This window comes from Alosa alosa, chromosome 7, assembly GCF_017589495.1.
Source record: "Alosa alosa isolate M-15738 ecotype Scorff River chromosome 7, AALO_Geno_1.1, whole genome shotgun sequence".
Lineage (NCBI taxonomy): Eukaryota > Metazoa > Chordata > Actinopteri > Clupeiformes > Clupeidae > Alosa > Alosa alosa.
Window position 1 is genome coordinate 33621082 of NC_063195.1, and position 143774 is coordinate 33764855.

Consider the following 143774-nt stretch of genomic DNA (forward strand, 5'->3'; position numbering starts at 1 on the left):
GCACACACAAAGGGGAGGTATAGGCTGTGCTTTCCTTTGCTGAACTTTTCCAGTCAACCGTCGTGCCGTGTTGTATTTCTCACAATGAAGCAAAACTGCAGAGTAGAGCTACCAGTAAAATTAAGCAGGTGAAATTATGTTTCATGATATACAGTAGCCACAAATAGTTGTGATGATGAATACATGAAGGCATTATAACTGTTGCACTGGCTAAGCATTGCATTGAGTGTACAGAGGAGTGCTACACACAGCAAGTTGAAAAGCACAAGACAAAGAGGCACTTAGGAACCGTCTCTTAAACCCATTGAAGTGGGAAATTCGCTGTTTCTGAGTTTGAAGTCTCCTTTCCCCACTCTCTATGTCTCTCTCTCAGTCAAAAGAGTGCACACACACACACACACACAGCCTCGCTATCTTTCTCTCAAAAGCACACACACACACACACTCTGTTTCGGTCTCTCACTGACGATGACATTCTATCAGATATTGATGATCTCATGCTGCAGATGCACAAACTCTGTCAAAGAACTCGTTGTCATTGTATTTGATTAGATCTGTGTGTCATTGTGAGATGGATGTGGGGGAGTACACTGTGTACTACTCAACAGGTGCTGTCCGGATGGGAACTCTTTAGCTAAGCAAGATTCACCTACAAAATGTGTTACTTTCAGTTGTGAGCTATACAATGGTTCTGATATGTACATCTGCTTGATTGTTCCCTTCATCGGATGACCTTCTCTATTTTGATACAACCAAATGTCAAGCATATACTGTGTATATTGATACATGCTAAGGCCAATCATGAGGTTATATACACTGGTTGATTCATATAATACACTTTGAAGCTTATGAGAACACTGTTGTTGTTGTACAACATTTGTTAGTGTGTTACTCCTTGTTAACTAGGGCATTGAGCATGTCAGAATGGCGAGGGGGGCGGGGGGCAATAGTTTACAGAGGTTGAACCAAGGAGAGTCGTTCTGGATACATCGCCTGAATGCTATAGAATATCCTGGTCTAAATGAAGACATCGATTTCACTTGTTTTTTATAGTGCTGTAGGCCTACTGATGTGAATGTCACTGTATTTTTAACATACATTTTTTTTATTTTACATTTCTTTTTTTCCTTTCTGCTGTGATGTGCAAAGGGTCACCTGTTGTACAGTGTCTACGTCTTTTCTGGTCATATGACCTCTTGACCCTATATGGGTGAGGCCTAAGTCCTCATTCACTTGTACATGCCCTGATGAAGACCAAGTGTGGTCGAAACCTGTTGGAGTTTTATGCTATGGATTAGCCAGTAACAAATAAAGGCTTTTTAAATATACCTTCCTCAGTCACCTTTCCTGGAGTGCCTGGATTGCTTTCCTTCTCATGAACTGATCCCATTTTCCAAGAGCACCCGCTACGAGGATAAAATCTACGCATTACAACCAAGAGCTACAGTACCAGCCTCTTTTGCTGAAGTCATTTGTTAGTGTGTCTTATGTCTTTCCAGGCCAGAACTTTGACTCTTTTCCTCAGAGCTCATGGCTTAAGTGCCCAGGAATACAGGAGGGTATTCTGTCTGGCGTCCGCCTACTGAATGCTAGAGAGATGCTGGAGAGAGTTTGTTCCCAAGGTACGCAAGGAATATAAAAGCTGTATTCGGAACACACGGAAGTATTCATTTTCTTAACTTAACAACTTAATAATGTGATCATCTTACCTGTCTAGTGTCTTGACTGCTGCACACAATGACAGTGATATGAGCACACCTGGAATATACAGCCTACAGGAGACATTGCATGTGACAGCCTAGACATGGACACTTTTGATTGAAATTTCATCTTTAATGATGATACGTGCATATCTGTCTGTATTGTAGTGTGTTGTGTCTATTGTTGTGTGGTATGTGATCTATGTCTGCAATCAAATTGCCCATTTGGGACAAAGAAATAAATTGAACTTGAACTTGATAATAATCATATCTGATGAATATTCAATTAAGATATTTTGAATATGTTTTAGTGATTTCTGGAGAGCTCAATCTCCTGTGCATCTGCATCACTGGTGGTTGCACAGCATGTCAATGCCTTCTTTATTTTTTTGCAGAAAACCTTTCACTCCCCTTCTTCTGATCTTGACTCTCCCTGAAAAAAATGTAGAAAGGTTCAATCACGGATCTCCACGTAGAAGGTTGGGGTAAAATTATGTCGTAATGTTGACAGCTGACCAGATAGTGGATCTGCTTCTATCTGCACATCCTTTGGATCATTAGATGCGATTGTCTGTGATTTGTTGTGGACACACTGAGAGCAGGAAATTACACCAGATCATCAAGCTTCTTAATTGCTTAGGGAAGACTAATAGTGCAACAGTATTGCATGAAAATGGCAAAGATTTGCTGTAATTAGTACTTACAATGTGATTGACTCTGTCAAAGGCTTCAGCCTCATCTACCACTTCCCCTCCTGGAACTTGTGAGCGTACTTTAGAGTGCGCGAGATCAGTAAGAGGACGTGAAGGGGGCTGCAGACCAGCTGAGACGTCAAAGAGGTAAACCTCAGCACGTGGACCCAACATCAGCGGAACGTCTCCTGCAGAGAGACGAGGAGGTGGTCTCACAGACTGTGAACCATCTGGGATGGGAAACCCAGGAGGTGTCCGCACTGCAGGTGGATTACCTGGGATGGGAAACCCAGGAGGTGGTTGCACTGCGGGTGAGGCGTTTGGGGTAGAAATTCCAAGAGGTGGCCTTACTGCAGACGTGGGATCAAACTGAAAGCCCTGCTGACGTAACAGCTGGGAAAGAAGAGGAGGTGGTCACACTGAAGATGAAGCATCTGTGACAGAAAACCCAGGAGCTGTTCGAACTGCAGGTCAGAAAGCCAAGGAGGTGGTTGCACTGCAGGTGTTGCACCAGGTACAGCGAACCCAGGGGTCGGCTTCACTGCAGGTGTTGCACCAGGTACAGCGAACCCAGGGGTCGGCTTCACTGCAGGTGTTGCACCAGGTACAGCGAACCCAAGGGGTCGGCTTCACTGCAGGTGTTGCACCAGGTACAGCGAACCCAGGGGTCGGCTTCACTGCAGGTGTTGCACCACGCTGAGAAAGCCCAGGAGGTGATCGCACTGCAGGTAAGACAACTGGAGTGGGAATTCCAGGAGGTGGCCGCACTGCAGGTGGATTATCTGGGGTCACAAATCCAGGAGGTGGCCTAGAAGGCTGACACAAGGGCTGAAAAAGCTGACCAACTTCCACTGACACATGTTCGCTGATGGCAGCCAAAAGAGTCCCATTCCGTGCGCTTAGGAACTGCTTCATGTCATCCGGGGTGTACAAGGACTTGAGGAGCTTCTGATGAATGGAGTGGGTCATCCTTGTGGCAGCAGGGCGGGAGTAACGGGCATGCGTGTTTGCATAGGCGTGCATAAATAGACACTAGGTGGTGCTAAAGCACTAGGAAGTTTGCCCTTTATCAACGAAAATGCCCTTTTGAAACTTGTTTTTTTTTTTATTATTATTATTAATATTATTAAGATTTTACTGAGGTCGGTTTTGAAATGATCTTTTGAAAACCTGAGCCATTAAAAACGACTGAAACAATGCCCCGAAATGAGCCACCTCCTTGCGCACACCCGACCAGCCTATCTCTCTTCCTTTGTCACGTGAACGTGGTCGCGCGCAGGGCACGCCAGATGCGCAGCACCATAGCAGTTCAGTAAGCGTCTTCAGATAGCAGGCATGGTCGCTGACAGGCTGCTTCTCCCGTGCCCCATCAGCCAGGTAACATACAGATCAAGTAAAATCTTACAGTTTGCCCTCTAAGCCCAACATGTAATAATTTTGTTGTGCAGTAAAATGTCTCATTCAGCACCAAACAAGCATTTTTGCCGACTGGTCACCTGATAAACTAGTTAGATGAAGCTAGATAAAGTTTTACACTGTAGACCAAATCAATGACAGAAAACGTGACGACCACATACAAATAATTTCGGTAGATTTAGCAAATTTTGTGTTAAGAAGAACGTTTTCTGTTGTATATGTTTTGTTAGGCAACATGTATTATTAATTCTGTGATTTTCACAGCATCACTGCTGTTTTTGAGAAAAATGTGTACTGTATTTGTGAATACAGTATGTTGCTGTAGTTTCGCTATGAATTATGGTCAAAAATGGTCAAACTACAGTAATAAAAATTTGCTGCGAATCATAACACAGTAATAAATCTGACTCCTCCCTCACTTGTCAGCTTTTTGAAAATTTTGAAAAAACATGGCGGAAAATCAGTTGGGGTTTTCTGTTTTCTTTTTGCACATAAATACAAAGTTAAGCTCCCAGATAGCAAGGTGACATTGATATTGTGTTGATTTTCCATCCAAATCATTTTGAAAAGATATTGAAAAGTCATGGATTTATGGTTTACTGGGAAATTTTGACGTGGTGATTGAAACGTGCACCGCGCGACGACGTTTGAACTGTCCGGCGGCGGGAGATCATTTTTGAGCTACAGTTCAGTCAGTCAGACCAACGGTGTTCAGCACTCTGTCCACCTTAATGGTAAGCAAGCATTTATTTATGTAACGTTAATGTTTCATTGTGAAATTGTACTACATTAAATTCGGGCATGTGTACAGTCTATGTACGTTGTACTGTCTAACTTACAAACTCATCCATGCTTGTTGGATCAACTAAGTAAGTAACGTTAGGCTAGCTATCATAGTTGCTGTTGCTGTGAAGGTGGCATTAACGTTAATGTTTTATGTTACGTTAACGTTTTGGCAGTCTCGTTTATATTAGGCCTACCTTAGTTCTCAGTAAGTTAGTTTATTATATTCATATAATTTATATAAAACATTCGCTAGTAGTGCTAGGCCTAGTATGTTACTGTCACAATGTTAGGCTGAAGATGTGCTGCTGGTTAACGTTAACGTGGAGGTTTAGCTGCTACCAGCTAACTTATGCAACGTTAACTCATCGTAATCAGTACATATATCTATGTGTTGCTGCAAGCAAACATCATCAATGAGCTCACCCAGCTGGCTAACGTTAGCAGCTAAATATACCTTGCGAAACTGAGTTATGCTAACACCATCTTCAGCCTGGCATTTTGACAGTAAACTCAAAAAACATACAGTATATATATAAATGATTATTCTAAAGTTTCACTTGTAAGTAGCCTTCAGTTTCAGTTGAAAATTGTTATCTAACACTGTTTATCTTTTTTTCTTCTATTTCTGCTAGGTGCTGCTTCACTCTGCTACTGGTGGTGGATCAGGCTGACTGCAACCCGTTGGTCTAACGTTAGGATGCAGCACAATAACGAGAATTTCTAAACGAAAAAAAGTGAATAAATGTACTTGCTTTTCAAACTGATAACAAGTTGTCAATGGTTATTTATGCAAGTTTGTGTAGCCTAAACCATACCTAGGCCTAGTGAAATTTATCCTGGCTGTAGATAAAGCAGGATATTAATTTCCCAAAATTACTGTATATAATATTACAGCACTGGTATTACTACTGTACTAAGTTACAGTATGATCCATAAGTACTGTGATTAAACAAACGGTAGACAATTCAATACTGTATACATTACAGCACTGGTAGTACTACTGTAGTTTGCATTTACAGTATCGGGCATAGGTACTGTGATTTCATATACAGTAGGTGTACTGTAGAGTGAAATACAGCAACTTGCTGGTTATTTGCTGCCAGCAAGTTGCTGTAAATTTTACGTTAAACTTTTTACAGTGAACTTTTGGAAGTCGATACCTTCACCAGATGTTTTTCTCAGTCTGACCTATTGGTACAACCTAAAACACGGCAATAACTAACCATTTTCCTTGACGATGTTAGGGATTTACTTCAGTGCCTAATGCTTTCTAATGAGGCGAGTATCTCCAATATGGCAACGTCCAAATCTGATGACACGCCGTGCAAACCCCTAATGCTAAGAAATCCGTTCAGTGCTTTCCCGTCATTGCCCCTAGGGAGCGAATGTATTTTTTATTGTGGAATAGCCATATGCAGTCATAAATTGCAGTCCAAAAGGGCATGATAAATGAAGACCAAAGGAAAACACAAAACGGATCCTTTTTTTACTTACAGATGTCCACCAAACTACCAAAGCAATCGACTGCTGTAACAGGCTAATATAGACTAATCAGGTCAATTTATTTGTATAGCACATTTAAAAGCAACAGCATTGCACCAAAGTGCTTTACATAAAATAATAATAATAATAATAATAATAAAATATGAATAGGCTAACTAAGGAAAATAACACTTAAAAACTCAAAGATCACAACAGATGGCCCTTTTAATAATATTAATGAACATAAGAAAAACTAACTAAATAAAATAAAATAAGAATTGGGGGAGAGGTAACTAGGCCTACGCTTGGAAGAATGGGGGTAAAAAGCATTTTAATATCCAGTAGATGGTAGTAAAGTTCAATATGAAGAAAACATTAAAAAAAAAGTTTTTGAGAGACCTGGCTGCTACAATGATTATGTGTAAAGAAAATTAGTCATGAAGATCACCACCGTCCACCATTGTTTTTAAAAAGATAGGTTACACATAGGCCTACTCAACCAGTGTTTTTATTATAAACATCTATTCTTCAGTTGACTACATTTTTGAATTAAAATGCCATGTCACAGCGGGATTGTGGCCACACTTAATATAGTTATATATATATATAGTTTTTTATATTACCTTGCCTACTCTCTGATATGTCCATATTTATTTTATGCTGGTCTCTAGACTTTATACTTGCACTGTTGCACTGTTGGACTTACTCATTTGCACCATCACCATGACACTCACTCACACAGAGCACCTTACCTTATGCACAGAGAATCATAGGCTCAGTCCCTGCCTCAGTCATTGCAAGCGCCTCTTGATTAATCACCCACTATGTGGATACTGTTTTTAGAATTGATTTAGACTAAGTGTTATTTAGTATAATTTGTATTTTAGTATATTCTTTATACTGTTCTTATTGCTTAGTTGTGTTTTTTATATTATATACTTTTAATTACTTTTTTCTGCTGTTAGTGAATGTGTGTGTGATGTCTGTATGTTACTGAGACCTTGAATTTCCCCATGGGGATCATGGATCTATCTATCTAAAACAAATATATTTTAAAACTAAAATATCTTGTTTAGTAACACATTCTATAGCCCTTTTTCCGTTAAAAATTAAACAGAAAAAGGGCTTATGTAACACCAAACATGACTGTTTTCATGTTTATGTGCATGACCTCCTTGCAAAGAAATCAACTTCTCTGTCTTTCTTTTTCCAGTGCTCCACGGTTTTCTGTGTTTTGGTGTTTGGTGCTAACAGTTACATAACAGCATTTGACATCCAATGCTGCTGTCTGTGGTTTTCCTTATTGGTATAATATTACAGGCAGCTTTTTTCATTACTCCTTCCTGCTTTGAGATGGTGAGCACTCATTAGCCTCATTTATTCTGTGGCCCATCAGCACAGGAAATTAAACCCAGCAACTTTGGTGGCTAATTACCGAGGAGTTTCTGCTGTGTTTGGGCCATATCTGTCCGCATTTCACATGCATTCCTCATTTCGCAGTTACCACTCAACCATAGTAACAATTCATTGTGATGTGTAAGCAATAGGGCCTTTTCAGTGTATCAGCAGAGAGAGTTGAAGCAGATCTTTGGTATCAGCATTCGTTTTGAACAGTAAAACCGGAAACCTTCCAAGAACAGCTGATGTCAATAAGATCACATGAAAATTCCTTAGAAGGGTTTAAACGGCTCTGAGCAGGGCTGGTATTGTTTAAGTTCCAGGTTTAGCCCTGTTTAAGCCTAGCCCAGTATAATGTAAACTCTTCCCTAGGAACTAAGTAAAAGCACCAGGTTTCTCAGACTGGTCAATAAAAAAAAAAAGATTAATATGGGGAAAAGCACACAGACAGTGGACAAAGGAAGAATAGAAAATTCTTAAAACATATATATGTATGTATGTATGTATGTATGTATGTATGTATGTATGTATGTGAATGCTGTATGCATTATAATTTCCCCTTGGGGATGAATAAAGTATATCTCTCTATCTATCTATCTATCTATTGGTAGTAACGGTGTTTAAGTATAATGACACTATACTGAGTTACTTTTTTCAGTAACGAGTAATCTAATTGATTACACTTCCCCTTTTTTTTTAAGTATATATTTTTTGGCCTTTTTATGCCTTTAATGACAGGATGACCCACCAGAAGTTTTGTCTAAGACCGAACTGAACAAACTAAAATGTCAGTTATGTAGTGAAGGATATGCTGCAATTATCTACATTATGAGTCAAACTCATTCAGGGCACTAGTTGCCAAAATAACGGTCAGAGGAGATTAGCCCTACCGTGTAGAAAAGCGTTTTTGAACTATATAGACGCCCAATAGGCTACTCAAATGAATGTGGAGCTTAAACAAACGTTATTTGTATCGATCCATTTTATAAACATAATATCTAGACTACATACATGGCATTTGATTGGAGGCAACTTTGTCCCACAGCAACATTGACATTTTTAGATTTGTGTGATGTATTGTATAAAGTGTCAATTTCATTACGATATTTATTTTATTTTATTTATATACGATATATTCATATTTATCATAAATAATTGAACATGCACATGTATTTTAAGTTCCATTAAAGAGGGTGGGGGGGTGGGGTCACATTTGAGCATTTAAAAATGTACTTGAAACAAAAGTAACACAATAGTTACCTTCTGAAGTAACAAGTTACTTTAAAAAGTTGGAAACTGAATGAATAATTTAGTTACTTTTTGTAAGAAGTAACTAGTAACTAACTAATTACTTTTTAAAAGTAACTTGCCCAACACTAATATTCATTAGATGCAGACTAAAATGCTGGAAAAGGGCTTAACCTCATCCTGTGGTGGAGGCAATGTGATGTCTTGGAAGGCCATGGCATGGGAGATTTGGGCACAATGGTGTTTTAAGCCCTCAACGTCGTATTCCGGGCAGCATTGCATGGAAGGCACTAGGGTTAGGCAAGGGTTAGGGTTAAGGTTAGGTGCCTTGAAGTCGACGGTGGTGCTTAAAATACAATCAAGCGAGATTTGTACATCTTGAAGAGGGACATTCTGCAACGTCATGCCATCATTCCTTATGAATGACTAGTTCCTCCACAGTTCCACTTTCCTGTACAAGAGGACGATGACTCAAAGCACAGCTCCAAATTGTGCAAGAACCATGTAGAGAAGAAACAGTTCTGTTTGTAAAAAGAAAATTGAACTTTCACCTTTGAACTGAAACTCCATAATGCGAATGAATATGAATGAATAGCATCATTGTCCATTTAATTTTTATGCCATTAAAATTAGGGCCTAATGTATGAATTCCCCTTTTCATCAATTTTCACTGTAACAAGATTCTTATGAAGATTCTGTATGAACATTCTTTTTCCTAATAAGCTTCGTTTTAGGGTCCTGTCAGGACTTATTCAGGATGTTTTTCCCATTAATTTTGTGTCAACGATTCCCAGGACACTGAGCACGAAACCAGCCCCACAAGGATGACACGGAACCACAGATTTTCATTCATCGCCCACCCGCTGCACCAGGCCCCCTGAAAGGAGGGTACAGTGTAGGCCAGACACAGTTTTCTGTGAATATCTCGAAAACCGTAGGGCCTAAGATGACCAAGGATGACATGGCCTAGGATGACCAATTGGCTATGGGATGGGGCTATCTCAACACATAACCACTCATTTGCGGTATAGCGCCACCTAGTTAAAAATGAAAAAAGGAAAAAAAATCAGCCGTTGTAATCGCAGGTATCTTTGGCTGACATGTTCATGTGCACGAAATTTGAAGTGTAGGTGTAGGATCATTATGACACCCTCTAAAGATGGGTGTTGTGCAAAGGGGTTGCCGGTAATCATGCCCGCACGCACACACATGCATGCATGCATGCACATGCACACACACAGGCACGCAAACACTCACACATAAAGAACACACACGCACACAGTACACATGTAGGCACGCACATGCACAAAAACAGGCATGCACAAGCACGTACACACACCCACACACAAATGCACCCACACACACACACACAGACAAAAACGCGCACACACACACACACACACACAGATAAACACCCACACACATAAAAACACACACAGACACATGCACACAGTACATATGCACGCACATGCATGCACACACACACACATAAACACATGCATGCACGCACCCGCACACACATAAACACACACATGAACATTCTGGATTCTGGAGATAGGAACCAAGTGCAAGACTCTTCGAGGCAGTATTACAGACAGACAGACTTTATTCTTAAACTACAACCTTACATATCGGACTCGACAGGACACACAGAGAGACGATCCGACAAAGAACAGAGAAACGGGGCAGAAATACACCAACTAATTGACAGAGGACTGGATGAAACCAACAAGACAATAACAGGTAACTGGTGTGAGCAGAAATGGAGGGAATCTAACGAGACAGGAAGTGCAGACCCGTTTTGACCCGCTTTAAAACACACCCCATATAAGGGAATGGGTGAAGTGCAGACCATATAAGGAAATGGGTGGAGACAAAGGCACATGACCAGACAGGTAAATACAGAGTACATGACGGAGAACAACACACAGAATGGCCACCAGGGTGGCACAAAGTCTCTAGTCCAGGCCAGATCCTGACAGGTACACCCACACACACATAAACACATGCACACACACACACGCACACAAATGCAAACAAACACACACACACACACACACACATACAAACACACACACATGCAGGCAAGCAGGAACACACACACACACAGGCATGCACACACACACACAAGCAAATCAAGTCAATTTTATTTATATAGCGATTCATACACAGAGGTCATTCAATGTAATTTTTACATAAACAAAACCAAACAATAATAACAAATAAAAGCATAGGAAGGGCAATATAGTCAAAGAATAGTTCAAAAGGTAAAGATCATAATAAAAAAAAAACACAAAACACAAGGTAAAAATCATTTAAAAATAAATAATAATTAGTAAGCAAAACAAAGGCAAAAAGTAGTACACACACACACATAAACACATGCATGCACGCACCCGCACACACATAAACACACACATGAACATTCTGGATTCTGGAGATAGGAACCAAGTGCAAGACTCTTCGAGGCAGTATTACAGACAGACAGACTTTATTCTTAAACTACAACCTTACATACGGGACTTCGACAGGACGACACAGAGAGACGATCCGACAAAGAACAGAGAAACGGGGGCAGAAATACACCAACTAATTGACAGAGGACTGGATGAAACCAACAAGACAATAACAGGTAACTGGTGTGAGCAGAAATGGAGGGAATCTAACGAGACAGGAAGTGCAGACCCGTTTCGACCCGTTTCGAACACACCCCATATAAGGGAATGGGTGAAGTGCAGACCATATAAGGAAATGGGTGGAGACAAAGGCACATGACCAGACAGGTAAATACAGAGTACATGACGGAGAACAATACACAGAATGGCCACCAGGGTGGCACAAAGTCTCTAGTCCAGGCCAGATCCTGACAGGTACACCCACACACACATAAACACATGCACACACACACACGCACACAAATGCAAACAAACACACACACACACACACACATACAAACACACACACATGCAGGCAAGCAGGAACACACACACACACAGGCATGCACACACACACACACAAGCAAATCAAGTCAATTTTATTTATATAGCGCATTCATACACAGAGGTCATTCAATGTACTTTACATAAACAAAACCAAACAATAATAACAAATAAAAGCATAGGGAAGGGCAATATAGTCAAAGAATAGTTCAAAAGGTAAAGATCATAATAAAAAGAAAACATAAAACACAAGGTAAAATCATTTAAAAATAAATAATAATTAGTAAGCAAAAACAAAGGCAAAAGTAGTAAAAAAGTAATAAAAGACAAGGTAAAATAATTATCAAGGCAGATTCAGAATTTGTAACTCGGCGCAGTTAGCAGAAAGCATCTGAGAGCAGTTTGGTCTTAAGTCTAGATTTAAAACTGGCTGCAAGCACGCACACAAACGTACATTAGCACACACACACACATAAACACACACACACACACACAAATACCCCATTACCCCCATGCACACACTCACAAGTGAACACACACACACACAGAGAGAGAGAGAGAAGCACACACTGTTACGCTATTAAATGACAATTCCGGCGCAAAATGAACCTAGGGGTTAATAACACATGTGTACCAAGTTCGACCGTTCGCTGGGATTTGTTTTCATGCTAGTCGAATGTGACCAGTTTTATTGCAAACCGCTTATTAGTTTTTAACGCTAGCTTCGGGGCACACGTACAGTAAAAAGAAATCGCTATTTCTATACCACTAACAAGGCTCAAAATAGCACTACACTTACACAGTAGCACAATGAGGGTCTCTACATGTAAACCGAAGCATTGAGAACTTTAAGTGTACAGCTGAACAGTGTTTGCGCTGCTGCGCTACTTAGTTGGGTTTACACTCCTGCTGTTCCCTCTGTCCCCCTATCTTGCGTCCTGCCAGGTGCTGATTGTGGGTTGGGCGATGGCTATAAGGACGCCCTGTTTGACGTCCGGGCGGTCTCTCCCGCTCTCACTTTCCATCTGCTACCGTCGGCAGACGCAGGGCAGCTTTGTGGTGCCTCGCTGGGGCACGTCAGATTCTTTGTTTAGTCTTAGTGATTTTTGTTCCACACGCACATTCCCGTATGGGATTGCTCTTTGTTGTCTTTAGTTTATAATTCATGTTTAGTGCAGGTGGTACTTGGTGATGGGTTTTTACGTTATTTATTTTAGGTGTAGTTTAGCCAAAGTCCTTTTAGGCAAGTCCCTCCACTCGGCGGCCATATTGCAACGCTTTTTGGGCACTCATCGGGCATCCTATTCGGAAATGTGCATGCGCAAGGCTTCACGACACCAATTTTGCTCCAGCGGCGAGTTCACAACACATGATTGGCACGATGTCTTCACAACACACCATATGATTGGCTCAATGTATTCACATGTCGATATTTTGCCGTGGAAGGGGTGGGATACGTGTAGACAACGGCCATATTGGCGTTACAAACCAGCCCCATGCATTTCTATGGAGGATTTTTATGAGTGCTGTGTCTCCTCATTAGAAAGTCTCTGGTTTAGCACAGCAATTAGAGGTTGGTTTCTGGTCGGGAGTCATGCATTTTTTCCCCTTAGATATGTGTGGTCAGGGTTTTCTGTCTGTTTTGTTTTGGTTACTTTATTACCAATGCTCCGTTTATGTCAAATCACTAGCATTCATTAAATTAAGTTGTTATGCACCATCACCACTTACCTATGGCCTTTGTATGTTATGTTGCACCATTTCATATCATCTGATGGTCTCGTAACATACACAAAAGCAAACACACACTATGCACACACTCATTTACATACAAAAAAGCTGCAAGATGATGGAGTAGGAGATGGAAACAAATTGACAAGCATGGAGAGAATGTGCAGGACTGAGAAGCAGTCATATTTTGTAGCACTATGCGCTACATCTAATTTATTGCAGCCCGTCGGTCTACTTATAATACATTTTTAAATAAAACACAGTATTCCAGAATACTTCATTTAGGCTATCAGAGGAAGATATTACTGTGAGCACATATGGTTCACAGGGAATCTGAAGAGAGGGAGCCTGTCAACAGTTGGTTATAGTGCAGAAAATGAGTCAGGCATCCCTTACAGATGTAACACAAACATGCCTTTTTTTATTTCCAATACTTATCTTGCTGTAGATTTATGTAACAACATATAATATCAAATGCCTTCATCTCAGGAGCTGTGTTTTTTGTTTATTACAGTAATGGTGTTGTTTTACTGGCAGATCTTTCAGGTCTTCCTGATTTGGTAATGTATTGATCTGTGAATCCATTTACCATCATGATGCTATACTCTCTATGAGAAAACTGTTAGCTGCACAACAGGCATGTCATGAATGATCCAAAAGATATAGTAGCATACAGAGTGATATGAATAGCTCAGTATCAGTGTTGGCATGGCACCCTGCAGCTAATGGCAACACATGAAATCTGACACCAATACATGCGAAAGGAACTTGTTTTCCTCATTCTTGTTGGTTCCTTCTCACAAGGCTTAAAATGACTGGGTAGGCCTAGCCCATGTTTTTAGGAACATAAATCTGCACATATGTTTTGTCAAACTTGATATATGAGACCCACCTGTTCCCCATATGGATTCTTTTCACATGTGAGACATGTGACATATGCCAACTGTTCATGAGCAGGGTATATGTCTGTGGTCTTGCTGTTCATACTGAGAGCAGGGTATGTCTGTGGTCTTGCTGTTCATACTGAGAGCGGGTATGTCTGTGATCATGTGGTGTGTCATGTGACGGGGACTGGCAGAGCAATGACTTAAGAGCGACACAGTTACTAAATCACTCATTACAAAAAAAAAGGCTATTAGCTCTGGCTGACTACTATTATGGCTAATAAGTTATTTTACTGCAAAGATAATATATAAAATTATTTTTACCCGGAGACGCAACAGATCATTAAATACCCCCCTTTTCCACTCAGCTTCCTTCCTTATCCTTCTCCAGTTTTATATCTGAAGCCAAGAGTTACGTAAGAGGACTTGATACCCGTCGCTTTTGTCACAGTAGTAGGGCAAAGGTTCTCTGGAGCTACTAATATCTATCTCTTATATCTGGATTGCAGTTTTTGCTTTACCTTTACATTTGTTTTCCTACTCTGAGATCCCAGGAAATGTAAACTATAGTTTGATGATAGATCAGATTCCTTATTGTACGTATGATGAAAACGAAATGTTGAATTATCACAGTGTACTGTATACTGTACCAAGAGAGATTTGTTGAATTATCACAGTGTATACCAAGAGAGATATGTTGAATTATCACAGTTTTAAACCAAGAGAGATATGTTGAATTATCACAGTGTATACCAAGAGAGATATGTTGAATTATCAGTGTATACCAAGAGAGGATATGTTGAATTATCAGTGTATACCAAGAGAGATATGTTTCAACAATATCCAAGGAGTGAGTTAAGCCCGGTGGTGATGTGCATGAACATGTTTGCCTCTACTTTGGTTTTTAAAGTGGACACAACCTGCTTGCCTGTTGCTCCACAGGCTCTAGATTGTAGAATTGAAAAAGAGAAATGTTCCTGTGGTGCGGTTTTGAAGTCAGCAGGCATCTGATCAGCAGAGAGATATGACTGTGTGGGTGTACCCATAAACCAAAGCATGCAGGCTTTTCCATGCAGGCAGATTGGCACAAGTACTGAGTCTCACATACTGTATGTGTGCCAAATACCAGCGTTATCAGATCTTGGTTAGTCCCTTACAGGAATATTTTATATCACACTTAATTTCATGACAAGGTGAGGATTAATGTGCAAAGGTCGAATAACATCAAATTGGCCATTTGCCATAATGGTGCTTACTAAAACGTATGAAACTGCCAAACATTACGAACCTTGACTTACTTACTGTACGCTCATGGAGCAGAGGCCATTGCCAACAGCACTGGGCAGTCCTGGGCTCTCCTCTCCAGCTGTTTCCGTGTCAGCCCAGTCTGCATGCTGTTGGCCTTGACGTCTCTGTGACAGGTGCTCTCGGTCCGGCCTCTCTTCCTTGTACCCTGTGGGTTCCATCTTTGGACTTCCCTGGTGGTCAAAGTCTCCATATGGTTCTGCTTGGTGGTGTGGCCATGGGTTACATCTTAGGGCTTTCCTGGTGCTGTTGCCATGGGGACTTTGGAGTGTGTGGCCTCTCCATCCCCATCCTCTTCTATTGATCTGCTCATGGACAGTCAGGTCGTTGTTAGTCTGAGTTTGCTCACTGATTTCTTTCTGAGTTCCAAATCTCCCTCAGTTGGAGGAATGAGACTTGACAATTTTGCTACTTTGATGTTTGCATCCATGCCACCCTTTATGAACCAAAATATTGCGTTTTTTTTATCATTGAGTAAAGACACACCCCTCCTTGTGTTATGTTAGGCTTGCCTTATGCCCTACCCAAGAGTAATAAAACATAACGTAAGTAAATAAATTAGAAAAAATAACTGTGATTTCCCAATATGGTATCCTGAAAACGCAGACTGAAGTCAAGACACACAATGTCATATCATCAGCTTTGTAACTGGGTCAGTATAACCACCTTGCCCTAGGGGCAAATAGTAGAACATTTTTCTCATTCCACAATACAGTTTTTTTCAGTCGCTAACAAGCTTTGTCTAACCAGTTGTCACATTTTTAAAACTCTAAACACAATTAGCACAGCATCGGTCTTTTGTGACCATACCATTCACACATTTCATGTCGTTCTCACACAATATGTGAACACATTTCCACAATTCTTACATTTTCTTAACAGACAAGCTATACCTCCCAACAAAGTTATGGATTGAACCTCTGCCTCTGCTCTGCTACCAAGCGGTTTTATCCCAGGTGTATCGCCTTGGATAATATCAGATGTGATGTTGATGAAAACATATGGCCTAACCCTGAAGATCTCAGAGATTAGATACAGTAATTTTGTGCTTTTTTTTTAGTTCCCCCCTTTTTATCTGGGCTTTTTGCTGTTGTTTTTTTTTTATCAGAATGCTTGTGTGTTTCATGGATATTTTGTTCACTCTAAGCAATACTGTAAAACTTTTTTTCTGTTCTATCATACTGTAAACAGTATTTATATTGTACCTCCTGTAGTAAACAGTTAAGGGGAAAAACTGAATTGCTTTTTACTGGAATGCTACATTACATGTGGACATACAGTTCCCAACCAAGAAATTTAGTGTAAAAAATGGTGGATTGCATGTTTTGCATGCAAATACCTGTAAAACTGAAACATATGTATGCTTGTGAGGTTGAAATGATGAGTTAGTATATATTTAGCAAAATGTGTTTTTGAGAAGAAAATTATCCATTTGGCCAATTGTGTTTTATAGGTGTAAGTCTGTGGGTAAGCCATGGGTAAGCGCTTGTTAGCGATTGAAAAAAAACTGTAATATTAGTTTGCCTCAGGGTTATTTAAGTCATTTAGCCTCATGAATTTGCTGATTCTGATTCATCTTAAAAGGACCAGTTCCACACCTGGATCTCTCATTCAGGTAAGGGCCAGGAACACACCTGAAAAGCCTCAGAAGGTTGGTGGATGTCACTTGGTACTAGTGTTAATTTCGTCAGACGAGACTAGAGAAAAAATGTTCGTCAACAACCTTTTTTTCCATGACTAAGACGAGACGATGACAAGACTGCACTAATGTCCTGAAACACTGACTAAGACTATCTTAAGATGCATTATTGTTGACTAAAAAAGACAGAGACTAAAATGTTTTGCATGAAATAAAAACTAAGATAAAATCTCTCTTCATTTTCGCCTAAAAAAATGAGAAGCCAGAATAGCTGTTACGTTTTCACGTTTTTTATTCCGAATGAGTTCATGGTTCATGCACAGCAGCTTTCCTGTAGGCTAGTCTACGTGCTGTTGCTGCACCTAGACATTCTCTGCTGCAACCCTGTACGAAACTACATGGAACAAGAACACCAGAGATTTCTGCCAGAGTTAGCAAGCTAACTACCTAGGCTTTATGCCACAATGCTACATACCCAGAAGTTGAAGCTTCTCTCATACATATACAAATTGACATCCCCCAGAATGTCCATACGAAAATTTTCAGCAAGTAATGTCAACTATTTAACTAGTTACACTGATGATGCAAAGTTTGCTAGCAAGTAAGCTAATATGGAAAGTTCGCTAGCAAGTTAGCTAAGATGGAGAGTTTGTGTTGCGTTTGGTCGCATATCGCCATCTACTGTGGCGGAGTAAACATTCATACTTGAGTGTAAGACAGTGTTTCTCAAACTTTTTCAGATGAAGGACCACTTAACTAATCAATAAAAAAGAAACACACGGACCACCTAGCTAAAAAACAATTAAAAATAGACCTAGCAGTATATTAGCCTACACAATACTCACTGAACCACCTTGCTTATTGTCTTTGCACTTTGCTTAATTGTGTCAGAGGATTCGTATGATTTAAACTGGAATATCTGACATAGACAGTGTTGTAGAACTGTTTGAATTTACATACAAGTTGGTTCAATATTGCAAACAACTCATCTATATTATATTTTACCACGTCTGCTCGTGGACCACTTGGGATAGCTTGCGGACCACCAGTGCTCCCCGGACCACACTTTGTGAAACACTGGTCTACTTAAGATCATGACAGTGGTCCAGTCAAATCTTTTACTGTCTATAGTCAAATCCCAGCCGAGCTATAACTGTAGCTCGACTTACCTGTGCATGTAAACATACTGACTGAATGAAATAATTTGTTATAAAAAAAGACTAAGATAGCTTTAGTTTTCTTTTGACTAAAACAAGACTAAAATGACGAGACTTTTAGTTGACTAAAACTTGACTAACAAAAATTATATTTCAATGACTAAATATGACAAAGACTAAAAAGGACATTTCGTCACAAGACTAAGACTAAGACTAAATTAAAAATAGGTGACAAAATTAACACTACTTGGTACAAGGTGGCCTCACTGCTGGAGTGTTTGCTCAGCAAAATCGCTCTCCGTAAGGAAGAAGTATAAAAGGCAAGTTTATCTTGATAGCGGTTAACGATAAGTGCCTCGTCTCACGGAACGGTTTCTCCCAAAAAAGGCCTGATTAAATTGATACATCAATGAAACAATTATCAGTCACATCTAGGTCTCCAAAATTACATCTTTGATGTAATCTATCAAATGGGAGACTTCTACAGTATATCTTCAAATTCTTCCAGTGGAGTTAAAAAAACGAATTCTTAGTTTCTAATCTTAAACTGGCGTCACAATATTGCCTAATCTCTGTTTCTCTCTATTCCCAAACCAACCTTGTTTTTTGGTTGGGGCACAGATTGAACTACTAAACCTGTCACAGCCTGTTCAGGTTGTACAGGTTAGCTGTTAGAGTGGTAGCTCGGAAGTTGTTTAATTAATTACTCTTTTTTGTTTTAAACAGTTTTTGCATAAGGAATTGTATACATGTCTGTGATTAAATAGATATATAGAATGTACATGAAACTGAACATTAAATCTGGTTCCAATGAGCTATCCATCTAAAAATAAACCAATTGTTTCCCATGGACTGGTCAGCGTGCACTCCAAAAGCCCATATAAACATGAATTTCCTACAATTGTGCGGCAAAATTAAACCTCCTTTTGGGTTAGATGTTACAGTAGATTAGTACAGTCATCCTGAGCTCATGGCTTTTCATTTTCAGGTCTTGAATCTGTCCATCTGTTCACCAGTGTTGCCACAGTTACCTTGAAAAAGTAATCTGATTACTGATTACTCCTTTAAAAAGTAACTTTACTGATTACTTGATTTTAAAAGTAACTAAGTTAGATTAGGCTACAAGTTACTTTATTAGTTACTTTCAGCAGCTGCCGACAACAACTGGTTTTGTAACACGTTTTACGTAGTAACTGGTTTTGTTAATAAGTAACACATTACTGGCATCACTGCTGTTCACACATAAAACATGTGAGTAAACTTCATCACAACACAAAACATGTTTATTTTAAGAAAAACTGAAAAAAGACAAAAGAACTTTGTTATTGCATTTTTTCATGTGAAGCATAAAAATCAGACGTCAATGGCTTGACACAGAACAACAGTGCATACAGTCAAATATGATGAAATTCTCTCTATACAGTAGACAAGAGAGCTCTGAAAGCTTCAAATGTTACAATTTGTTTGAAAAACATTTTATGTACAGCAATATACACAATGATCACAGAAAAGGCCACAGGTGAAAAAGCTACAAGGATCAAAGTAGCAATGGTGATGGGAGACAGGAAATGGGTTCCATTCCAGAGGCCATCTGCCTAAATCAAACCATCTGTCTAAAGGGTTTGGACCTCTGTGGACTTAAATTCGAGGCCTCCCTATTCCCTGAATACACTCTTGGAATTTCACTCCGCTGCCAAAACATACAGATGGTCCATTTAAGCAATAAGCCCCGAGAGGCCGTAGGTTACACTGATTCTAGGGGAACAGCTTAGGGGCATTGTTAGGCACGACGCGCTAGCGTACAACGGCATCGAACGAGATTCAGCTGATCACAATCAAGGACCGGAACTATCAGTTTTAGAATGTTAGTTCTAATACACATTAGGAAGTATGAAAAGTGGACAGGATGTCTAAAAGTGTATTTCAAGTGTAAGTTAGGTTGGACAGACAACTTGCCTACAACCACAGCCACCACACAAGGCACGTAGTAATTACATACTGCACATAACCCAGTGTACACAACTATTTAACTCTTGTGCTCATTGTTTACCACAAGACTTTGGTAAACAGACAAGGCAGATCTCTGTTCCCATTAGATGGTGTTTGGCTGCTGAGCAACATCAGAGTCGTATCAGAACTGGCATTTTAGTCTCTTATGTGTAGAAGATGTCAACTCTTACGGTGACTTGACGAGTGGATCTTTGTGTACCTCTTCATACGGTGGTGGGCGTGAGTTGAGTTCTGGAAAGACAAAGACACAAAAGCCACAACTTGAAATGAAGATCAGATCATTCTGATCATCAAAGCCAGGCAGACACTGTGCCATTTTAGCCCCGATTCAATTGGTCCTGACAAACTTTCTAAAATCCCATCCATCCCATTTGTCATGCAGTTTGAGCAGGCACACATTGTCTGATTACAAAACGTAACAATCAGTGTTCCAGCTCTAAGCCAATTGGCAGTTGAATTTTTGGCAGGTCAGATTTTCAGCTGTCTGGCAGTGTGAGCAGTTAAAATCTGCAATGTGAGCACAGCAGTCACAGCCATTTGAAAGATGTACTGTGAGTTAGGATGTACGCAATGCAATGTAGGCCCAGCCTGAAATGTATGAATTAGTGGTACTAGTAACTGATGGCTGTTTAAGTCAACTTTGGAAAGGAAGATGGCAAAAGGAAGAACACTATCATGCAAATATGAGGGCAGTATGCAAAAAAGACGCACTGATCCTAGTGCAGCGCTCTACAATCTTTGTACTGTACCTTCGGCTTCAGCTTCTGGGTCATCTGGGCATTGACCTGAAACAACAAAAGAACACGGCTGTTTTGATCGCTTATCATTCTTAACACATTCCTGGCTCTATTCCCATCTACACAGCATCAGGGTTGTGTTTCCCAAAACCATACTTGCTAACCTGTTAGCAACTTAGTTGGTTGGCAATGGGAAGTTGATAGATAGATAGATAGATACTTTGATTGTTGATATTGATCCCCAGGGGAAATTCAAGGTCACAGTAGCATACAGACAACACACACACACATTCACTAACAGCAGAATGTAATTAAAAGTATATAATATAAAAAAACACAACTAAGCAATAAGGACAGTAGAAGATAAATATATACTAAATACACTAAAATACAAATTATACTAAATAACACTTAATCTAAATCAATTCTAAAAAAACAGTATCCACATAGTGGGTGATTAATCAATCAAGATGCGCTTGCAATGACTGAGGCAGGGACTGAGCCTGTGATTCTCTGTGCATAAGGTAAGGTGCTCTGTGTGCATGAGTGTCATGGTGATGGTGCAAATGAGTAAGTCAAACAGTCAAACAGTGCAACAGTGCAAGAATAAAGTCTATATATATATATATATATATATATATATATATATATATATATATATATATATATATATATTAAATTGCTTAGTTAGCAACTATTGTAACTAGAGTGTGTGCAGTCAGCTGGAAGTGAGAGAGGTGGAAAGGCTCAGTTCTCTCCAGACATGTCCTCACAAGATCACCGGATGGTGGCTTGGTTTTGGTCCGATATAAAAGATGTTTCACTCTAGCTGATACTGACATCAGAAAATCAGAAGGAGGAAGTCTGTACTTTCCCCACTTTGTTGTTCCTCATTTAAAAATGTGACCGTCTATGCTTCCACACTGCAGCTTTCACTTGGAACGAGGCCAAATCCAAATTCCTGGCTACTATGCTGGAAATGATTGGATGAAAATATGCTGGAAGTGAGCGAAAGTCTGTTAGTCTGATTCCTTTATAACTAGAGGTTAATGAACAACCAATGTTGGGAATAGGAAGGGTAAGTCTAGCTCAGACCCAAAGGAAGGAAGCAAAACCCCATAAAGAACATGACCTAAAACACATACCCAGCATTGGTTGGGTAGAGGGCCTTCGAAGGGCACCTGTTGATTAAATGGTAAAAATATGAAAATACTATATGTAATACTATATGTAGTCTACTGTCAACAAAATGAAATCTTGAATTGTTGACACCATGTTAGTGTCAAACAGGTTATACAAGTTATTCTACATCCATGTGAGTGTGGCCAAAAGCAAGTCCTCCATTCAGGGTTTCTAGTCAGTCATGTGCTGCAGCACTTTGAATAGTTCTGAGGTGTAATTCCCCACGAGGCTGAGCCAGGTGGCCTATGGCCAAGGTAAACAGAACAGCTTCTCATACAAAGTTCTGCATTGGATCAGGTGTGACATACTTGCACAAGACACACAGGTTTTGCCACCTGAAATATTCCTCAGAGTGACACCTAATAATCTCTGTGTCTATGACAGATGTATTTATTTGCTCAGGTCTACTTCACAAACTGAAACATCACATTTGTAGCTCAATTAGAAACTGAATTTAGCAGAATACATTTTCGGGCCTGTGGACTTTAAGTCACTGCCCAAAGGACCCCCACGAGGAATGTTTCATGAGGTTAGTGAGGTGTACGTCACAGCTGAGATATACTCACGTCGAGAGCGTCTTCTAAATATCAGCAATGCCACTAACAGGCCAACGATAAGAGATCCAATGACCACCACGCCAGCTGCTATGTTCTTGGTCTGACCACTGATCACTTTGTCTGTTCTGTTGTTCTTTCCTATTGTGTCTACATATAAGCACAAAAATAAATGAATGAGAAAGATGATGTGATAACTGGAATACAAACACTTTAAAGGACATATGCATAAGGACATTGCATTTTTTTTAATGGCAACAGGTACATGTACTTATTAAACTGATATTCCTTTGGACACCAAGTTAAGGAGCTTGTGAAAGTCTCTCTGAGATTCTTACAACACGTCTTCAGTGATAACCCATAATTACATACCAATGCTTCGATTACAGACTCAAATTCTGAATAGAATTTTGAGTCTGGTTAAGTCAGGCTGAGTCTCTCTAAGATTCGTAAAATACATCTTCAGTGATAATTGCAGGACAAAGTCCTGCTTTTTTATGAGTCTGTTGATATCTTAGGGTTAGAGGAGAATGCAAGGGCCTAAACATGCATTCATCTGACCACTCACCTTGTAGACAAGGTTTCTCCACCTCCTAAGTCATGTACAAGGAAAGGTTTTTGAGAATCATGACGGTATTACTCACCAAATGTTTTGTTGCCCTCTTCCTTCCATTCACTGTTATACACAACACATTTATAAGGTCCAAGTGAGGCGTCCGTTGGGATAAACGTGCTTTGCAGTCTGAAGCTCTCGTCATCCATCTGGGTGACCGTGGTTTTTGCACTGCGGGTCCAGTTCGTATTCAAATGATCAAACCAGTGGACAGTGCCTCTGGGGTATCCACCGGACGCAACGCAGGTCAATTCCACTGTGTCCCCGTCTTTTATGTCCTTGGAGGTCATATCCGGCTCAGTGTACTTTGCTGTGAATAAATAAGACTAAAGTGTTTATATGTTCTGTAGAATTTTTGGAACAAAACATTCTACTCGCAAGTGTACGTCAGAAAGGTTTGGGAATTCTTGGCCCCAGCTGTGGTGCACCCAGGTTCGATTCCCGGCCCGTGGTCCTTTCTGGCTCCCACCCCGACTCTCTCTCCCACTCACTTCCTGTCATTCTACACTGTCCTATCAAATTAAAGGCATAAAAGCCCCAAAAAAAAAAAGAGAAAGGTTTGGGAATTCCCTGGGGAAATTACAGACTGAGTTATGTATGCCTCCAAACAGAGGGCCTTTAAGCCAAACACATGTGGTCAGTGCCATTTTCTGCTCTTGACATTTGAGTTCTGAATGTTAGTAGTAAACGATTGACCTTTATTTTCAGAAGTCAAATGGAAATGTCAATTTCTAGAGGCAAAATTCTTTCACAAAGAAAAAGAATCCTTTGTAGAGTGTATCCATTCTACACTATTGGCTTCTAAATTTGACCGTGATGACCTACATATTATCAGGCCCACTCCACTGAATGTGTAAAGACTTCTAAAAACACAAAACTCTCCTCCTTAGTTTGTACAAACATATCCGTGTTGTGCTTTTGTCTTCATATCAGCCACAACTCCTAATTTGGTGACCGCTCTGCCAGATAGCCTGTTTAACCAGGCCAATCCCCTCTGAGGTGAGGTGTCTTCCATGGCCTCCCTTAAGGCTGCAGTCAGACAAACTTCCTAAGTCCCTTCAATAACTTTCACACGGTATAATAAATAAATATAGTAAAAATATAGAGTTGTGTCTCTGACTTTTCTGTTGTATATACAGTATGTTGTTTATATCTTCTGCTAGTTTTTTCTTTGTGTAGTGACCATTCTAATTCTTCGAGTTTACTGGCCCTCATTTTCCTGCCTTCAGAGACTGCCAAGTCCTAAACACACACAAACAGAGACCAGATGAGGAAGTAGGGGAACACAGAAACAAAGAGAATCTCGGACTCAAGTTTAATTTCAAGTGAATGTCTTAAGGTTAACTTCACCTGTGTTACGCGCGGTAGAGCGGAGACGGGAGAGCGTGGGAGAAGCCCAGACTGTGGACACGCACACACATACATTGAGCTCTTAATAAGTTAAATGTTAGGTGACTGCGGGATAGTATCTTCAGCTGTCACATGTGACCAATCAGGCAACAATTTGATCACGCAGGGGTTTGTTTGTAGACCAAAGTTTAATTTCACAAGGGTTTGTTGTATCATTTGATCCTATATAAATTCTGCCATGTGAACACAAACGAACCCAGGGGACAATTGAGAAAAAATATATCGATTCAGCCCGTGATTCGGAACAAAATAGGTATGAAAGCACCCTTATAGGTGTCAAAAGAAACTGAGGCTTACCTTTGATATGTAATGCAGCGCTCGCTTTAGAGACACCCCTGTTAGTGTCCGCAGTGCATGAATAGTTGCCCGCATCTGAGATTTGTGTGTCCTTCACAAGCAAGGATATATCATAGCTGTTCATCCAGTTGGTGTCTGCCAACTGAAATCGTTCATCCTCTGTTTGTTTACCACCATCGACTTTCTGAGACAGCACAATGATGTCGCCTTTCTTCCAGAACACCTGCATTATCTTTATGTCGTATTCCGATTTCACCACACAGCCCAGCCTTGAGGACTGACCAGAGTAACCAGTGCTGTTCTGACACTTCACAGTCACAAAATCTGATATGGGAAGAAACAAGAGCCAGAAATGAAACATATTAAACACACACAAGATATTTGAAATGTCAACAAGGTCAACATTTTTGGTTTGTAACCACTGTTGGTGACTTGTCATGACCATGACTTGCATTATTTGTTTTTAAAACTCACCAGCAGTTGATGGAACCATTACACTGAAAATCCCCACTAGCAGAATGTCAATTGCTGAAGCCATATTAACCTAAGGACAAACAGATAAACATGTAGTTGATGATAAAATAATTGACCATGCAAGACATGATATGGCACACTACACACTAAAACATGTCCTTTGTAGAATGAAGTTCGATACAGTCTGATTCTGGCTCAATAACACCTCAACTTGTCTTGCTTACCACATGAAATAAAGCCTGTACAACACTCCCAGGGCTTAAAATTCATTTTTCAAAATGGGGGGGAATTCCCCCCTTAGGTTATTCATGTAGGGGGGATTTACACAATTTGGGGTCGATTCTGATACCAAGTCAAGAATTGCGATTTCAATACCGATACTTTTTTTTTAAAAAGTGTTTGATTTTAGGGCCCCCACCACCCTGGCGTCATCAGTAATATATACTGTAGTGGGATCATTCACAACAGTGGACATCCTAGATTCTGCTTGACTCTCTCCACACACACAAACACACACTGAAAATGATAGCTTATGTGATATGTTTCTAGCATATATTTTTGAATTCATATAGAGTGTATTTATTTAATAATGCATTTTTTTTTTAAAGTATAGCATTTTACTAGTAATTACTAGTAGCTAAACATATTTAGTAATTTGAATGCCTCATATTGACGTTTAACCTATAACACTTAGGCATATCTTTAATGTGGTGTGTAGGTCCAATTGAGTGCACATTGCTGATGAGTAGGTGTAATTGAGTGCCTGTCACTTTAAGAAAATACGTGAGAGTAATTCTATGGAGTAATTAGCCCCCTTCAACCCTGGCGGTTTTAGGCTATATTAAGCTAGTGAATAAAAGTTGTGCATAGTGCGGTATGTGTATGCAAATCATTATGTTTTCTATGTCATTAGATACAATAAACATGTAGAAGACAATCTTTCTGGGATCAAGTGTTGGCGTGACCTGAGCTAGCAGGATAGTTACCAAGGGGCTCTTTCCAGATGTAAAAGTTTGCCATGGTAGCGTAGCCTATTTGCGTAAGCGCAAAGTGGTTCTCTCTCTCGCTCTCTCTCCGTGTGTGTGTGCGTCTGCATGAGGCTATGTTCAATTCAACTCAGTAGTTGATCAGTCCGGTCAATAGCACGCATTCCGCCACTTAATGATTGGCTATATTGCGTCATCAGACAGGCTGTAAAAGTGTATGCGGGAATTTCTCGCATTATGATGGCTAGAGTTGCGGGACTTGAACAAATTATGCGCAATACCCGCAATCTCGCAGTGAAATTTAAGCCCTGACTCCTCACCTACATCTCACTTACATCTGTAGGCTTCAAGTATTTTTCTCACTCGTACAAAATACTGAAAAAATTCAGCCACTCAAAAAAATCTCAATGCCGTTTCCTGCATTCTTTTCTCCCTCAATCCTATTCCATTAAAGTGCACACACAAGAATATCACATAATGTCCTGCTACAATGTCAAGCTGTTGTGTTGATTCACTCTGATAAGGGGCACTGTGATATTGTGGAGGGGGAGCCTAAGCTTATTGTGAATAGAAATAGCATAGGCTATTAGCCAAGAATGGACAAAAAATAAAATGCAAAATACAGCAATCACAACATAACATACATAGTAAATGGTACAAAAGAACTATTTTATATTAAAAAATGCAAAAATATATTTCCAAAACAACATGATATCACAAAGCTCCACTCTATATAGGCATATGATCATTCAATCTCCCATAATGCAGGCAGATGCATCACGTTAAATTTGACATCAAGTAGGTCTGGAGGAAATTATTTCTGCCTAAAGTTAATTTCAAGAGACGCTGTGTTTTGTAAGTCCTGTCATCAATTTCCTGAAGCCACGAAAGCCTACTTATAAAAACTTGCTTCAGAGACTGGAAGCATCTGTCCCATAAGTTGTGTTAAACATGAGGCTTGCATGGGCACATGCTATATGCTACAGTGCTGGGCAGGCCTGAAGGATACAGACAAAGCCATCAACTAAGACTGGGAAATATTGTCAACCAGCTAAACAAAAATGCCATCAATAGTTCAGTAATTTGTGGAAAGGAAAAGAGAACAAGGTTACATCCACACTATTCAGTTGTCGTCAGGGTCGGAATTTCACGGCGACCACAACGGCCATGGCCGTCATTGCCCCTTGCATTGTCTGTGATGCCCCTTTGAAAATCGGAGGTTCACAGGTCAGTGTGGCCCCTTGGTGCCCCCGCCTTTCTATTCAGCTTTGCATCCGACTAATAGCAGATTTTATTTAGCCCGTGGCCTGTCAAAACAATCTCAGCATTCACAGTGCAAATTAATTTAGTTTTTTTCAGTGGAGAAAGTGACAGCGCACAACAAAGAAAGAAAGTGTGTCCAAATTCACCCATTCTTCTCTGTTGAACTACTCGCGAAGTAGCCTACTCATCACACAGACATTACATGTAGCCTATCACATCACATGTAATGTAAATGTAACCTCACGGTTATAGTGACCACAATTATCACGGTTTTCGGTATTATCACGGTATTTCTAAAAGTGTGTTCAATGTGTTCAGAAAGCACTGATAGGGCATAAAAAGAAATTCTTGGGTTCCGGTTTCCGACCGACCCTGTCAATTTATGTGCGACCCAAATTTATTTTATGAGCTTGGGGAAGAAATAACACTAAATACATTAAATAAATCCACGAATAAAAAGGCGAACTATAATTACATTAATCACCCCTTGCGTTATGTATAGGGATGGTATTCTCTCTTTTACAAAGTAGCCTATGCACAGCTGTTCCGAAGAAGGCGATTGTTTTTCACACCTTACCAAGGCACTTTCGCAATTTTGTCCAAACACCGCAACTTTTTTATAAATTTGACCAATCATCGTAGTTTCACCGTGAAATTTCACCTACCACAACAGTCCCTCGCGCAGAATATTGAGCCAGATGGCACACTTCTGCACCTTCTGCATATGACACCAAAGACTGTCCTAACGTGTTCATTCCTCTACAGTTTTGATGACAATAAATAGAAGGCTAACGTTAATGATCTGCTTACTTGCATCTCTCAACCTGGTGTTGCTAACCTACCTAGGCTATGAAAGTAAGTTAATTAAGGCCTACTTGGTTAACTGACATTTGAGTAGGCTATGCAACCCATTGGCAAACGTTTACCTGGATATGTCCTTTTAGCTTATGTAATGTTTGCTAGCTTGTGGGCTTAGTTTGAGTAGTGCTACCAAAATCATAGAAGTTAATAAAATTGCAAGACATTTACCTCTTCTGTGATCCAAGAATGATTTCATTCGAGTTGTTTTTTTAACATTTATTTTAACTAATGACATAGAAGACATTCCCAATTGCATCCACATATCGTAATGCACTATGCAAAAAGTGATTTACACTCGTAGCCGAACACAGTGAGATGCAAGCCTTCCAATCCACTCAGAAATGTAATTAGGCTACTCTCACGTCCTTAAAGGGGCAGGCAGTCAATTAGACGTACACCACCAATGTAATGACATTAAACAGAAGTGTAGTCAAATAGTTTAAATCAATATGAAATTACTAGATACTTACTTGGCTATTAGTAATTATGCAGGCCACAGACTATGAATTATTAAAAAGATATGAACTTAATATGAATTACAAAATATATGAATGTATTGAAACATATGACATGATGCCATCTCTTTAGGTGACTGTCTTTTTTGGACAGTTCTACGAAAGGTTATACTGCTTTGTGAATTACCTCAGACAAAGCATTTTCACAAATAAAGTAGGCCTACTTTGATTTTCTGTAATCCTTACTGTTTACCTTTGATTATTCTTTTTTAATAAGCATCAAGATTATCAGTGTGATTTAAGTCTTACTAACCTTAATTGCCCTAAATGTAAAAAAAAAAAATCGCAACTATTTTTGCAATTTTCACTTCCTCCCGCAATTTCTACACAAGAAACAGCTAAAAACACCGCAACTTCCATCCAGGCATTTTAGGTCGTAACAGTCTCAAAAAACCTCGTGAAATCCTGGAGGGACTGATTTTCTACCTATCCCTTACTGCCACTGGGGGGAAAATAAATAAATAAATAAATAAATAAAAAAATAAAACAATTCCCTACCGACCCATGGCCTCAACTGACAACCAACAGGAACCAAACCTTTTTTTTTATGCCTAGGCCTACACAAGCTGAAATAGTTTCAAAAAGTGTCACTTCTTGTTTAATTGGCTATGTGCTCATAGCTTCACTTACCCTACCATGACTTGGAGTTTGCTATTTCTGTTATTTGGATGCAATGAGTGAGACCAAAGTAAGCGTTCAAAATAAAACTTTAGGCTACTGTATTCTCCTGATAACGTGAGTGGAATGGATACGCAGAGTGGCTACATGATACAGTGCACATTTTGCGGTGAAAAAGTTCCACCTTTTAAAATCAGGTGTAGCCTAATCCGAATCGTAGTTAAAACCATCAATTAGACAACATAATCAGTAGGGTACCAGCTTTGTTCTATTGTACCAGGCCTACTGTATGTCAAAAGCAGGCTCGGATGAAGCTGGACAGGATTAAACACACGGTTTCCACACCACGGTAATCAACAGTGATAATCATGATGTTTGAAATGAAAACGGTAATTATTATCGTCAACATTTTTATCGCGGTTTACCTACCGGTAATCATTACATAGCTACTCCCTACCCATTCATCTCGGTGGAATACTTTACAAACTCTTCCCTCAACTGCCGTGATAAAGGCCTATTATGAAATTCCAAGTCAACAAACATGACACACAACATAAATTATACATATAGGCCTACTTCACTTCAAGACAATTCACGCATTTCCCTACATACATGTACTCATCTGCAACACAAACATCTACATGACAGCAGTTGCAGCTCATATTAACTGCTCAAACCTCACAACGTACACAAAAAAAGGGAAAATAGGGATAAAAAAGTGGGCAACAGCAGCTGGTAAGGCCACCGTGTGGTAAATAAATATGGTAAATAAATAATGAGTCATAAAACTGATATTCGTTATTATTTACTATCGTAATGGCTGATAGCTAATAGCTAACACATGACGTTGCAGCAACTTCGCCATAAAGTTGTCATTTGGTCACCGCGACATTACCTTCTGGCTACGTTGTTGCAACGTCACAGATACTTTGCAAGACAATGTTGTCACTTGGTACCATTAGTAACATTGCAGCGACGTCGTGACCTGGTCAGCTGATGATGTTGCAATTTGGTACCGTTAAGAATGGTGCCACAACATTGTGATTAGGTCAGCCTGGTGACATTGCTATTTGGTGCCGTAGGAAACGTTTCTGTGACGTCTGCCTATGACGTTGCCATGTAGTATTGTGAGTGATGTTGCCACAACATCATGATCTGGGGGGTATTCCATCAACCTCGCTAAAGGCCAAACCTGGCTTATTTCGATAAGTCTCGCTAATTTTAGTGAGAATTCCGTTCCATTAATGAGGTTAACGTGAATCCCAGTTTGGTAACCATGGGAATTTATGCCACAGAACTAACCTGCTCCGTAGCAGGTTAACTTTCAAGCTAAATTAAGCTGTGTTGCAAAAAAAAACAATCAGTCGGAAAACGAGTCCAAAAAGATGGTTCCGTCAACCTGCGCTCTCGTCACCTGTAGCCTATAACTTCAAAAATAGAAGTAGGCCTAAATGTTTTTTCCGACAGTACACCAAGCATGGACTTACACATTCACTAGCTCCAAAGAATGTATGAAGATTATACGATTAAAAATGTTTGAACTTCACATGCGTGTGGTTCTAGGAATCGTGCTACTCTGCGTCACTTATGTTCGGTGGTGGTGTAATGTGCAGCGAGACGGCATAGGAAAGGAATTACTTTCTTGCGTGTTCGCAGGTTCGCTTCCCATACGAAGAATGAAGGCTACATTGCTTATCACCTTGATAATGGCATTTTTAGATATAATCTTTGATGAAAGAAATATGTCTACTGCTGATAAAGGGTCATGCACATTTGGTAGGCTGTTCAGTGACAGCTTTGCGGGCTATATTATAGGCTATCTCAAAGTCAAAGTCAAAGTCAGCTTTATTGTCAATTTCTTCACATGTTCCAGACATACAAAGAGATCGAAATTACGTTTCTCACTATCCCACGGTGAAGACAAGACATATTTTACCAATTTTAAGTCCACAGACAAACATAACATTCAAGTAAACAAAAAAGTAAGTAAATAAGTAAATAAGAGGGCACATATAATAATGAAAAAATAAGAGCAGCACAATTTTGTTGAAATTGTGCATAGACAGTCAATAAAAAACTAGTGCAAAGTCAGGCCAATAAGAGGCTTGGGTAGTTCTGTTTGACCTGAGTAATAAAGAAAGTGGCATAGTGGTGCAAGTTATGTAAGAGCAGCAGAAGTGTTGTGTTTTCAGGACAACAACACCAAGTTGTAAAGTGTACAAGTGTGCAAGTGTTCAAGTGTGCAAGTGGAGTAGTGCAGGCGGCCATTGTGGGTCCAATGTCCAGGATGTTATGTAGCTGAGGGTGGAGGGGGAGAGGAGGAGAGAGTTCAGCATCCTTACAGCTTGGTGTATGAAGCTGTTTGTGAGTCTGGTAGTCTTGGGCGCAGGCTTCTGTACCTCTTCCCAGAGGGCAGTAGATCAAACAGATTGTGAGCGGGGTGACTTGCATCACTCACAATTTTGGTCGCCTTGGCGGGTGAGGTGGGTGGTGGTGTAAATGTCCTTCAGGGAGGGAGTGAAGCACCAATGATCCTTCCAGCTGTGTTCACTATGCTGCAGGGCTTTCCTGTTGTATTCAGTGCAGCTTCCGCCCCACACAGCGATACAGCTGGAGAGGATGCTCTCAATGGTGCCTCGGTAGAATGTGGTCATGATGGCTGGTGGAGCACTTGCTGCGCCTGAGTTTCGCGAGAGGAAGTACAGGCGGGCTGAGCCTCTTTAGCCAGTGATGCAGTGTTGGTGGTCCAGGAGAGGTCTTCACTGATGTGCACCCCCAGGAATTTGGTGCTGCTCGCTCTCTCCACCACAGCACCGCCGATGGTCAGTGGCAGGTGTTGGGTGTGACCTCTCCGGAAGTCAACAACAATCTCTTTGGTCTTGCTGGACGTTCAGCAGGAGGTTGTTGTCCCTGCACCACGTGGTCAGATGGTCGACCTCCAACCTGTATTGAGTCTCACGCCCTTGGTGATGAGACCCACCAGAGTTGTGTCGCCAGCAAATTTCACTATGTGATTGTTGCTGTAGGTTGCAGTGCAGTCATCGTCAGCAGGGGTGAAGAGCAGCGGACTGAGCACGCAGCCTTGGGGCCCCTGTGCTCAGTGTGATGCTGCTTGAGGTATTGTTGCCAACATCGCATTACTACTTGGGGCCTCTGACAGAGGAAGTCCAGTAGCCAGTTGCAGAGGTAGGTACTGAGTCCCAGTTTGTCGAGTTTGCAGATGAGTTGTTGTGGTATTATGGTGTTGAATGCAGAACTGAAGTCTATAAACAGCAATCTCACATATGAGTCTCTTTTTCCAGGTGGGTGAGGGCTGGGTGGAGGGCAGAGCAGATTGCATCCTCTGTAGACCGCTTGGCTCGGTATGCAAGCTGGAAGGGGTCCAGGGTGGGGGAGAATGGCTTTGATATGTGACATGACAAAGCGCTCAAAGCACTTCATGATGATGGGTGTCAGTGCCACAGGGCGGTAGTCATTGAAGCAGGATGGAGCAGTTTTCTTCGGCACAGGTATGATGGTGGCAGCTTTGAAACATGATGGGACGATGGCTTGCTTCAGGGAAGTGTTAAAGATGTCTGTGAAGACATCCTTAAGCTCCCCGCGCAGTCCTTCAGCGCCTCGACCTGGGATGTTGTCTGGACCTGTTGCCTTCACGGGTGTTGATAGCAGCAAGTGTCCTCTTCACGCTGTCGGCAGAGAGGCACAGGGGCTGCTCATGTAGAGGGGATGGGTCTTCTGTGGGCAGGTGCTGTTTTGTGCTTCAAAGCGAGCAAAGAAGCGGTTCAGGTTGTTGAGCAGAGGGATGTTGCTCTCACAGCTCTGTGGTGGCGGGCTTGTAGTCCGTGAGGGCCTGAATGCCCTGCCATAGGCTTTGTGAGTTCCTGCTGTCTTTGAAGTGGGTGGTTATCTTGTGAGTGTATTCCTTTTTTGCTTCCTTGATGCCCACGGGACAGGTTGGCTCTCGCTGTTTTCATGCCAGCTTCATCCCCAGCTCTGTAGGCTTTGTCTCTGGCCCTCAGCAGCCTGAGGACATCCCCTGTCAGCCATGGCTTCCAGTTAGCCCAGTGATGATGTCTTTTGTGTGGGTCACATCATCGATGCACTTGGTGATGTAAGAGGTTACAGTGTCTGTATACTCCTCTATGTCTGTCCGGTTGTTGTAAGTGGCTGCCTGCTTAAACATTTCCCAGTCTGTTGTGTCAAAGCAGTCTTGAAGAGCATCGGAGGCTCCCTCAGGCCACACTTTTACCAGCTTACGAACCGTTTGTTCGCTTTTACCCTTTGTCTGTATGCGGGCATTAGCATAACAGTGATATGGTCTGAAAGTCCAATGTGGGGGAGGGGGGGTGGCTTTGTATGCTCCTTTGTGTGTAGTGTAGACCAGGTCCAGGATGTTATCTCCTCTTGTTGGAAAATCAACATGCTGGTGTAGCTTTGGAAGTACAGTTTTAGATCAGCATGGTTAAAATCTCCAGTGAAGATGGTGAAACCGTCTGGGTGTGCCGTCTGTTGTTCACTGACAGCCTGGTACAGTTCACTAAGAGCCGCGTTCTTATCGCTGTTGTTGTTGGTAGGCGGGATGTATACTAGCAGAATCGCAGTAATTTCCCTTGGCAGGTAAAAAGGACGGCACTTTATGATCATAAACTCTGCCAGTGGTGAGCAGTGTTTGCATACTACTACAGTGTCCCGGCACCATTCGTCACGGATGTAAACACAGATTCCTCCTCCTCGTGATTTACCTCCCTTTACAATGGCCCTGTCTGCTCGATAGCATGCTGTCTGATGCAAGCCAAACGATAATTATTCTGTAGCCTAGGCAGCTAATAATTAAAACTGCTTCATCGACGATTGTTCATGAATGTCAAATCAACTGTGTGCTACACAGATTAAATACTAGGCATTAATTGAATTGAAAGCCATTGCATTTCAGATATTTTTTATTTCAAACACTTTGGGACTTATGGGAGACAATAGGCTATTATGTTGATTCTAATTTATTTTATGACCACCTACACCTAGACAATAATTTGGAGTGAACTCTTTAAGAACGTAGGCTATAGATAGTTTTGAATATATGCCAAAGTTGTTTTTGAGTTTATACTATTTATTCATTCACTCGTTTTGTTCAAGCATAGACTGTATAGTCTAGATGTGTTCAAGAGTGAAGCCAATCAAACTTCGAATTGATTTCAAACCATTAGCATTGTTATTTTAAATGTAGGCCTATGCTTTCATTATTCTCCAATTTCTGTAGGCAATCTATTTTTTCTCGATGTTAAATTTGATGACTTTCGATGAAAATCCTGTAGATGGCTTGCCTCATCGAACAGAAATCGCCTAGTATTGTCTTAATTTTACGACATATATCGCCTTTTTCATCAATCTACTGTTTTGGTCTACTTTTCTACCTTGTGCACGAGCAGAGATGAAGCTGAACTAAACCTCGCTTTGAATAAACGAGGCCAAGATGCCGCTTAACTTGAGTTAATGGAACGGCTTCAGCCCCAAGTGAAAGTCTACGCTAGTTCAAGCCAGGCTATTTCTGTTAAGCGCCGCCGCCTTCATTAGCGAGGTTGATGGAATATCCCCCAGGTCAGCTGATTACGTTGCCATTTAGTATCAGTAAATGTCCCCGCGACGTCAGCTAATGACGTTGACATGTAGTATTTGGAGTGATGTTGCCACAACGTTGTAAACGGGTCAGCTGATGACGTTGCCATTTGGTTCCGTGGGAAACGTCCCCGCGACGTCAGCCGATGATGTTGCCATGTAGTATTTGGAGTGATGTTGCCACAACATCGTGATTAGGTCAGCCGATGACATTGCCATTTGGTGCTGTGGGAAATGTACCGGCGATGTCAGCCGATGACGTCGCCATGTACTATTTGGAGTGATGTTGCCACAACGTTGTAAACGGGTCTGCTGATGACGTTGCCATTTGATGCCGTGGGAAACGTCACCACGACGTCAGCCGATGACGTTGCCATGTAGTATTGTGAGTGATGTAGCCACAACATTGTGAACTGGTCAGCTGATGATGTTGCCATTTGCTACCATGAAGAATGGTGCCACAACATCGTGATCAGGTCAGTATTTTACCTATTGGTCGGGGATCGAACCAGCAACCCTTCGGTTTCAAGTCCTGACCAGTAGGCCATGACTGCCCCAAATTAGTTAGAAATATCCACCATAATGTATTCAGATGTATATGGGGAAATGTATTGGTAATATTTGTAAAGATATATGTACATATATATTGTAGCATATATGCACAATATATGTTACAATATATATATGTATATATGAGACCATGCAGATAGAATGTATGCACAATACATATGTGGTGATATATACAGTACATGTACATTACATGTAACATCTAAAATATGAGTACTTACAGTTTTTCTCAGTTGCTAAAACACTAAAATCCATTGGCTGAAGAAAGTTCTCAGTTGCTTGAACTCATTAAGCTAATTATTCAGTCTGTTGTCAATACCTTAAACCATTTCACATGGTAAAACACAATTTTTAGAAAAACTTTAAACACTCATTCTCAAAACACATTCTGCACTAATGCTCATGTACTGTATCCATACTGGTAAACACAAGTGGCAAAAATGAAATAGAAATAGACATACACATGTCATCGATTAAACACAACCACTCAAAATTGATTTCACTTGTTTCAAATGATGTGACAAAACCAATATACGCCAGTTCAGAAAGCAAACAGGTTGTTGAAGGTGGGAATGAAAATGGATAGAAGAAACTTTGTAAGAGGACGAGTGCATGTGCAAGGTGGGGGATGAGGAGGAAGGGGAGGATGGCAAGAAAGAGGATTTTTATTGGACACTGTAGTACAGTGCATTGTAGGCTGTATACTAGTGTTGTCACGATACCAAAATTATGACTTCGATACGATACCTGCCATAAATATCACGATGCTCGATACTGAAACGATACTACAGCGAAATCCTAAGATATCTGGAAAAGAAAGGACTCATACCTCCTCCAAGTGTATTGAATCATTTGTGTTTAATTCGGTGCACTTTTGTAGTGTGCAGGTCAACTCTGGGTTCTAAACTTAAGTCCTTTATTGTTTGTTATAGTTCATTTACATTGTGTTGTTTTGGCAATAAAGTAGCTTTAAATAGCCAAACTAGGCTAGATCAAGGTCAGTGTTGAAATTACTGCATGCAAACCACTGAATGCTATGCAGAGGGGCCTAATCTTTAGGCCATCTGATGTACAGTATAGGATAGTCTCCTTTGCGCCCCGTGTACAAGTACGACATTCCAAACACTCAGGTCTTCGTCAGATAGGCCTACACCATTAGCCTACCTATTGCAATATATCTGTGTGCATTCCAACATTACGTCTATTTCTTTGATAACATGATTTGCTACCACGTAACAATAAGCCGCTATTATTATTAGGACTCAACACGTTTTGGTGGTATTATATGCCGTGGGCTTTAATTAGCGCATTTCGGGTATCCTATCTTACATCTGGCCAATAATTATTAAACAAATTGCAGTCTACATGCCATGACAAATATTACCAGTAGTACTGACCTAAGCGGAAATAGATTGTTTACAAGTTATGGTAATGTTATTCTGGCGTGAACATTGGCGCTTTCATCAACGTTAGCACCCTATGATTACAGCTCGTTATGTCTCGTCAAAATGATTACAGCTCGTTATGTCTCGTCAAAATGCATTGATGAAGGAAGGTTCGCTTTATCCCAGAGAACCATATACTCGTTTCACTTAGGCTAGACTAAAACAGAAGAGAAGAACTTGGCACTAACCATGTAGTCGTGTTTTCTATAGCATATTTGTTAACCTGTCGTTTTTTGAACTCTTTAAAAATGTTGGGATATGTCTGCGAGGTGTTTAGCCAAGTTCCATGCGTAGCCTACTGCTTTTAAATGACTTTGAAACATATTTTACAAACGGGCCTCTGTGTACCTGATGGCTTGCCTTCACTATTCGCGATGTATCCGAAATAGTTGCAGATTTTACTTCACCTTTTGTTTTATCCACAAGGCCGAGGACTGTCGGCAAAGAACTATGTTGACATTGGCTGCGCACTCACTCACTCAGAGCTGCCTGCTTGACACGCCCGCTTGCCTAGATGCGTGCATGGAGCAGTGAGAGCAGCAGTTCACACAAACACAGAACGTTATTATTTTAATAAAGTATCGATTCTAAAAACGTCGAAAATCGTATCGTTTTTTGCGTGAAGGCATCGTGATACCTTTTTAGTATCGATACACCGTGCAACACTACTGTATACTGTACAATACTGTAAACAAATCGTATGGCCCTGAAAATTGTGCTTTCCATTTGTTTACAGTACTGACTGCTCAATAGATTTTGACTGGTGCAAGTTCATATCAACAAAGAACAAGAATCAAAAGGACAAGTTTGTGAGATGCAGGATACTGTAAAAATAGAGGTACAAGGAGGAGGAAGAACAAAAAAATGCAAAGAGCAAAGCAAAGTAGTAATTTCTACTTGATGTTTCCTGTTTTGAGGCGAAAGTTTGATTTTGCAAGAGGAGTCAGAGGTTTTGTAAATAGTGCTTGTAAATAGGGTTTTGTGTTTAATGCTTTAAGAAAATGGAGCAAAGTTTCAGAAATTGTGTTTTAGCAATTGAAAAAAATTGTTGTCACTTGTGTTTACCAGTATGGATGACATGTGCATTAGAGTTCAGAATGTGTTTTGAGAATGCGAATGTGTTTAGAGTTTTGCTGAAAAGTGTAAGTGGGATCTGCAAAGTGTGTTTTACCATGTGAAATGGTTTAAGGTATTGACAACCGACTGAGCAATTAGCTAAATGAGTTCAGGCAACTGAGAACCTTCTTCAGCCAATGGGTTTTAGTGTTTTAGCAACTGAGAAAAACTGTGAAAAACTGTAAAAAGTATTTCATAATGAGAGGGGAACTAATGTAGCCTAAGGTGTCTCTTATTTCATGTTGAGGTTTGCTTCCCAGCATGCATTGCAAATAGAATAGTGTATTTAAAAAAAAAAAAAAAGAAACCGTGGACGTGAAACTACTAGTTCTAACCCCAAGTCCAGCTGACAATTCCATTGTGTATCTTGTTGGAGGACATAAGCCTGAATGGTTGAAAATCAGCTACACACATAAGGTAAGTTCATGCATAGACTGTATGTAATTAATAGCAAAATGGATAACCATGAAGATGTGATCTGATGTTACATAGGTTGTCTCTCTCCCACAGTAACAGTAATATCACCCGGATCAAAGCATTCGCTGTGCCTACAGGTATTAATTGGCCTATGTACAAGTGCTGTAAGAAGGGTAGTTGTCATGTAAGGCACATACTATAATTTTATTATTGTTGCGGTTACGGATTGTTGCTATTGCCTACCCAACTCTATTACAAATAGGCTAGCCAACTTGATGTCCTTAGGCAAATTAATATGCTATTGTGAACGCAATCGTATTCTAATAAATCCCCATCCTGACCCTTCGGCTCTGTAGCCTATTGTCCGTCGCTTTGGACGAAATCATCTTCAAACGACCCACAAAATAAAAACGGACAGGTAACGAAGACGACACTTGGCACACAGTGAACAGTTAGGCTACAGCGAATGAAATCAATGTTTTCTCCGTCTTAATAACCAGAATTATACTAACACATTAACGTTGGTATAATCAAAGCGCGCCCGTTTAACAAAAATAGCCAACTGCTCTCGTTTAGCACATATAGCCTATAACCACTGCTGATAACATACGCCAACAACAATTATTAGGCTAAAGAGCCCGTCTACGTCCTATTAGACATTCTCTGGCTAAATGCACAATCGTTTGCTTATCAATTACAACAAATTCCTTTTGACAAATGGACAGAAGTCTGGACAAATACAAATAGTTTTTCTCACGGAGTTGCTGACCGCCAACCTCCTAAAAGCTCTTCAGTCGACAGATTGAACTTCAGAGCCTCCTGGCAAGTTGGCTTACGTCTTAATACTTTCGGTTTCGTTATGACTGTTAAGGGCGGACCAATTGGCTACCTATGGCTCTGAAAGACACGTCTCTGGAAATACCCGTCATATATTTTTTTCCATCCGGGGTTTTAGACGTGTGTGCTCGTGTGTGTAGGCTACAGTCGTGGTCAAAAGTTTTTGACATAGGTTATAGGAGGCTACATTTTTTGCATGTCAAAAAATAGCCACACTGAACAAAACTAAGCATTTATTCAGCCAGTGTTGTTTTGAAGAAATGGTGGTTAAAGGGGAACTTGGCAACTATTTCAACGTAATAAACCTGTTTAGAAATCATTTGGATGGTTAAATGACCTGTTCCGGTGAAAATGGTGACTTTTCCCGCTGCCCCTAGCGTCCCCAGGTGGAAAACCAACCTTGCAACATTGAGACTACCGTCCCGGAAAGAGAAGTGAGAAACAAGAAACTCGTTTTTAAATCCTCGTGTTTCTTACCTTGTAACATCCACATTGTCTGCCGAACTTATGCTAACCGTTTTGCTAGCTTGTAAACAAATCCATGTGCTTTATCGTTACCTTTTTCCACAGTTTGAAATAGCATAATGCACAATTTCTCCAGCAGAGGGGGAAATCCTGCCAAGTTTCCCTTTAAAGTCGTCCTACAGCCAGCTCCCGTTGGCTGCTCATTGGCTGCAGCAGTCCCGGTTAAGTCAGGTAATTTTGGGACACTTTTTGTAAGCCTAGATCACAAAAAAAAACGTAAAATATGCTGCCAAGTGAAATATTTTTGAAGCATGCTTTAAAAGACATTAAGACACCCTACCCTATGTTGGTAAAATCAATGGTAGGCCTACGCTACAGCCCGTCAGATAAAATGGGACAGTCAGTTATGGACATTGTAAATAATAGTCAATAATCATGTTTTTTTTTTTCTGGACTATTGTGTCAATCATTGTATCATATTCAATATGTTTCAATATTTCTTAATTAACAAAACTACTATAACTAGCCTACTATTAGTTAGCCTGTGTGGCACAAGGTTTTTGATGGCTCCGTGGCTTATAGGCTAAACATGGAAATTTTACATAGAAAAATGTCCCAATTTACCTGATGCATCAGCTAGTCACTAAAATCCATAAAAAGTAGGCCTATGGTGTATTGTTACAATATGTTGACAATAACCCAAACAATTCATACATCATACAAGCATGTTTTGTGTTCAAAGTTTTAGCTGCAGAGCCCTTATCACCAACACTAATTCACTAAATCAACATGCCAAGTGATTTTCTTGCAAGTTCTGGGTCCAGTGTTTTTTTTTTTTTTTAACCCCATCAAAATTATTGTTTAATAATTTTAATAATAATAATAAAAAAAATTGTAGTTACCATAGCCTATAATACCATTATTAGTGATTGCCTTCTAATATTTAAAGAGCCCAAGATGTAAAACCATATTTGTCCCACTGGGACTGATGTCCCAATTTGGGCAGCTGTGGCCTATTGGTTAGCGCTTCGGACTTGCAACCGGAGGGTTGCCAGTTCGAACCCCGACCAGTAGGCATGGCTGATGTGCCCTTGAGCAAGGCACCTAACCCCTCACTGCTCCCCGAGCGCCGCTGTTGTTGCAGGCAGCTAACTGCGCCGAGATTAGTGTGTGCTTCACCTCACTGTGTGTTCACTGTGTGCTAAGTGTGTTTCACTAATTCACGGATTGGGATAAATGCAGAGACCAAATTTCCCTCACGGGATCAAAAGAGTATATACTTATACTATATATAATTTACCTGACTTCACCCTATGTCGCCCGTCACTGGCGAATACGAGAAGGAGTGATTGGTCACATGCATAAAATGACTTAAGTTGCTAAAGTCTGGGTTACACAAAGCTACAACAACACAATCATTGTGTTTTCTTAATGACAGACAGTTTAGCCTAGTTTATAAAAAAAATAATTTAGCCATAAAGTATACCGAAGCCTTTTTCGTGTTACAATTGTTATTGAAAAGCCTGACATTGTGTGTGTGTTTTTCCTAATGACATTTGAGTTCATGATTTTAATGATGTTTGTTAAGGAATTTTTGGTTTAGGCCTACCTAATGACAGGCAGTTGAATTTCTGAATGAAAATAATTTTAGTTTTGAAATTTATGCATCATACAGCCTAGCTTACGTGTAGCACAGCCAGCATGAAGACGAACAAATACAAATATGCATGACATATTTAAATGTCAAATATGTCCTTGGAGCACACAACACATTATCCCACATTATTATTACGCCGATGTATGAACAAATCATTGAGAAAACTAGATGTACTACAAATCGGTACAAAATATGACCGCTGCTTGTCAGTTGTAACTGACTGTGGAAACTTCTGGACTTCAAGCAACGTGGATTCTGTGTCTCTCCTCTGTTCCTCCAGACTCTGGGACCTTGATTTCCAAAGTAAATCCAAAATTTACTTTCATCAGAGAACATAACTTTAGACCACTCAGCAGCAGTCCAGTCCTTTTTGTCTTTAGCCCAGGCGAGACCCTTCTGACACTGTCTCTTGTTCAAGGGTGACTTGACACAATGTGACAGCTGAAACCCATGTCTGGCATACGTCTGTGCGTGGTGGTTCTTGAAGCACTGACTCCAGCTGTAGTCCACTCTTTGTGAATCTCCCCCACATTTTTGTTTCACAATCCTGTCCAGGGTGCGGTTATCCCTATTGTTTGTACACATTTTTCTACCACATCTTTTCCTTCCCTTCGCCTCTCTATTAATGTGCTTGGACACCGAGCTCTGTGAACAGCCAGTCTCTTTAGCAATGACCTTTTGTGTCTTGTCCTCCTTGTGCAAGGTGTCAATGGTCGTCTTTTGGACAGCTGTACAGTAAGCAGTCTTCCCCCATGATTGTGTAGCCTACAGAACTAGACTGAGAGACCATTTAAAGGCCTTTGCAGGTGTTTTGGGTTAATTAGCTGATTAGAGTGTGGCAACAGGTGTCTTCAATATTGAACCTTTTCACAATATTCTAATTTTCTGAGATACTGAATTTGGGGTTTTAATTAGTTGTCAGTTATAATCATCAAAATTAAAAGAAATAAACACTTGAAATATATCAGTCTGTGTGGAATGAATGTATACATTATACAAGTTTCACTTTTGGAACGGAATTACTGAAACAAATCAACTTTTTCATGATATTCTAATTATATGACCAGCACCTGTATGTGTGCTTCTCTGTGTGTGTGTTTTCGCTTGTGAGTGTGTGTGGGGGTAATGGTAATATGTGTGTGTGTGTGTCTGCTTGCCCTCATGTATGTGTGTGTTTTATGTGTGCGTGTGTGTGTGTTTGTGTGTGTGTGTGTGTGTGTGTTCACTTGTAAGTGGGTGTGTGGTGGTAATGGTGTGTGTGTGTGTGTGCGTGTTTGTGGGTGTGGGTGTATTTGGGCATGTGTTCGTGTACGTGTTTGTGTTTACGTGTTTGTGTGTACGTGTTTGTGTTTACATGTTTGTGTTTACGTGTTTGTGTTTACGTGTGTGTATGTGTGCATGTGAGTCTGTTTTTTCTTCTTCATTTTTTTTTAAACGCTTTTGTGTTAACGATTTCCCGGACACTAAAAGACCAGGGTGCACAAAACTTGGTGGGCATGTACCATTGTTTTTCGGTTTGATATATCAACCACCCCAACCACCATACCACCATGCCGGACTGGACCCCTCGACAAGAGGTTAGGGCGGACACAGTGAGAACCGTTGGGCCTAGGATGACCATTTTTTTTTACCCATCCCATATCCACTCATTTGAAGTATAGCGCCACCTAGTTAAAAATGAAAAAGCTAAAACGAGGCATTGTAATCACAGGTTCAAAACTGCACGGAATTTGAAATGTAGAATCAATATGACACCCTCTGAATGCATGCCAAGTTTCGTGGAATTCCGTTCATGGGGGACCATACAATACAATAAATGAATATATATCCCCCCCAAGCTCACTTCAGTCCCTGATCCCCCATATTTCTGCGCCCAAGGGGGCTCCCATAAAAGCTGGCCTATGTTTTCTAGCCTACCACAGAGGACCGGGGTGTGAGACGGTGGGCCAGGATTCCACACGGGGCACCCTTCCATTCTCCATCCGGTCACACCTCATGTGGCTGTTCATCCCAATTAACTCCAAAATGGACTGGGGTGGGGTCAAGAGCTCCGGACTTGTGCTGCCATCCCAGGCTTGCTAGCGTTTGTGGCTTGTAGAGTCCAGCAACATTCCCAGTTGGCCTCCAAAAGCTATGTTTCCAAGGTCCGTGGCTCAGCCGCTGTGGGCGACACGTCCTGTCCCCATCCAGGCCTCTCTTGCAATGAAGGCCTATGGTTTAAAAACCCAAGCCCACACCACACAGGTTTATTTGCGTTTATTTGATAAAAGTGTGGATTGTGTGGATGAAAAGAGTGACTTACAAAGAAACGTCCAATCTCGCTCTCCAAACTGATGGTATGTTTCGATGCCAATCCCAATAAGAACATCACCATGGTGACACACCATTGACTATCCTACGAATTGATATGGTGGTGCTTCCCTATAGATTACATGCACCAGGCTTGTTTTGGTGTGATGGAAAAAACTCCTCCACCTCTGGACTAAAGGAGACCAGTCAGTGAGAGTCTCTGTCAAGCAGATGTTGCCATGTGTTGCCATATTCTGATCTGCCCCAATCTTGTTAAGAAGCATTCTGCATACGCAAGAGAAATCCTTAAATTCACAGGGACGGACCATTATGGTGAGGAATTTCTAGTATACGACACACACACACAATGGTACACATTACTCACGATGCAAATTATTTTTTTATTGGACTGAATAATTGTAGCGCGTTTATGTATGAAAATGGGGGGGGGTTCAATTAAGATTAACAAAGCTTGTGTGTGTGTGTGTGTGTGGGGGGGGGGGTGTAATACTGTATCTGTCTGGACAGAGTTAGAGTTAAAGGGACACCAGGCAAGCCTGATGCTTTTTCTCTACAAAACTCCCCCTCGCTCGGTCTGAAGCTCTTTTCCTTTTCTTTGCGTCTTCCATCAAGGGTTTTCGCTGCTTCTTCACCGGCTCTGCCATTATACACACGTTTGCAACAATCTCTAGCGTTTTGTTAGCCTGCCTCTGTGCTGCTTTTTTTTTTTTCATTTACGACTGTAATATTTTGAATAAGTTCATTTTCATTAAAGAAACCGCACAGAAAAAAAGAAGAAAGAGAACAACTCTCACAGCACAGTTCCCCCTACATCTAGGCCCTCTCCTTGACCAGCTCTTACAATCAACCATGGTAACATCACGCTAATTAATGGGTAGATAGGTAGAAAAATGTAGGCTTCCAGTTTCTTACAAAACATACTGTATATAAAACCAGAAACCACCAATGCACATCAAACAGGAATAAAAAGCTAATTCTGGAATAATTAGTTTAATCTCTTGTATGTTCTGTCCCATGCCAAAGCAGTGACCTCAGAGCGGGTGATTCTACAATCTGTCCCAGGCCTTTCAAGATGTCTATTGCAACACCAACATCTAGGCCAGCTCCTATGAACAACCACAGCAATTGTAACATCAAGCTTGCTAATGGATAGATATGGTTGAAATGGAAAATGTAGCTTCCAGTTTCATACAAAATATACTGTACATACAAAACCAGAAACCACCAGTGCACTAAGGTGGGTATTGTCAGTTTTGTCAAATCACCACTCAATTTGATGTTATTGTATTTGTTTCAATTTGGTAGACAATCCATTCGAATCACCACTGTCTCCAGTCGGCTACAATCAACCGTTCAGGCCAACATGTAGAACCAAAAATGACTGGCTGACTCTGGAGGAGAGTCTGGGAGATAACCTCTTGCAAACCAAACTGTTGTGTATCTATACAGAAAGAAATGTCTGAAATACCTACATAACTTGGAAGACAATGGGAGCAAAAACTACACTGCACTGTTGCTGTTGGTAATCAGTAGGCCTACTCACTTGTGCATACCATCTAACTACACTATAATTATGCCTAACTATAATAACTATTTAAATCATTATGTAACACTGCCATTCAGTCAAACCACAATTTCCTAAACATGCTAAAACATGCTCCAGCTCGGTGCCTTAAAGATGTAAGCAACGCCTTTTTTTTTGCTCAGAGCTCTATGAATATGTGACTGGTAATGTTCCCATCTATCATGCTGTGCTAAGGAATTTTTATGATTCAGATACAGATTCATGTGCTGACTGAGTCAAGCAATAACATTGTAATGGCCTTTACTGACAGGATAAGTGACAAGATATTCTTCCTTTTTTTGTAAACATTGGAGCAAACATCTGTGTGTGTTTTAATCACTGTGGACAGCCATTTATATGTCAATGTATGTCTTTGTATGCATTGTGTTTTTTTTTTATTTTTTATCTGGACTTATCTGAGTCTGTGTGTGTGTGTCTGTGTGTGTGTGTGTCTGTGTGTATGTGTGTATGTGTACCCTTATGGATGGACATAATGAAACAATTGGTAGAAAGTGAAGTTCTTGGAGTGGTGAGTGGGGAGCATTCCGTTGCTCACCGTTGCTGAACTGGAGTGCATCACTTCAATATCTGACAAAAGGACCCTGAACAAACTGATCAACATATTGGACAATGAGTGTCATCCACTCCACAGCACTATTGTTAAGCAGAAGGGCCTGATCAGCTGGAGACTTCGCTCACTGCCTTGCACAACAGACAGACTGAGGAAGTCATTCATCCCCAGGGCCATTGAACTGTTCAATGCATCACTTAACCCTCTAGGCGCCACAGTCGACTATAGTCGACAAGATGCGGTACTGAATAAAACGGCCGATTTAGTCAAATAGGGTGTCATATTTCGTTCGACTTCCACTCCACTAGATGGCAGACATGTCATACGTCATCCCCGAGAAGAAAAAAGGACACGCTTTAAACAAAACTTTCTAGCTACAGCGCATTGAATCAGTGCATGAAATACCGGAGCTAGTGTGCGTGTGAGCCACACAGAGCGATATTGTCAACGTCAGCGATAGTATTTGCATTAGATTATCGCCTAATGGCATCAAAAAGTTTACCTGAAATGAAGTGTTGGGTCTTCTATTCAAGGACCCTGATTCTGAAGGGAATATCTGCCTTGAGAAAATGGCGGTGATTCGTTTTAGTGAGGCTTCAGATCGTCCCTGCCTTGCAATGATGCAGCTGGACAAAGTGAGAGTTTACTCCTTAGTTTAGCTTACACCAAGCACAAGCGTTGAATCGTTTGCCCAATGTCATTGGTGGGAATAATGTTTCACGGGTTGAGTGTTCATCGGGGAAGTTAGCAGGGTGTTAGTGGTGTGCTTAACGAGGCTGGAGGTAGCCTAATATCCATAGCGCTAGCTTCTGTCTTCTGAACGTGTGCCTCTCCACAATCAAGGGCGACAGTAACGTGGGGTGGAGCCTTTGTCTAATGCCACTGGGTATGTTAGATGAGGGTCGGTGCTCATAGGACAGTTAGGGGAACGAGTGGCAGTGTGGGGAGTCGCAATGAGAATGACAGTAGGCCTAGTCCGAGCTGCGCCAAATTCTCTCCCACTCGCACTTGAGGCAGATCTAGCCATGCTGCTTTCGCATGGTGGAGGTGGTGACACGCTCTCTCTCCCTCTCCCACACACACACACACACATTAGGTCATGCATAGTCTATCACAAGATGATGGGAATGCGGCCCTGTATGGATAGGGATAGGAGTCATTATCTCTACAGCAAAAGGCCTGCTACATAAAAAAAAAAAAAGTCAGCCATTTAGTAATGATTTACACTGTTGATTTGCTATCTACTTCCCTGATCATTTAGGACATACAGTACACTATGTGTTCCTTTTTTGTGTGTTCATGTCCTTGTGATGTGTGTGTCTTTTAGTCAGCTAAGAAAAAAAAACAAAAAAAACATCAACAAAAACAACAAAAAAGAAAAAAAAAATACTAACATTGTCTCTTGTCTTGTCTCGTCATCTCACTCCTGATCTGTGCCTTGCCGTGGCAAATGAGCTTTTGAACTAAACAGGTCTTGTCTACTTGTGTTTGTGTGTCATCTGAATAATATATATGTGCCCCATACATGGAATCAGAGTGCCTACTGTATGTAGTAAATGGAAAATCTGTACAGCAAAAGGCCAGTCTACCTCTACATGCATTTGGTTTGTTTCTGCCATTTATTAGTAATGATTTACACAGTTTGTTCACTACTTACTATTTACCTGAGCATTCAGTATTGTGCAATATAGCATACAGAAGGTGAGGGACATTTTGGGGGGAAAGAAGTGGTGCATTTTATCATTCAAACATGCAACTTTTCATGAAAATTCTATAATCCAAGATGGCCACCACCATATGACGTCATAATATGCAAATTAGATATAAACATTTAATCTCTACATAAACTTTGGGTCACCCTTAATATTTCTCTAATTTACAGAAAGTCTTTATCTCTTATCACTTTTAAGATATAGCCTTTTGAAATGAAGATGTCAAAATTGATCGTTTCGGAAAAAAACCTCTGGCGCCTAAAGGGTTAAGGGAAGAGGAGAAATAGACTTCTCCGCATAGTCTGTCTGCCTCTTCACCACCTCCATGTCTTGAACTGTTTGTCCACTAGCCACTTTACCATTGTCTTCTGCATCACTGTTTGCGTGCTTTATTAGCACATATGCACAACCCCTCCCTCCATGCCACAGCCGAATTGTGACCACACTTATACCTTTCCTAATATAGTTATTTATATATAGATATATAGACTTTATTATTGCACTGTTGCAACTTTCAGTCGCGGTTCCGAGACTACTGCGTCCCAAGGGAAATTGTTGGCTTTGTCCGCGACCCATTGTCCACGCGAAGCGAGGAATTCTCCTCAATGGCCAAAACAACCATGTGTCATGAGCTCTCTCTCTGCCTGGTAACACGCGCTGATTGAAGTCTGATGACCTCCACCTGTTCCTGCTCTGCTCTGCCTCACCCTCGTTTACCTACCAGCTGCACTGCATTCACCACTCATCATGCCCTGTATATAAAGCCTTGCTTTTCAGTCCACACTTGTCAGATCGTCTGCAACCAGCACCAGTCACCTGCCTGTTTTGGAAAACGCCTCTGACTCTTTGCCTGTGATCCCGGACCGGCCGACCACTTCTGTGTTCTCCAGCCCCGTAATCTTGACCTGCCTTCCGTCCCTCTTCTCTTAATACCACCTAGTCCTTGACTGTACTGCTGCTTCGGTTCAATTGCTGTTGTGTGTGTGTTTCCCCAGGACTTCCCGGATCATCCAGCTCCTGCCATCGCTGTTCGGCTACTGGGGGAACACACACACGCAGACTCTTGGAACTCCTGTACCCCCCCCCCGAACCCCCGAAAACCCCCTAACCCCCCAACCCTTAAAAAAACTTTTTAACGTGACGCTTTTGTGGTCCTCGTCCTGTTTGGTGTCTGACAGTACGATCTGACCAAACATGGACCCAGCGCACGGTCGAACCAGCATGGAAACCGACGAACCAGAACCACCCACCGCCATGCAACGCCTGGAAGAGACAGAGAGAGAGGTAAACCGCAACACTGCTGACATTGCCTCCCTACTTCAAGCCGGCTACCAACAGCGTCAGCAGTTCCAGCAGCAACAGCAACAACTTGCAATGATCATTCAACTTCTCACCAACCTTTCTCCTCTGCCTGCTCCCACCGGCCCAGCCCCAGCCAGCCTGCTCACCGCCCAGCACCCGAAGTCTCCTGCCCAGTCCACTGCTGCCTTGGCTGCCGGAGCCCCAGAACCCAGGATCGGCAATCCAGAGCGGTTCAGCGCCACTCCAACCCAGGCACGGGCGTTCCTGACGAGCTGCCGTGGTCCAGTTTACCCTGCAACCCAGGACTTTTGCCACTGAAGGGCGAGGGTCGGTTACGTGATCACTCACCTGACGGGCGAGCTCGACTCTGGGGAATGGCGGAGTTCGAGCCAGACCCCAGCATGTGCAACCTTCAACCTATTCGCAGAGGAGATGCTCAAGGTATTTGATTTGGAATCCAGAACAGCCGAGGCATCTGGGACCCTGATGAGTATTCGCCAAGGCAGAAGGACTGTTGCGGATTACTCCATTGACTTTCGAACTGTGGCAAGTCGGAGCTCCTGGAACATGGAAGCATTGGTGGATGCCTTCCTCCACAGCCTGGCGGACTACATAAAGGACGAGCTGGTTTCCCACGATCAACCCCCACTCTTGATGAAGCCATTGCTCTGGCTGTCCGTGACGACCGCAGGATCCAGGCCCCGCCGTCGTGAGGGGGAGGGCCAGAGTCCATCCACCAGCACACGGAGTGTCCCAACTGCCCTCCTGTCCGCACCCCCGCCACACCATCTAGCCAGCCGGACCAGTCTGAACCGATGGAGATCGGCCGGCAGCCCCTAACCCCTGCAGCGCCAGCGACGCATCACCTCCAACTTGTGCCTGTACTGTGGTGGTGATGGTCATCGAAGTCGCCACCTGTCCAGCAAAAAGCCGGAGCTCACCAGATGTAGGAGGAACGGGATGAGCTCAATGAACATTCAGCCCTCCATCAGCCGTAAGCCCCTCATCCAAGTCTGTCTTCACCTGTCTGATTCCACCCACACCCTGGCAGCCCTGGTGGACTCTGGCGCAGAAGCAAACATTATTGACACAGGACTTGCTCGTCCAGCTGGGCTTGGAAAGCCATCGCTTGTCCACCCCTGTTCCAGCCCGGCCCTGGGACGGTCACGTGCACTGGCACAGTTACCAGCATCACAGCCCCCATCTCAATGATGGTGTCAGGAAACCACCGAGACCATCCGCTTCCACCTGCTCAGCTCTCCAGGCCAACCCCTAATCCTGGGCTACCCTTGGCTCCGTCTCCACAATCCTCACCTCGGGATTGGGCCTCGAACTGTGAAAGAGTGGGGAAATGCCTGCCACCTGACCTGTTTTGCGTGCTGCCTCGCTGCCCCCGCTCAGTACCCCCAGCACTGCCCCCGACATTTCTAATGTCCCTGAATGTTACCATGGCCTCCAGAGGTGTTCAACAAGACCAAAGCCACATCTCTGCCCCCACACCGCCCCTGCGACTGTGCCATTGATCTCCTCCCTGGGACTGCTCCACCCAAAGGTCACCTCTACTCACTATCCCCTCCTGAAAGAAAAACTATGGAGGATTACATCAGGGACTCCCTGGCAGCTGGACTCATTCGCCGCCTTCCTCTCCTGCTGGTGCCGGGTTCTTCTTTGTGGGAAAGAAAGATGGTTCTCTTCGCCCCTGCATTGATTATCAAGGTCTGAATGATGTCACAGTGAAGAACAGGTACCCTCTGCCTTTACTCACCTCTGCTTTTGAGTTGCTCCAGGGATCCACTATTTTCACCAAACTGGACCTTAGAAATGCTTACCACCTAGTCCGGTAAGGGAGGGTGACTAGTGGAAGACTGCATTCAACACCCACACCGCCATTATGAGTACCTGGTAATGCCATTTGGCCTCACCCAACGCCCCAGCGTATTCCAGGGCTGGTGAATGATGTGCTTGGGGACATGCTGAATAAATTCGCCTTTGTGTACCTGGACGACATCTTAATTTTCTCCAGAACTCTGTCCGAACACACCTGGCCATGTCCAGCTGGTTCTTCGACGGCTCCTGGAGAACTCTCTCTATGTCAAAGCCGAGAAATGCGAAGTTCCATGCTCAGACTGTGTCATTCCTGGGATACATCACGCTGAAGGCAATATCCAGATGGACCCCGCAAAGGTCTCGGCAGTTACCTCCTGGCCAGTTCCGGGAATAGGAAGAATTTGCAGCAATTCCTCGGTTTTGCCAATTTCTACCGGAAATTCATCCCGAACTACAGCTCGTCGCCGGCTCCCCTCACAGCTCTGACCAGCATCAAACCCCCTTTTTCTGGACCCCAGAGGCCAACACAGCCTTTCATACCCTCAAGGCCCGGTTCACCACTGCCCCCTATCCTCCAGATGCCGGATTCAGACCGGCAGTTCGTTTGTCGAGGTGGATGCCTCAGACGTGGGAGTCGGGCCATACTCTCTCAACGGGCAGAGGAGGACAACAAGTTGCACCCTGTGCATTTTTTCTCGCCGGCTTTCACCTGCAGAGCGCAATTATGATGTTGGAAACCGTGAGCTGTTGGCTCGTCAAGCTTGCCCTGGAGGAGTGGCGCCACTGGCTGGAGGGGTCCACCGTTCCGTTCCTGGTCTGGACCCATCACAAAACCTTGAATACATCCGCAATGCCAAACGTCTTAACCCCAGACAGTCCCGCTGGGCCTTGTTTTTCACCAGATTCAACTTCACCCTGTCATACCGCCCAGGTTCTCGGAACACCAAGCCGGACGCTCTCTCCCGTCCAGTTTCATAAGGATGGCCTTCCCAGGAACCTGCATCAATTCTGCCCGATCCCCTGCGCGTGAGCTGCCCTGACCTGGGATATCGAGGAGGAAATTCAAGAGGCCCTCCGTGACCATCCCAGTCCCAGTGCATGCCCAGACGGTCGTCTTCAAGTCCCAGAGAATTTGAGGTCCCGGGTCATACAGTGGGGGACACAACTCCCGCCTTTGCCTGCCACCGGGCTCCTCGGGCCGCACCTGCCATCTCCTTGCCCAGCTTCTGGTGGTCTTCTTTGAGAAGGGATGTCCGAGAAGATCCCGTTGCCTGCCCCACCTGCAATCAGAACAAGTCCTCCACTGCCCCCGCTGGTTTTACTCCAGCCCTTGCCTGTGCCCACACCCACCCTGGTCCCACGTCTCCTTGGACTTTGTAACTGGCCTCCCACCATCAGGTGGGATGACGGGTCATTCTCACTGTGGTTGACGGTTCAGCAAGATGGCACACTTCATTCCCTCCCTAAACTGCCATCTGCCAGAGAGACTGCCCAGGCTGTTCTTGATCATGTCTTCCAGGGCTCACACGGGCTGCCCAGGGATGTTGTCTCTGACCCGAGGTCCCAATTCACCTCTACATTCTGGAAGGAGTTCTGCCGTCTTCTAGGGGCCACAGTGAGTTCCCACCTCTGGGTTCCACCCCAGTCCAATGGTCAATCCGGCGGGCAAACCAGGAGCTGGAGAATGGGTGCATGGTTCTCGAAAACCCCAGGCTTGGGCACAACAACTGATGTGGATAGAGTATGCTCACAACTCCCTCACCTGCTCTGCCACTGGTATGTCACCTTTCCAGTGTGTGTGCTACCAGCCCCCTGTTCCCCAGCCAGGAAGGAGATGTGTCCTGCCCGCCTGCCCTCGCCATTGCTGCCGTGCACCTGGTCACAAGCTCGTGCCACGCTTACTCAAGTCAGCTGTCAGCTATGCCACTGGGGCTAACCGCCCAAGATCGCGGCACCCGCCCACCGTGTTGGCCAGAAGGTGTGGCTGTCAGCCAAGGATCTCCCACTGCGGGTGGAATCGCGTAAACTGGCACCTCGATTCCTCGCCCGTTCCCCTATCCAGAGGGTCATCAGCCCAACCGCAGTCCGCTCCAGTTGCCAACCTCCATGAGGGTGCACCCTACTTTCCATGTTTTCAAAGTCAAGCCGACGCATGAAAGCCCGCTGGTCCCGTGCCGCTTCCTCCTCCTCCTCCTCGCCTCGTTGGACGGTGGGCTGGTGTACACCGTTCGGCCAAGCTCGTCCAGACGGGCAGGTAGGGGCCTCCAGTATCTCGGGTCGACTGGGAGGGCTATGGACCTGAGGAGAGAACCTGGGTGCCAGCCAGTCGGATTGTGGACCGGACACTCATCGCCGACTTCCACCGTCTGCATCCTGATCAACCTGCAATCCGTAGGGGCCGCCCCAGAGGGGTCCCTAACCGTCCTGCCCGCCCGGCTTCCTGTCCTGTGCCTGACCCTGACCCTGTCTCGGTACCTGTCCCGTCTTCTGTCCACGACCCTCCAGCTCCCTCCGAGGATGAGGATGTTCACTGACCGCCGGAGGAATTCTAGCCCTCCACCGCCCCCTCCCAGCCCTCCCGACGTGGTGTCACTCTTGGGGACTTCTGGGGCCGTCCCTTAGGGGGGGGGGTTCTGTCATGAGCTCTCTCTCTCTGCCTGGTAACACGCGCTGATTGAAGTCTGATGACCTCCACCTGTTCCTGCTCTGCTCTGCCTCACCCTCGTTTACCTACCAGCTGCACTGCATTCACCACTCATCATGCCCTGTATATAAAGCCTTGCTTTTCAGTCCACACTTGTCAGATCGTCTGCAACCAGCACCAGTCACCTGCCTGTTTTGGAAACGCCTCTGACTCTTTGTTTTGTGATCCCGGGACCCGGCTCGACCACTTCTGTGTTCTCCAGCCCGTAATCTTGACCTGCCTTCCGTCCCTCTTCTCTGAATCACCACCTAGTCCTTGACTGTACTGCTGCTTCGGGTTCATTGCTGTTGTGTGCGTGTTTCCCAGGACTTCCCGGATCATCCAGCTCCTGCCATCGCTGTTCGGCTACTGGGGAACACACACACGCAGACTCTTGGAACTCCTGTACCCCGAACCCCTGAAACCCCCTTAACCCCCAACCCTTAAATAAACTTTTGAACGTGACTCTTTTGTGGTCCTCGTCCTGTTTGGTGTCTGACACCATGAGCTCGTTGGACGAGGCAACGCTTCAGTTGGAGCTCATTGATTTCCAGTCAAGCTCCCTCGTCCATGATGCGTTTAGTGCGCATTCCGTGGAGGATTTCTGGATCGGATGCTCAGAAGAGTACACAGGGATCAAGAAACTTGCCCTTTTATGTGCTGACGATGTTTCCATCTACCTACACGTGTGAGTCAAGCTTTTCCTCAATGAATGCAATCAAAACACACAAGAGGAACCGTCTGACCAATGCAAACTTGAAGAACTGCTTGAGGATAAAAGTGACATCCCTGTCGCCCGACATCCACAAAATTGTGACCGAAGGGAGGAGCTACTTTTCCCATTAAGTGAGTACTGGCTTTTTTAAATAGTTAAAAAATATGCCCAGTTATATTGTTTGATCTTATTTAAATTGTAATTTCCCTTTTTTCTGTCTTTATTCAGGAGCAGCGCAGATCCTTCTCCCACGTGGCCAATGTGCATTCATCTTTTCTTTCACTTGGGCTTTCACTTTCACTTCTTTTTTATGTTTCATTTTAATTGGACCATTTCATATTTGAGCAGACCCTGTTATGTTATTAATTTTACGAAACATAGGCTATTTTTGACCTTGCCCACTGGAAGAGGGAGACAGGACACTTTTGGGTTTTTTTGCACAAGATTACGCGCACTCGCGTGCCAATACCGTTCCGACCTGTGCGTCATGAATAACTGCAAGGATGTTCCACCTGTTGTTTTGTCACTTTAATAGGACTATCATCTATACCTCAATAAATGTTTCGAAATTTATGGGATTGCTGTAGGCCTTTTTTTCTTTTTAAAAACATGGGGTTAAAAAAAAAAACACTTTTTTTTTTTTATTTAAACAGCAAATTAACGCCATCTCGCGGGCCAGATAGAATAGATGGCGGGCCAAAATGGCACTATTTGCCGACCCCTGCACTATGTGGATACTGTTTTTTAGAATTGATTTAGATTAAGTTTTATTTAGTATAATTTGTATTTTAGTATATTTAGTATATTCTTTATCTTCTACAGTCCTTATTGCTTAGTTGTGTTTTTTTATATTATATAGCCTACTTTTAATGACTTTCTGCGGTTAGTGAATGTGTGTGTGTATGTTGTCTGTATGCTACTGTGACCTTGAATTTCCCCTAGGGATCAATAAAGTCTCTATCTATCTATCTATGTCCCACCTTGACAAATAGCAATACCTATGTGAGAATGCTGTTCAATGACTTCAGTTCTGCATTCAACTCAGTTCACTCAGTGAATTGAGTAACTGGATTCTGGACTTTCCAACCAATAGATCGCAGTCTGTTAGGTTAGATAACCACACCTCCCCACCCATCACCCTGAACACCGGTGTACCACATGGCTGTGTGCTGAACCATCTTCTTTACTACATCTTCACCTATGACTGTACACCTGTACATGGCTCTAACACCATTGTCAAGCAGACGACACCAGTCCTTTTAGGCAAGTCCCTCCACTCGGCAGCCATATTGTAACGCTTTTTGGGCACTTATTGGGCATCTATTTCAGCAGAAATGCGCGTGCACAAGGCTTCACGACACCAACCTTGCTCCTGCGGTGAGATCACAACACATGATTGGCACGATATATTCACAATCAGGGGCCGACTGGCCATCAACACCATCTGGTGTTCTCCCGGTGGGTCGTCACACCTTTTGGGCCGATAAAATACAGTAGGCTATATCATTTAATTACAGAGCTGAGGGACAGAGCAGGTGGTGAGTGGAGCCTAGTTGAGGCTACATGCAACAAGAACTCAGTGATGGAGTAGGTAGGCTATGTGTGACATGCCATGCTGACGATGATGATTAATTGCGATAATGTAATTACATGGTAATGATAACATAGTAAAGCCGTGCTGTGTTCATAATAACATAGCGCAACTTCAGTTTTCTAAATTAATGATTTGCAATTACCTTTGATCAATAGTGTGCTACACAGAGGACAAATATTGGTCAATATTGTACTCATGCACCTAGAAGAAGGCCCATTCTGAACACAGGAAGTGTTTGCGGTCAGAGAAACGTTAGCCTGTCCAACAGCTATTAATTCCTCATAACTCAGGTTTTTCTAACCTCTGTCAGTCAGCTCTTTATTTTGCTGATTGCAGTCTTCCAGCTGAAGAATAGGGCAGTTGCGGACAGTCATTGGGGTGTGACCCAATATGTATATTTGGTTAAGCAAAGTAAGAGGGCAAGCGGTTATCTGATGAAAAGTCATGCCAACACCCAAAAACGCTTTGTAAGGTGGATTGATGTCATATTCCTTAATTGGTTTGCAAAGATCTCAGTCAGTCATCTACTGAGAAGGTGAACACCAAATTTTGATTGGATTGTTGCATATAAGAAATAGGAGACACTTTTGACCCATTTGTGAGGGTAAAGGATGGTGCACAGCTGCTCCAGCCTCAGATTTTGCTTAGATCTCATATTGGGTTAAATATGCATTACATTCACTCTACTGCTCAGTGTTGCATTGGCTTAGACTTAGTCAGGCTGTGTCACTTTGTTGTGATACAATACTTTATAGTATTGCATTACAAAGTAACCCCATGCATTTCTATGGATGATTTTTGCTGTGTCTCCTCATTAGAAAGTTTCTGACGACACTACAGTGATTGGTACGATGCCAACGATGAGACAGCCTACAGGGAGGAGGTCCAGCACCTAACATCGTGGTGCACCGACAACAACCTGTCTCTCAACACCAAGAAGACGAAAGAGCTCATTGTGGACAGTTCGAATTATGGGGGTGTTTGGGGGAGGCTGACTCCCCTGATTAGGACCTGGACCTCCCCAAAAGAGATAAACACAACAGTCTGGAGAGGATTGCAATATTCAATATATTCTTATGTAATGTAAATTACACTTCTGTCCTTCCCAAACTACGTTAAAATGGTGTGTTTAGCAGACCCCCGCTAATATCATATCACTATAGGGGCCCACCTGCCATTAGTTCTCTTACTGCTAAATCTTGTCAGTGTAACTGTCAACTGTCCTCTATTGATGCACATACAGTACATACCTCAGTATATGTTGATGTGTGTAGACTCATGGTGTTAGCTAGATTTGAAACACAGTAGGTAAGTTATATTACGTTAGCTAGACCTCGGGAATGTTTAGGTTCGCGGTTGTGTGCAGTGGCGGCGGTAGTGTTAGCAGCTAAGTAATAATTAGCTTCACACTCAAATTGTTAGCCACCTTTCCTAGCGCTAGCTGCCCGGACGAGGGAAATGGCCTTCTATGGCAAACAGTCACTGGCTGAAACTTAGCCTTCGTTTTGAACTACGTTTGTATGAGTGGTAGGTTGTGGCATAAAATAACTTGATTGTAGGCTTAGCTGTTAGTTTGTTGTTCAGTTGAACATACTTATCTAACAACTGTCTTTTTTTTCCTTCTATTTCTGTTAGGTGCCACTTCACTCTGCTACTGGATGGTGGAGGATCAGACTGACTGCACCTGGGTGGTCTATGGATGCTATGGATGTCACGGAAGCACATGTCAATCATCAAAGATTTAACGTTGACAAAGTAATGTGGATTTAACATCAATAACTAATTGTTATCTGGGTGCAGAATGAGCAGTCATCAACACCAACTGAAAGCCCCATTTTGCAGATAGCCTATTGCATTGCATACAATTAGGCTTTCTCTGAACTACATTTTCCAAGGTTTTTTGTATGAGGGTTTGTATGAACTCAAAGATTAAGTGATTCAATGTTTTTTTTTTCCGGAATCTCCCCACCAACATTAAGCCAGCAGCTTTCCATCCACTATTGTAATTCCTCTGGCATTGCATTTCTAGTTTGTATAAAATTCCGAGAGTCAGTCAATCAAAACAATCTCAATGCCTTATCCTGCTTTCTCTTTTCCCTCCATCCTATTCCTTTAAAGAAGACCGTTTCTCTGAAATCCCACAGGCCCTCAACTAACAAAAGTGAAAGTGCACAGAATTGCACACAATATCCTGCTTCACACAAGCGGTCACAAGATGAAGCTGTTGTGTTGGTTTCACTCTTATAACTGGCAATGTGACAGTGTGGAGAGGTAGCCTATGCTTAATGTTAATAAAAATGGCATAGGCTACTGGCCAAGGATGGGCAAAACATACATTACAATGTATTTTGATATAAGATGAAAATAAAATATAAAATACAGTAATCAATACATAATCAAATAAATGATAACATTTACACACATACAACACAAACACAAATCTGTTTAAACAATACATGTTACAAATCTGTTTTGAGAAAAGAAGCACTGTATCATAATGCAGATCCAAATCAGCTAGGTTAAAATGTGTTGTGATTTAATCAGAGGTTAAAAATTCTGTCACTCTGATAGAAAGCATGTCGGCGCCATCACACAACCGATGAGCATCAACACCCCCAGCACTTTTGTAATAGAGGAGGGTGGGGTTAGACTCCTAAAAAAGAATTGCAGGAGAGTTGCAGGTCCTGACCTCATATCCTCCGCCACTATTAAGCATTGTGCAGATGAACTGGTCTCAGTTCTCACAGACATATTTAACTGGTCTCTGAGGGAATGCAGAGTTCCTGCATGTTTTAAGTCTGCTGTCATAATTTCCATCCAAGAAACCCAGCATTAGTTGCCTGAATGATTACAAACCTGTAGCATTAACATCTGTAATATTTGAGCGAATATTATGTGAACTGTTCCGCACACAGGGCAAACAGGTCAGCCGAGGATGCTGTGTCCCTATGTCTCTACTCCATTCTACAGCACCAGGAGGCCCCAGGCAACTATGCAAAGGCCCTCTTTATAGATTACAGCTCAGAAAAAAGTTCCCTATTTTTTCATAAACTTCAACAAATGGGTGTCCATAACTCCTTATGTCACTGGATTTTGGATTTCCTACGGCAGAGAACACAAGTGACCAAAATCAATATAAAGATCTCTAAGGTCACATTAACACTGGTCAGGGTGATAGATAGATAGATAGATAGATACTTTATTGATCCCCAAGGGGAAATTCAAGGTCTCAGTAGCATACAGACATCACACACAACATTCACTAACAGCAGAAAAAGTAATAAAAGTATATAATATAAAAAAAATCAACTAAGCAATAAGGACAGTAGAAGATAAAGAATATACTAAAAAACAAATTATACTAAATAACACTAAATCTAAATCAAGTCTAAAACAGTATCCACATAGTGTGCTTAGGGGTGATTAAGCATGAGGTGCTTGCAATGACTGAGGCAGGGACTGAGTCTGTGATTCTCTGTGCATAGTAGTTTCATATTCGCTGTACAGAAACTGCACGTCACACATCTAACTCTTTACATGTGTGGATGACACAACACTGCTGGGGCTTATTCCTGATGCTGCCAATAGAAACGAGGTCCTCTCACTGATGAAATGGTGTTCCCTCCACCACCTAGAGCTGAATGTCTCTAAAACTAAGGACATAGTGTTCGACTTCCGCAGACGGGGGAAGGCCTCCCAGCCCTTGTTCCTCAATGGAGTGGAGGTGGATTGTACAGTAGGTTCTTAGACACAACAATCACATCCTCTTTGAAATGGGAGGATAACTTAACTTGCACTAGCAAAAAAGTCCACCAGAGGCTTTCCTGCAGTTGAGGAAATTCGGGGTGGCCGCTAAGGGGATGTTGCAGTTCTCTTAATGGGCCTGTATCATTTTCACATCTCTTTACACTACTTTTACAGAACTCTGGTATTTGTTATGCTACTCATGCCAGTATGTTTATCTATTTGTTGTACCGTATGTGGATTTGCACTATCACTCTGCATACCTGCACCATGTCACTTTAACTTGACATCTGTCACTTTAGCCTCCTGAACTGCCAGCTGGTTGAAGTATGTTTATGTCATGAGAGGTATGCCTTCTTTTCTGCCTGTGTCAAGTGTGAGTCTGTGTGGGATACTGTACGGAAGCGGCATGAAGATGTTCTAAGTCTTTTTGTGTCTTTGTTGATCATGACCTGTCATGCATGCTCTCTAATTAGGAGTTAAGAGTGCAATTCATGGAGTGGGAACCCATCAGTGAAATATACGGCCAAGATTCGATACAAAGTACAACGATGCAGAACAAGAGGTCAAAGCTGAGTTGTATGACCAGCTACAACATGTCATTTCCCCCAGCAGTGTACGCCTCATCATGGAAGATCTAACTGCAAAAGTGGGAAGTGATAACAACGGATAAAAGTGGCTGCAAGGTGACAGGGTTTGTGGTAACATCAATAACAATTTGCTTTATTCACGCGACGGCTCACTGCTTTACACCCAAGTTCCAAATGATCAACACACTCCTAGCCAATCTATAGACAATATTTACACTATTTACACTATTTTGCCAACTTTCTGGCACACTTTCTCATGTGAAAACTGTTTTAGATAATTAGTTCCCTTTGCAATTAGCCTAAGCACTATAAATAAGCCACAGGTAATGTACAATGGGTACAATGGTGGGAGCAGGAAGAGTGGGAAGAGAAAGAATTAGAGGAGGCTGAAGAATGGGACGTGGAGGTGAAGAAGCAGGAGGAAGAAGAGGATGAAGAGGACGCGGAGGTGAAGAAGTGAGAGGGAGAGGATGACAAGGACAAGGAGGTGAAGTTAGAGGAAGAGACAGGGAGGAGCAATTGGAGGACGAGGAGGGGGAAGAGGAAGGGTAAGAAGAGAAAGAACTAGCCCTTTTACAGGCAAAAAATCAGTCTACATGTGGGGATATTGTCATGTCAGGCCTGTGTATGGCATTCCAGAATATATTTTCCCTGGTGCCTTGGACTAGGACATTGCATGTGATGTACAGTGGACGAAATTTTGAGAGAGACGACACGACGTAGACTGATTTTTTTGTCTCAATGAAATTGCTATTTTGTGTTTTGACTTGGAAAACCCACTTGTGTTTGTTTTGATCTGTGTAAATAAACACCAATACTTTTATTTTACTAGACTATTATTTTTCTCCAACTCAAAAATACATAGTTTAAAGAGCAACCTAACGCCCATGATCGTTTGCAACAACATTAAAATCATCATTAAATCAACATTAAAATCAACATTATGTTTAGCTGATGCCAGTTGCACTACAATTTCCATATAGTTTGGTTTAGGCTGTGTTTTGACATGTAACCTTTACTCCCACCATAGGTGAGTCACATTAGTAACACAGTCAACATGAAAGATTTCAGCCAACAGATTTGTTTGGTAAGAATGTGATATGTGTGTATGGTCTGCTCTAAAATACTGATACTGATTTTAAGTGAACTTTGTCATAAGCGAATGGATAGATGCTGTTACCGGTAAATGCTTGTGAATGCTGGTAAATAGTGCATGGTCAGGGTAACAGGTAATTGTGTAGCCTTTGTGCACACTGTCTCTAATTCCATGAATTTAATGTATTAATGTCCTCAACCAGCACATATCCATTTATGGAGTAATCCAACGATCTCCAATTTAGGTAATTACCCAGGGTGTAGTTCACAAAATCATTCTCCATATAATTCTGGATTTCGGATGGTGAGTTGACGTAGTCCCAAACATGCACATCAGTGATATGTCCCATGAATGACGTCCAATTTGGTCCAAGTATTACACTGTTGTTTGCAGCAAGGGAACCTCCAGGATTTGCAAGTTTCCTGACACTGGGCGTCTTATTGACGATCATCTGAGACATCCCAGTGCTCCCATCCCAGGCTGTACATAGTGAGTTCCACTTATTCAAGTTGTACTGTAGGCCAAAGAAAAGGAGACTCTTGTCCTCAATGCGCAATTCATAGTGTGGTTGTTGACTGAAATGCCCAAATATTGTGAGAGCAGCTGGTTGTCCGGTTATGTCTAGCGAAAAGAGAACATTGTCATTTGATAATTGGTCTGTGTAAAAGCGTAAGCAGAAAGTGGCGGAGGAGAGGGCCTTTGAGACTAACGGTGTAAGCCTCACATAAGAGCTGACGTATCCCTCTGGAAAAGAAAATACTTGTCCTCCGAGACCTCTTTTATCTGTGGGACAACAAAAACAATGCAACACATTACTGTTACTCTCAGGCCTGCTTTCTGCACTGTGCTTGAATGACATTTGTACAGTTACAAATTTTATTGGATTTGTCACTTTGTTAAAAGCATCCGCTGTTGTATTATACTGTAAGAGCCATTTTGAGAGTTGTGAATGCTAAAGATGTTGCCACTGGTTATTTAAAAAGGGTATGAATCATTTTGGACATGCCATTTTTCATAAATGTTAAAAAAGATGAAAATACTTCTTTTTAATTCCATGTTTGTCCCACTTGTCCACTAGCCACTGTCTGTCCACTAGCCACTTTTTACCACTGTCTTACTGCCTCACTGTTTGCGTGTGTGTGTGTGCTATATTAGCACATGCATAACCCCTCCCTACATCCCACATCCGGATTGTGGCCACACTTATATCTTTACTTAATATAGTTATATATATTAATATACCTTGCTTTATCTTCTACTGTCCTTATTGCTTAGTTGTGTTTTTTTATATTATCTACTTTTTTAATTACTTTTTCTGCTGTTAGTGAATGTTGTGTGTGATGTCTGTATGCTACTGAGACCTTGAATTTCCCCTTGGGGATCAATAAAGTATCTATCTATCTATCTATCTAGCTATCTTTCTATCGATCTATCTATCTAGCCAGCCTGACGAGCCAGACCCACATCAAGATATAGGGTCTGGGAACTCACTATTTACAGTGCTCAATCCGAGGGGCGGGATAAACAGTTTCAAATTCCCTCTGCACCCAATAGGATAGCAATACAACTCGTGTCCCATGCGTTTTCCCACCAGCGGAGCTAGTTGGCTAGTTGATTAAACTCTTGCCAACTTAAAAAAAGCTTAACTCGTATCGCACTGTTTGCCATCAGCAGCATCCATCTTCTTTGTTTTCAAGTAGCAGGGACCGTCACAACTCTGCCATCATTATGTTAAGCCTGCCCACCGACTCTATACACAATGTGATTGGCCTGATCGAAGTTGAATTTTTCCAGCTCGCAAGCCAATGGAGAGTTGCTAGACTACCCTGGCAGCAAATTACATTTGCTGTCGCTAGGGTGCGTCTAGATTTCTAGGCTAACATTGTCTTGCAAACTTTTGGCATGTGGCAGGGTCATTTTCAGTCAGAACAAACATATTTATAAAGAGAAAATCAACATTAAATCAGTATTTTCCAGGAGTATGAATATATTTTTTCTTAACTAAATACATATATGATATATACGTATATGACTCTTCATATCAGCGGATTGGGTACTGGCACTTTTTTGGTCCAATTCAAGCACTGTTTATACGTGTCAAAAGAAAAAAAAGCTTACCTATATCTAATCTGGCATCTCCTTTACTTATCCCCCTGTTAGTGACCACGATGCATGAATAGTTGCCCTCATCTGAGATTTTGGTGTCCTTCACAAGTAAGGATAAATCATAGCTGTTCATCCAGTTGGTGTCTGCCAACTGAAATCGTTCATCCTCTATTTGTGTACCACCATCGAATTTCATCACAAGGTCACCATCTTTCCTCCAGAAGACCTGCATTATTTTAAATTCCCGTTGTGCTTTCACCACACAGTTCAGCCTTGAGGACTGGCCAGGGTGACCAGTGCTGCTCTGACACTCCATAGTCACAAAATCTGATATGTGAATAAACAGGAGCCAGAAATGAAACATATTAAACACACACAAGACATTTGTTATTTCAACTGCTATGAACAATTGCACAAGACCAACATTTTTGTATTTGCACTAGCAATTTAAAGGCATTTGGTGCAGTTTTGGGTTCCAGGCCTCCCCCTAGACTCGCAGAGTATTTATATTAGTTTACCATGGCAGTGTAGATACTCCTCACAACTTGAGACCTTCCCCCAGACACCGGTACATATGGGCATTTGTTTTGGAGCCGAAAGAGTAACATGCACAGTCAATCTCCAAAGATATAGGCCTACTGACCAGGGAATGTTCCACAATTCTCGTGAGGTCACTGGGGCGCCGACAGCCCAATGACAAGGGTTGTTTTTCACCTGCATTGTAGCTATACTAGGTGCGCAACAGATCCTGAAGTTGCCTACAAAAAGGATCCAAAGCTTCCATCTTTGCCCATAAAAGGAGATCCGGGTTAACTGAAGCTAACTGCCTATTCCCATAGGAAAAAACGCAAGATACCAGGTCTCCTTATATGGACAAAGCTGGTAGCTTTTTTGTAGGTGAACTTCAAAGGGTCTATTCTCTATGTTAGAAGTTTGCTTACCATCAAAATGACACTTAATCTGTTAAGGCAAAAAACTGGCATAGGATGCCTTTAACCATGTTTGTAACCACTGCTGGTGGCCAAAGTCTTTAAAACTCACCAGCAGTTGATGGGACAGTTACAGTGAAAATCCCCACAAGCAGAATTCCAATGGCTGAAGACATAATCTAAGGATATACAAATAAACAAGTTGATGAAATAGTTGACCATGCAAGGCATGATATGGCACACACTAAAACATGTCCTTTGTAAAATTAAGTCTGATAGTCTGATCCTGGCTAGATAACACCTCAATTACACATCTGACACCTTAACCATCAGCACAGGCGCCCCCCAGGGCTGTGTTTAGCTCTGCTGTATAACATCTACACTAGCCTAAATTGCGGTGTTTGCAAATAAGCCCAATACAGTCATAACAGAACCTCAGTCAGATCGTGTGGCCTATTGGTGAATGGAACGCTTTCATTCTGCACTTGGCCAAGTGGAAGCCAGCATTGTTTCTTGTTTGTTTCTGCATTGCTAGTTTTATCCTAGAAGTATCCTTTACGCCTGTTTGCTTCTCCTCCTCTGTAGGCTAATCATATAGGCAACTATATTTTAACAGCCCAATTGAAATATATTTTATTTAACATACTTTAACATTATTTGACACACTTCTGTACTCATTTCACAATTATTAACTGATGAGAATCACACAATTATAGTTCTAGCTACTTCAAGCCCGACCATTTCTGGTATCATCAGCTCGGCCTGGCTTGATAGTCGGCATGAGGCTAATAATAACGAAATCGTGTGCATTTAGGCTTATATTGTCTAAATGCCTTGAACGGACTATCCAGAATTATTGCTATGTCATTGAGTAATTATTTAAGTAGGCTGTTTTGCATAGCCTGCTTTGACCTCTATTAGGCTAACGTTCCTAATGTTGTTTTTTCGGTGCTTCTGTCGACCAGCAAATGTATAGCCTTTTGCATCCTTGTTTTTTAGCTGATGTTAAGCCATCTCCGTCTGAATCACCAGAGATTGACACATTAACTTTGCAAAATGCGCACATTTCATAAAAATGATCAACTCTCATCTCCATAGCATAACCTTCGCATAACACCAACAACAATTTATTGCACCATCTGTTGGTTGCAGCTAGGCCTACAACAAAAAAAGTTTGGACAATACATTTGGCTCTTAATGGACAAATACGACGTTTCTTGCATACTTGTTAACATACCTCTAAAAAGCTTTTGATACGATATGGGCTTTGTTAAGCACTAGCGGTCCCCAAGTCGCAGTAACACTTTCAGTTTCGTAATGACGACTGTTTATCATAGAGGACCACACCGAGGTGAAGTTAGTTTGATATTTGATATTCGGATTTTCGACAGATATTAAAAAAAAAAAATTATGCGGCCGGTTTCACCCCGTGTTTGCAGACAATGTACAAACAGATGACCTGTCTACTTGCTCCCAGCCGACCTTAGGGACCGTCTAAAAAGTACCTTCTGAATTACCTTCATAGTCTTTTTTGTCAATAGCTTTGACATCATGTGACCTAGTGAATCCAAACCAATTCAAAATAGTTATCCTATATGGGACTCATCAGACACACCTCTTTTTATAGTCACTATATGCACACAGTATTTTATATGAATATTTTAAAGAAAATACATTATTTCATATAAGAAACAGTCTCCTTTTTTTCAATACCTCCCAAGCCACATGACCTAGTGACTCCAAACCAACGCAGAATAGTTATCCTATATGGGACTCATCAGACACACCTCTTTTTATAGTCACTGTATGCACACTGTATTTTATATGAATATTTTGTAAAAAAAATGCATTATTTCCTATATGAATGGTCCTCTTTTTTCAATACCTCCCAAGTCATGTGACCTAGTGACTCCAAACCAATGCAGAATAGTTATCCTTTATGGGACTCATTGGGCACACCTCTTTTTATGGTCACTGTCTGCACACTGTTTTTTATATGAATATTTTGAAGAAAATACATTATTTCCCATAAGGAATGGTCTCCTTTTTTTCAATACCTCGCAAGCTTTTTTCTCGCTAGACATCACAGATCAACATAGAACTGTTCTGCTATGTGATACTAATCAGACACATGTCATTGTGAAATAATATTTAGCATGAACTATTATATTTAATTTTTTTTTAAAGAATCATATTTATTTCCTATGGAAAACAGCTTTTTGCTCAATAGCTGCCATATAAGGGGTCCTAGACAACACAGATCAATACAGAACTGTTCTGCTATGGGGTACTTATCAGACACACCTCAATATGAAAAATGATTTGGCATCTACTATTATATGGAAGGTATTGAGAAAACACAGTTTCCATAGGAAACAAATGGGGACTATAAAATAGTATGTGCAAAAATTATATTAATTTGAGGTGTCTTATGAGTCACTAGGTCACATGGCTTGGGAGGTATTGAAAAAAAGGAGACCATTCCTTATGGGAAATAATGTATTTCATATAATTCATATAAAATACAGTGTGCATACAGTGATCATAAAAAGAGGTGTGCCCGATGAGTCCCATATAGGATAACAATTCTGCATTGGTTTGGAGTCACTAGGTCACATGCCTTGGGAGGTATTGAAAAAAATGAGACCATTCCTTATGGGAAATAAGGTATTTTCTTTAAAATATTCATATAAAATACTGTGTGCATATAGTGACTATAAAGAGGTGTGTCCGATGAGTCCCATATAGGATAACTATTTTGAATTGGTTTGGAGTCACTAGGTCACATGATGTCAAAGCTATTGACAAAAAAGACTATGAAGGTAATTCAGAAGGTACTTTTTAGACGGTCCCTAAGGTCGGCTGGGAGCAAGTAGACAGGTCATCTGTTTGTACATTGTCTGCAAACACGGGGTGAAACCGGCCGCATAATTTTTTATATCTGTCGAATATCCGAATATCAAATATCAAACTAACTTCACCTCGGTGAGGACCACCTACCGACAGATCCGTTGCAGATTGAAGATAGGCGGTCCCCCAAAGAAACTGGTCTACGGCTCAGCCATGAGAAAACAGCCAGCCCTATGAAGTAGCCTAATGTATCACAATATATTTTTAACCATCATTAACACAATTATAATTAATACAATTAAAGACGATATTTGATAACTGGCCCTCCATCCCAGTTCCACTGGATATGAACGGTTTTCTGTTTCCTGCGATTTCTGCTTGATTTTTGCAGTCAAAATAAATCTGGTTAAATACACAAACTAAAATATCTCAAAATGTTTTACTTATTTGCAACATTGTTTTAACCCTCTATGAGTGGACAGTGTCAAGGTCAATGTTTATTACCATTTTTATCTTTGATAAATGTCTGTCTGTTTGGTTTGAGAGAAGGTAGACCTGCATAAAATAAAAACAAAGCCGTATTGTCATATCAATACTTTTAATGTTTTTAGAAATACAGCACGCATAATTGAGTTTTTTGTTTTCCCATTTCCACTGGTAGGGGGGTATGGGAGGGGTGGAGTGGAGTGAGGAGGAACTGAACCTGGACGCCTTTACCAGCAGGCCTGGCACATTACAGCTCAACACAGAACCAGTGAGTGTACAGTACATAAAGTGCTTCGGTCAAAAAAAAGTATAAAATTAAGAAAGGCATATCAAAACAATGATGACCAGAGGACAGGGGTTAGGGATGGGGTTTGAGACTCACAAAGACTGAGGATAGGGTGAGGATGGCAGCATCTTTTCATATCTCAATATCATTACAAAAACAACAGAACAAATAAAAGAGAAAATGGAGGCATTTCTGGAGAGGGGACTGGGGGAATGGCACTCAGCCCAGGATGAGGCTGGACTTGCCCCCAGGGGGGTTCCTGCGGCCAGAGGGCACTCCGGCTGCCTGGGTGGAGCCTCCACCAGAGGGCGCCGTCTCCTCCCTCGGCTCACGGGCCTCTGGCTCCTCTGTGCTCTCTGCTGGTCATAGAGAGAGACTGTCAGATTCTGGCTCAACTGTCCAATAACAATTCCACATCTGTACACAAAATGTTACAATCATCGCTTTTTCACTTGACCCAGTTAGTCACCTCACTCACATCAAGACCTTCTGAAATGTCTAGCTTGCCCACACAAAAGCATACAATGCATTCAGATAACAAATGAACAGAAACATTCATTGCAAGTATGAACGGCCTCATTCCACTCTAGAACATTTTGAAAAAGGGGCAAACAACTTTAACAAGACAGTTCTTTGTAAATTATTACCTAGCCATCACCAAAACCTGATATTTAACTGAGCACATATTGGCATATACTGAGCAAGATATATTAATTAAGATATAATAAAATATAGGTTACCCATTCTTAGAACAGTGTACAACTAACCTGCATTCATTGTGTCATGGTCAACATCCTGAGAGAGGGAAAAAAGTAATGTTAAATGTTAAAAGTAAAGTAGATGTTGATTAATAGAACAGTAAATCACAATGATTCATTTCAGTTCTCCGACAGTAAGTGCACAGAGAGGTGTACTATGAAAACAGATTAGTGGTATGTTGTGGCTAAAGCCAGAAATGTGTTCCAACACGTAAAAAGGCAAACTTTTTTTTTTAACTTGTATGTTTGTGACTGGTAATGTTCCCACCCATCATAGCATAATGGCCTTTACTGACCCTGCACTACGTGGCAAGATATTCTTCCTTCTTTTGGAAACATTGGAGCAAACCTCTGCATGTGTTTTAATCAGAGACTTTCTAATGAGGAGACACAGCACTCAAAAAACCCTCCATAGAAATGCATGGGGTTAGTTAGTAACGCCAAAATGGCACTTGTCTACACCCATCCCATCCGTGGCAAAACGTCAACATGTGAATGTATTGAGCCAATCATGTTGTGTGTTGTGAATACATTGAGCCAATAATGTGGTGTGTTGTGAAGACATCGTGCCAATCATGTGTTGTGATCCCGCCGCTGGAGTAAGGTTGGTGTCGTGAAGCCTTGCGCACGCGCATTTCTGCTGAAATAGATGCCTGATAAGGGCCCAAAAAGCATTGCAATATGGCGGCCAAGTGGAGGGACTTGCCTAAAAGGACTTTGTTTTAATCACTGTGGTCATATGTCTATGTATGCAATCTTCACTTTATGTGTCGAGTGTGTTTTTTAATCTGGACTTATCTGGAGTCTGTGTGTGTGTGTGTGTGTGTGTGTGTGTGTGTGTGTGTGTGTGTCGCTTCCTATGGATGGACATAATGATACAATGGGCAGAAAGTGAAGTTCTTGGAGTGGTGTGTGGGGAGCATTCCGTTGCTCACCTCAGCAGAGTTCACCTCAGCTGGGCCGTCCTGGTCCAGGTTGTCCTGGCTGGAATGCTGGTTCTGGCATCTCCGCAGGGGAGCCGAAGGTTCCCCACAAAGCACACCAGTTGGCTTCCCACCTGCCAGCACAGCACAGCGGATCAAAGTCTGAATCTTTACATCTTAATACATCAGCACATCCAAGACTACTGACAGAAAAAAGAAGAAATAATTAAAAATAAAATAAAAATTAAATAAAAAAATAAAAAATAAAAAAAAAGAGGTTTGCAGGGTTCTACCTCTAACTCTGTTGTAGGGCTGTCACTTTTGTGAAAAAATCCTGTTCGATTCTTGAGACATAATTGTTAATTGAATCGATTGTAAAATCGATTTTTCATGTCTAAAGAAGTTTCAATTTTCAACGCCAAATTTAGGACAATCCACGGACAACTAACAGGCATTAGGACGAGCGTAAAGGGGGCGCTTGAAGACGCACAATGGCGTGAAGTTTCGGGCACAATGACAAACAGAGTGCAACATTCTCGAAAAACAATAAGCAGAGTGGACTGCCATAACATCAGTGAAAAACATAACTGCAGGCTTCAACGTGGCTGCGTTTACAATTAGAACTGTCAAACAAATTTCGCCTACATAGAACTCACAGTTTGCATACCGCTTTGTCCTTCTCCATAGTTTGATATACCCAAACCCCGAAGTGCATCCATATCGAACTCCAGTTATTAGGGCCCATCACTCGTATCTCTCATGTTGCACGCGTTGTCCTCAATTTTTTGGCAAAACACCAGCAGCACAGCAGCCGATTGAAAAGGCTGTTTCCGGTGCGTAAAATTGGTGGGAATTTTCTTTTTTGAATTTTCTTTTTCTGCTTGTTCCTGAGTTTTGTTACATCCATCTTTTTCATTTGTTTAATTTGTTTAAAATTAATAGTGTACATATTTGGTTAAAATCGATTCCCTATTTTAGTTTTCGAAACTTGTGTTGGTTGGTCCAATCGATTGTGCAATCGATTTTCGAACGTAAAGTGACAGCCCTACTCTGTTGCAGACTACAGAGTCTCCAACTATTAATTCCAAAGAAAAAAACATTAGGAAGTTCTAGTTAGGGGATTAAAGTGTGAGCATTCAGTTTTACTGGAATGCCAAACTGGTTGAGCAAACAGCAGCCATATGACCCCTGGAATCAACCCATCAATATCGGAGTTTGATCGTAATTTTCTCAGTGGATTTGTCTGTATTTTTTCAACAAACAATACAGAGCCAACATTGCAGGAGTGGGAAGAACTGACACAAGCTGTTATGTGCCAACAATACAGTCATAACAGAACCTCAGTCAGATCGTGTGGCCTATTGGTGAATGGAACGCTTTCATTCTGCACTTGGCCAACAGCACAGGGTGCTTCAGCACATAATAAGGGGTCACAGCACAGTAGGTGCCATGTCTTGACACACAAGCTGGAAGCCAGCATTGTTTCAATGAACTTGCACATGCCGAGAGCTTCAGAATAAAGGGGCTTACACATAGGAACTACACTGCGCTGGCCACTTGGTTGATCTAATGACCCAAAGATTTGTTTATTGTGCTTGCTGCCAGGCTCAGCGCAAAATGGCTGTGATGTACAGCGCGTCATAAGGCTTAGCTCGGCGCAGTGGCAAACCGTTCTTTAAAATAATGGCTTTCAGAGCACAGTGGTGCCATTACCCAAGGCCTGTCTTTGGCTGGGATCAGATCTGAGGAGCGGTCCACAAAACCCACTCAAAGTCAGACGACTTCTTGGTCACCGCAAATTATTAAAAATCCCCATATTATTTTCCCATAGGACAAATCTCTCTCTATGGCCAAAAATGGCAGCATTTTAAAAAGGGATACTGCAACAGTGGTAGGCCTACCGAAAACTTTATGCCGTACGACTGATGTCAAAAATGTCTAGAAAACACAACACTGAATTTATGTGCTTCAATGCTGACCTGTTGAATGTATGCTACAATGGTTTATTAAAATAAAATGTACTTTAATGAAAAGGAATTTAAACTATATTGAATCCAAGCAATAGTGAGAAACAAAATTCTACAATGTCTCCCGTGAGTCATGTCAGGTGTGGTGGTATGGGGACGAAGACAGCGAATGAGCAGAGCTTTCATCTCTAACATCTTCAGCAGAAGGGCCCCTTTAGCTTGGCCCCTAACTTCATACTTACTGCCTTCTTGGTGACACGGCTGAGGGGGCTGCTCTGGGTTCTGTGAGTGTGCTCACTACTCCTGCAGTGTACATGAGTGCTGTTAAGGTGTGTTGCCTGAAGGGCACTGAAGTTGAACAGTACACTTCTATGTACAAACCTCATCTACAAGGGGGCATCAGCTTGGTTCTGGCCTATCTAAAGCCAAATTCAGCTTGGCGAATGGAAGAGAAATATGCTTCTCATTCATTGCTTGACTATTGATGGTTAATGAGTCACAAAATCCAAGAACCTGTGCTTGGATTTCCTTGATATTTTGATTTCACTTTGCCACATTTTTGTTTACTTTTTTGTTTTGTTATGTGGTATATAATGATCACTATGGTTTGTAGACATCATGATGAGAGAACGAGTTTGAAATTGTAAAGCATGTATTTATATAACCTCAACCATATTCAAGACATACTTTGAAGTAACATACTTTTATAACATTTTAAATAACAAGTTTAACTTATACTAAGCGCTTTCAGACATACGTGTAAGACCGGAGGTTCTGCGGATGTTAAACGGTGGGGCCGTATATATCTGAACGACATAACCGGTCACCACCGCAACCCCCCCCCCCCCAGTATTTCCTCCGGACATTATGTAAATGTACGGTGTCTGAACGAAGCGTAGAACATGCGGTTAAAATTCACACCTTCAGAGGGCGTGTCGGTGACGTTTCTTTCGTGCGTCCATGTGGTTAAATCCGACTTAAATGCCAGTGTTATGATGGAGTGCCATAGGCTAGTGCTGTCCAGAAACGTTCTGCTACATAACATTGAAAACAGATAAATGTGTTTATTCGAAGCACACATGTAGGTCAATTTCAAGTGTGCACTTACGTGACTACTTCAAGTATTAGCCTACGCACAATAGATTGTTCTTCTTTAGCCTACATAATGCATACACTTTGTAAACAAACAGCAGCTGTGACAGCGGCCGCATATATTCTGAGTCATATCTCGCCACTCGACAACCACACGGATATTCTGTAATGTGCGTGTATGTCGTTCACACATAGGTCCGTATAAGGTCAGTATAAGGTCCGCAGGTTAGCATCATATCTGAATCATCCGAAGGGTAGGATCTTAGTTTGACAAACCTCCGCATATACTCCGGAGGTTATATCTGAAAGCGCTTACTATCAACATACTGAAGCTATTCTACCAGAATTCCCCCTATGTGCACTCTGTATCCCTATGTCTCCCTTTGTCGCTTTGTGTCTCACTGTGGATGGGTGAAGCCTGTTTGAAAAAAAGCATGCTTGGCCTTGCAGCTGCAGAGATAAAGACGTCATTGGAGGCGGGCTCTACTCAAAACGGCTAGTATGAGAAAAAAACGAGTGAACGATATGTAACCCATGAACGATCTGTGACCTGTGATCACTGTATAAACCCCTAAACTTTGTGTAAACCTCTGAACTTGTGCTACGGTGAAAAGTTCGTACCCTTAGCAGCAATAGTGCCGACTTGCGAAGATAAGGCTGAACAACGATCCTTTCATAACGCCCCCTGTGGGTTCGAAGTTGCCAAATGTTGTGTCAGCATCTAAGAAGGGGTATAAATGTTGGTATTCAACAATTGTTCAGGAGTGCGATCCACTCAGGCTTTGCGCTATGTAGTCATTAAAGGAATTTTGCTTGGAACTCTGCCGGACTTTTGCGCCTTCTTTTTGGGATAGGTTTTTGACTTCAGCACTTATAATGGCGTATTTTTGTTACGTTGTAGACAAGATATTTGGACTTAATTTCTGGCCCGAGTCTGAATATCTGTTAAGACAGTTATCACACACATTAAGATCAGGGACTATCGGTTTGGACAACTTAAATCCTCTAGACCAGTGTTTCTCAAAGTGTGGTCCGTAAGCTATCCCAAGTGGTCCGCGAGCAGACGTGGTAAAATGTAATATAGAGGAGTTGTTTGCAATATTGAACCAACTTGTATGTAAATCCAAACAGTTCTGCAACACTGTCTATGTAAGACATGGCAGTTTAAATCATATGAATCCTCTGACACAATAAGCAAAGTGCAAAAACAATAAGCAAGGTGGTTCTATATAGAACCTAGAGCCTATAGCCTCTGTTGGTGTATATGTAGCCTAAGCAGGAAGTTAATTTGCCAGTATAAGCAAATCTGGAATTGTGACGTGCATTGAGTGTATAACAAGGAAACACAGAAAACCAAACTAAGGGTTTGTTTTTGTGGTGTGCTGCCGCTATGATGCTTGATGATTAGGGATGTCACGATTCTCCAAATCCTCGATTCGATGCAATTTTCAATTTTAACGTCACAATTCGATTCGATTTTCGATCTTTTTTTCAACATTACTATTAATCCATTCCTTATATGTTATTTACTCTTTTTGGCCTTTTCCTTTTCTGTTTCGGGGGGCTTTTATTTTGAAACCGCTTTTTATTTTGAAACCGTTCCAAACGCGAGGTTGTAATGTAATCAGAACCAACATTAGGCTAAAACAGAGACGTGAACATAATGAAATGAAACACAGAATTATAATTTGATCGTTTCAGCACACTTCGAAGAGACCCAAGGTTAGTGTTCATGGATACTTATCAATGTGCATTTTAAGCCTTAAAGTAACTTTGGACTGTAACTAGATCATCTTTTCACTTGCTAAGTTGAGTAGGGCAAGTTAGTTTTAATTGACGTGAATGAACGAGTACATCCACACCGGTGATTTCAAAGTAGCAAGAAGCGCTTTGATTTCGGTAGGTTGATGTGTATATTTTAACTGGCTGCAGCCTAAAATTAGAGGAGTGTTGATGCTGCAGTTCAGCATGTGCGTTTGTGCGTCTCGGCATACATGCTGGATGTGACATTGGGGGTGTGGCTGCATCGTCGATTCTACTTTTAAATTCGAAGTTCTCTGATTGAGATCTAAAATCGAAATCGTGACACCCTTATTGATGATGCTCAAGGGGGTATTCCAAGTACATGGTTTAGTGACAAACCTGGGTAAGTTAACTCAGAGTAAGTGGTAAACCTCCTAATAGAAGAGCTGTATGGCTTCATTCTCCAAACAAAACAATGCCATAGGACTCTTGTTGTAGGATGTTAACTACAACTTAACTACAAGTTAACTTAACCAGGTTTGTCACTAAACCACGTACTTGGAATACCCCCCAGGAATAGCATGAAAGTGTCGTTACCAGGCGGGTTGTTCCTCCTGTGAGCATGGGGGTCTTCAGGTTCAGCAAAGATGCTGGAGGCCATTTTGTTCTTGCGGGTGGACTTTTCCTCATCTGCACCAAAGGAGATATTGGAGGCGCCACCTGGAGGACGCAACACCCTGCAATGGACAATACGGTGATCCCACTTAGAAGATACCGAAACATGCACATATGGATTGAGTATGCTAATACTTTACATTTGGAATACTGGCACTGGATACTGACACTGATAGATTTAAATCCCAATGAAGAACAGTAGGCTACCTTAACACAAAGGTCCTTCCACACCTGACACCACTAACACTTTTAAACCTTTTCACCAGTAACTAATTTAAAGGCCCCCATCTTCATTGTCCCCATTGCCCCCATCTTCATTGTCACTGCTTAATGGACCATCCTCAGTCTGGACCAATCTCATGAAAATAAACAACAAATCTTAAGAGATGACCCATTAAAATTGCGGGCAGTCATTACTCAAGTTGACAAGTGAAATGGCTCTTAACCGCGCAGAGAAATGGGAAAGAGAGCCTTTTGGTGCTGTCTGGTACTCCCACTGTCAGGATCGTTGTGGAGCACCGTCCACAACTACTTATCCATGCCTGTGCCCCGCCTCTTTCTATTTCACGCTATAAAAATACCAGTCTGAATAACCAGCTGACTCATAATAAGCGGTTTGGTTGAAGCTTCAACAATAACATTACTATAGCCGATCAGAAATAAAGAGGTGATGATTAATGGCCCAAATTTCGAGAACGAGTGAATGGTCTTTAGCAACCGCAGCGGAGCAGGAGGTGCCTAGTCTGGGAGCAGGTTTTAAAATCCACTACAAAGCGTGGACCGCACCCAACCACAACGAACATACACTGCACACACAGCAGTACAAGTCTAACGTTAATGCGCTTCTAAATTCAGACAATCGACTTTGTCGAAGGCATGACTGCTTACTACACCCACAACGACAGCGTTGCATGCCATTGTCGGATATGACAACCATCTGACAGAGTAGCGGTAGCTGCTAAGGGCAGCAGGTGTATATGCCGCATATAAACTTTGGAGCTAACGTTACAGTACGGGTTTATGGAATAGCGTCAACGTTACAGGAATCAAATCACTTAGCAGACATGGTTTATGGATAATGCACATCAGCCTATTCCATAGTAGGGATGTCAAAACATTAATGACCCGGTATGAAGAATGGTAATGCATAGGTTATTCCCTTAAAACCTTTTCGCTCCACCACTACATCAAGGTTGTGTTTGAAACGTTTGGGATTCAACTAGCTTGATGCTACCCACGTGCTTTCAATTATAGATGTCAGCGAACGTTAGTCCAATAGAAGACATTACATCCAATTCAGATCAGATTATCCAAGCATCACCAGTTATCTGAACAAACACCTAGATAGACGAGGATGGGTCTACTTTTCACATAGCTAACATAAGCTCACCGATCATAGTTTTGCTCCATCACCAGATCTTAATATTAACGTTAGCCGCCAAGCGTATGCTACAGAGAAGGGATTTCCATACCTGCAACGAGCAGGATGAGACCCTATCCCCACTCAATAAGAATAACGTTTAGAAACGGTATAAAATGTCCATGGGGTAATAGCGTTATGGCAACAAACAATTTGAGCATGAAATAACGTTATACAACTTTAACAGTAGCAGCTATGCATTAAAAAAGCAGATCTCGCAAAAATGGTCAAGAAGATGGGTGTGGAAATGACTGCCACTCCCAACGATTTTAGGACAGCTGTGCAGCTCATAATAAGGTTTATTTGAAAACCCTTCAGTGCATTTAATTAAGAGTCCAACCAAACTATACCAATGTTTGATGAACCGCACAATGCATAAAGCAATGACACGACATGAATGTCATATTTATCATAGATTACCACCTGAGGTGGAGATCTGCCATTGTTCAACGTAAGGTGTCGGTGGGTTGTACAGTATGCAGCCCGACGTTACAAAGGGTTATTGTATCGACTGTGCCAAAACGAAATCAGGAACCAAATAACAAAATGGGCATGCTGGCAGCAACATCGACCGTTATTTTAAAACATCGCTCATTTGGTTTCATAATAAATAACCATATTTCTTTTGTTTGTTAGCATTGTAGCCACCACGCCAAATTCTTGGCAGAACGTTAGCTAGCTAGCTGTTAGCTAGCGTTGCCTCGCTAGCTGAATTACACTGTTCATTCAAACCTGAACTTGCTTATTTGTACCTGGAACTGCTTTTGGATCCTGGCTCCAATCCTTTAAATGTGGTTGTCGTCGTCATTTTGTTACTGTCGAAGGGTTGGTGAATGGTCAAGTATTAAATCGCAGATTTTCTTGCCAGCCTTATCCTCTTGATTTCACCGCCTCATACTCGATTCGACTCGGCCCGTACTAAATTGATCAATCTGCTGCTAAATAGTGAGGATGGCATTTGACCATCCGGTTCCCACCCACAAGACCAAACCCGTTTTGATTGGACGAGTATTTGTCAGTTTCAACGGTGATTGGTCCTTTCAGAGGAAATGACAGTTCTGAAAAGGTGCATCCTCATCATTTAATGCAGATTCGCTAATGAAATTGCTTACATTTTTGTGCTTGTGATGAGCTCAAGACATCTGCAAATTATACTTTTGTATTTTGTAGCAGTTTGCGGTAGTGCAACAAGCCTTACATAGAGGCATTATTTTTTTCCTCAGAATATGTGGCTGACTTTAAAAGCCCTCGACCAGGCCTGTCAAATACAGCTCCCTGCTCCAGAATTGAGGTCGTTAATTGACTGGAGAAATGTATTGCTCCGTCTGGGACTTTTTGTGTGTTATCCATTTAGTGCCAGCTGAAGAACAGGATAATTTGCTAAACTTGACCAAGTGTGCAGGAAAGACATCAACCTTTCAGACAGTCGATAGTTTCAACTCTGTAATGCTAATGCATAACATAAAGCCACACTCTTCTCTTAAGCTCATGTGGAGCTCACCAAGACCAAGGTTTGACAAATGACAAAGATTAACAAGATGGCCTAGAAATCTTCTATTTGATTTTGTCCCAATCAAATGATGTTTAATCTAAACATCAGTTTTACAAAATTACTTTATTCTAACAAAGAACTTATTTGACAACACATTCCACATGACACTGTAAATGTGACCAAATCAGAGTAATACAAGGGACATACAAGACATTACCACTACAATATATAAAAAGATATAAAACCCCATTTTTTGTGAGAAAACTTAAACAGTCCTTTCACTAGTTATCATTACTCCCCACTGTTACAAAAACACTTGGTTCTTATATCTGCCCACAGACTACCATGCAAGCCATAAAATGTTTGGCAAGGAGCCTTTGTTGTTCTGTTAAAATGTCTGCCTTGTGGTCAAAATCTGATAAAATGTGATAACTTTGATGTATAAAAATAAAGACAAAAACGAAGACACTGTACAACCGTATTCGTGTGTAACTGTGAGAATGTCAGTCCGTATGGTTTTGGCTTTGTCGGGAAAAGTGGACAGGGAGGAGAGGCGAGAGGAAGGGACCAGGCGGGGGGGCGACGAGGAGACACTGCTGGGGAGTGATGACGAGGGAGGAGGGATGATGTGGGACTCTTGGCTTTACTTAAGACCTCCTGTTTGTTGCTGAAATACATCAATTGTATCTTCATCCTCCATTTCCAACTGCAGAAGAAAAAGCCAAAATACGAAGCTTGTAACTGCATGCAAATGTAACAGCATATCAAGGTGCAGTACTGAGAGATGAAATAAAGAGACAGAACGCCCTATGCCCTGCAGTACAGAATGTGATGACACTTTATGACATTCAAGCCATAACACATAATTCCAGAGAACTCATAACTGAAATAGAAGTACACGGACAAGCTCACAAATTGTTACTTAAAGGGAAGAAAATGATGCTTTCAAAGACTTTATATAAACAGTCTAAAATACTTCAGTGAGGCATTTTAATTTAAAGACATTTTATATCCTGAATACGTTTGTGGTCCGAACCCTCTTTTAAAAGCACTTAGCTTTGTAAAAGCCCACTGACTCGAACATAATGCTTCAGACAGCAAAAGGCCATATTTGGTTTACTAATAAACCGTTTGCACATCCTAGCAAAGCCTGTTTTAAACAGAATATTGGGTCATGAAAACAACTTAAACAGAATATACTTCCAGAAAGAAGAGTGTTGTAGGCCTGCGCATGCTGAATTCGCACAGAATTAGGATGAAATTCACTAATTGTCTCACACACTTTCCTAATCATGGCGAAACTACGCGTACACTTTTGGCGAGACGAGGAGACAAACTTATGCCTTGCAATCATGCAATGTCATGGAGTTCATCGACAGGACAAAATGTCGTAATAGCGACGTATTTAAAAAGATTTGTAAAAAACGTCAGCGTACACCTGAACAAGTGAAATACAGGTGGAAGACCCTTAAGATGTATTATGCAGCCGAAAGAGGGGAATTCCACCAGCGGAGATTTACGACATGACCTCGGGAGCCTATTTGTAGGCTGCGTCGCTGACTTATTCGGAATAATGTTGATTGCTATGTAAACAAGAATATGCTCAAAATGTAACATTCTACTTGCTTGTAAACAGGTTAAACAGAATATTGACATAAACAAAATGTGGGCAATAAACTGATTAAAAACGGTTTATTCCCGGCATGAAAACATGCTGACTGACATCATAAAATGAGTAGGAGATGAATAAACCAATATTTAGCCTCAGACAGACAATGTGCAACATTGGACTCTCCCTCATGGACATATTCATAGAAGTGTCTCTAGCATGGTAGGCCTTCCAATAGAAGAAACTAGTACTGACAAAGGAAATTACAATTATTCTATGGCGATTCATTTTTGAACATGACATAGTCCATTTTATTTAATTTCTTTTCAAACATATCACTTTAGAAATGTACAGGTACTATGCTTGATGCCAACAAGGAGTTTTCAATTAGTGGACCAGTGGACAAATGTAACAAATGATTCATTAAGAAGTTAAAAGTACGCCATATACCTGTGAGGGTGTGTCTGTTTCGTTGATGGGCTGTCCATCAAATCGGAACCGGATTTGCCTCATGGTCAAGCCCTGAAAACAACATGCATAATGATCCATCAAGTGCCTCACCAAACTAAGTCTTCAATGCTCACCTCACCACACACAATCTGAATGATGTCTGATAGGAGATATTTAATTTTGTGACCACAAAATAGCCTTCAGAATGTTTGCAATAGCCGCCCTGGTTTCAAGTGGATGTCCAGTGTTTCCCACAGAATTGAATTCCATTTGTGGTGGTAGGTTTGCAGAATTAACTTGAATACAACAAGTTTTTAGCAAATTAGCACAGCGTGGTTATGATGCTAACCAGATTTAAGTACAAATTAGAACAACCTGGAAAATCAGGTGTGGTGGTCAATGTTGATATTGTGGTGGGCCGCCACAAATAAGTCAATGTATGGGAAACACTGATGTCCAAATGGCTAACCAGCCAAGAAGATACACAATGTGTATTGCAAGGCACAGGACAGATCAAGAGTGTCAGGAAAGAGATTGGGACCACTGTCATATCACAGTCACTTTCTCGACACAAAACAGAAAAATCATCAAAACAGAAATCAACACTTTATTGGCTTTATTAGTTCTGTAATGCAAGCTAACTAGCATTCTTTTCTCGTAGGAATGGTTGCTAAGGAGAGAAAACTCATGCTTTTAGCTGACAGTGCCAGTTGTGTGAATGACTTGCCCACTTAAGTTCACAGGAAAAAACAACTACGGTTTAACATCAGGAAACATGAACCAGAATAAAGCCGGTTCTCTGTTGGTGGAAAAGCCTGTTAGAGGAGCCGAGGAGCCAACAGCTGATTATGATAGAAGTGTCTGTCTGGCTACATACAATGCACATTAAAGTAGAACAGTGTAAAATAATGTTTCCTGGACCTGTGCCATTTCTGTCAACAGTACTATTTTTCCCAGATACATTTCTATATTTTCCATTAATTCAGGGGTCAACAGCCTGAGCTTTGAGAGTAGGTCTTATGTGTATGTTTCTTTATTGGATCCCAGGCATTTAGTACTACAGTGAAATTCTCTCATCTACATTCAAAGAGCATGTCAGTTCCCATGGACATTGGCAAAATAACAAAAGGTTCCTGGGTAACATACAACACCAGACCTGGCAATCCTGTGAATCCTTCTGGTGGGCAAGTGCACATGAATATATAACTTAAAACGTACAAACGTCAGATCCTAGAGCACCCACAATACATCTGTAATACCGTATCACGTGATTAACATCACAGCATCAACCTTACCTGTCTCTCACAATATGCCTTCATGAGTTTGCTAAGAGGAGTATGCCTCTTAATTTTGAACTGCACTACGGAGCCGTCTTGGCCTGCCACCTTGAGGTTGATGTGCTCATTGTTTTCTGTTTTCACGCCTTCCTGCAGAATAAGTTAAAACAATATTTAATTTCATGGTTTACAAAAATAGCTCCAATTGTTTGGACTGTGACCATTGTAATATGGTGCCGCCATCTAGCCTAGAGATAGCGTCCATGCACTCATTTGACAGAGCCGAGAACAGTTTCCAATTAAGTCATCAGAAGAAATTATTTGATTTCAAAACTTCAACACAATTGCAAACAATCACACCAACCATTACATGTTAATAACAATACAAGTTAGAGTAGTCACACTAGGTTTCTAATGACTATTGAGAGAATCTGCCGACTGGGAGCATTACATGTTAAAAGATAGCAAAACATAGCATTGGCTGCTAACCATTCAAGCAACGGCTAACTTTACCTAGCTAGAAAGCTAAATAATTTTACTTGTAAACGTTGCATGAGTTTTCAAATCCATCATGTTTATTATGCAAGTTATAGCAATAAATAGATATATGTGACTTTGATCAACATTGTGCATGTAAAAATACCAGCCAGTTAAGTGACTACTTACTCTACACATGAGCGTAAGGTTCAGTTAGCCGACAAAACAAGACGAGAACAGGCCTCATGTTAGTCTGACAAATTCCTGGAGCTAATCTCGATAAACTGCCTGGACAAGCAAACATACACCAGAGTTCCCAAGATCAAAATAACCATCTTCCATGAAACAGAATGCATTCGGATGGTGTGCTACCCTGATCCAAATATTAAGCATCGAAATCAACGTTATATTAACAGTTAATACTAACCTGGCTTGCTAAGTTACATAGAGCTGGTTCAGAAAGTACAAATGTTAGCTTGCTAGTTAGCTAACGCTATGATTTCCAACGCATGAAAGGGAACATTAAACATCCCAACAATTAAATACATATTCACATTTTACACACTGGCTGGATTTAAAAAAGAGGTACGCAACAACACCCCTGGCTGCTCGCCCAAAACAGCTTAGTTGCCGTTTAATGACAACGTTACCTTGGGTTTCTCGTCGGCCATGGTTATTCTGTCCTGCTGCCTGACGACGGATAGACCTGAATTGCTCTGATATCTGCCAATCAAATCCTTGTTGAACGACTAACGCGTAGGTGAACATCTATTTTGCATAACCATTCAACAATGCAAATTTATGTCTGAGGTGGGAATAAATCACAATTGTTTTTGTAGCTAGCCCTTTTCTCCCATGAATATTGTCTAGATCAGTCATTTGCCTTTGCATTTTTGCCAACTTTTAGTCCTACAAATTTGTCAGTGCACACAATTTGCATATAGATCATTGAATAACAATTTAAGCTATTTATTCTTTCTTACAGGTTTCTTCCTTTATTGCATTGATAACACGTTTAGCTCGACTAACCAAAACTTTGGCCACATTTCCACTTAACAAATCAATCTGGGACATTTAAAATTAAAGTTTACACACAAATAAGACAACAAAAGATAAGACTCATTTTAAATGATGGGCTACTTTAATCGGTCATGCAGTAATTCTCCATCTACCTATTTACATCTTTAGATTAGTTAAGAACCACACATTTAATTAGCATTAAATGTATTGATAATGTCTTGAAAGAAACAGTAGTATGACATAGAGGAAAGTCATAAAACCATACCAGTTTGGGCTTCTGTAAGGAGCCAGAAGTGCCTTGAACATAAAAAAAAAAAACATCTGTAGGCATACAATGAATAAATTGCAAACCTACAGACTACAGCATCGTATAAATGGGAGTGCCACATACACTGTATGGCTACCTAGGGTTGCGAAGGTAAGTGTGCTTGTTAACCAAAACATAATTCCATATAATGACAGTCCAACACGTGAGAAAGAAAAACAAACATGCCACTAATGCATGAACAGAAGATGATACCAAAATGAGATACAACTATAAGGACCAGATTCACATTCACATGTTAGCAAATGCAGAGGTTGTTTTTGATACACACACACACTACAATGTAAATGACATTGGTCCAAAAATGTTTTGTTAATAACAAACATGTATTATTGGTGTCACAATGAAAGGGAATATAATAAACCATTACAATGACCACAAATACCCCTAAGCAATTAATATTTACTGCTGCATTAGTATGATCAGTAACAGAAAACAGGCTTCCTTTCCTATATGATAAGGCTACACTGTGTTACCCACCTATGTATACAGCATCACAGTACAAGGTAAACAATGCATTTAAATATACCCAACACTGCAATGACATTAACAAAAGTGCCAAAATAAATATGAAGGTACACATATAGTAGGTAATGAACAGCCATTTAAACACTGACAGCAACAAAACAATTTTAAATAAATAAAAAATCCAAAATGTATAGTTTGATGACCTTCAATGTTGTCCTTGACGAGTAGGACAGGGGATCTCCCAGAAGATGAGGTACTACAAAGGTGTACACGGTAGGTAGAGGCCCAGTCTTGTTCATTACAAAGCCATATTGTCCCCAGCCAGCAACTTCAATGGACTGTGTTTGCTGTCTGGCTTAACAGCTGCAGGCACCACAAGTTGCCCGACATGTGATTTACCGGCACTCATAGTCCTCTTGACCCATAGTACCGTGACCCAGAGTGGCACTGTGGATAAATGCGTATCTGTTTAAGCATGGATGACACGTCCAGCACCTCTACACAGCCAGGCAAGAGGAGCAGGACTTGACATGACCTAGCAAAGGAAGCGACCTCTAGAGGTGACACCTGAACATTACGCCACACCAAGATCACAATTTCTGATGACATGTTGGTTGCTAATAGCACTTTATGGTCTAAGATCATGAGACATTCATAAAAACACAGAGGGGTGGGGTGGGGTGGGGGGTACCCCTTGTCAGCATGGGGACTTCATTGCTCTTCATCAGATGTGAGTGTTCCACTGTGCAGCTGGTGAGTTCAGGAGGAGGGGAGAGCTATAGACTCCCCCACTTCTCTGCAGGCGGGAACTGGTCTACCTCTCCCGCCTCTGTGTGGGGCTGATCTCCCAAGGTAAATGTCAGTTTGTAGCGCATCCTTACTTTCTCCTAAAGAAGAGGGAATTACATAGGAATTACCCATTTTATGCTTATATTTTACAACACAAACTTTGACTCTGACTGATGTCATCTACTGCACGATTCAGGATGAATTAGAGATCAGTAATTCTTTACTTGTCTAATTGTAAAGGTCTGGTGATCACAATATTATTTTTTTTTAAAATGACATCATCTACACTCCAAGTAGAAAGTAACATAAAGGATACATTAGCTTTCCAGAACCATTGATCCATCCAGGGCGGTCCATTGCCACTCTTACCTTGAGCGGGTTGGCCAGCAGCATGACTTGTGTGATGGCTCCAGGCGGGAGGATTGGGTTGAAGGGAGGCAGCTCAGTCCCCGAGGGTGGCTGGAGTTTGACCTTCATTGACTAACAGAGCAGTAAGGACAGACCAAACACAAAACACTGATAAGCTTATATCTCAAAAAAGCGCAAGGCATTAGCCTGAATTACAATCCATTACGGAGTACCGGTACATATCCACACAGATGAAGTGGAAAGACCAGGCATATAAAAGAGAGAGGACTATCCTGAAGGAGAGGGGGGGCCTCTGTACCTTGGGCACAGCAGCCTGCAGGACCACACAGCTGACTGGCAGCGGTGCGGTGTTCAGCATGGACACCACGATGACCAGCACGTCTGGCCGGCCTGGGGGGCACTCGCTGGCAAAGTGCAGGAGAACACGCACGCCGTCCTTATCATAGGCCGTCACTGGGCATGCTTTGCCTGTTAAAGGGTGGACAAACATACACTCAGTCTCCAAAGAGGTCTTAATGGAGTGTAAAAAAAGAAATCTCTTCTGAATTGGATGACACACCGTCTCAATTAATCTCTAAATGTGGGTATACAGTGTAGTTATGACAAAGTAAATAGTCACTATGAGTTTACTATGTCTGTCAAGGTTCAACATAATTAAAGTCAGAATGACACACTGGGCGGTTACCATTTCCTTATTATTCAGATTATAGCTTGCTAGCAGTAATCCATAGATATGGCAGTGATTATCATTCCAACAGCCCATTAACCCTAGCCTGGCGGGGCCATCCTATATCATTGAGATGTATAGTCTGGCATCGAACCATTCACCTCGCTTAATCCAAGGGGCGGGCAGAGAATTGTCTTTCAAACTGCCTAGGCATGCAATAGGCCAGTGCTACGACCATATCCATTATCCGGGTCGGCTAAACGGCAAATACATCCTTCTTCGAAAAGTAATGACTTAAGTGCATTGTGTTGCTCAACTTTCAAAGAAAAGCACAAGTCCAACTCCTCCAAAGTTGACCTTAACGCCGATTCAAACAACCGCTCTTCGTTCGCCATAGCCACCTTCCTTGTTGTTCACAGTCGCTTGGGACTGTCGTTATCCTGTTAAGCCCGCCTTTAAGACTCTCTAACAAAATAGAGCTGTGATTGGAGAACATCCACGGTGCTAAGCCAATAGAAATCCCTATGGTTCGATACTAGACGTACAGGCTGAGCAAATTAATTTGCCGCCGCTAGGGTGCGTCTAGATTTCTAGGCTACATTAACCCACATTTCCAATGTTCTGACACGGTAGCATCACTAGATTCTTTCTCTCCTCTTAATGAGGAAGATGTTTCTATACTGCTTTAGCGAAGATGTCTGACAACATGCCCTCCGGATCCCATTCCATCCACTTTTCTGCAATCCATCACCACACACCCACTATTTTGCTGGTAGGGCAGGGATGAGACATATTCAAATATTTACGCTCAAAATCTATCTTTTCTGGCGGCATTTTCCAGGATCTCCCACCCCATCTCTATCTATAAACACAAATATAAACTAGACAGCCTCCCCTCTGCTGTGCTGGTGCTCTCAACCACTTCAAAGCGCCACCCTGTCCCCATGACTCACTGGGCTTGATGGAGTCCAGAGGGACAAAGACGTTAGTCAGGGAGATTTCCGCGCCCCTGGCAGGGCTCTCCTGGCTCATGGGGAGGATGGGTGACAGAGGCCGGAAATGGGAGCTTCCTGGAGCCGTGCCCGCCGCCTGGCTCTGAACAAAGGAGGCAGCGCCAGGAGCAGGCACGCAGCCAAGGGCAGGACCGGGCATGGGAGCGGAGAAGAGGGTGACCAACGGCGCCGCCGCGGCAGCCTCTCCCATCCCAAACTGGGCACCCGAGCTGGCCAGCCCAGACAAACTGTGCGTAGAAACAGACGTAGAGAGACATCAAACCTATGAACATTCCACAGACTCATCAACTCACATCAAAATAAAAACACACAGACTGGGAAGTAACTTGATAAGCCTTGCAGCCATTTTAACGAAAAGAGCCGGACATGCACCTGCTTGGACTTCCCAGGTCAAGCATGGCCAGGTCCTGCAGGCCTTGGTTGAGCGAGACGGACACTGACTGAGCCGCGCTGGGGAAAGGAAAAGGAGCCGCCGCTGAGACTTCTGAGAAAGGAAGCGCAGGACCTTTTGTTGAGGTAGAATCTGAAGACTGAAGAGGGAGCATTGGGTCTGAGGGAGGTGAACTTCCCAGGAGGTCCATCAGTGATGAGGGATTCTGTATGCATTTGGAAAAGGCACACAAACAACTGAACATGTCAAATCATTTTTCAAAATATTCTGCGCAAGAGATTCAATCATTCATTCATTCAATTCAATTCAACATGTATTTTCATTCTCAGGAGTACCACTGGGCCCTTATTTTCAACATAGCCGAGACACGACAGGTAAACGCAAAATACAGAGCCAAGCATGGCGTACTATTATACAGGCAACTAATAATCAATAGATCAAATAAATTAATAAAATAGTTCTACATCTAAAAGCAAGTCAAATAATAAATGTAAACAGACTCAGTTTGAGACGGGGAGCTTAATGATTAGAGATTTGAAGGAATGGTTTCAAATGTGTTACCAAAACAAAATAATATGAGCAAGCAGATTGGTCTGATTTGGTGTGTTACACTAATAACACTTTCTGAAGTGTACATAGAGATCATGCATTTTCAGAACCTCTAGGATGATACCATTCATTTATCAACGTATATATCTGTACCTGTGGATTTGTCCATTGATTGTTCAAGTCATCGTCCTTTGGGTTTTCTTCAGTTTGAATGTTGAGACTGCTGACTGGATCGCTAAGGCCTGGAACGGACACATTATAATTTAGAGTTGAATTAAAAAGGTCTTTCAAGACCTGGCTTAAATATGTATTTTCAATGACTGGTAGGACTGTTCTCCTGATAGATTGGATCCTGACTGTGGGAGGTTATAGAACATTTCTTTTCCTTCAGTCTGAGTCTGCAAAGTATCTTTGAATGATTACATTAGTAGCCATCAAGATGTCAAGAGAGGTTTAACAATGTTTTCAATGGAATCCTTAGAATCAATTACCCCAACATGGACTAAAGCTGTAAGAGACCGGCAAAACAGCTGATGAATGGATCAATGACAGTTGTTGTGTCGGATGTTTCCTGGGCACACATCATTTTTTGACTTAATAGAATCTTGCATAATAAATGGAGGTAATCAGAGCCAGACAGAGCCCAATAATTGAATGAACAATTAATTTGACAATTAATTAATTTAACCATGTCACTTTGAGCAGAAGCAGTGATGTTTTGGAGTGGCCATGTGTACCTAAGGAGAGGAGTTCTTCATCCAATAAGGAGAGAGAGGTGGAAGGCTGAATAGCTGGATGGCTTAGGCTGTGCCCTCCACCACCAGAGCTGTACTGCTGTCCAGAAGGCTGGCTGAACAATGGAGGAAGAGCGCACGGGGCAGAGGAGGAGGGCATGAGCAGGTCTGGAGGGAGGCCTTCAAAGGAGCCGGGCGGAGGAGCAGGCGTCTGCTCCAGAGCAGTCGGGCTCTGGACATCCAGGCCCGCCAGATCAATCAGAATCTCAGAGCTGCTGCCATCAGTTGTCCCTGTCCAAAATGAGAGCACAGCATTTCATACAACGGATGACAAATGATTCTAAGTAGCATAATGGGGTTCTTCTCCATCAAGGAAATGGAGAAAAGGCCGGAGGTGACCGTTCTGGTTCTGTAGTCATGCACAGGATTATCCATTTTCTTTCCACTCCACAGTCTGAACTTACGCTCTGACATCGATGATCCAGGGGTATCGCCATTAATGGTCTGCCCTTCCACAATCTCTTTATAAGAGTTGATGACACGTGAGAGATCATCACTAGCCTGCAAGATTTCCCCTGTTGTGGAGAGACCATGGGAATAAAGTGAGGTCTTAGAAAAGAAACTAAGAATGAACCAGCTTACTGCACTACTGTGCCAAAGACTAACACTAATTCTAAACGGTCTCAAAAGGTACGCATGCAGCCCAGTGTTAAAAATGGAACCACCTTGCATTAATTCTTGGCTTCTTACTGTACCTAAACTGTTGTCGTTGTCTTCTGTTTCTGTGGCCAATTTAAAAACTTCACGCCTGAGTTTATCACACTCATCATGCAGCTCCTATAATAAATGAAAACAAAATTATTTTCAAATATACATATACCGGTATATTTCATAAGTACATTATGAACACAATCACATCAGTTGTTACTTCATAATGGGCCAGACTACTCAGGGCATTTTTTTCCAGGAGCACTTGTGCGCCCAAGTTAAAAAATTTAGGAGCACAGACAAAAATTTGGGCGCTCAGTCACTTCTGTACTTAACTTACACATAATCTAACATTACACTGCAGCTAACAGTTAAACATGCCAGTGCACCAATTGCAAAGATTAAGAATGACTGACAACATTTAGGCTACAGGAAACAGGATTTTAAAGATCAGTGTCTACTTTATTTTCAGTCTGTTCTATTTTCCTACATTTTGTTAATGTAAAATAATATAATACATTGCCATATTGGCATTTAGCCTGTATATCAAGTATCCTGCCAAATGTAGGCTAATTTATTTATTTGTGAATCCATCTGTAGCTAATCCAAATATGCCCATGGTGTCCTATCTGACTGCATACTGCCTAATACTACTACTAAAACAGTCCATTTTCCACAAAACCCAACATAGGCCATCAAGGATATATATTTTATCCTTTTTTTAATATCTGCATTGATGGGGGCAGTAGGCAAACGTTAGGCCTACTTTCGTTTTGCACTTCAGCTTGTATTCGGTGTAAACAAACAAGCATGCGTGGAAGCCAGGAGTTGTCAGCAGCGTTCTACCTTTGAATAAAATGGGAGTATTACGGGAGGCTACTTTTGTTCCTGTTCGCTACAGCTATATTTTGCATATTGCAGCCAATCCGTCAACTGGGCTAAAAGGCATGTTAGGTTACCTTTCCTTCTCTCACTGCATTCTCAGAATCTCATCCTGTTCCTCCTATATCCGATGAATTGATTGGATAGAAGAACTAATTTCTTCAATCTTTGCATCTTGGCTGGCTAGTCTAACTTTCCGCTTTTTCTCTTGGCTCTTGGATTTGATAGAAGCGACTACTAGCTGCAGTCACAACGTGAAACTGCTAACGTTGATGGGAGGTGTAGTTTTATGCTGCATTCGCGGCGTGATTCTATGGTTTGCACATGTTTTCGATGTTGCGGTGTATTTTGTAGACAAACATTGACATGGTTAGAAGTCATTCGCACCAGTGCGCCTAAATATTTTTTTGCACTCGCACGCCATCATTTTTACTCGCGAGTGAAATGGGCGCACTGTAGAGCCCGGCTACTTTGCAGCATTGGAACAAAAAACAGTTACATCCATGCTCCAAAGAGGCTATTTGCTTCAAACCCCAAACGACTTCTCTCTCAGTATTCAGTTGATCACTTAAAATATGGTGTGAAGGAGTTGTGCTGCTCATACAAGCCACTTGCCTTGATGAGCTCCTTGTCTGCCTGAGACGACTCGTCTTGATTGAAATGACTAAGCATCTCATTCAAAAGCTTCACACTGTTATTAACTTCCGCCAGCGTATTGATGCGTTTAGAGGCTCTTTGCATTCGGACTTCGTCCTGAAGACAGAGAAAGACAAACAGGCAAATAAGCTGATGTGCTGAATACAGGTGCACTACAGCAGGGGTTCTCAAACTTTTGTGGGCCGGGGACCCCTCATGGAGTGGAAAATTCTCCAAGGACCCCTCATAATCGCAACACATAAAACTTAAGTTAATCATGTAGCTGTATAGCCTTTTTTTCTGTTAGATGCTTATGTTATATGTATTCTAAAAACATAGAGTGCTAATACCACAATAGTCATGTTAGCAAACTTTGACAGTATGTAGGATTTTTTTAAAGGATTGTTGTTTCTTTGTCAAATGTAGGCCTATTGTGTAGAACACATAGTGTTTGCTTCACATAACTTTCATTTTGTTGGCGGTTAATTAATAGTAAAGTGTTTTGACGTATTGATGTAACGTATCAGCAGATCAATTGGGCAAATACTAATACTGTAGCATTTTTCGCCATATAAGACAATTTCATATTTTGTAGCAAACTTTGTCATGGACCCCCTAACAATGTGCTGCGGACCCCACTTTGAGAACCAATGCACTACAGCATGTCTGCAAACGGTATCACTACACTTCAAATCCTAAACTAAGGATGCTTATATAACATTCATAATATCCTGTAGAGAGGGTTAATTAATCATTTATGACAAAAAAGAGAACAACTGGTGGATGGTAGATAGCTGTATTCACCTCCTTGACCATGTTCTTGATGAGCCGGTTGGCCTCTTGTAAGTCTTCTGGCTTCTTACTCTTCAGAAGCTCTGCTAGTCGCTAAACAATCAGGGAGCAGATGGTTTACTCTTGGCATGCAACCACAATGCAAAGCTATTAGCCCAACCTCATATGCTCCTACTCCCACAGAATACAACCTTCCATCTAAAGCTTGTTATTGGAACACCTAGGGATACATCTATATGGTGTGTTATTGGGCCACCTAGGGATATATCTATTTGGTGTCATTTTGCATGTATGTGAATGTTAAAGCAGAGCCTGACCTTACTCTTCTCCTCATTTTCAAATACTGGATTCTTCTGCCTCACTGGAGGTGAGGGGATCAATGTTTTGTCCACAGGAACATCAGGGTCTACTGTAACAATACCTGGAAAAATACACAATTTCAGCACCATTTCTTATTTCACAGGGAAAAAAACTGTTCAATCTGCAATTTTAGAAAAAGCTAAATAGGAAGGGGGGCATGCACATACCTTGCCGCTTAAGCATTTGGTAGGCCTCACTTATCTTTGCTTCATCTGGTAGAGCAACAGACCAACTGTATAGCATTTCAATAACTTTTATCTTCACCTGTTCTGATACTCTGTCCCCTAAATACTACAAAATGAAAACATTGAGACGATTAATGAAACACTATATTGCTTACTATCATTCACAACACATTACATATTAAAAATACTTCAAAATATGCCTACCTTTGGTGAAACCACTTTGATTAGTTCATTTAAAAACCTAAATTTGCCAACTTCATTATGAAACCTTTTCCCACAATTCTTCATGCAAGCTTCTAAAACCTGAAAAACATTAACACAAAAACATATTTATTCTCACAGCTCAAACCTCCTGTATCTAAAGCAGAATTCTGAAAAAGTAAAAATGCATTGCTTTCTGCCAGTACTTACAGTCAATGCTTGTATTGCCTCCCATTCCTGAGGAGATTGTATTTTGTGCGCTAATAACCTCACAGAGATCTGTGGCCTTCAAGGGGAAAATACGTTTTTTTTTTTTATGAGTCTCAAGGTCAGCCTAAAGGGCTAAGGATACTTTATCTGAATGTTAGAGTAGCCTGTGTCAGAAAGACATGAGTATTGCATATAACATTCCAGGACATGAGCATTGCATTGCATTGCACCCCATTCAACTGAACTAAATAACATAGCAGCAATGGGTTGAATCTTTAAATCTATATTTTAAACTGCCAATAATCAGATTATAACCAATAATCAAAGCACGCCATAAAGTTGGCAACGCTGTGAGACCTATCTTGTTTGGTGTGGTTTTGATCGTTTTACGAGTTTACACAAACCATTACGTTATATGATAGGTGCATACAAGAAAATAAAACTATTTACCCTTCGAGTTCTTTGTTTATTTGATCACAGAATCCCATAATATACTCCCAGTCTTCTTGTCTGTTGGAGGGGTTGGTGGCCTTGTCTGAGGTATAAAAATAGATTAACAATAAACTATTTAAGGTTAAATTGGACACAAGACATCATGCAGAAACTTTGAGTGGTCGATAGTGTGTGATGTTTAGAGTTATAGGCTGGCTGACTGATTTGTTAACTTACCCCATAACTGACACTAACTGTTGTGTTACCTGGGTAATTGCTTTGAACTGCTGCAACATTTTGTTTGCTGTCTACTGACATAAGTGTAATGTTAACTAGCCAGCTAACGTTACTTATTTAAGTTAAAAACCACTGTTTACCAAAGTACAGTCAAACAAGTAGTTTGAAAACCAACTATCTCTGGAACATAACTAGGCTACCTAACGATACCTCCCACCATTGCAGCATTTACTACAACGTTCATGTGAAAGCGAGCATGTTCTGGACCCCGTTAAACCTTGTCACTTAAGGCAAGACTATTGAGAGGACAGATACCAGCGACACATGCTACTTCCACTAGAATTATACACAGTTCTTTACGTAAGACAAATACACAATCATGACAAAATAATTGCTTGCTAGCTTACTTAGCCATGATTCTAGAGACTCTCCTTCCGGATCCGCCATATTTACTGTGAAGTCACGACGTGAATGCTGCGCACGTGACTAGACGCTTGTCAAACAGTCTGGCTCTTCTTTTAGTATGACTAGGCCAAAGCCGCCTTAAAATCTTTGACTAGGCTACACATCTGAAAGTTGAAAGCGCATTGGCGTCTAAAATATGGTTATTTTAGTTTTTTCCATTTTTTTTATGAAATAGGAGGTGAGCAGAGACAAGGTATGAAAATGTTTTTACTTGAAAGTTAAACGTACATATTGTTTGTCATACAAAAATACCCTGAAACCAACATCCCTGAATTAGCTGTCCTACTGTAACTGCAAGCCAACAAAACGTTTTCTTGAATCTCCAAAGTAAGCCTCATCCTTTGATTCCACTGACCATGGCTCTAGGCAATCAATCATATTTTTTTGATTATCAGCTGAATCTTTAAGTGAGCACATGTCTATATAAACTGAACAGAACGAATCAAACAACATCATTTAGTAGTAACATGGCTAAACATAATTGAGTGAAAAAGCAAACATACATTTGTCTGCACTTTCACAACAAAGGCAGGCCACTGCCAACAAAATGGAATGTTAAAAACAACATATTTAGGGAAAACATAAGGAAACATTCTCTGAATTATGTTAAGGAAATATGTCATTAAGTAAAAGAATGAATAAAGCAAATGTCAATGAGCCTAAATGAGAAAAGGCATTTGTTGTACAGGCAGTGGGTATCTGGTATTCTCATTTACTGAAAAATAAAATGTTCTCCAGTGTCATGGTCATAGAAACATCTTACGGAATGTCCAATTTTGGGGAACAGTGGCCACTGGATGTTCAGCATTTCACAAGACAACAACAAACCTTTCCCCATACCAAAAGCACCTACTTCTATTTGGTCTCAAGTGGTCTCATCACGTTTTAACATAAAACACACCATGCAATTCCTCACCCCCATCTCAAACAGGAAGTCTCTTAATGCTCTGCACAGCACCCTCAACTGGATTAAGTGGCCTCTGACCCTAGCGTTCCCCAGCGCCGGTGACCGTGGCGGCTAGTTGGCCACCTCGCTGTAGTAGTACTGCTGGGCCGTGTCGCTGAGTTTCCAGCCGCCAGCGCGGAACTCCAGCACCTCCAGCAGCAGCAGGCGGGCCATGGAGCTCAGACGCTCCTGGAGCAGGAAGCCGTCGCGCAGCGCGTAGAACAGCTCGTCCATGCGGCCGGCCTCTGCGCGCTCCAGCTGCTCTCCGATGCGGTGCAGCTGCATCGCCAGACAGTCCACCTGTGCGTGTGAGTACGTGAATGTGCAAATGAGGAAGAACATGAGAAGACACATGAGAAGACACACTGCTGTAACTATGAAATACTTGCTGGCATCCAGGACTCTTGGTAAATGATTCAAAACTGTACACAGCCAGTTCTGTAAATTATGCAGCAAATTTCTGAACTCAAGTCCAAACCAGCTCACCTCTTCCTCATTGGTAAGGGCATCTGGCTGCACCAGTCTGAACAAACAGTCATATACAGGCTGAACCAGGGCTGCCATGGGTTGGTTGTTAACCTGCAGAATAAATGGTTTCAGCTTGCTGACACAAATTGTCATATTAAATCTAAATGACACCTGTTGCTGACATTCTCCTGTAGAATAGCTTCTAAATCAATGAGGTGAAAGCCAATGATTTAATGTGCAGCTACATGTTCAGTCTTTCAGTCATTAAATAAGTTAACCATGGACATCTGCCAATGTTTACAAATGTAACTTGTACTTAAGCATGATATTCTACTCCACAAATATTTAATACTATTAACACTCAGACTAACTGCACACTCCTCCATATGAAATAGCTCTAATTAGAGACTATCTAAACACATTTTAAAACATGACGTTTCAGGAGTACTGCGAGTACCTTGAGGTAGTCAAAGATGGTACAGATGAAGTTAACGAGGCAGACCCACTGCGACACAGAGCGCTTCCGGGTCTCCTTCCTCACTGTGAATTCCTGCTGCAGGCGGGTGAGCAGGTTCCGTCTAAACACAGTGCTATTGGCATCCTTGGCTTCTTCCTTTATGTAGAACATAAAATTACAAATGTTAAACTTCTGCAACCAAGGGCACTCTCCCTACACTGACACTGGTGAAACTAATACGAATAGAAATCTGAAAAGAGCAGGAGAAATAGACCACTCTTCTTGTTCATGGTGCTGACAGAAAACAACCTCAAAACAGTTTACACTTTTTGTTCTGTAACGGGAGTAGAAAGATTTTAGAAGACTGTAGAAGACTTTATACACTGCCTGGCCAAAGGAAACTGCACACTTTTTATTTGGACCACCTTTAGCCAAGGCATTGTTTACAACCTTAGGCAACATCTCATTTATATTCATCCAGATTTGCATTATTTTTTTTGCTGAGATTTTGTATTAACGGCAGGAAAGTCAAACCACTGCATACAAACTTCTCCAGCACATTTCAAAGACTTTAAATGGGTTTTAGGTCAGGACTCAGTGGTGATGAATGTGTGTGATTCCGTATTTTCACTCAACCACAAAATTGATGGGATTACCTGGTCATCATAAGTCATCTGACTTCTTTTGATAAACACAATGTTGCCACGCCTAGACATGACCAACTGAGAGGAGCCCAGACAACAGGACTGCCTCCAGGCTAGTGGCCACTGCAGGATTTCTGTGATGATCCCAACGATATGCTCATCACTCTGGAATAGGGTAACTTTACAATAATCAGACCACACGACCCTTTCCCAGTCCAATCCACGGTTTATCAAGCCTTATTTCCACTTAGGCATTCGGATTGTTTGGTTGGATAGGCCAGATGAGTGTTTTTCTCTTGTACGGTCAGTGGGACATTACCTGACCTGCCAGATGAATTCAAGCGGAACGAAATTCATCTGGCGAGAGTCAGGTTAGTGGGACATGGCATTGTAACGTTAGATGGGTTTGAATAAATAAGATAAACTATCGATTTCTCACCTGGATCAGAGCGTAACATATGCGGCCAGCTTCTTTGCAGAAAGAACTGTCTTTCAATGACAGGTCAACTATTGCAGTTGCCACTTTCTCAAGATCGACTGCGCGAGGATCTGTGAATAATGTACTTCCGTAGTTAAAATGTAATCTTTTGTTTGATTACGTAGGACACAAGTGAACAAACGTATAGGTAAAATCCTTTGTCTGGTTTAATGGGAAATTCATTTTCAGATGCAACTTAACTTTAGTTACCTTTCAGTGCTGCTTTTAGGAGGTTCTGCGCCCCTGCATCCAAGGTCTGAAGTTTATATTCGACACAAACCGAATCCATGCTGCTGCAAACTTCTGGGTGGGTGAACGCATGTGATAAGACTATAATTAAACAAGTGAAATTAGATTATTAGAAATCGTTCAAGACGATATTCTCAGTTAACGTTAGATAACGTTGGTCGAAGTAAAATCAACCAGCTATCATCATGTGACAGCTAACGTAAGTTAGCTAGGTAGCTATCTCTTACTTCTGTTGGCTACCGTAAATTAGTAGGCAGCGTTTGGGAAACCCGTGCGTTTTACTAAAAAATAGGCTAGTCTAAATAGCGATCACTTTCGACCTAGCTGTGCTGTAAATTAATATATTTTGTGGTGACGGTCCACACAAACGCACAGGCGAAAGCCACGAGGAAAACACTCCCACCGTATTTGAATTGTTTGCTTGCCCCGGACGTTTTTCCAGATGCTCGACGTAGTCACAGCACAGGCGTTGGTTAAACACCAATAGAAATGTCACCAATTTTCAGTGTCCTGGCAATAAGCATGAGTACTGTATATTATGATATTGATCTCGCTAGCACTTTATTACGCGCGCCAATTCAAATGGATTATGTGTCGTTTCCCATTTATTATTGTTGGTTTAGTTATATGTATGTATACCTTTTGACCAGTAGATGGCAATATAGCACCACTGTTATCAAACTCGTAAATAACGTTATGAGAATCAGGGCCCACTGTGATGGAAGTGAAACATTGGTCCAACATTGGTCTAATTTACAGGCTTTAAATGTCTCTTAGGTTAGGGCTTAAAGGAAACCTCTTGAACCTGTCTCAAAATCACATGTAGCTGGTGATAGTAAATGTAATATTCATGTCAGTATTGTCAGAGCCCATGGAGTGCATCCTTGTGTAATTCAATGCAGACAACAATACTGTAGCCATCTCATGTAGGTGGCAGTGGATTTTTAACTTAAGACAAACAATAGCATTGTTGCTAAACATAATGCAACAGAATAATCATTATTTCGATTGTTATTTTCATAATCATCGGAAGTCATAATTGACAATGAATCAATTCATTTGATTAATTTATTGCATAGCCCTTCCTCAAGGTAGGAGGAAGATAATAGGCTAACAAATAGGGTACCATTCACATATTCTGAGGTAAGCCTAAAAGATGACTGCTCTATTGCTTTGCTGCATTATCATGACTGATGATTCTCTACATGCCTATACAGCACACCTTCATCACATCTCAACCTGTGTCCAGATCAGAAATATTTACTATGAGAACTCTGTGTAAGACCGTTACAAGACAAGATGTAGCCTTAGTTTATATGCATTGGAAGACCGTATTCTGCATGCTTTGGGGAAAGAAGGGTTAAGCCTACAGCATGTCCTGAGGTTCAATTATGTGCTTGTTACATCCTCTAAAGTGTGTGTTTATCTGTGTTTTATTCTATATTTTTTTTACAAAGGCCCTAAAGTGTCATAGTGAGATTCATTTTTGTATGAGGTGAGAATTTATGTTTTGCACTACAGGAAGGCAAAATATTTGCAAGGGAATGCAAAACCTATTGCTAGGGAGCTTGGGGAAATCCCCTTGGACCCTGAGAGCTCCTTACATGTCAGTGTTCTCTTGTGATACATAATTACTTACTGAACTGCAAAGTAGATACATAACAAGAATGAACTAAAACTGATGATTAAACAAGCTGCTCAAATACACAAAAAATGTTGCTTTATTTAGTTACCAACCAAGAAAAAGAAATGGTACACATTTAAAGGGATACAGTCCACCTAACTGTGATGCTATTGCACACACCCAAACCATGGGCTCCTTCAGGCAACAACCACAAAAATGGCAACATTTAAACATCAGTCTCAGGGCATTGTGTTTTATGTGGAGACTCAAACAAATCAGAAATCATGGGGGCATGGATGCATCAGAATGGTCCTTCGAGTCGGCTTCCACACCATGGACCAGCCTCACTTACCCAATGCTGAAACTGACTCAGACTCATTGAAGCTCCAACAAAATCTCTGAAGAAGGCCACCTATAACTTAAACCTGACAACTAATAACAAGAAGTCCACAAATATTTGCATGAAAATGAGGGAGAGCTACTGATATTCAGAAGAAAATCAACCATTATTTTTTTCTTTTTTATCAACTCTTTCATCCTTTGTTATGTGTTCCTCCTCCTTCTACCTTGAATATGCAGTGGGTGAAGTGGCCAATGTGGCAACAAAGGAAGGATATGACACAAAGAATAACAGATGAAAATATGGCTTTGAAAATAGTGTGTGTAAGTGTGTTGCATAATCTTCTGCCCAACTCATCTTTAAATTGTAACTTTCAACATCCTTCAAACCACTCAGAGCAATGTGTAAATCAGAGCTATCTTTTTCTGTAGTACTTTCACGTAATCAGAGCAACTGGGTTTTATTCACAAAAAAAAGAAAGGAATTGAGTGACCGGAGAAAAAAAATAGGAAAAATCACAGTTTAAATAACATAGTCTGTCATGCTTACTCCAAATCTATTATGATCTCTCTAACCAATGTTTTTAGTTTTGTATGTGAACTTCCTCAGTCTCTGCTGTTCTCTGCACCATTGCTGTTCTTTTGTTGTTGCCGTTTGATGTCAAACAGCCCCCATCGTCTGTAGAAAACAGATAGGGTGAAACAAGCAAGCACTCACAGTTTTTCACTCGTGTGCCATTTCATCTGGACTCCTCTGCTCCAAAGGATACAGAAAATAAATCCCCATAGCAGTTGTCTTTGATTATTTTGCAAACACCGTTTCAAATGTAAGATAACCGTATAATTAGTAGACCTCTCTTTATACACTTATTCCAAGTACAAATGCTGCAAAGTGTAAAAATTCATACATTAATGTGAAAAAGAGCAACACAGTGATGGCAAGGTGTGATCTGCCACCCAAACCCACCCATACACTTGACAGTGAGACCATGCGTTTGAGGATGTAGCAAGGGAATGCATCATATTGTCTACATTTATTTCTCTTCAAGTTAAATACCAGCATCATACACGTGTGCACAGTCCCCTGCCCCACCAACTCCTTAGGCTGAAATAGATTTCACAAGAAGTTTCATTTTTTTGTAATGTTGACCAACTCTTTGTAGTCTTGAGTAAACATACTGTCCATTTGCTTGCATTAGATTGTGTGTTTCTCACATAGACCAGTTCTAAGTCATGATTATCTTGCTGACAGTAAGCTGGGAAGGCACTGAGAAAGCACAACTGAGCTAAAGGTCTCCAGAAGACATAACCCACTCATCCAATAACATACGACAGGTTGAAGTACACGGGTTAATTACAGGCAAGATTCAACATCGTAGGGTTTCATGATTGAACGTCACATCAACATAATTCATTATTACAAAGTCAAAATGACAAAGCCATTCAGTAAGGAAAAAAGACGAGGTGAAATCCTAATGTTTAGAGGCCAAGTACACCATCTGTACAATAAACTCATCTCCAGAGCTTTCTGTATTGACCACATTTTGTATACTGTTTCAAGACATAAATGGATTTTTAAGCAAGCATTCTCTGACCTATGACATCACCTGGGATCAGGGGAACAGGTCATGTCATGTAACAGTTCCCACTTAGACCAAAACTACAGACACGGATGCACGTAAGACATACAGCCTCTAACACATGTAGATTTTTACTCAGAAATTGATTGTTGTCCCTTGGAGTTCAATATGAAGTCCAATTACTTGATGGAAACGAGACAGACAAAACAGATCCAGATCAAATCCTGGTTTCTGAAGGACTTCTAGAACTACTAAAAAAAAAAAAAAAAAAAAAAGAGATCTTGTTGAAACAGCATTTGATATCACAGGAGAAGGATGGCGGAAGGAGTGTGATGAGGTGAAGCAGGAGCAGCCGGAGGCGTGCCCCAGTGACTCCTCCCCCTCGGGCTCCAGCGATGGCCCTTGGCAAACGCTCACGCCAGCGCCGCACCACCCTACGCCTCTTCTCTCCGCCAAAGCAGAGTCTGGCAACCCGCATAGCAACAGTCAGTCCTGATCCACCCTTCCCCCCCGACCGTTTCCACAGCAACCCCATAGAAGTTTGTTTTGGTTCTAGGGCTGGCGTGGCGTGTGGTGCGAGGTGGGGTCCAGTCCATTGGGTTGTGTAGATGTCTTACATGTTCTGATTGACAGGCGTGACATAGTTGCGTGGGAACATTCCCGTCTGGCCGTGGTACGCCCCTTTCCACCAGTTGGGGTCAGAGTTGTCCAGCACTTGGATGAGAGCCCCTCGACGGAAGCCCAGCTCGCCGTCCTCCTGAGGGTCGAAGTCGAACAGTGCCTGTACATACGTGCAATGCTGGAGAAATAACAAGGAGAGAACACAGTAAGGAGCAGAAACAGCACACTAGGCACATCTTATCCTAAGATGAACCAAGACCAATACTGTAGCTTTGCTTATCGATATCAGAAATGGCCAGGGATAGACTTTAGTAGGTTTCTTAATGGAATGGTAGTCACGGTGGTCAATGTGTTAACTACCTCTGGGATCATAGAATAACAACCGCACACATTCTACTATTTAATCTCTTGCACAGTGTATAATCAAAAGCTTCCCTGCACACACGCACACATACCTGTGGGACCTGCTCGATGTCTTTGAGGAAGATGGTCTGATTCCTGGAGACGGAGCTGGTGCGGTGGTACTCCACCAGGGAGTTGAGCGAGTTGAACTTGACCACCCACAGGAAATACTTCCCAGCGCCATCCCGCAGGACTTTGAAGTGCTGCACGTCATTGCCAAACCTGAGGGAGAGAGAGAGAGTGAGAGCATCCAGGATTTAGTACTGTCACTGACTGCTTGCTTCCCTACCATCTGGATGTAGCAATCACACAAGTGCAATTCAGTCATCTGGCCCCTACATTAGTGTCCCATCTCCCAGAACCATCTGTGTGGGATTGCATGCATCCACTACAGTTCTCGTCTACCGTAGGCAATACACTCAAAACATCTGTTGGGAAGCTCAGATGTTGATGCTGAAATGTCGAAAAACTTGCATTTTACAGGGATTAGATCACTGATTCAACTGCGTCTGGAAGAGGTTCGGCAGGAAGTTTTAAGGATATGATAAACAGAGTTAAGACTCCCAGATATGAGAGCATCTGTGCTGTGTAATGATGCTGTTGTGATCGCTGTGACGCCCAGATAATGAGCTGCAATTATGACACAGATAGGCAAAAGCCGTAAGGTGCCCTGGGCTAAGCTGTGTGTGGCTAAATCCCCAATTATCCTGATAAGCTGCCTATTGATTTTACAGCATAGGCAGACCTGGACTATGGCTGATGGGGAAGACTCCTGTGTTTACATCAATATGTAGATGACGCGTTTTGACATGTTGTGCTGCTATATTGTAAACAAGTGCGGTCATGTCTTACCGTCCTGCTCCTGATCTCATGTTGTTAACAATCACCACTAGGGGTCAATATTGGGCACCATGAGATGAATTAAAACTGAAAGTATCACTTACGCTGAATGCAATAGAAATCATACCATGAAATTATAACTGAAAAGTATGTCAAACAGAAGTGTAAAAATAAAAACACAGCTGTTGCCCTAATAAAGTCGTGTTTGTGTATGTGTGTGTGTGTGTATGTGTGTGATCTGCTGTGGCCTTACTTCACGGAAAGGGAAAAGTCCCCTGGAGTACTCTCGCTCTCTCTGATGAGGAAGGCCCCATCCTGTCGCTGTTTGTTAAGCATCTCCTCGGCCTTTGCCCGCGGGATCTTTCCGTAAAACCACCTGACACCAAAGAGGAGCCATTAATCAGCGCAACAACATCAAAAGGGTGTTTTCACAGGGCTTACAAAACAGGACACTGTGTGTACAGGCATCAGTGGAGAGGGAACACACACTGGGTTAATTAACATGGAGGTGGCATTTGAAAAGGCCAGTGGCTACACTGGTGCTTATTTATTTGAACAGCCTGAATATCAATACCACAACAAAAGATCTGGAAATGACAATATTTCTTCCCTTGCGACATAGAGTCATTGGAACCAATGCAAACAGTCCATTTGACTCCTTGCTTATTGACAGTATAATTGTTTTTTTTCCCCACAAACTACATTTTCATATCACTATTACAATTAGATTGCATTACACCAACTGTAAACACTCTACCTGCTGCCACTGATTATGGGTTTAATGCTACAAGTAAGTAAGGGGGTATTTATAATGTTCTGATGAGATAAAAAACTGAACTGAGGTCAGTCACAAGCAACAGTAGCCGCAGCATCGGTTGGCGTCACACTTGAGCGCTTCGGTGGAGGTAGGGAAACAGTGCAATCCCAGAGAGGGCGTGTGCCTGCCGGGTCTGCTGACGGAGGAGAGGAGCACCCTGTGGTGCCCTGGGGGACCCGCCCCACCCACACTCTCCTGTCAATCAAACAATGTGCGTAACTGCACCGGAACTGGGCCTCGTCCCCCACAGGGACGCCTTTGTTAGCAGCTTTTGGAATGCCAGCAGAGCATGACCATGAGATGTGTGGGCTTCAGCTCTCCAGACCAACTGCTCCATCCGTCATGCTGGATCTCCACAGTCCAGGACCCCCCCCCCCATCCCAACACCCAGGGTCTGCCTCACGCTTCAGCTTTAGGCTGACACACTCCCAACCCAGAGCAGCGGAGGCGGCGAGTCCCTCCTGCCTCATTTCATGATCATGTGCCGCCTCAAGCACAGCTCTGATTGGCTGAGGAGGAGCCACTGCACAGCGACCACAATCTGTCTCCATGCCATCCCTGGGTCATGAATCAGTGGGCGCCAATGCATCACTTCAAAGTCGCTGGGCTCTGCCATTAGCACGGCAGATCCAGAAACGCACCAGGAAAAAGTAGAAAGCACGCGAGGCGGAGATCACACAACTTTTCCATTTCGGCAACACTAGAAAGGGGCTCGTTCTGGAAAGAAGCCTGCGGGTCTATTTCTACAACACGGAGCGCAGTTCAGGCGCGGGTCAGGGGTGAGTGGGTCTGCCGGGGGACGCTCGGGCGCCTGACTCAGCAGATTGGGCTCCGCAACCCGGCCACATGATGAGGGCCTTCGACCAGAGTGGGGAGTCGGGCGAGCCAAACCCAAAACCCCTGACCACAAGGGCTCGCCATCAGAGAGGAGGGAAAAGGGGGGGAGGAAAGCTTCAGATCCAGGTCTTATATGGCATATCATTTTAAAGAGATGCTTTTGGCTGGCTGTCCTATTAAACAACACTGGGCAAGCCTCCCCAGCTCTTACTGATCTATAATAACAAACTGGTGCTGCAGCGGTCTGGCTCTGTGGTCAGTCCAGCCTCACCGAGTGGAGGTTGCTGATGAAGCTCCTAAAAGCCTGGGACACACCAAGCTGATGGGCAGCCAATGTCTGGCAACTGGTGAGTGTCTGTCAGCCTAATTTGTGCAATGCGTGCCACACATCGGCACTAGTCGGGTCCTTGTTGGCAGCTTTTCAGCCAATTCAATACGTTGAATCAGCGCTAGAGCCTGCCGGGGAGCGAGATCATTCTGATTGGCTCTCCGCTGAATGGGAATTTGCTATTGTAGCAGTTTGCTGGTTCTCAGGATGACAGTGGCAGGAGGTTTAGCCAGCTTAAGCACAGATGGTTGTCATACCACTTTACAAAACAATCCAATAAATGTGGCTTAAAAACGCAAACCTACGATTGACAGAAAATATTCATTTTATTCTTTGCTCACTGAACACTGATGATGGAGAACAAGAAACTGTAGCAGCAGTGACCTACTTTCATATGGGTGCAGAGCTTGGAGCAGATCAACACTTACGGATGTGGCTTCATTTCAATATAATTCTTGGGGATGAAGCCCTCTCTTCCGTTCACCTCTGCCTTGTACCAGTTTTGGTCACATTCTTCATTTAAAACCTGAAAATGCAAAAAGAGATGACAAGAAGACATGAGGCTAGTGGTCATCTGCAGTAGTAGAGAACAACAAGACATGAGGCTAGTGGTCATCTGCAGTAGTAGAGAACAACAAGACATGAGGCTAGTGGTCATCTGCAGTAGTAGAGAACAACAAGACATGAGGCTAGTGGTCATCTGCAGTAGTAGAGAACAAGGAAAGAGAATCCCGGGCAAACAGGACAGACACAGGACAACAGGAGGGCACAGCTAGATTGACACATTTATCTACCAAAACTCAGCGAGGGCCACAACAAATGTCACATTCTCTCCTGACAGGTCTCCACAGACAACATCACGAGGCACGGAGCTTGTAAAAAAAAAAGGGACATGTGGTTGGCCTAGATATCCAGAGGAAGAGCGGGAGAGCAGACCAAAGCGTCTCCGTCAGGAAACAAGCGTGCAATATCCTTCCTGAGAGCGCCGAGCTCAGCGGGCACAGCCACACATGGGCGTCGTTGCCATGGAGCAGTCACTTTCAGGACAACACACACTGAGCCACCCAGATACGGCCGAGCACCACCAGCCTGGGTCTGAAACAACATGAGCCATTCATATGGCAACACTGGGAGACCCTGCACACAAAGCCTAGAGGCGTATTGGCACACACATACAAAAGAGTCTGGATAGCATTTCAGGTGAACGCTTGTTGAAAAGTCTGAGCAGTGGAGGGGTGGGGGGTGGGAGTGCACAACTACGTATGGGGCCAGACACTGCTGGTCTACAGTGCAGAGTCCAGCTTGGTCAGCAGCAGACGCTCTACTCAGAGAGCCCATCTGTGCTCACTACCCCAGGCCAAGTGGGAAGAGACACACACACACACACACACACACACACACACACACACACACACACACACACACACACACACACACACACACACACACACACACGAATGGCCTCAGAGAACAGTGACAATCTTTTAAAGTACACCATTTCTAGGGAATTTCGCTCAAGGTGTCGCAGAACAGAGAACACTAGCATCAGCAACTGGACTAAACCTTTCCACTGCTTATACAGCACACAGTAACAGCGTCCACTCTCGTCGTCGGAGATGTCCGCTGTGCCTGTGGGCCGAGACGGGAGATGACTCCCCCGGTCTCCTGGTGGTAGTGGCCTTCTGTAAACAGCCATTAATCTTCCCCTCCTGCCGCCCAGCTGTGGCGCCTTCACCGCCGCGCCACAAAGTGAAAAAGACTCCCACTGTAAACAACCGAGGGGGGGCAAACAATGTGAGAAAACACAAGACCAGAGGTCTGAAGTGACCTATATTGGTGTGGGACTCAAAACCCCATACAAATGACTTCCTAGAAATCCCAATGTTGTTTAAAAGGATTAGTTTGAAGGAAATGCCTCAGAGAACAGTGGTGTCTAAACATGTCTTTCTGTTGTTGGTGAACAAGCATGAGCTGGACAAGATCATCAGCCACTGAGGGGCAGTCATTCAAGTTGCATTAACTATATCCCACATCAGCCATCTTTTGTATCGTTCAAGAAAGGCGCTTCACATCTCATGAGTAATGAGTATATGCCACATCATTACTATGTTAAACTCCATATTATATTATTTCACATCTCATGAGTAATGAGTATATGCCACATCATTACTATGTTAAACTCCATAGTATTTCACATCCCATGAGTAAAGGGTATATGCCACATCATTACTATGTTAAACTCCATAGTATTTCCAGCAATAAGTACAGTCTTCAGTCACCCATCTATGGTCTACAAGCTTCCTCTGTAACCAACGGCACAAAATGGAAGCAACCTTCGGATCTGCAGCTCTGGTTAAGAGGGTATGAAGCTCACTCTTATTGTCTGTGTGACCAGAACACACACAGCACGCGGAGCCCACCCTCAAACTCAAACTGCTGGGAGAGAGAGCGAGGCCAGTGGAGAAAAGTGTTTCCCAACCACAGCGCTGAACTATAATTCATCCTCTCATTATCTTCGGAAAGGATTTTAAGCCCAGAAGACAACCCCTGATTGTTATTTGTTCCAACCGCATAGCTTGTGCATTCAGCAGGAGCGAGCAGAAGCGCTGAGCCCACGAGGCGCCCTACGCAGAGCTAAGGCGGCAGAGCGAGACACGCCAAGGCCGCGCAAGCCTCAGAGGAGCGAGAAATCTCCTCGCAAACTCTGCCCCAGTTTTCGACTCTTTCTAGAAAATCCTCTCAGCGGCAAAGAGCTTTTAGGAGGGGATAAGCAAACAAACAAACAAACAGCAAAAAGAAGATGGAGGTGATTAAAGATGTGCGCCTCCCTCTGTTCTGGATGAGGGACTACGCGCCGTGGTGTGGGGAAGAGATGGATCACTCTCAAAGCCATTCTCCCCTTAAACCCTAAACCACACTGAGGGGGGAGAGAGAGAGAGAGAGAGAGAGAGAGAGAGAGAGACGGGCTGCCCACACTGATGCCAGTTTGATCCAATATTCAGAGACGTGCACCAGCAGCCTGCTGTCTCGCAGGAAATCCACTGTTGCTAGGCAGTGAATTACACAGAGAGAGAGAGAGAGAGAGAGAGAGAGAGAGAACCATTGGTGTGTGTGTGTGCGTGTGTGTTTGTGTGTGTGCATGCGCGTGTTAGTGTGCAGAGGAGAAATAAATAGATATTGGGTCAAATTACTAAATTAGATCACTAACAGATGAGCTGTGTTGTAAGTACATATGAAATATATATAGTATTAAATTATTCTTATTTTAATAAAATAAGCCTTTTTTGTTTCTATAAATACAATTTGGGTATCTGTATTTTTGTATAAGACTGTAAAAACCTCTATGTTAATATGCATTTCATATATGAATGCAAATAAATGTAGTTTTTAATTTAGTCAAAATTGTATCAGTTGTACAACGGATTTGAAATATGCCCTTGGCCTTTCCAAATCACACTATGGCCTTTCAGTCATGTATCATGCATAAAATGAAAAGAGCAATCCAAACAACCTTTGGCCATTGTCACTATTTAAAGTTGATAGCTCACAATGTAGCCACATATTGACTTTGCCAACAGCTGGTATCTATGTGCTAGGTCTATTCAAACTCCATATGTCTCACATATACTGTACCAATTGTGAAACCCCATTTTGTCACATCAGTCAGCATATGTGCCTAGTCATGCATCATTACCAGGCAGCACTTGAAATAGGAGGTCATAACCCAGATGATTAATTTTAGTAAGAGTCAGAAGTGTCACATTTAAAAGGTAACATAATGAGAAGTTCCTCTCGAGGCTGGCCTCTCAGGGATGAACCTGAAAAGTGTTCCATTTTTAGGATTGTTCTTTTGGGCCTACTCTTTAAAGTGCTCTTTGCTGCTCTTTAAGGGACTCTGGACAGGAAGTCCATTTTGCAGAGCTCTGTGTGTCCATAGAAGACTAGGGCTGAGTATTAGCACAGATGTCCTGACCTGATTTGATTTGATTCTGATGAATCGATTCAGTATAATTTGATTCTGATTCAATAACATAATGACATATGAGATGTGATACAGTAGCTACAGTAGAGAGATCTTAGACGGAACACGGAATGACTGGTAATTAAATGGATTTGATATGTTAGCCATGTTTGATATGTTTAACCATTACAGAAGCAGCCCTAGGAAAAAATGCATTGTAGCACAAAAATTAAAACAAGAAATTTTACTGATCAATATCAAATCAGACAAACAACCCTAATATCCACTGAATTGAGGAATTGGCTTCATTTTGTGGAATCTCTTTAAGCATTATAGATAATGTCAATATTGACTTTATCCTTGAAAGAAGGTTTATGTCAGAATATTTATTTGTCACGGTTATACTGATAGGCTTAAAACCAATGCATGCAATTCTTAGGATAACATTGACAAATATGACATATGAGAGACATGGTACTGAGACTAATCATCACTATGAACTCTGCATGACCTCACAGATCCAATTTAAAAACACAGACATGAGCCGCCAGACAAGTGCCGCCTGTAATCCACGGCATGCCTGAGGGCGTCGAGCAGACACGACTACAGATGCCATCAGGACATGAAGTGTCAGAGCGCACGGCTGCAGATCAGACCCTCTGAGTCACTGTGTGCGCTTTGATCTGCACAGCACGAGTAGGTGTGTGCGTGTGTGTGTGTGTTCGTGTGTGTATGTGTTCGTCTGTGTGTGTGCCCTTGTGTGTGATGGTGGAGATGACAGGGGCGTGGTCAGAATGGCTGCCAAGTGAGGAGTGTTGGAGACTGGAACAGTGGTCCGTCACAGGCATTTCAAAAGCCGAAATGTAAAATATCCCTTTGACTCTGTAGCAAGTGTGAGGCCTGTAAACAAATCATCTGGCTTTGTTCACAACAGGCTACTACGGTCTGAGCTATTACCCAAAAAAAAAAAAGATATGATGATGCATAACATTTCTCTGGTTTGGTTGAACCAGACTTACACCTCAAGAGAGAAAAGTGAACAAGAGAGTAAAGAGTGAAAAAGAGTGAAAGGACAGAGAAAAGAGAGAGAGAGAGAGAGAGAGAGAGAGAGAGAGAGAGAGAGATCTGTAGAGAAAGAAAATGGGGGAGCTAATGGCCACCCCTCCCTGTGAGCATGTGCCAGTGTTCAGCAAGGGAGCTGGCTGATAGAAGTCATTAGGCTCTCTCTAGGAAATGAGGGCCAGCCTGACCGAGCACACAGCACAGCACAGCACAGCACAACACAACACAACAACACAACACAACACAACACAACACAACACAGCACAACACAGGACACAGCACAGCACAACACAGCACAGCACAACACACAGCACAGCACAGCACAACACAACACACAACACAACAGGACACAGCACAGCACAGCACAGCACAGCACAGCACAACACAGCACAACACAGCACAACACAGTGCACAGCGCACAGTGCACAGCACAACACAGCACACAGCGCACAGCACAGCACAGCACAGCACAACACAGCACAACACAGCACAACACAGCACAACACAGCACAACACAGCACAACACAGCACACAGCACACAGATGGGGAGGGAGGGGAGAGAGGAATTGGGGACAATCTAAGATTATACCAATGGCATACTAATGGGGTCTCTGGTCCAAATACCAATGGCATACTAATGGGGTCTCTGGTCCACGGCACAAGTCTCAAGGACTTGACAGGGTCTCACACAGACAGACAAGTGGAAAGATGTGGAAGAGGATTAACTTGACTACTGTCTAGGGGCTGGTCTGATCAAACTCTCAGAAGTGGCAGGAGTTGAATCTTGAGCACACAGACCGCTGGACCAGCTCCAGGCAGAACTGCAAAATGTCTACTGAACAAGACGCTACTACAAAATAGTAATTTCGGTGTTTTTTTGTTTTTTTTGGACAAGTCGCTTGTCTGCAACTGAGTGAATGAAATTGAGTTGAGCATGGACTATGTCAATATAGATCTGATGAGGTCATAATTGTGTTGAACAAGAGAGCAAAGAATCAAATTTCTCTAAAGGAACCACACTTAGCTAGGATGGATCGGTGGCAGGGACTGAGCCTTGAACTGAGATCTTTGCTTTGAAAACATCAGCCCCACTGTTTTTACATTGGACAGTTGTTTTTCCCTTTGCTGACAGGCTAGATGTATTCTGTTTTATCCTCAGAGTTTCAGTGTACAGAGGCATCAGGTATGGCCAGCCTTTCAATATTTTACACCCCCTACCTTAACTCCACTCCACTCCACACATACATCCTTGATTTAAGCCTCGAATGGTGATGTGATGCCAATCACTGTTACAGTTTTTACAATCTGTCCCATTCTTTGGTAGTGATGAATGCCTGATTATTTTCTCATTATACTGTAGGACTGTATCTTGTAATTTTTATAGCCCACATACAATCAGCAGGTTCTAGCCTAATCATAGAGAAACTCCTGATTACTTACTGTGTCAGGGGATGATATTCAATGAAACTACTGATTAGCAAGTATTACTGATCAGCCAAGACAATGGCATGTTTTTGTGTTGACTTGCCAGCAGCTATCCCAACTTCCACTGAAATATTTAAAAATAATATAAAGGAAAAGACAAATATCCTGACCTGGCACTAGAGATGCCTAAAATCACACCCTTTGCCTCTTAAGAATGGCATCTGAAGTCTTAAAACCAGCACAGGTTTATTATAACAGCCGCTTTCAGTGTGTGGAAAGGGCGACAAATAATTATTGGTAACAATGACAGAATTGCAGATAATCACAAAATACTGGATGTGGTGTTTATCATTTAAGTGCAGCTAACTTGAAAACACTTGAAACGGACGTCTAGATGTACATGAATAACACAGAGTATCTCTGGGTGTTTTTTACAAAAAAGAGAAGCCAAACAAAGTATTTGTTCTGAGAGCAGCTGTGTAGACCTGCTATCGCGACAAACAGACAGAGGTGCGGACAGCTTGTCCTTATGTCCAAGTCCCTCTTATCTTGATGATAGGCTATCTCTGTACAGATGAGAGCTTAACTCAGTCATTTCTTGTAAACTATGTCACGCAAACACAGACTTCCCATACAAGATTAGGGAAGGGGAAGGTCGAATTGCTGACATATGCTATGTTAGAAGGTGCAACATTCTGTTTGCCACTATTGGGTTAGTTGGTGTGGCAGTTACTGTACACACAGCTACTTGCTAAGTCATGACTGGCTTGGAAGTAGTGTTGTGGGGTGATGTGAAGATGTATTGAGTCGAACACACCAACCTGGTGAAGCTCCACCCTGAGTGAATCAACTTGGTTAGCTAAAGTAAAGCTACTCTCTCCCTCATCCAGAAGAATAAACACTTGACCTGATTGGTCATCATCGCTATAGTATCCTGGTGGTTGTAAAAATGACCCTTCAGATGAATAGCACAAAACGCCAGTTTCTCATTCATTTTTTTAACAGAGTGGTCAGGCAGAGTGGGCAGATTTGAGAGCAGCTGGGTAGAGGTGCTAATGACCAGCGATCTCCACACTTATTCTTCTCCACATCCATATTATACAGGCACATGCCCATTTGTGCTCATTAGCCTAACCAGAAGGTGCCCGTCAGTCAGGCAACAGCATTCTGCCATGGCTTCACTGGATTCCACAAATCCCCTCTAAGGCTACGTTCTACAGCCAGAGATTTTCTCACCCCCATAGGTCATGTCCCCTGGGCTCCTGACACGCCCCTCCGCTCACAACCTGCTCTCGGTGCATATGCACACCCACCACCACCGCCATCTGTGGCCCACCATCACGCACGTGAGGCCACCCCCCCTCGCCCAGCAACATGGCCCCCACAGCTGAATAGAGTCGATTCGTATGTGGGTGCAGAAATAGTCTGGCTTGAACAGACTGTACCATTCACACTCCACTGCGCGAGCATACCATTGTCATGTGACTTTACAGGGTCGAGGGTGATCTCCATGTTAGGTATTCACAGCAAAGGCATGACCACCATAATGGACTCGGAATAGAAAGCATCTACGAAAACCATCCATTTCAGTTCCAGGAAGGATTTCGGTTTGTTTGTTAAGCTATGATAGAGGAGAGGAAGCTTGTTGATAATCTTAGTCAATTGATACTTGATAAGCTTAGTTAACTTCACGATAAATGTCCTCCATGCAGTTTAGACCATGCTGAATTATAAACATGGGTTCAGTCCAAGTGTGACAGATGAAGCCTCTTCACAGGGATTCCCTCTGAAAACACACATTCTCCCTCTTCTCTCTAATAACACAGGGGAATCCAGGGTCTCTCAGAGGCGGCACTGATCCAATGTTTGGAAGCTCTGGGGGTGGGGACAAAAGCCTGCTGTCAACAACTCAGGTGTGATTTGCAATCTGAGGAAAAGGTCTGGCCAAGGGGGAAATTTACAATTATCCCTGGCCAAAAGTACACTCATTCCTTAATGCCGAATGAGTCAGCAAGTCAGCACCGTTTGAAAGACAACACGTCCTGTCAACTTCCAGTCCGCTGTGATGCACAAAGCCGGCACCTCCAGCTAGACGTCATGACTAACGTGCTGCTCCCCAAACACAGCCTGCCTCAACAACACAGAGCACACCTCACCTATGCCCAGCAGCGGTACCTTTAGTACCAATGAACGAGAGCCACAGGCAGTGGCGGCCTGCCGTCTAGGTTCAAAGACAGGCCGCAGGCTGGCTGGCGGGGGCTTGTAATGGCCTGTCCAGTCTCTCCTGGGCGGCCTGTGGACTCGCCACGGACCGTTAAGCCATCAGGGTTGTTTACCCAGAGCCTGTGATCAGGAGGCATCATAGAACTGTAATGCTGGCTTAAGTGGGGCACTTTTAACAAGCCCACAGACAGGCTTGGCAGGATTACAGCATTAGTCCAAGCGCCTGCTTTCTCCCTCGACACCACCGCACACGCCGCCATGGCAGACGGACCAGCATCAGACGCATCACAATCATCATCATCATCATCATCATCATCGAAGGGATGAGATCACCAGACGGTGACTGATCCCCTGCGGGCGACAGCACAACCATAGACTAAAATGTTTGGTTGAGATCACATCTGTGATAAACGACCCAACACATGAATCATCTGATATGAGGCTGTAAGCCTGTCAAGTAGCAGCGTGTCTGAGGCCAGTGCATCGGCAGGCCTTTCACTCAGACTCCCTCTCTTGCTACCCTCGGGGGCCTGTGACAGATGGGTCAGCGCTGACACTGATCCCAGAGCTGTCCCACAGGGGACGCGTCACAAGCAGAGTGGCTGATGGAGGATGTGAAAAGAGAGAGAGAGAGAGATTGGGGATGACTCAGGGCCGTCTCTGATGCGTCACACTCTCATCTTCTTTGTTTGGTACCCAGAGCCACATGCATGCGCAGAATAACTGAATATCAACACAAGAGCAATGCACAGTCAACAGTCAACAGGCTTACTTTAGCATTTCCTCGTGAGGATTTCACGTCCTGTTTGGCTGCCTCTTTGTGAAGCAATCCTAGTTTTTGGTAAGAGCTACTCCCTTGGCGATGAAGAAAATGGAGAGTTGGGGATGAAAAGGGTCAATTATACATTCATAACATTGTGTCTCAGCGAAAAGTGCTGACAGCTTCCTGCAGTAAACACTCATGACTTATGGGGCTGGTTTATGTGAAAAAGAGAAAAAGGAGTCATTAAGAGATTTTTCCCTTTCTCTTCCTGCCTCTGTCTCTTCCGCTGGGAGGATTCTATTGAGTTTCCGCGGGAGCCGCAGAGGAGCCGGGGCCCAGTAAGCGCTCCTCCCCTGCGGGGCAGTAAATTGACACACAGCTCTGATCAATACCCACGGAGGAGGAAAAACGCCCAGCGTCAACAGCATTCTGTGATATACGAGGAGCGAAACTGCTAGTTTTCTATAATGAGACAAATCAAGCAGAAAACACACTGCATCAAAAGCCAAGAATAGAGGCCAGAGCCAGGGCCTGTGCCTTGGCACACAAGGGAGAGCCTTTGGTCAATATAGCTACAGTGTTCAATAGAATGTAGGGGAAAAGTCTATGAACTCTATGAAATAGTGCTTCATCAGTTCTGAGTCATGTTCCTGACAGTGTTGTCAGATTGGCAGCAGATCCAGTCAAATAAAACACCCCTGTCTGATAACACAGTATTGACTTTGTCATTAGCATAATGCCAGTGCTACTGTATGGTAAAAATGAGCACATTTGATACCATGTTACATGTCAGGGATTATAAATGACTGCGACTGTAGAAGCAATAATAAAAGTCACATTATATGGATCTATGACAGGGTACGCCACAGAGCTCATTAACTGCAGCGTTTAGTGGTAGTAAGTGACTAAAGGATCGCAAACTTGATTGTATTCTTGTGCAGCCTCACAATCTAAATTTTGCTGACTGCCACACAGGCGAGGGCATATCCCACTGAGTCGCTATTTGGCACAGTGTTTCCTTTCATCTGAGGATCTCACACTCGGCAGCTCCCGGAAAATCCCAGGTGGCCTTGAGAAAGTGGGGCACACCAAGAGGCGCTCCCATACACATCTCATTCTACCCCCTCAACACCCCGGGAAAAAAAAAAAAAAAGAGAGAGCTAGAAAACTAAGGGTTACATTCCAGACTCCCTTCAAAGAGCGGGTCCCTGAGCTTGCTGCTAATAAAATTGAGGCCTTAGACCTCAAGAGAGTCTCAAGCAAATCAGGCTGCAGAGAAGAAGCCCTTCAAAGCCACAATCAGGAGCAGAACACAAGCCTTCCCCCCTCCAGTCAGAAGTCATGATCCCGTAATTAGAGGATTTCTTTTCCATCTCCATCACAGCGCTGCTTGCCAAAGGGGAGCATCGCTTCATTAAAGTGGTACAGGGCTCTGGAGGATAATATACGTTTTCTGCGCATACTTCAACATGGCACACTGACAAGGAGACACGCTTGAATTATCAACGTCTTCTTATCACCTATTTTTGCAAACATTTCTAAAATGTCTTTTCAAAGCTTGCACCACATCACAGTTTTTCACAGTCCAGAAATAAAAAAGCCCAGCAACTTCCACAGCCTTCTCCCATGTCAGCGACTTGTCAGCACGTTTCTCAGCCACATCCAACTGCGTCTCCTCCCTCTCCTCAAACCCTGAAATGCTCCACATTTTTTTTTTGCGCAGAGAGCGGGCCGTGTTGAAAACTAAAAACAACAGCCAAGCCCCGGCGACCTTCTGTCACCTCCTCCCTGACCTCCCCTCCCTCGGCCCTGGCGCTGAGGCAACACGGCCCAGTCACAGGCCAGGGTCCTGAGAATGTTTTCCTCTTCTCCTGTATTTACTTTCTCGTCCCCGGGGTGGCTACGGAGGTAAGATTGGGGGGGACCCCGTCCGAGAGAGCCGCCGCTCTCTCTCTCTCTGGTCCTGCTCAAGCTGCTGGTTTGAGTTTGCAGCTCTCTGCCCACTGAGCTGGAGGGAAAATAAACACCGTCACCTCTCCAGAGCCCCCCACTTCCTGCTTCTCTCCCTCTCTCCCACGGCTTACACGAGGGGGGGACACTGCAGCTGGAACAGAAAGATGGAGCAGAGGTCTGCTACGCCTCTCTCCAGAGCTGCCAAGTCCATCATGTGCATATTGTAAAGGAAAACTGTAAGGACCTGCAGGGTATAGGATAGAGACAGCGCCAGCAGGCCAGTATGCCTTTGCATAAGCCTTTCAAACCAAGAAAACAGATTATCTCCACATATCTGTACAGTGCTGCTCAAATGACATTTCAACTCTATTGAGCCTTTGATGCAGATGCAGATCTTCTTTCTGGACCACAAAGGCCATCGACCAAGGCACTTCACTGCCCCATCTGCCATGAGGTCTCTCTGCAATGGGTCCTTCGTGATGGATCCATTATTCTGGTCACAAGAAAGATCTCTGCAGCCGCCTTCTGCTGCCATATAGCCTGTGGCAGAGCTCCAGTTTCAGCTCCTTCCCTTTCTGCTGCTTTCAGACTAAAATTAGAGCTCTGCTGATGTTCAGGCCTCCTGTTTGCAAAGAGAAATTACATGCTGAGGGGATTAGTAGTGAATTAGTAGTCCTTGTATGAAAGAACTGGAAAAAAAACAGTCTGTTTCTGTTACCAAAATATGTCTGGTAAACTGAAATGGTTAAAACTAAGAAGCTTGGCAAATGGCAGATAGTGCTTTTATCCAAACGGCTTAGTTATCATAGAAGACCACAGCAGAATGCTGACAAGGGAGCCATGAGCACTTTTTTATTCTTCCCTCCCCTCCTCAAAAATTACCATGAAAAAGCCAAAAATTACCATCTTCAGCTGAAACATTAATACCACAGATCTGTGCTTGGAGGGATAAGCTACTGCATGAGCAAAACACAACCCACACAGACTCTCTGACAACCCACACAGACTCTCTAACCCAAATTACAGAAAAGGAGAGGAAATGGCTTCTGAGTGCCGCCTGTGCTGAATTCTGATAATGCTGCCGAGCTTTGCCACACGCTGCCAAACACCAAAGATTGAGTCAGATCTATATGGACGAGGCCAAGACGAGCGCCTGCCGAGGTGGGAGCGAGCTGCTCATGAACACTGTGCTGCTCAACAAGGATTTCTGTGTTTTTGCCAACAGGACATTCAAGTCGGCTGACAATTTCAAACTGAAACAGTTTGCAGAGCAGAGCTGCAGAGCTTTGAAGTGTGCGGTTAGTGTGGAACAGGCTCAAGTTGAGGGGGCTGAAAAACAGCCTCTTCCATGGTTTCTAAATTCAATTACGCAGCTGGAGAATTGGATGGCAGGCGTTTCTGAATCCCCTTCAGACCCCCTCTCTCCAAACCTCGGGAAGCCGAGCCTCATGGGACCTTGGAGAAGAAGGGGGAGGCGCACTCGGTTTAGGGGCTGGAGCAGTGAGAGCGAGTAGGAATTGGGAGAGTGCTTGTGCAAGCCAGTCTCCTTTCCTCCCTTTTATCTCTTCCCAGTGTACCAGAGCACAGTGGCACAGGCCCAGGAGCGTTACTGTCAATCTGTTGCCTCACATATTTCATATTTATGCTCAGCTCATACGCAGGCAGGCACGGGCCTGTGGGACGATGCTAATTGGCACGCCGCAGCCCCACCTTGTTCACCACAGTAACTCAGGTCTCAACGCCAGTGGTTTTCACAAGAATTAGGGCTCGCTTGTCAGTGAAGAAATAAGGGATTTGTGTGTCTTTTACACTATATTGGCAGGGCCAGAACAACTGAAAGTTCACTGAATGTTATTTGTCTCCTAACCTCACATATTTCCACTATACCCTAACTGTAGGTACATATATCATGTGCCTTGACTCCTTTATGAATATTAGAGGCTGTTAATTTCAGAAACAAACAATACACAAACTATTTTAAAGTATATTACAGATACGCAGACATTAGACATTAAAATATCATTAATTTTGCTAGTACACTAGTGACGGTGAAGTTGGGTTGATTCCTGTGAGGAATGGCTGCTATATTCAGTAAGGCAGACAGACCAGAGGCTAAGGCTGCCCAAACATAAGAGCAAGAGACTGAAGTGAAGAGAGGTTTCTAAGGACCTTGCACTGACATCTTTAAAAATGACACAGCGCTGGCATATAGTCCATCTAACAGTGAACGTGAGTGGCACCGCAATCACCGAACCGAAGCCGTGGCACTTGGCTCAGCCTTCCCTGATGGAGAGGATAAGATGAGTCATTAACTGACAAGCGCTGGTGAAATGGCAGACATCCTGTTCCAAGAACATTTAATGTCTCAACCACAAAAATGCTGGTATCGGAAGGGGCAAAAGTGGAAAAAAGAAGAAAAAAAAAAAAACATTTAGATGCTTGCTGTAAGAAAAGAAAACTGTGGTTTGAAGCCTTTTCTCCAGAATACCAGAATAGCAACACTCACGTGAGGGATTAATGGCAAAAATGGCCTATTAAAGTGTTAGGAAAGGTAAGAGAGTGCACAGTGACAGTGCATGCACATTGTCCCAAAAGGGTGGACCTTGAAGTATAAGGGAACTATCGACTACCCAAACAAGAACAGCATTGCCATGATCTCTTGGGCAGCTGGTGGGGTTGGCTACTTCTATTTGGCTTCCTCCTCTAAACTCTTGACCTCTCACTGGCATGATGGCTTAGCCTACATGGGACATGTTATGGTTATGTGAATTGATCCTGAGATGTAATTTAATATGCATGAAGCTTTCAAAAGGGTTGTCAGTGAGTGCAGTTTTCTCTGTGGTAAACTCCAATCAGAGATGCTCAAAGGACCAAGACAATGAACTGTACACAATATGAACACTGTAAGAATAGACGGGTGGGTGGAACAGTTTTAAGACATACAACAAATAGTAAGCTACTTAAGGATCAACAAAATAATTTACTTAGGGCATGTATCGAAGGCTGCCTCTTTCCTAGCCTATCGTAGCCTAGGCTACATCGACAGCAACTTAGGCTGCACAGGCAAGGCTGCCAGAAACTTGAACCACTAACCCAGAATTATATGACAAACACTAAGACAACTATTCAGAGCAGTTGGTGTTCCCAGTCGGGCGCAGCACATGCAAAACGCCTTGGTAAATACATTCTGTATCCTATTTTCAGTTCATGACCATGTCATTACAAAGGCTAACATTTCCAAGACACCAAATATACGAGCATAAATCAGCGATTACCTTCAGTACCTCTCCACGCTTGAAACTTAGTTCATCATCTGCAGTCGCTTTAAAATCGTACTTCGCTATGGCTTCCATTGTGCAGGGCAGCTGATAACCTGTTGTTGTGTCCGTGCGGAGGGTACTACACAAACCAGTTGCTGCTCTCCTAATTCCTCGACTTATTCCTTCTGGATGGACGATAACTGGGATAGACTGGAAAGAAAAAGACCAAGTTGGTTTTACTGCTCCTCAGCCTATACCCTTGTTTAGAGGAGACGTTTGGCGGAAGGTATGAACTGCAATAAATAAAAGTGCGTGTAAATCCGAGCGTATAACAACAAATTTGTGGAGGAAAAACGCAAAACTGCCTGGGCGAAATAGTGTTTGATGAAACCGCACCCAGAGACAATAGCTACATTGAAAGACACACGCATGTAGGGGAGGAAGGAAATGAAGGAGCTGACATGTCAAACAGCCAACTACAACTCGCCCACATCCCGAAAACAGCCAATCAGAGATGAGGAACGACCCTCGTCAAATAGGTGAATTTTAAGCGTATGCGATTTTAACATGACTCAGACTGAAATTGTAGAACTCCACAGCCACTATTTAACTCCTAGTCACCATATCGCAATTTTCATCGAGACTAACTTTACCACACCGAACAAAGTGACTTTTATATAGCCTAGTTTATGTCGTTTGGACAAAAGCGTCTGCTAAATACAAACTATGGTCATAGACATAAGCCTACCAAGCCCCTGATGTTCATGAAGTCTTGAGCACTTATTTGCAATTGCGAGCTGAAAAGCACACTTAACATCTTGAAGCAAAAGTGTGTGAGATTATTTCATGCAAAGACTTCGAGTAGGCATGTCATAAAAAATGTCAATGTAAGTTAAACATCGTTTCCTGTCACCATTACGCACCAATAAGAGCTTTAGCCTACCTTAAAGTAGTCGCAATAGTAGCCTATGTTAACCTATAGTAATAGCCTACTTTATCTTGTTCAAACAAGACACTACTTGCTGGGAAGTAGACTAGGCTACTGCTTGTTTTATTTCATTATAAAGCTTAGTCCTGCCTCGGAAATATAGGCAATCATTTGTCTGACCACCTCTTTCATATCAATATGCCCCAGAAAACTAGCTATAGCCTACTGAAACAGTCCTCAAGCTCTCAGGGGATCCTGTACAACTCCTGCTTGATGGCTGGTGAAATGTAACTGCGATATAAAGGCTGTCAGGATGCTCAGGGAGGTTGTGTCTGTGTTACTGCCCCAGCAGTGTTTCTGTCCGTCTGTGTGTGTGTGTGTGTGTGTGTGTGTGTGTGTGTTTCTCTCTCTCTCTCTCTCTCTGTGTCTGTCTGTCTCTGTGTGTGTGTGTGTGTGTGTGTGTGTGTGTGTACATGCACATGCACAGGGCGCTGGGAAGAGTGTGTGTGTGCGTGTGTGGGGACATAGCAGGCGGCTGTGGTAACAACTGTCTCTTAAAGTGTCAGGGAATGAGGTTTGCTCAGTGCACAGCGCTATAGCCAACCCCTGGGTTAGGTACCAGTGGAATACATCTTATTTGGTGCCACGACTAATCTATGTTGTGAACTGTGAAAACATTTGTGAAGTGTTAAATGGCAAACAGATTGTGAGTGTCTTAATGTTTACGACCTTCTAGATCTGTTCATTTTGAAGTTTTATCAATGTTACTGATTTTGTGTGTTTTATGTGTTTGAATTGAATATGTTTTAAATTAATTGCTCATTGCGTAAACCTACAGTAGATAGATAGATAGATACTTTATTGATCCCCAGGGGAAATTCAAGGTCTCAGCAGCATACAGACAACAGTTGGTATATCTCTGCACATCTGCAGATGTTCAGAAACTAGAAATTATTACATAATTAGTGTAGGCCTAGTGAGGAAGAAGATGCCTAGCTACTTAAATCAGTTCTGGTAAGTCGTACAGCAATGACCCAGGCGATTAAATTTATACTGTACGTCACTTTATTCATTTATTTGCTTGTTGATGTTTTCTATTTTGGTTTTCACAAGTGGACAGTCAAATGAACTGTCTCTACACCTGGCGTCGAGGTCTTGTTGTATTCAAAACCGTGGACACAGTGACATCTGGTGGTAAAAAGTTGAACAACGTATTGATCAAATTGGGTGAGTGAATCAAGTATAGCAAAATTTCAGCGGACTATACTGACAATTGACATTTGACAATTGACAACATCATCTGAGATTACAGAAGCCCACGATCCTTAATATCAATGTCAACAGCAATACACCTCCTCTTGCACGACTAACAAACGTATATTGACAATACATTTCGTCATATGTTTGTCTGTTATTCAAGTAAAAGTCTGTGATATTTGCTAAGAACTCAAAAAATTCATGAATCATTCACAGCGCAGGCGCAAACCTGTGTCCAGCAGCAGCAACTCCAGTTATCCTTGGTAGGACTGCACCAGGGCGCGCAATGAACAGATGCAGTCAGGAATAAGGGTTGCGGGAGGCGATTACAACGTGTTAGTTTTCGATGTTCAACGAAATTAATTGTGAGGGATATTTTTTACTGTAACATACAAAATGTTGAAATTGCATTGTATTTTAAGATCAAATATAAATATGCCAGAAAAAACAACAACTTTGGTTTACGTTTGAGAGCAGCCTGAACCAACTCATGTTGCACCTTATTTCTGTGTTACTGTATGTAGCCTAATGCATGTTTATCAGGACTCTCTAGTTTTGCTTTTCCTCGTCTGGATCTTTACACACTAGGCTGTGTAGGTTGTTTTTTTCATCCATGGATTTGTATAATACCTCGTATGAAAACTCGTCTCAGTTTTTCAGGACAAATTCTTCAGCTCGCTCAAGTAGAACAGGTAAGCTGTAATTTGATGTTGTGACGTTGGGTTGTTTTTTTTTTTATATAATTAAAAGTAACCACCAATGAGTTATGTCTCTATTTTTAATTAGTTGGGATGTTCAAAGTATGAAACTTACGTGAAATGTTTTTTTTTTTTTTTTCTTTCTGCTTCTGACAACCTATAATAGCCTTCAGTGCTAGAGGACAGGATTGTTGTGCAAGGCAAAATTTTGGGTGTAAACAGTAAGAAACAGTAAAATTGAGACAATTATCTTAAGCCATGGTGAGTTTACGCCATGGTCAGTGCATGTAACTGCAAATTACAATTATTGATTAAAGGAATACAGTATGCTTTTGTATTTAATTTAAAGTGCTTTGAGGCTTGGAATAATGATTTCAATCTGAGCCCATGATGAAACAAATTGCCACCTTTATTTGTCTATTTGACATGTGACTTATTTTCTGGAATTGAAACATAAAAACATCCATTTTAATCATGAATATGGTAAAGATATAACTACATTTGTTCCTCTAATATTGCACTATTGTCTGACAACACCCAGCTCTTAGAGTACCTCCTCACACAACACCACTAACAACCTAACACACTTAATATACCATGACCTTCTTCTCTATCCTGTCTAGCCATCTTATCTACATCCCTTGACTAAACTTGACTCTGAGCCATTATTCTGCTCTTATTGGATAGTACTTATTGTTGCACTATTGTCTCCCATTCACACTCTACCTTTATTGCTTTTTATTTTTTGTAAGTCGCTTTATTCATTTAACTGTCACTTTATTCATTTATCTGACAAAAGTGTCCGATAAATGAATATGCAATGTTACACTGTTGCATGGTTTAATGAACATAACACATTTGGGGTTTATTTCAGCCAAGGGAAGTCCTCACTACAGCAATGTTATCTTGCCCAGTATATTCGGAATCATCTGCTTCCTTGGGATTGTGGGAAACTGTATTGTTATTTACACCATCATGAAAAAGACCAAATGTCGGGCCAAGCAGACAGTCCCCGATATCTTCATCTTCAACCTCTCCATTGTGGACCTCCTCTTCCTCCTCGGTATGCCGTTCCTCATCCACCAGCTGATGGGCGACGGCTCCTGGTGTTTTGGGGCCGCCATGTGCACGGTCATCACTGCTCTGGACTCCAACAGTCAGACCGTGAGCACGTACATCCTCACAGTCATGACCCTGGACCGCTACCTGGCCACGGTCCACCCCATCCGGTCCAACGCGGTGCGGACGCCGTGCGTGGCGGGGGCGCTGGTGGCGCTGGTGTGGGTGCTCTCCCTGCTGTCCATCACGCCGTTGCTCATGTACTCGGGGCTCATGCCTCTGCCCGGCAGTCAGGTGGGGTGCGCCCTCCTGCTGCCCAACCCAGCCTGGGACATCTACTGGTTCACCCTCTACCAGTTTGTGCTGGCCTTTGCCCTGCCGCTGATCGTCATCTGCGTGGTGTTCTTCAAGATCCTCCAACACATGTCCACTGCTGTGGCGCCACTGCCCCCGAGGAGCCTGCGGCTGCGCACCAAGAAAGTGACCCGCATGGCGGTGGCCATTTGCCTGGCCTTCTTCGTGTGCTGGGCGCCCTATTACATTCTACAGCTCATCCACCTTGGCGTTCAGCAGCCCAGCCCTGCGTTCTCCTACGCCTACAACATCGCCATAAGCATGGGCTACGCCAACAGCTGCATCAACCCCTTCCTGTACATCATCCTCAGCGAGACCTTTAAGAGGCGCTTCATTGTGGCCATTCAGCCAGCGCACAAAAACTTCCGGGTCAACCCCAGCACCACGGATGGGAGCGTGAGCTTGCGCTTGGCCCCGGACTGCCAGCAGCCGCCCCCGTCCTCCAGGCTCCCGCAGGATGGACGACCAGAGAGCGGGGACAGCCGCTGAGGACCTGACAGGTGGAGCTGGTCTCACTCATGCAGTGGCGTCTCAGGGGTAATACATACAGTAGTACACACACATACAGCCTGCTGCGCCACAGCGCCCCCTACAGTAGCATTCTAATGTTGAAATTGCATTGCACTGTCTTGGTCCAATCAATGGAATTTTTTCACATTGTAAAACTTGTTGTTGTTGAACTGAACAGTTAATATGTGTAAATACGATGGTAATATATATAGAAGTAATGTGAAATGTCTGACAGGAGAAAGTTTATTGTCACACTTGGTTAAGATGTCACATCAATACCAGAAATGAAATTCTTACTCAGAGCCTAATCCTTAAGTGCAAAATAAATGTATAATAAGATATACAGTAAGAGACAATGATCAACAGTGCAGACAGTTAAGCCACTGTGAATACCAAGAGGTGTACAAGGTGATCATAGGGCATTTGTACGCTTTTAATAGTGAAATGTGAAATCGTGTTAATGACAATTCATTATCTTGATGATTTGTGGATAAAAAAACTGTCTCTGAATCGGGTGGTACGGGTCCAAATGCTCTTATGCCGCTTGCTGGATGACTGGAGGGTGAAGAGGCTGTGACTGGGATAACTGGGTCGGGTCAGAACCTTTCTCCTGCAGCGCGAGCTACTGGTTCTGGATTGTTGGAAGCTCCGTTCTTGTGATTGGGTTGACCACCCTCTGCAGAACTTTGAGCTCATGGGCAGTGCTGCTGCCGTGCCATGCTGTGATTCTAGGATATGATTACATGAAGACAGATCAAAATCATGAAATGAATCATTAATAAACATTAATAAATCATTAAATTAAAAAGAAAAATCAAAGGAACAGAGAGAAAGTAATGGAAACATGTAGTTTGCTTGCTGTGGTATCAGTGAGGGTTTGTATGTATTCCGTCTGTTCTCTGGTTATGGATATATCTGTGGGTATGTGATGTGTGTGTGCATTTGTTTCTTGTGCTAGTGTCTGGTTTAGTGAAAAGTAATGTTAAATTTGTCTGTGCGTGTTTTGATATTCAGATTTTAAAAAGTACTGAATTGAACTGAAAATGACTGGGAAAATATTTATGAGTTAATGTATTGATGTATATGTTGACATCTGTTGAAATTACTTAAAGAGAGATGGATATTTATTATTGTTAGGATGATGTAAAATTGTCTTGTCACATTGTCCGTGTCAGTGTTTTTACAGTCGACATTGGTCTGTGATGAAACATTCACTGTGATTGTTTAGTGTTTTTGAAGTATTAATAAGATATATTTCATTGAGGCACTATCATTTTCATGGAATACAATTACTCAATGCTACCATCTGTTTCCATTTAGATATGACTGGTTGCTAGCAGTAGGGATGCCAGTGCTATTGTCCTGATTGCTGCCATTGTCCATGTTGTTTGTTACATGTAGCATAATTAAAACCTTCCATACTCTGCATGAAAACCATGCACTCCTTAGTGCTTATCAGTGCTTTGTAAGCCTCCTCTTATCTCTGTAAGGAGAAAATTGGATGTCAGGCTTTGGCCTTATGTAATTCCTCAACTTCTCCTTCAACTCCTTGCCATCCTCATGATGTAATCATATGCACCCCTCCCCCTGTGATTGCTGAGCTGTAATAATAGCATTGACAGCTGATGTTTCTGCAGGCAGATGCCCCCCCTAGTTTCCCATCATTCACAGGGATGGTTCCCAATCTACCATACACCCACCTCTACATTCTACCAGATAGAATCAATAATGGAAATGTAGGCTCCTCATCTGTTCCCTTGCATTCACAGAGCTTTACATTCATTCAGCACAGCACAGGCTGCAGCCTTGCTCTCTGCCATTTTCATTTATGGAATATCGATCAATAATGCAATTTCCCCTCATAGTACCGAAGCGCTACTACCTCCAGGATGGCCATTTGAATTTACTGTAGGTGCTATGATGGTTCTGATGGGCTAACATCTGGTGAGCTATTTTGTAAATAAAGTCCAACCAACATCAGATGACTTCCTTAATTAAGTTTGTTTTGTTTAGTTGAAACGGGCAAATGACTGTTTAGTTGAAAGTGGCGAATGACTCTCTTCATTAACAGGTTAAACAGCAACACAGCTGGAGGTAACTCCATGTGGCTTCATATGTGGGGGGGAAGGCATGTCTGTGTTGAATGATATTTGCCATCAAAATTGGCAGTCTCCTAGCAACACCGAATCAAAAACTTCACAAGTTATTATAGAGGGTGTTTTTCAATCTGACAAAAGATATCTTATTTCCACACAGGGCTGATTGCAGATGAAGACCTATGGGCATCATCACAACTTCTGTGTCACTAAAACTGGAAATAATTGGGAGATCTCTATGATCCTTAAGTAAAAAATGAATGAATGAATGAATGAATAAATAAATAACTTAATCTGACTTAATCCACTTAATCCGAAGGTACAGCATGTCAGAAGGGAAACAGCAGGGGTCTGTTTGTTAGTTGCCAGCAAAGATTCTAGAACAGAGCTCTGTTCTAGAATCTTTGGTTGCCAGACAGTTGTTGAAAAAAGAAAAAATTTCATTGATGTGATGTTTGCACATAGCAGGCTGCCATGCCCAACTTTGCACCAGTCAGTCATTCTAGACCCATTTGATTTTTTATTCCCCCCTTTTTGTAAATACTGCAAAACATTTACTGAGGTCCAACAGTAAAATTACAGACCAATTCCAGTCCATAAACCTAAGTACACGTCAAATAAGTCAATTTAACTTGAATGACCCTATAGGTTTCTGATGTCAGACACATAGAGAAAAGCATTCCACTGAGATGGATATCATATAATTATTTTAGGCCTTCTTTAATCCTCTGGCATTGTGCTGCAATGATACATGTCTCTAACTAGTGCTGTCTAGCCGCATACCCCTTGAGTCACAGAGACATGCAAACTATGCAGATGAACTGAGTCATAATCCCACTCTAAACATTCATTTAAATTCCCGGCAGGTAGCCATGTGTACTGTGTGCTCAAAATGGGATTATGATATGCATATGATATGCAAACCGCACACTGAGAACAGGTGGGAATACCCATTTTGTTGATGTCTTGTCATGTCGTAGGGTGCCGTGTGGCAGAAAGCGTAACATTTAACACCTGGATAAAAATGAGAGAAGCCGACTTTGTATGAGAGTTTGTATAGGATTTTTGCTGATAGAAATTTTATGGAAATGGTGTCACTTCAAAGTAAATTCACGTATGGAGAATTTCCTTGTCTATGCACTGGCATTGTTGTCAGCTTGCATGTAGCACTTTTATAACTGAGCAAAACAAATTGCCCAGTTCATTAAATTAGCGTTTGTTCTGTTGGTATTGCATTGCACATTGCATGTCATACAAATTAGAGCCCACTGTCTTATCACGCAACAGTGACACAGTTTCCAGCACAGCTTCACTGAAAGCAATGAAGGCTTCATGAAACTGGCCATAAGTCATGTGCAGGGGGCGAACGATTTAATATGAAAGGAATGTTAGAAGCCCTCAGGATATAAAGAGAAAGGAAAGATTCAGTGGAAGACATGAGATGCCCTTGAGGATGTATTTCCTTCCCAAAACCTTTGATTCACAATAACAATGTTTTTAGATATGTGTGTTAGGAGTGTGCCTGTATTTTATGAGGAATTATTTTCCTTACAGATAAAAGGTCAGATATGAAAAGGTGATCTATCAGGACGATCACAAATATTCCTTTATGCAGTATGTGACCCATATTTAATATAGATTCAATTGCCCCAGGTAGCCTATGTCAAGTCAAGTCAAGTCAAGTCAGCTTTATTGTCAATTTCTTTACATGCACTGGTCATGTAAAGAATTGAAATTTTGTTTCTTACTTTCCCATGCAGACATAGACATACTTTAAATACAGACATAGACATACTTTAGACATAGACATAGCCATAGACAATAACAAAAAAAATATATACAGACATACCACATACAGACATTAAAGTGTGAGACTGAAATGTAGAACATATATCAAAATATAGAAATATAGAACATATATAAAAAAAATAGAGGTGGTTGTGTTGTATATTTACATTTATTTGCGTAACCTTCTGACAGAGTAGTAGTAGCAGCAGCATTGTGGCAGAGTGATAAATAACATTGATAACATTTACATGAAGTTTAAACTTGTGCTTGTGTGTACTGTATATTTACATTGATATGCAGTCATTTCAAGTATATCAGGCCTGATATGAAGCAGCAACATGTTAGGCTGCGCAGTCACAGTGCAGTTCCACAGGGCGGTCCTGGGAGGGTGTTTGGGGGGGGGGGGTTAGGGTAGACAGGATCCTAGGTTCCTGGCTGGCTGGTGGGTGGGGGCTGTCAGTGATGGGAGAGTGGGTATAGTGTTCAGCATCCTGATTGCTTGGTGGATGAAGCTACTTGCAAGTCTGGTGGTGCAGGAGGGCTTTCCAGAGGGCAGGAGGCTGAACAGTCCGTGTGTGCAGGGTGGGTTGTGTCCTTGACAATCATTAGTGCTTTGCGGGTGAGGCGGGTGGTGTAAATGTCCTGCAGGGAGGGGAGTGGTGCTCCAATGATCCTCTTAGCTGTGTTAACAATGCGCTGGAGGGTCTTCCTGTTCTGATCTGTGCAGCTTCCGCCCCACACTGTGATGCAGCTGGACACAATGCTCTCGATGGTCCCTCTGTAGAATGTGGTCATGACGGGAGGCGTGGCACTTGCCTTCTTCAATTTGCGCAAGAAGTAGAGGCGCTGCTGGGCTTTCTTCACCAGTGATGCTGTGTTGGTGGTCCAGGAGAGGTCGTCGCTGATGTGCACCCCCAGGAATTTTGTGCTGCTCACTCTCTCCACAGCATCTCCGTCGATGGACAGTGGTGGCAGTTGTTTGTGGCCTCTCTGAAAGTTGACAACAATCTCCTTGGTCTTGCTGACATTCATTCATTCATTCATTCATTCATTCATTCATATATGCTGTATCATTCATATATATACATCTTGTACATATTTACAGTCATGATGATAGTATTTCCATTCAATCATAGTGAATTTATATAAAAAAAACGGTGAAGAAGTAGGCTGAACTTGAATTGATTGAGGATCAATAAAGTATCTATCTATCTATCTATCTATCTATCTATCTATCTATCTATCTATCTATCTATCTATCTAGGCCTAGGTACATTTTACAATAAACTCAAATTTGTCTGGCAAGTTCATGGCGACTTGACAGGCTGGTAAGGAAGGCTGGCTCTGTAGTGGGAGCTGAACTGGAGTGCATCACTTCAATATCTGACAAAAGGACCCTAAACAAACTGATCTTGGACAATGAATGTCATCCGCTCTACAGCACTATCAAAAACCAATAGAGCTTGATCAGCTGGAGACTTCGCTCACTGCCATGCACAACTGAAAGGCTGAGGAAGTCATTTGTTCCTAGGGCCATTGAATGCCTCACTAAAGGGAAGAGGAGAGATAGACTTCTCTGCTTAGTCTGTCTGCCTCTCCACCCTCTCCATGTCCATGTTTTTGAATACTGACTGCCCACTACTGTTTACTATTGTTTTACTACTGTTTTACTAATGTACACAGCCTAATGTTTTCACTACTGTTTCACTGCTACACTGTTTTTTCATGCTATATTAGCACACATGATCAATGGCTGCGGTCAGGCTTCTGATACAATACTGAATGAATGAATGGCTATAACCCTATTACCTCAACCTGTTCTTGCACTGAAATAGTTTTTTATTTTACCTTGTATACATTATACTTTACTCTACTATTTGTCCATATTATTTATGCTGGTCTTTAGACCTTACTCTTGCACTGTTGCACTGTTGGACTAATGTTGGACTACTTTTTGCACCTTCACCATGACACTCACTCTCTTGAGCACCTTGCCAGGCACACATAACTAAGGACTATGGTTGGACTACTGTTTGCACCTTCACCATGACACTCACTCCCTTTAGCACCTCACCAGTCCTGGCCCTGTCACTACAAGCGTCTTATGCTTGATTACCACTTTTGAATTTATTTTCTTCAGCATATTAGGTCATATCATAGATTATTATGGCCATTATTAAAATAATAATAAAAATAATAATAAAAGAGTTTTTGAACTTTAATGTCACTAATGCTGATTATTCAATGATTAATTTGAATTTAAATATATAAAATGCTGTTTCTGTGGAGAACGTTTACATGAACCCCATAGAGCCTATACAGTCCATAATTATGCAAGTTGCTTTTAATGGAAGTCCTCTCATTGTCATGACTGAGATCCCTGCGGAGGATTTGATGTGAGGACGGTGAAATGTTGTGTTGTGTAAAGCCCAGTGCTGAAACACACTGATTGGACACACTGATGTAGTGGCACACTGTTATGGACTGTTCCTCATATTGTCCAGGCACCTCCACTGTTGCTTGATGGCCTTGGAAGTTTCACTGATTTTTTGGACTTTGAACAAATTGAATCAGTCCTCATCAATCACAAGTAGACTTGGTTTGAATGACAAGGATTTAAGCAAAGCTGGAAAAAAAATACCATGTCATTGCACCTGATGAGGCATATGGTTGCCATATGATAATATGTGACGCCTCACTTGCGGAAAACCAAGATGTTCTGATTTTGATAGAAAGTGCAAATTGCATTTCCAAAATGTCCACAAGAATGAAATAACGCTGTGATGTTCACACATCAGTAGATGATATGAAGATTGAACCATTCTGAGAACTGTCTGAAGGAAAAAACGATCAGCTCGTCACTGATGACAGCCCCTTCTCCACACACACATCTAGGCAGTTAGTGCAGGTAATCATGCTAAGCTCCATCTTAAGAGGCCCCTGGTGGATCACTCAGACACTCTTCAGCCTTTGCAGTGCAGGCGGCATCCACAGCTGCTCTGGTCTCCTACAGCTCCTGAGTTCCTCTTTCTTCCTGTCTCATGCATGGGGATCCTTCAGAACTACTTCAGATAGATGTGCAGACTGTAACAGGAGTAGGGCACCTAAGTGGTATCATGACAGAAAACTGCAACTGTAACAACTTTATTGCTCATGTAGAAAACTATTCCTTAAACGCATAGAGATTTTAAACATTTGGTTGAAGTTTCATCTCCCTGTGTTTATAGTAACAATCAATATATTTTTCCATGCATAACCACCTACGCATGACACAGACAGTGGCAACCGGCAAGATCTGAGGTTCACGGGTTATGACATGCATCTAGGATTACTTCAGTGGGATGACAAGACTTACAGCCATATTAGATGTACCACATAGCGGTACATGGTATGACCACCACACGGTGTTGCCACCTGCTACGTAAAGAAGATATAACAGATTGCCCGACTCCTGCAACTCCTTGGAAACTGAAAGTCACGCTTCCTAAGTCCTCAACATCAACACCTACATAGTCTCCCCTTGGTTACTCAATCAGTGTTCAACCATTCAAGACAACAATATACAGAGTCCAAACTGTTTGTAGTGTGTGTGTGTGCGAAGGTCAGGTTTGGAGAGATGGAGTTGAAGGTGTTAGTCTTTCATCCACACTGTGATGATTCTAGTCATCGGGTGAGAAAGACAGGTCGGTATCAACCACACAACAGTGATAGGCAAGTCTGTGGGAGCGCTCAGCTGAGGAAGTGTAAATGGAAAACAGAGGGCACTGGTCCCTGAGGTAGGCTGTGAGATTCTCATACCTGTCCTTGCCCAGACACACTGAATGAGCATCCTTTGATAGGATGCAAACAAATCAATTAAGAGCTTTCCCAGAAATTCCAAGCTCAGATAATGTAGAGAGGACAATGTCATGGTCCACTGTTCCATCAAAACGGATGGAAAATTAGAACAGATGACTGAGCAGAGGCTTTAGCCACTCTCAATGCAAAGGAGCATTTTCATTAGAATGACCAGACTGCTTATAGGGAATCGGAAGCTTACTTGAACCCCAGGAACCAAAAGCTTCAATTTGTTATCGGCAGTATTATGGGGCTACATGTCAAAAAATATTGTGAAAAGTGAAATAAGAAAAAGAAAGAAAAAAAAAAACTCTGCCAAAACATATAACTCCACTAGTGCCAGTTGTGGCCATAATGAAGGTCAAGAGTCAGTGTTGTGTGTGCTGCACATTCACTTTTTGGTCTGTTTAGGTCCAGGGTCTCATGTAATATTTATGAAGTTGACTGGAATGAATCATACACCAAGATGTGCCGAAATCTCAATGTCTCAACTCAACTCAACTCAACACATTCTACCCAGTGATACTGCTCTAAATGGGAAGAAAATACCCTGTGCTGTGCTCGTAAAAGCCTTTAGTTTTCTGATAGAAATGGACGTCTCTGCATGCCATATGCGCGCCAGCAGGGGTGGTGGTGCCTGTTTGATCCAGATGCCATGTTTCCTGTAGAAGAGCACAATGGGGGAGGCTTTATTTCCACCCTCCCAGTGCTCCTGTGTCCGTCAGCATGACACATCCCAACCCCTCTGATCTTCGCACAATGAAAAGGCAAAAAAAAAAAAAAAAAAAAAAGGATTCAATATTTGCTTCAAACAATCGTGTATGCATTTACACGGTCCTATCTGCTGCTACAAAAAGAGATTGGCATCCATGAATAAAACATATGGTCATCTTTGTGACGGTTTGGAGACTTCTAGATGAAAGTGACCCATTACCTCCTTAAATTCCGTGCTCTGTTATTTTCTTTACACTTTATCATTAACATGCAGTGGGGATCTGAGGGGGAGAATGGCATGTGTGTTATTAGAGGTGCTGAGTGGTAAGTGGCCTGGAGTGTAAATGGAAGGTCAAAGGTCATTATGGATGGCGTTTTGCTGGATATGCTAGCAATTGGAACTCCCATCTTCCCAAGAGAACACAATCCACTTTTTTTTTTTTGCAAACACCTAGCCTGGGTGTTCCCATGCTGCCTTGCGCGCAATTTGATTCACGCTGCTAAGGCAGCCTGGAGACCATGGAGCAAATTTTTGCCTGAGATAGGGGACCATGCACAGACGCATTTGATAGACATCCGTGGCACCCAATAAACGGATCTGGGTATTTTTTTCAAATACGAGAAAATTAATGTTTGGTTCACAGACCACGTCTCATTGAGAAGTGGTGGCGCTAGCCAGGCTAGCAAACACCATTGATCGCGGATGGTAGCTCTGAGAGTGTGAATGAGGTGGTGTTGGGATGGGGGTGTGGGGGGGGGGTAAGGGGTAGTGAGTGTGTGAGGATGTATGTGTGTGAGGATGTGTGTGTTTGTGTGTGTCAAGTCGGCTTTTATTGTCAATTTCTTTACATGCACTGGTCATACAAAGAATTGAAATTTCGTTTCTTACTTTCCCATGCAGACATAGACATGCTTTAAATACAGACATAGACATACTATAGACATAGCCATAGACAATAAACATTAAATTAAAGACTGAAATATAGAACATGTATGTATCAAAATAGAAATATAGGACATATATTTTTAAAAAAATAGAGGTAGTTGTGTTGTATATTTATATAGTCTTAACAGTTACATGAAGTTTAAACTTGTGCTTGTGTGACCTGTATATTTACATTGATATGCAGTATGCAGTAATTTCAAGTATATCAGGCTTGATGTGAAGCAGCAACACGTTAGGCTGCGCAGTCACAGTGCAGTTCCACAGGGCGGTGTTGGGGTGAGGGGGGTTAGGGTAGACAGGATCCTAGTTTCCTAGGTTCCTGGCTGGCTGGTGGTGGGGGGCTGTCAGTGATGGGAGAGTGGGTAGAGTGTTCAGCATCCTGATTGCTTGGTGGATGAAGCTACTTGCCAGTCTGGTGGTGCGGGAGCGGAGGCTCCTGTACCGCTTTCCAGAGGTGTGTGTGTGTGTGTGTGTGCATATGTGTAAGGTTGGCTTGCTGTTGGGCCAGGAGGAGAGAAGCTGGAACACAGAGAGGGAGGGTTTCAGAGGAGAGGAGTTGTAATTATTCTGTTAAAGATGAGTGTAATAATAAGAATAACTGATTGCCTGACTGATTGACAAGCTGGGCACCCATTAATAGCCACAGTTCCACCCAGCCCTGGCAGTTATGGCGATGAGCTGACAGAGAGGAGGACCTGCGTGCCACCCATCCCCCCAGGCCCCCTTCATATGCACACGTCCCCCACCACCACGACCAACCACACCTCGCCCCCAGACCTCCATCTAACACGCCACTCTTGACCTAAATATGTATGTGAATGGCTAGGTTGAGAGCTCTATCTAGTGTGTAGCATTAAAAGAAGTGGGCATGCATGGTGAATATCTGTCAGGATTTCCCCATGCACACCACACTTACCCTGTGTAAGATGTATGCCTCCTCTGTAATGTGTGCATTAAAATAAGTGAGGCATGCAGATAGACACCTGATGAGGTATCTACCTGCACTCCACCCTTACCCTAGCCTGTTTTGTGTTATGAATGTGTTGTTGAATGAATTTGTTTTATGAATGTCACCTAATATGTAGTGCAATTAAAAGAGAGTAAGCGTGCAGTGTGCTTCCAGGACAAGGCATGTGCATGAGCGTATGAGGAGGGTGCACAACGGGGGCCCAGGGCCAATAGATAACCCACAGGACCCAACCAATGCCAAACCCACACAGCGACCCGCCAGGACCGAGTCTCCCAAGCCATCCAATGGGGCCCCGGCAGAATAACGATGAGAGAGGCAGAGAGAGTGAAATTAGTAAAGTTATCAGAGAATGTAAATAAAAGGGGGAGGGGAAGAAGGGGAAGCTATTTATTTGCTATTAATAATAATAATAATAATAATAATAATAATAATAATAATAATAATAATAATAATAACAATAATAATAATAATAACAATAATAACAATAATAGTTCCAGCTACCATCCCCTGCCCAGTGTTCGAGGATATGTGTATCTGTTGATGAAGTGTGTTGGTGTGGAGATGGATCTCAGGCAAAGAGGGTCAGGACTGTAAGTAGGTGATAAAGGGGTACCAAGGAGAGGTTGTATCCTGAGTATTGATTACGTTTGTAGTTGATAGGTTTACTAATGATATATAGTCTGTTAACAAGTTTTTCCAATGAGTGATGTGATCATTGTTCCTAGATTTCCAGTTCATGAGGATTGTTTTCTTGGCGATAATCAGCGCTGCCAGCAGTGTTTTATTGCAAGAGTTGCTTAAATTGACTGTGGATGTATCACCAAGTATGCATAAGGAAGGGGATGCTGGGATGTGACAGCCAAAGATGGAAGAGAGAGATTTTGTGACACTCACCCAGAAGTGGTTGATTGGAGTGCAATGCCAAACCGCATGGATGTATGTGTCTGGGTTATTTTGTGTGCAGTGAGAGCATAGATCCGAACCAAACCCCATTTTAGTCAATTTATGTGCAGTGAAGTGAAATCTGTGAAGAACCTTGTATTGTATTAGTTGTAGATTACTATTCTTTGTCATGAGGTAGATGTTTTTGCAAATTTTGGACCAGAAGTCGGCACCGGGAGTAATTGATAAGTCTGATTCCCATTTGTGATATGGCAGGCCAATTGTTTTTTCTGAACGAGATATAATTTTGTAAATTTGGGAGAGTATTTTTTTGGGAGAGGGAATATTAAGCAGCTGCAGAAAGGGAGATCTGAGATTTTAATTTCTTTACAGATTGTTTGTTCTAGGTCTAACCAGGTGTTGTCTGAGGGGGTGGGGTGTAGCCATTTGTAAATGAAGTGGAGCTGATTGGCCAGGGCATAGTGCTGGAAGTGTGGGGCCTCTAGTCCTCCCAGTGCTTTTGGTTTTTGGAGAGTGGTGAGTTTGATCCTTGGGGTCTTATCTTTCCAGTAGAATTTAGTTATTAATGAATCAAGAGACTTAAACCAGAGTGGGGTGGGCTGGGTTGGAATCATAGAGAGTAAATAGTTTATTTTGGGCAGTATTGTCATTTTGATTACTGAGATTCTGCCCATGATGGATAATGGGAGGTTCTTCCAGCGTTGAAGGTCATCATCTATTGAAGTGAGTAGAGGGGAATAATTTAGGCTAAATAAGTCTGACAGCCTGGGGGAGACTTTTATCCCTAAGTAAGTGATATAGTTAGTGCAGAGTGGAATAGGTGAAGAGTTGGCTGTCACATCCCAGCTATTGTGATGTAATGGGAGAATTGCAGATTTATTCCAATTGATTGAGTATTCAGAAATTTTAGAGAATGTGTCAATTAGTTTGATGGTTTCTTTTACTGATGACTGGACACCTTTGATGAGGGGGTTCTGACGGATGGCAGCTGCTAGGGGTTCAATGAAGATTGTAAATAGTGAGGGGGAGAGTGGGCACCCCTGTCTAGTTCCCCGGTGAAGAGTGAAACTTTGTGATGTTAGTCCATTGGTGATTACTGTGGCTGAAGGAGAGGTGTATAGAAGTTTAATCCAGTTAATGAACGACTCCCCGAAGCCAAACAATCCACTTTAAATGGTTAATGGATCAGTTCAATTGCACACACACAAAGTGCCTCCAGCGCATTTAGGTGGAGATCAATCAAAGACAATCACAAGAGTTTCATATTGAATCCGATCTGTCTTTGAATCAATCAGCCCAGATGTTTTTCACTTACAGCTGCATCCTTGACATGTTGATAGTCATGCACAGAGAGTACCATACATGTTGATAGTCGTGCACAGAGAGTACCATACATGTTGATAGTCATGCACAGAGAGTACCATACATGTTGATAGTCATGCACAGAGACCATATTTTGGAAAAGCTTAGAGCACTAATAACAGTGTCCAAAAAGCGAGAGCCCTCTATAACCGTGAGAGCAGATGCTGAGAGCAGATATCCATAAACCAGTTTTGCCATTTGTCAGCTTTACTTGAATAGAACTCACATCACATAGCTACTTATTAATCAATAACGTGACAGGCTCAAGAGTGTGGGATGGCAGTTGGAGATGTCTAAACATCTTATTCCTTATTTCTCCTTCTGAGGAGACTAAATAGTCGCTATGAACGCTATTTGTGTTGGCTTGTGCTTTTTGTACTACATTCATGTGTAAATCCCCTCTCTTTGACTCGCAAGAACTTGTGGTCCAGTGTGGACACCCTGCTGACTATAATCGAGGAAACATTTGTTGCAACATTAATGGAAGCCACTGACATAAATATTCCATAATAAATGAATAAGCCCTTGCTTCCTCCTATTCTCCTATAAATCCATAAAGGGCCTCACATCTTCCATTAAGCACAGAGCTCTCAACAGTGAGGGTCCATTGCGTCTCCGTCACCATAACTTCCATCTACAGGAGGAGCTTCACACGTACTGTACACCCTTGTGCAAATGAAGTGAAACAAGTAGTGGTTTCCCTGCATTACAATTGAAGCCCATTTCATATGGCTCTTATTTTTTATTTACAGGTCAGGGTTGAATCAATAAATCACTTCTGCCTGAGGTTAGGTTTATTTGTTTGTCTGTCTGTAAACAGTATTACAGAAAACCTCTGCCTTTTGCATACTGAGATTTTCATGAAACTTCAGAGAAAGGAGCAACACGCCCCAAGCAAGAACCCAATGCACTTGGGTTGTCTTGGTCTCGGTCACTGGTCTTGCCAAATGTTATAATCGGTCTTGACCGATACTATGGCGGGCTTAAAATAAATCTATTTTTCTAATCATTGATTATCTGACCATGATCAGACAAAATAGATGTTTAATTTATTCAAAATCCATCTATAATGGCTGCGTCTTGACATTACAGAACTCATTGCTTTTACATGAAACCTTGTGTAAAAAGAAGTAATTCAGAAAACAACACATACACAGTGGTGTTGAGATAGATAGATAGATAGATAGATAGATAGATAGACACTTTATCTATCCCCAGGGGAAATTCAAGGTCTCAGTAGCATACAGACAACACACACACACATTCACAGCAGAAAAAGTAATTAAAAGTATAATTATATTATAATTATTATAATATAAAAGTATAATTATGTTATAATTGTTATAATATAAAAACACAACTTAAGCAATAAGGACAGTAGAAGATAAAGAATATACTATTTACACTAATTATACTAACTAACACTTAATCTAAATCAATTCTAAAAACAGTATCCACATAGTGGTGATTAATCAATCAAGAGGCGCTTGCAATGACTGAGGTAGGGACTGAGCCTGTGATTCTCTGTGCATAGTAAGGTAAGGTAAGGTGCTCTGTGTGAGTGAGTGTCATGGTGATAGTGCAAATGAGTAAGTCCAACAGTGCAACAGTGCAAGAATAAAGTCTATATATCGATATGTCTATATATATAACTATTTTAAGAAAAGGTATAAGTGTGGCCACAGTTCGGCTGTGGCATTGAGGGAGGGGTTATGCATATGTGCTAATGTGCTAAAATAGCACGCAAACGTGGCTAAAAAAAATGTGGGTAAAAGTGGCTAGTGGACAGACAGTATCCAAACATGGAGGGGGTGAAGAGGCAGACGGACTATGCAGAGAAGTCTATCTCTCCTCTTCCCTTAAGTGAGGCATTGAACAGTTCAATGGCCCTGGGGACAAATTACTTCCTCAGTCTGTCTGTTGTGCAAGGCAGTGAGCGAAGTCTCCAGCTGATCAGGCTCTTCTGCTTAACAATAGTGCTGTGGAGTGGGTGACACTCATTGTCCAAGATGTTGATCAGTTTGTTCAGGGTCCTTTTGTCAGATAGTGAAGTGATGCTCTCCAGTTCAGCTCCCACTACAGAGCCAGCTTTCCTTACCAGCCTGTCAATTCACCCAGCATCCTTCTTCTTTGTGCTTCCTCCCCAGCATACCACTGCATAGAAGAGGACGCTGGCAACAACAGACTGGTAGAACATCCTGAGGAGCTTGTTGCACACATTGAAGGACCGCAGCCTCCTCAGGAAGTACAGCCTGCTCTGCCCTATCTTGTAGAGTGCATCAGTGTTGGCTGACCAGTCCAGTTTATTGTCCAGGTGGAGACCCAGATACTTGTAGGTGCTTACCACCTCCACATTGACCCCATCAATGGGGACTGGTAGCAGAGTGGGCTTAGACCTGCGGAAATCCACCACCATCTCCTTGGTCTTTGAAGTGTTGAGTTGAAGATGATTGAGTTTGCACTATTGCACAAAGTCCTCCACCAGGCAGGAGTACTCCTCCTCCTGCCCGTTCCTGATACACCCCACAATTGCAGTATCGTCAGAAAACTTCTGCATGTGGCATGACTCGGTGTTGTAGCAGAAGTCAGATGTGTACAGGGTGAACAGGACTGGAGAGAGCACAGTTCCCTGTGGCGCTCCTGTGCTGCTGATCACAGTGTCAAAGAGACAGTTCTTCAGTCTGACGAACTGTGGTCGCTCGGTCAGGTAATCTGTAATCCAGGTTACCAGGTGAGCGTCCACACCCATCTGCAAGAGCTTGTCTCCCAGTCTGTGGGGTTGGATGGTGTTAAAAGCACTTGAGAAATCAAAGAACATGATTCTCACAGCACGTTTCCCCTTGTTTAGGTGAGAATGTGTCCTGTGTAGAAGATAAGTGATGGCATCGTTCACACCCACTTTCTCCTGGTATGCAAACTGTAACGGGTCTAGTGCATGGCGTACCTGGGGTCTGAGCATACCTAAGACCAGTCGCTCCATTGTTTTCATCACGTGATGTAAGTGCGACAGGTCTGTAGTCATTAAAGGAATTATCCGGAGTAAAATGCACTTTAGATCAATTTACAGATGATTGGGAGTTCATACGTTGAGTTGACATCCAAATCATGTCATTCGGATGTGTTTTGAGAAAGTTCGATGTTACCGGTTTTAGTCAAAACTCGTTAGCCTGGAAGTGACCCGGGCATGTCATTTCGCCGCTACAAAACGCTATTTTTATACCTCTTCTACAGTTCCAAACAACATTACACTTACGTGGTAGTGAGTAGAGGGTCCCTAAAGCCAAACCGAAGTATCCCGAGGTCTTTATGTGGTCGGATAGAGAGTCCAGAAATTTCAACAAGCCAGTACTTTTCCGGAAATGTTGCCATCTTTGCTGCCATCTTCAGGGGAAAGTCCGTAGGAGTCGATTGCTGAGTGTGGAGTAACACGCTCTGGAAATTCACAATTTCGTCGCCGATTTTTTTTTTTTTTAAAACATAGTCCAGTATTTCTTTCGAAATTGAAATGAAGTTGTATGGACTGGACTATGTTTTTTTTTTTTTTTTAAAAACGGCGACGAATTTGTGAATATCCAGAGCGTGTTATTCCACACTCAGCAATCGATTCCTACGGATTTTAATGTGTCACCTACCTAATTAGGTACAGTAGTACAACCTGTGTAACAACATGTACTATCAGGTACTATCATTGTACTTGCATTATGTATTTGTGGGTACCTACATATAGTTGTTACATTGTAATACTGAGTGCTTTTACAAAACTTTGCCAATTTGCCTACATTTTCATCAGAGGCAAAGAGCTGACCTGAGACCTGCTGGATGGGGTAAAACTGGTCATGATACAGGGCATAACTCTGATTCAGGTCACTACCAAACATTTCTAGAGAGTAAAAAGAGTAAAAGAGTAAAAAGGTTGTAGCAGCACAGCTGTTACATGTACATGTTACAGTACTTAAAGCCATATTATCAATACATTTCTTTATTATGCATTTATATTCACTAATGTATTCAAATATGCAAATTATCTCATTAACTACGCGTGATATAAAAATGTCCCAAGCAGAAATGTATTCTACGCAAAAAAGTACTATAGAATCAATTGAGAAAAGTTTGGTAGTGACCTTAATCAGATCGTTCTGGGTTTTTCCCTGTCTATTATAGATTTGATTTACAAACCATTCTTAGCTCCAGTCAAGGCCCCATTGTCTTCAGTGTACATGTAACAGCTGTGCTGCTACAACCTTTTTACTCTTTGATACAGTGGAATAAACCTATTAAGTGTACCAGTTAATTACTTACATGTACATGTATGTGATGTCTTCGATGTCTTGGAACAGGTCTACTAATTCACTACATAGTACATATATCAACTGTGTTGGTACACACTTATTGCACTTTGATACAGTGGAATAAACCCATTAAAATAAAGTGTACCAGTTAAGTACTTACATGTACATATTATATACATCCTGTCAATGATGTCATGCATCCTGTAATTGATGTGTTGAAACGTGTCTGCTGTTACACCACACAGTACATGTGAATTAGTAGACCTGTTCCAAGACATCGAAGACACAACATTCATGTCATATGTACATGTAAGTAATTAACTGGTAGACTTAATAGGTTTATTCCACTGTATCAAAGAGTAACAAGGTTGTAGCAGCACAACTTGATTTGGGAAATGACTGCAGGTTGGATTGGAACCCAGGTCCCTGTGGGCACTTGAACCCAAATGCGGAACTCACACACCACAGCTCCCCATTAGTACTTCATTCAATTCATTCACAAGGCTAAGGCTTACATCAGCATATTGTTGTAAACATCATAATACATAGCACCCAATTCACACAAATCACAGCCAAACTGTGATAAAGAGTGTGTTTTATTTTGCAGTATTAAAAAATAAAATATTACATATAGCAGACTTCATAGGCAAATAGAAATCAAAGCTGTAGCGGTAGCACATCATGTACACTTGTGCGTAATCGTCTCTCCCCTTTAAACAAGGCTACATGGCCAGGCCCATGAAACGTCCCTTTATTGATCTACAATGCCATTATAAAAACCTTACAAAAGTTGCATATGAAACATTACAGACACAAGAAACTATGCCTAAATCCTTCATTCTTCGACTTTGTTTTTCCAACGCTAGGGCTCTTTTGGGTGTTTGTTATCTCACAAGTGCAGTAGTTTCAGTAGACAATGAGAGAAAAGGTAAACTAAAATGCTTATTTGCAAAAAAATAAATAAACAACAGCTATGTCACCTCACACAATACTCTCCCATTCTGGAGTCAAACAGCTAGACGTTGGAGCTGTTGTACTGCTCCTGCTCCATAAGGACATACACATTTGTACTTTCTTTAAAGGTGGTGTTTATATTGAGATAGAATGTGAAGCTGCACACTGCAAAAGGGTCTGTGCTCACAAAACAACCCAAATGATAGTGTGAGAAGCCATTTACAGTAGGTGACATACATTAGAAATCTGTTCTACTACTAATTCACAAGGCAATTCTGAATAACTTCTGTCATCTTTTCCTCATCTATTGGTATGGTGACATCTTCCTGGCAGTCTGCCTTCTGATCTTTTAGACTCTGTGGTAGAGGCGGCATCAGCTTATTCACAATTGTAGCGTGACACGGAAAAAAAGCTTTACTCAAAACCAGTGATGTGCAAGGCATTATTATTGTGATGATAACAATAGTGTCGGGTTGACAGGCAGAGAACTTTGACTCGTTGACATTGGTTTCTGCTTTGGTGTACAGTGACACTGTCATGACGCATTGGGAGGTATTAATACAAAGTGAAAAGTTATGACATGCCATGCCACAAACCCACTTCAATCTCTACCTTTCTGTTATTGTGAGACACCTACACAGAACTATTTGCTCTGTGTTTTGTTTTTAGTTATTAACACATTCATAGTACTGCAGTAGTATTTGAAAAGCACTTATGAGGAATCTGATACTTCAATCTTTATTGCTCCTTCATTGAGAACCAGCTAAGTCTGCCCCTAGTGGTGTACTTCATTTGGCAAATGACAAACAAACAGAAAACACACAGCGCATAGCATAGGACATAGCATATAGCACGTAGCATAGATCACTCTATGCTACGGTCACTCTGGTGCATTATGAAACATTTCTTTACTATTATTTAAGATCCAGGAGATTTTTAAGGAATATTATGATGAGATGTTTTATACACTTGCCCAAAATGCAGATGATTATCTTATATGTTGTGTAAGTTTGTGACACAATTTTTAATCCAATTACATCCAAAATCATTACACACTCACTCAAGAGTGATACTGCCTGGTTAAGTCATGCTATTTTACCACAATTTAAAACCTTCATGTCTTCTAAATAATCTCTTGTATTGGAGATACTCTCATCTGAACACAGTTGAGCTTTAACCATAATTCCTTTTATAGACTGATACTGTGGTAAGGGGGTTAATCATACTATTAATTTAACACAATGCTATGCTGAATGTTATATTATTACTTCATGCTTGGAGACATTCAACATTTGAAATCTAACCCATCTAACCCAAATACAGTCCAGTGTAAAACTATTAATTTGCAGGAATAGTCACAGAATAGTGAGTGTCTTTTGCGGGAGTGTTTGATGCAGTAATCAGCAAATAAACACAACGTAAGTGGAGAAATGCAGCAGTTCAGGTAAATATGAAACCCTCTGATTCAACAAGTTAGAGATGAATCAGTTAACAATGACACCCCGCACACTACATTTCAAAAACAATGAGCATTTATCGAGTGTCTATAACTTTAAGCATTATATAATCAGATATTATATTGTACATTAATGTAAACTCTTAATCATTTATATGTTTATATATTAATTGATCTGTTCTGGAATATTTTTTTTTTTCTGCAAAGATTGTTTTGTGCAAAAACAGTTATTTTTGACATCTTGCACAATGTAGACCAAATTAAAATAACTGGTGCTCTCAACTTTGTTAAAAGTGCAACAGTATAATCTCTATTGTTAAATCTTTTAAAAAAAAAGCTAGCAGCGGTTATATTGTATAGTCACAGATGGTCCCTCTCTTTGCCATAGCTAAATAGACCTTCAAACATATGTTTACAAATAAACATGTGTATACAAAGTAAGTGAAAAAACAAACATCAGTTTTTTTTTGGTATCACACAAAATCATACCAATATATTGTTATTTCATTTATGAGTGCATTCTCAGGACATGGATCTATAGGTCGAAATTCACAAGTTTAAGCACATAACTCCAGTGTGGGTCAGTGTTTGTGTGAACAGGAAGATGTGCGTCCACTACTGGCCTTCCAGCTCCTCGCTCTTCATATGTTACAGAGGCACTTGAACTGTATGGTATTAAAC

At 42.2% G+C, this 143774-nt stretch overlaps 8 protein-coding genes and 1 long non-coding RNA gene across 19 annotated transcripts; 1 reads left to right on the plus strand and 8 right to left on the minus strand.

Moving 5' to 3' along the window:
- Positions 1 to 1845: 1845 nt before the first annotated feature.
- On the minus strand, positions 1846 to 3465 carry LOC125297876. The gene is made up of 3 exons (XR_007194123.1): positions 2405 to 3465; positions 2217 to 2292; positions 1846 to 2133 (listed from the first exon to the last, which is right to left on the minus strand). It is a non-coding gene; the product is annotated as an uncharacterized LOC125297876 (long non-coding RNA).
- Positions 3466 to 19638: 16173 nt separating this feature from the next.
- LOC125297875 (CD276 antigen-like) lies at positions 19639 to 39898 on the minus strand. Of its 2 annotated transcripts, XM_048248419.1 has the most exons (8): positions 39813 to 39898; positions 25655 to 25724; positions 25181 to 25504; positions 23505 to 23783; positions 22873 to 23010; positions 22270 to 22305; positions 21137 to 21172; positions 19639 to 20618 (listed from the first exon to the last, which is right to left on the minus strand). In XM_048248419.1, the coding sequence occupies exons 2-8, from the start codon at positions 25716 to 25718 to the stop codon at positions 20554 to 20556; spliced, it is 942 nt and encodes a 313-aa protein (XP_048104376.1). In that variant the 5' UTR covers positions 25719 to 25724; positions 39813 to 39898; the 3' UTR covers positions 19639 to 20553. The 2 variants fall into 2 exon arrangements, with proteins under 2 accessions (XP_048104376.1, XP_048104377.1); XM_048248420.1 differs by lacking the exon at positions 22270 to 22305.
- Positions 39899 to 40457: 559 nt separating this feature from the next.
- On the minus strand, positions 40458 to 66108 carry LOC125297874 (female protein-like). Of its 3 annotated transcripts, XM_048248416.1 has the most exons (5): positions 65995 to 66108; positions 64870 to 64936; positions 63841 to 64155; positions 62447 to 62505; positions 62256 to 62343 (listed from the first exon to the last, which is right to left on the minus strand). In XM_048248416.1, exons 2-5 carry the CDS (start codon positions 64931 to 64933, stop codon positions 62338 to 62340), a joined length of 444 nt encoding a protein of 147 aa, XP_048104373.1. In that variant the 5' UTR covers positions 64934 to 64936; positions 65995 to 66108; the 3' UTR covers positions 62256 to 62337. The 3 variants fall into 3 exon arrangements, with proteins under 3 accessions (XP_048104375.1, XP_048104372.1, XP_048104373.1); XM_048248418.1 differs by lacking the exons at positions 62256 to 62343; positions 62447 to 62505 and adding an exon at positions 40458 to 40614; XM_048248415.1 differs by having other exon boundaries at positions 61412 to 62505.
- A 2080-nt stretch (positions 66109 to 68188) lies between these two features.
- On the minus strand, positions 68189 to 77902 carry jpt1a (Jupiter microtubule associated homolog 1a). 2 transcript variants are annotated; one of them, XM_048247370.1, is made up of 5 exons: positions 77710 to 77902; positions 75460 to 75599; positions 70073 to 70194; positions 69147 to 69174; positions 68189 to 68735 (listed from the first exon to the last, which is right to left on the minus strand). In XM_048247370.1, the coding sequence occupies exons 1-5, from the start codon at positions 77763 to 77765 to the stop codon at positions 68599 to 68601; spliced, it is 483 nt and encodes a 160-aa protein (XP_048103327.1). In that variant the 5' UTR covers positions 77766 to 77902; the 3' UTR covers positions 68189 to 68598. The 2 variants fall into 2 exon arrangements, with proteins under 2 accessions (XP_048103327.1, XP_048103326.1); XM_048247369.1 differs by having other exon boundaries at positions 68189 to 68738.
- A 594-nt stretch (positions 77903 to 78496) lies between these two features.
- Positions 78497 to 83019, minus strand: sumo2a (small ubiquitin like modifier 2a). 2 transcript variants are annotated; one of them, XM_048247372.1, is made up of 4 exons: positions 82913 to 83019; positions 81804 to 81935; positions 80509 to 80580; positions 78497 to 79155 (listed from the first exon to the last, which is right to left on the minus strand). In XM_048247372.1, exons 1-4 carry the CDS (start codon positions 82931 to 82933, stop codon positions 79093 to 79095), a joined length of 288 nt encoding a protein of 95 aa, XP_048103329.1. In that variant the 5' UTR covers positions 82934 to 83019; the 3' UTR covers positions 78497 to 79092. The 2 variants fall into 2 exon arrangements, with proteins under 2 accessions (XP_048103329.1, XP_048103330.1); XM_048247373.1 differs by lacking the exon at positions 82913 to 83019 and adding an exon at positions 82452 to 82532.
- Positions 83020 to 83381: 362 nt separating this feature from the next.
- gga3a (golgi associated, gamma adaptin ear containing, ARF binding protein 3a) lies at positions 83382 to 93702 on the minus strand. Of its 2 annotated transcripts, none has more exons than XM_048247374.1 (17): positions 93638 to 93702; positions 93012 to 93096; positions 92562 to 92637; positions 92355 to 92453; positions 92133 to 92256; positions 91923 to 92026; positions 91618 to 91698; positions 90793 to 90930; positions 89343 to 89424; positions 89052 to 89162; positions 88591 to 88878; positions 88007 to 88095; positions 87286 to 87509; positions 86854 to 87140; positions 85532 to 85701; positions 85234 to 85344; positions 83382 to 84962 (listed from the first exon to the last, which is right to left on the minus strand). In XM_048247374.1, the coding sequence occupies exons 1-17, from the start codon at positions 93675 to 93677 to the stop codon at positions 84852 to 84854; spliced, it is 2220 nt and encodes a 739-aa protein (XP_048103331.1). In that variant the 5' UTR covers positions 93678 to 93702; the 3' UTR covers positions 83382 to 84851. The 2 variants fall into 2 exon arrangements, with proteins under 2 accessions (XP_048103331.1, XP_048103332.1); XM_048247375.1 differs by lacking the exon at positions 93638 to 93702 and adding an exon at positions 93231 to 93607.
- Positions 93703 to 93884: 182 nt separating this feature from the next.
- On the minus strand, positions 93885 to 97554 carry mif4gda (MIF4G domain containing a). 5 transcript variants are annotated; one of them, XM_048248324.1, is made up of 6 exons: positions 97341 to 97554; positions 96899 to 96991; positions 96650 to 96759; positions 95567 to 95722; positions 95128 to 95220; positions 93885 to 94941 (listed from the first exon to the last, which is right to left on the minus strand). In XM_048248324.1, exons 2-6 carry the CDS (start codon positions 96975 to 96977, stop codon positions 94714 to 94716), a joined length of 666 nt encoding a protein of 221 aa, XP_048104281.1. In that variant the 5' UTR covers positions 96978 to 96991; positions 97341 to 97554; the 3' UTR covers positions 93885 to 94713. The 5 variants fall into 5 exon arrangements, with proteins under 5 accessions (XP_048104281.1, XP_048104280.1, XP_048104279.1 ...); XM_048248323.1 differs by having other exon boundaries at positions 96899 to 97018; positions 97311 to 97554; XM_048248322.1 differs by having other exon boundaries at positions 97165 to 97554.
- A 1081-nt stretch (positions 97555 to 98635) lies between these two features.
- On the minus strand, positions 98636 to 119422 carry grb2a (growth factor receptor-bound protein 2a). The gene is made up of 5 exons (XM_048248699.1): positions 118988 to 119422; positions 104754 to 104851; positions 102597 to 102719; positions 101557 to 101725; positions 98636 to 101279 (listed from the first exon to the last, which is right to left on the minus strand). Exons 1-5 carry the CDS (start codon positions 119063 to 119065, stop codon positions 101094 to 101096), a joined length of 654 nt encoding a protein of 217 aa, XP_048104656.1. The 5' UTR covers positions 119066 to 119422; the 3' UTR covers positions 98636 to 101093.
- A 3276-nt stretch (positions 119423 to 122698) lies between these two features.
- mchr1a (melanin-concentrating hormone receptor 1a) lies at positions 122699 to 125629 on the plus strand. The gene has a single exon (XM_048249064.1). The coding sequence runs from the start codon at positions 122699 to 122701 to the stop codon at positions 123755 to 123757; it is 1059 nt and encodes a 352-aa protein (XP_048105021.1). The 3' UTR covers positions 123758 to 125629.
- The last annotated feature ends 18145 nt before the right edge of the window (positions 125630 to 143774 follow it).

Bases quoted from the DNA above. Each gene is read 5' to 3' on its own strand.
- LOC125297875 (XM_048248419.1), bottom strand. From the start codon at position 25,718: ATGGCTTCAGCAATTGACATTCTGCTAGTGGGGATTTTCAGTGTAATG. The intron at 22,306-22,872 runs GTGAGTATATCT...TTTAATCAACAG, and splicing joins ATTTAGAAGACGCTCTCGAC to GTGCCCTTCGAAGGCCCTCT. The intron at 21,173-22,269 runs GTATGTGTTTTA...TTGTTGTTTCAG, and splicing joins CTCTACCCAACCAATGCTGG to GTCAATGCCCAGATGACCCA.
- LOC125297874 (XM_048248415.1), bottom strand. From the start codon at position 64,933: ATGTCTTCAGCCATTGGAATTCTGCTTGTGGGGATTTTCACTGTAACT. The intron at 64,156-64,869 runs GTGAGTTTTAAA...TTCACATATCAG, and splicing joins AACTGTCCCATCAACTGCTG to ATTTTGTGACTATGGAGTGT. The intron at 62,506-63,840 runs GTAAGCTTTTTT...GTTGTCCCACAG, and splicing joins AGATGCCAGATTAGATATAG to ATAAAAGAGGTCTCGGAGGA.
- jpt1a (XM_048247369.1), bottom strand. From the start codon at position 77,765: ATGACGACGACAACCACATTTAAAGGATTGGAGCCAGGATCCAAAAGC. The intron at 70,195-75,459 runs GTAACGACACTT...CTGTGCTGGCAG, and splicing joins CAGGAGGAACAACCCGCCTG to GTGGGAAGCCAACTGGTGTG. The intron at 69,175-70,072 runs GTGAGCAACGGA...TCCCTCTCTCAG, and splicing joins CTGAGGTGAACTCTGCTGAG to GATGTTGACCATGACACAAT.
- sumo2a (XM_048247372.1), bottom strand. From the start codon at position 82,933: ATGGCCGACGAGAAACCCAAG. The intron at 81,936-82,912 runs GTAACGTTGTCA...CTTATTCTGCAG, and splicing joins TGGCCGACGAGAAACCCAAG to GAAGGCGTGAAAACAGAAAA. The intron at 80,581-81,803 runs GTAAGGTTGATG...TGTTGTTTTCAG, and splicing joins AGGCATATTGTGAGAGACAG to GGCTTGACCATGAGGCAAAT.
- gga3a (XM_048247374.1), bottom strand. From the start codon at position 93,677: ATGGCGGATCCGGAAGGAGAGTCTCTAGAATCATGGCTAA. The intron at 93,097-93,637 runs GTAAGCTAGCAA...TTTATACCTCAG, and splicing joins GTCTCTAGAATCATGGCTAA to ACAAGGCCACCAACCCCTCC. The intron at 89,425-90,792 runs GCAAGTGGCTTG...CATTTATTATAG, and splicing joins CAGACAAGGAGCTCATCAAG to GAGCTGCATGATGAGTGTGA.
- mif4gda (XM_048248324.1), bottom strand. From the start codon at position 96,977: ATGGATTCGGTTTGTGTCGAATATAAACTTCAGACCTTGGATGCAGGG. The intron at 95,221-95,566 runs GTACTCGCAGTA...TTTATTCTGCAG, and splicing joins CCATCTTTGACTACCTCAAG to GTTAACAACCAACCCATGGC. The intron at 94,942-95,127 runs GTGAGCTGGTTT...TCACACGCACAG, and splicing joins CCCTTACCAATGAGGAAGAG to GTGGACTGTCTGGCGATGCA.
- grb2a (XM_048248699.1), bottom strand. From the start codon at position 119,065: ATGGAAGCCATAGCGAAGTACGATTTTAAAGCGACTGCAGATGATGAA. The intron at 102,720-104,753 runs GTAAGTGTTGAT...CTTTGGTGTCAG, and splicing joins ATTGAAATGAAGCCACATCC to GTGGTTTTACGGAAAGATCC. The intron at 101,280-101,556 runs GTATGTGTGCGT...TTATTTCTCCAG, and splicing joins ACATCGAGCAGGTCCCACAG to CATTGCACGTATGTACAGGC.
- mchr1a (XM_048249064.1), top strand. From the start codon at position 122,699: ATGAACATAACACATTTGGGGTTTATTTCAGCCAAGGGAAGTCCTCAC.